This window comes from Vombatus ursinus, unplaced genomic scaffold, assembly GCF_900497805.2.
Source record: "Vombatus ursinus unplaced genomic scaffold, bare-nosed wombat genome assembly UNPS02014798.1, whole genome shotgun sequence".
NCBI lineage: Eukaryota > Metazoa > Chordata > Mammalia > Diprotodontia > Vombatidae > Vombatus > Vombatus ursinus.
This window is the reverse complement of record NW_020954576.1, coordinates 58,939,625-59,083,803: the sequence shown is the minus strand read 5'-3', so window position 1 is coordinate 59,083,803 and position 144,179 is coordinate 58,939,625. Positions and strand designations below refer to the sequence as shown.

At 38.4% G+C, this 144,179-nt stretch overlaps 2 protein-coding genes across 2 annotated transcripts; one reads left to right on the top strand and one right to left on the bottom strand.

Moving 5' to 3' along the window:
* The first annotated feature begins 43,336 nt into the window (after positions 1-43,336).
* LOC114049831 (ras-related protein Rab-4A) lies at positions 43,337-99,297 on the top strand. The gene is made up of 8 exons (XM_027871255.1): positions 43,337-43,546; positions 82,640-82,720; positions 84,155-84,269; positions 89,978-90,040; positions 91,133-91,287; positions 93,671-93,766; positions 96,154-96,295; positions 97,172-99,297. The coding sequence occupies exons 1-7, from the start codon at positions 43,516-43,518 to the stop codon at positions 96,267-96,269; spliced, it is 657 nt and encodes a 218-aa protein (XP_027727056.1). The 5' UTR covers positions 43,337-43,515; the 3' UTR covers positions 96,270-96,295; positions 97,172-99,297.
* A 14,785-nt stretch (positions 99,298-114,082) lies between these two features.
* On the bottom strand, positions 114,083-131,283 carry LOC114049891 (centriole, cilia and spindle-associated protein-like). The gene is made up of 4 exons (XM_027871340.1): positions 131,045-131,283; positions 129,743-130,235; positions 121,617-121,879; positions 114,083-116,581 (listed from the first exon to the last, which is right to left on the bottom strand). The coding sequence occupies exons 2-4, from the start codon at positions 130,077-130,079 to the stop codon at positions 116,405-116,407; spliced, it is 777 nt and encodes a 258-aa protein (XP_027727141.1). The 5' UTR covers positions 130,080-130,235; positions 131,045-131,283; the 3' UTR covers positions 114,083-116,404.
* Positions 131,284-144,179: the final 12,896 nt, after the last annotated feature.

Below are 144,179 nucleotides of genomic sequence, written 5' to 3'. Positions count from 1 at the left end.
GATGAAAACTGACACCTGGACATGTGAAATGACTTGCCTAAAGTCACACAGATAGTAAATGACAAAGCTGTCATTCAAAAAGCAAGTCCTAGTATTCCAAGCCCAGCATTCTCCACACCATGCCATGCTGTTTCCAAACAATTCAAAGCTCTCCTCTATATCTTTTCTCATTTATCTTCCGACCACCTCTTCCATGTAATGACGCACAGGGAGTGATGATTTAACAAATAAGGAGATTGATAGAAAGGTTAAGCTGTCTGCACAGGAATGCATAGCCAATCAATGCTTGTCCCAGAACTAGAATCCAGGTTTCTTGACTATAAATAGTGACTATACTGAAAGCAGCAACTGCATAGCATAGTTAAAGTGCCTTGAAAAAAAAATGTTCTTCTCATTATATTGGGCAGATTTAGTTAATTCCACCCCTGAATAGAAGGGGGGCCCCTCTTCTTTCTAAGCAGGTGGGCTTCATTTTCCCATTAGTAAAATAGGTTAAAGGAAGGTCAACTTCTATAGTTCTGGAAAAGTTAGACATCACAGACTAATTTCTTTTGGCTCTGAAATGCAAGAGTTAGACCAGAGGGGATTTTAGCCTGGCTTAGACACCCTGCCCAAGCAGATGCAGGTTGTGTCTGAGTGTCTGTCTGGCTGTGTAAAAAAAAAAAAAGCAAAGCCTGAAAACTTGATTTGTCACTTCAAATAGATACAGAAGAAAAAAACATCAAATAAAATAAATACAATACTGAAAGAACAGAACAATGAAGCCACCTAAAGACACAGAATAAAATGGGAGTGGGAGGAGGAAAAGGTAAGTAATCTTGCAATGTTACAACTCAACTGTCAATTATGAACTCTAATGCTTTAATCCTATAGGTATCACCTTTCTTGAAAATGTCCAATTCCATGACAATAACTGTATTTATTATAATCAATTGCCTCAGACTCTCACGCTCAGTGAGAGATGAAGTCCTCTCACTAATGATCTAGAACACATCTCAGGTTACTCCCTGAAATGAAGATATAGAAAAGGGGCAATGTGGCCCCTCTCAGAGATGGATTTTGGTAACCACTTCTTGTTACTGTTTATGAATGAGCACACATTTGAATCCTATGGAAATAGGTGATGGGGCCTAGAAAATAGTTAAGACACATTGCCTCTGTATCCCTCAAAAGAAAGTAAATCTGTTCTCTACTCACCTGAAGGGTAAATGTAACTATTAAAGATAAAATTCCAAATCATTTGACAAGGGAGTGTAAGAAATCTTCCTTTGCCATAAACACCTATAATCCTTGTGTCAGAGCCCACCTCTACACATGGAGGGCCTGGGGTTCATTCTGGGGATCTCTCATTTCTCTGAATTATTGCCCCTGTAATTCAGAGAAATGAGAGATCCCCATATTGAACCCCAGGCCCTTCATGTAGGTAGAATCTAAGAACAGTGGTGTCCAGAGTCCTCTCATAAGCACTTGAGCTCACAAGGCTTAAAACTTAACACAATTTTCTTCTTAAAAGTAATTAATGGTTATATAAAGAATTCAAACCCTAAAGAGTCCCTAAAGAGTCAAGAGACCTCCCCAGATATCTATCTCAATAACTAACAGGATTGCTTTTGGTAGAGCTCTAACTTGGGAGAGGGAATGAGTAATGTGTTCTTCCCCCTTTCTCTCTATTCTTTGCCTCATGAAGGTCCCTAAAGCACCCAGAAAAGGGTCACTCTGCAAGCCTGGCTCAGTGTCTTCTACGACTCTGTTTCCTGTAGGTTAACTCCCACCATCACTCTACCTCTGCCTCCTGTAGATCTGCTTTCTAAGCAGCTGTGAGAACTGCTAAATGAAACATGATAGAATAGAAATGGCACAGAATTTGAACCAGAAGATGGGGATTAAAATGCTTGCTTAGCTACTGGCAAAGACACCTCTATGATCTTAGGCTCCCTGAACCTCAGTTCTCTCATCTGTAAGATGAGGAAATTGGACAAAGGGACCTATAACGTACCTCTAAAATTCTATGATCCATTCTGGTGCCAAATACATTAGAGTTTTTTTTGTCCCATGGCCTTCCCATTTCAAGAGTTTTTCCGGATGCTATAGGAATGCTCCCTTTTGCCCTACACAGATTAATTCCTGCTTTCAACCCCCAGTTGGCTAAGGGTGTTGGTCCCACTTGCCTCCTTGCTCAACAGAACCTGACCAGCATACCTCCCTCTTACAATAGCACCTCTCCCTGAATCTTGAGGTTCAGATAGGTGTTCTGAAATCAGCTCATATCAGCTCATGAAGACTCAATGTTAAATTTCAGGGTGAGATTTTACAGCTCAGAAATTGGCAAAGCTACAAATCAGGACTTGATCTGTTCTTTTCTTGATTGTCAAGACTTAAGAAAGTGATAGAGAAAATGTTATTAATGTAGACTAAACTTAAAAGTGTCGTGGCTACATTTTTTTCCCCAAAGAGGCAGTTGTTAAACCTTTATCAGCATACCTTTGTGTCCCTTCATATGCTATCTTCCTCCATGTCTATCTATACCTTATCTGGGACAGCTGGGCTGGTTTATTCAAAGTATCCCAATATTGTTTCAGCAAAGATCTTTAAAAGCAGACAGAATGGGGGTGAAGTCAGTTGCTCTCTGAATAGCAGGAGATAAATCTGGAACAGTAATAATTAATATTTATGTAGTACTTACACTGTGCTAGTCACTTTACGATTACTATCTCATTTGGTCCTCACAAAAACTCTGGGATGTAGGTACTATTATTATCCTCATTTTACAAATGAGGAAACTGAGGCAGACAACGGTTAAGTGACTTGCCCAAGGCCACACTATTAGTAAGTTTTCTGAAGTCATATTTGAATTCGAGTCTTCCAAGCCTGGAATTGAGAAGACTCATCTTCCTGAATTCAAATCTGGCCTCAGACATTTACTAGTTGTGGTAGAAAGAACACTGGATTTGAAGTCAGAAGCTGAGTTCGAATCCCAGGTCTTCTCCTTTCTGGAATCTGTATGACCTTGAGAAAGTCACAATCTCCCTGACCCAATTTCTTCATTTATAAAATGAGGAGTTTGAATTAGAACATCTCTGAGGTCCCTTCAAGCTCTAACTTGCTCTTTGATTTATTATCTCTCATTATTCTTAAAGAAAGAGGCATTTAAAATAAAGTTTTCCAACAAATGGAATGCTGTATCACAAATGTTATTGTATAGAGCTACATGTGTACATATATATGCATATATATATACACATTCCACTGTTTTTATAATGTAAAATTACACATGTATAATATGGATTTTATACACACACATATGCACACAGTACTAATATGCTGCAGAGCTGCCCAGCATCAGGCCCTCAAGGCACAAAGCAATTAGTCCATCAACATGTCATTAAGACTTCCTAAGCAGGAAGAAATTTCAAGAGAAAGGGGAGGTGGGGGAAGGGGAGAGGGAATGGCAGAGGAGAAATATGACCTGAAGCCAAGAGCCCATTGAAATACACAGGAAATCCTGAGCTTTGTAGGGGGTTGTTGCCCAGAGCAAAAAGGTCCCTGTTCTCTTCAGAAAATACCTATAAGCTCTGGAAATGGGTTCCTTTTAATAGCTGGGTGGGCTCACCTACCTTTGCTATTTCTCAGTGTTGTGGAAAATGTGTTTTGTGATCTTAAATCACTGTATAAATGACAGTATTATTATTTGCTGCTCTAAACATAGGACAAGTCTGAAATACTTTATTTTAAAAGTAGGTTATGATCCCCTCCACCAAAGTACCCAGTTCCCCCCCTGCTTTCCCTAATTTAATCTATTGCACTCCCCCCCTCCCCTAACCCTTCACCTTAACTCAGAGTTCTTCTCCAAGGTAATTAAAAACTTACTCGTTTCTTGGGGTGTGGAAACTGCTATTCCATTTGGGGTCATTTAGGCTAGGGATGGCTATTGTGACCTTCTGTTCCTAGGACCACAGAGGTTAATCTGTACTCTGTAGAAGTCCCAAAGTATTTCAAAGCCTTCTCAAGAAATAGGGATACAGGCCATGAGAACTCATGGCCAATTTCTACCATATTGCTAGCTGTTTGAACCATGATTTATCTCTACCTCCCCCATTTATGTCCATATACCTATTGTTCAATGAATGTTGACTCTGTTTTCTTTTTTTTTTCCAGACCAGAACTGTGATTTTATTGCTATAGGGAATTCCTGGTAAGAAAATTCCCTCCACCAATGAAGATTAGCAGCTTATAGTCTTAGTTGCACAAGAACCAATGGTATAAATAATTTGCTCAGAGTCCCCCAGCCAAAATACATCAAATAGGGAAACTGAACCCAAGTACTCCTAATTCCTAGGCAGTATACTATCTAATATATCTCATCCCTGTCTCTATTGTCATATAGGCAAAATTCCCTATTAACCCAGTCAATGGCATACATTGTTTGCTAACTTTGTTTCATATAGATGCCTATTACTACGGTGTACAGAGGTCTTATACTGCATTATTTGTTTCTTTAAAAAACGTAATAAAGTAATGATCACTATACCTGAATCAGCAGACAGTAACAATTTGGAATGTGAGTGGTAGAGAGGAGAAAGAAGGTTAGATGCTAAGGTTTTGAAGAGGGATAGATATGGTCACCAAATGCAATTCCTTGTTAAAGTTTTAGATCCAACTCCTTTCTTTTTCCTTCTAGCATAGTGGCTAGCTAAACCGACACTATGGGGGCTAAATACCTACAGTCTTACACCAATACCTTGTCTTTTACTTGCAATTGTAGTATGCCTATAATCAGCTCTGGATAAGCCTGACTTGTAATCATGGGAATTGGACTCCCCATTCTCATATTCATTGGTTTATCACCCTCCCTCAGTGGCTAATTACAGCAATTAACCAAAAAAGAAAGTTACTAATTATAGAATCTTTTGTTCTAGACTATTATTTCCCCAAAGAAGGAGTAAAGTAAAAAATATTCTCAATATATAAATATGGATTAGGAATAGTATAGGTATACTCCTTCCTGGAAAAGGGATTACCAAGCATAAAAGAATCATTAAGTACATTATAGAATGATTAACTTATCACTACTAGTATAATCATTTGGAAAGCTGATATTAGGACCCAGTGAGACATAAACAGTTTTGCTTTGTTTTTGGAAGGCTACTAATTAGCCATTTTACATTTCACTTCTGCTGAGCACAGTGCAATTAAATACCAAAAGGCATCTTCTTTCCGGTGGTATCTATCTCTTCAATGTCAGTTCTTCCCTTGGTGCAAGGCTGCTGCTGCTGCTGCTGCTGCTGCTCTAAATGCAACCATTCTAGGAGACCTGCCACTTCTCACTACCATTCACAGGCCTTCCAGGACATTTTTAAGACTGTGCTAAAGGTCTGTGCTAAAGGAAATACATAAGAAAGGCAAAGGACAGCCAGGAGAATGGGTACAAGCCTAATTAGTTGAGTATATACTCCCTGTGGGGAGCCTCTGCCACCATTATGTTGGGGCAACATCCATTCCATAATTCACTGAAACTACATTCTGTCATCTGCAAAGTTATAGCCAAAAGAGAGCAATCAGCCCTCTTGTTTATCAGATAAAGCACCCACCCCCTTTCTTGGGGGAGAGAGACAATTGAGGGACCACTTAGAGTTTATCACATCATCCCCAAACAACAACTATCCATTCTGGGTCATCACAGGGCTGAGGGTATCCAGGAAGTTCATCATACCCAAAGGTCCAAGCATGAAATCACTTTGTCCTTAGAGTCCCTAGCTGTTTGCAGGGGAGCTCTCTCTGCATGTTCCCTTGAAAGCCTCTATAGGGTCATTCAGTTTTATGCATGCTATTTTGAGCAGTGATCTCCAAAGTGGAGACCAAACACTCTCATTTAGCATTCCCCTACTCAGATCTTTACTGCTGGCGTTCCATAGCTACATTGGGCACCAGTCCCTCAGGGCAAGAAAGAAATAGCTTCACTGATCTACAGCAACTATGAATGTAAATTTCCACATTCATACCTCTACCACAGCATTCCCACACCTGTCGCCTGGATCACCATAATGGTGGGCTCTGTGCTCTGTGAAAGTAGCAGAAGAGTAAACTTTCCCAGCCACACACACACACACACACACACACACACACTTTTGATTTTTTTCAGTGGGAAAGAGTAGCACAAGATACACAGGAATGGACATAGTAAGATTACTTTATCTTTCCCCAAAAACTCATCCTTTTTTCAAACTTCTCTATTTCCATGGAGTATACACCACCTTCTACTTTTCCATGTTCTCAACCTCCTCCTTATCCTTGATTCCTTATTCAGTTGAAATTATATTCTTCAAAGTTATCATTGATTAATTGCCAAATCTGATGCTCTTTTCTCAAACTTCATCCTTCTGCAGCAGGTGACAAAAATAACAACCATCTTCTCCTGGTTACTTAACTCTCTCCTTTTTTGGTTGTCCTGAAACTGTTCTCCCTCTGTTTTCCTCCTACATCTTCAGCCACTCCTTTGCTGGATAATAATCCATATGATGTCTCATAATCTTATTATCTAATAATCCACATTACTGTAAGTCTGCCCCAAGGCTTGTCCTTCACTCTTTTCTCTTCTCTTTCTCTATTCCCTTGGTCACTTCATCTATGGGTTTAATTATCATTTCCATTCAGATGACTTCTAGACCTTTTCTTTACTGAGCTCCAGTCTCACATCACAAACCTCCTGTTGAACATATAAGCTTTACATCAAGTTATAAGTCTCATGGGCAACTCAAACTCAACACATTCAAAGCAGAACTCATTATTTTCCCCAAAAACTCATTCCTCTTCTGACCTTACCTATTTCTATTTGAGGACGCTGCCATCCTTCTGATTAATCATCCATCTTCTCAACCTTGTCATTATCCTTTACTCTATTCCTTCTTTCACCCCATGTATCCAAGCAGTTGCCAAATCTTATTGGTTCCTTCTCCACATCTCTCACATTTATCTCTTCCTGTCCACTCACTAGGGCAGCTAGGTGATATAGTGGATAGAGTGCCAGGCCTGGGGTCAAAAAGAATCATCTTCCAGAGTTCGTATCTGGTCTCAGACACTTACTATCTGTGTGACCCTGAGCAAGTCATTTTAACCATATTTGCCTCAGGTTCCTCATCTGTCAAATGAGCTGGAGAAGGAAATGGCAAACTACTCTAGCATCTTTGCGAAGAAAACCCCAAATCGGATCACGAAGGGTCAAGCACAATTGAAATAACTGAACAATAACTCCACTCATACAATGACTATCATAATTTAAGAACTTTCTCACTACTTTTATTGCAATAGTCTCCTGATAGGTCTCCCTGCCTCAAGTCTTCTCCCACTCAAGTCCATCCTGTATACACTTATCAAAATAGTTTTGTAAAGTACAACTCTATATCACTCCCTTATTCAATAAACTCCAGTGACTCCCTAATGACCTTAGGATCAAATATTATTTCATTTTAATTATATCCTTTTAAAATTTCTATTTTGTATAAATTTTATGATGCATGTAAATACACACGTATTGGGGTGACTGTGCAAATTTTTTTAGAGCTAGAGTTGTTCAAGCAAAAACATTTATACACCACTGAGAACTGAGTGATTTGACTTTGTGGTGTGAAGAGAGAAGAGTAAACATTCCTTTCGAGACCTACCTCTAGCCTCTCTCATTGACTGAATAATCCAGGGCACTTGAAGGAGTAAAGGTATCAGTGTCAGTTATGGTAAAGTATATGAAAGAGAGAGGAAAAAAAAAGGAAAAAAAACTAGCATTTTTGAAATGTTCCTTTCCTGAAATCTGTTTTAAACAAAAAGAAAAAAGGAAGAATCACTTAACAGATTTAGTTTCACATTTCTACCCCAGATTCAGTGTGAACAGGTGTGTGGCAACTGTTTACTGAATAAGTCTTCTTTGGAAACAGAGAGCCCACTCCAAGGGAAGCAGAGGGAGGCCCTAAAAAGCTCACAGCTCTCTTTATCCCAAAGACTGCTCTTGGACAGCTGCTGTACTTTAGGGCTGGGGGCAATGGTTGATGGCAGTTCCTGTATCATGAGCCCAAGGACAAGGAAGACACATTGAGGAAGGTCAGCTTTACAAGGCCCCCTGCCCACAGGACTGAACAGAGAGCTACACCTCAGGGGAACTTCATGAGGACTCCACAAAGGGAGAAAAGAACTTCAATCCCACCCAAAGCTGTGAGTTTTGTGTTTTCTAAGTTTGAGGCACTCTCCACTGAATTCTATATTTACTTGTGGGAAAGTGTGTCTTGAACTTAGCAGGGAATATTGTTGTATTTTGGTCCTTGCTATATCACCTCAGTAAGTATCCTTACATAAAAACTGATTGATATTAACTGATTAAGTGATATTGGAAAGATAGCAACTGGCCAATTCTATTGTGGAACATATCAAATGGGGGCTTATGAAAAATAATATTAGAACCTCAAACCCCTTAGGGTTACTGCTAGAACCTGAGGGGAGTGGTTGTTGTCCTTCGTTCTGAAAGAGGACTAAAATGACATCATTATGTTAGAGTCAAGTTACAAGCACATAAGACTGGCTGATCAGACCAATACAGGCTCAGAATGCTCTACCACAGGTCAGGCACAAATAGTCCACTTGAACATTTGAGGTGGATTCTCTAAATTGCGCATCTTGTATTTTTTTTTTTTGAGCTACTTCAACTCTGCTTTGCCCATAGAGCACAGCACCTTCTCTGATGTGGGCATGCCATGCTGGGCAGTCCCTGTGCCAGCATCTCCCATGTCACACAATCAATTCCAAAGTTCTTAAGAGACCTTGAGAGTGTCCTTGTATCGCTTCTTCTGACCACCATGTGAATGCCTGCCCTGTGTGAGTTCTCCATGAAATAGTCTTTTTGGCAAGCATTCGTTTGGCATTCAAAAAACGTGGCTAGCCCATTGTAGTTGCACCCTCTGCAGTAGAGTTTGAATGTGTGGCAGTTCAGTTTGAGAAAAGAACCTCAGTGTTTGGTATCTTATCCTGCCAGGTGATCTTCAGAATCTCCTTTCCTTTCCCCAAACAGAAAGACCATTGAACTAATGCCCTCCTGTCCTGGTTAATAATATGAGCCTTTCTATATGCCTATTTAAAAATACTTTTCCTAATAAGCCAAAAAGGAAACCTCTTTCTTCCATCTTTCTTTCTAAAATCTTTTGGATTAAAAATTGCAATGACTGAACACCCTTGTTATGACATATATCCCACCTAAGTAAATGTGGGCTTTTGGGATGCTAATTTTATAATGAGCCAAAAGTTGAAGAATAACATGACAGCTGTCTTGAGGGCAGAAAATGAGTTTAGAGCAGGAAATATGGACTAGGAGAAGATATGGCCAGAAGAGAGAATTGAAATAACAATGACAGGACAAAGTGAGAAAAATTAAATAAAGACTAGGTTAAAAACAGAAGGAATGAATTACATCAGAAGCAATAGCTTGAAGAAGATGAGTCTAGCTGGGTGACCAGGGAGAGATAGGTAAGGAAAATCTGGTACGAAGCACAGTGCCTGGGACACAGAGCTTAATCAATGCTTGTTGACTGATTAGCTGATAGAGCCAGAGCAGATAGCAACTAGTTTAGGACTATCAAAGTGTTCCTGAGGAGGATAGCTTGATTTGTATCTGGAATTCAGACAATAAAAATCTTATTTTTCTAAGGGACTCAGAGCAATAACCTATAATGAAACTAGAAATGTGAAACCAGATTATGTGGACAAAGTTGAACTCTGTAGCTAAGCCGTGTACCTATAATTTGCAGTAGCAACAGCAGGAAGACCTCACATTTCCATAGCCCTTTAAAGTTTATTAAGTTTTTTTCCCTCCCAATAACCCTCTGAGATAAGTACTGAAAGTATTATTAAATTCCATTTTACAAGTGAAGAAACTTTGGTTCCAAGTGACGATTTGACTTATCTGTGATCAAATAGCTATTTAATTCTAATGTCTTCCCTCTAGTAATTTATTTCCTATTTATCCTGTATATAGCACACATTTGCTTACATGTTGTCTCTCCCATTAGATTGTAAGTTCCTAGAGGGTAGGGACTATCTTTTGCCTCTTTTTTTTTTAATCTCCATGCTTAGCACAGTGTCCGTCACATAGCATTTAATAAATATTTATTGATTGATAAATTAAAGTGAGAGAGACAGAACTCAACTCTATGTCTTCTAACTCTAAGCCCAATACTTCTCCCCCCATTGTACAGCCACCTGTCCATATATTTCTTATATATCAAGATTCCCCTTATGTAATAGTTTATCCATCTTAAGTAGCTGGATGAGATGCTATGTTTTGGATGGGGAGTCTGGGGAAATCAAAGGAGGACAGAGTATGGAGAGATGAAAGGAGGAGGGCTGAAGTCCTAGGAAACTGGCTCTAAAGAGATGAATCCACCTTTATCCTATGGGTGGTGGGATAGGAATTCAGTACGGAACATTGAGAACCTTTTGTTTCACTTAGTGGTACTCCTAGCATTTCTGTAACAAAACCAGCAAAAGTTTAAAGCTTTTCTTTGTATTATACGAGATCCAATTCCATCTAAATATTCCTAAAAGAGCACTAACAAGTTCAATGGGAAATTGCTTCATATAGACACCTATTTCTGCTTGTTAAGCAAAGGGGTACCTTAAATGGTAAAACTAAGGTCACCCTGAGCCACTGGGTGTACAACCAGCAGAGTATTCTAATGAGCCTTGTCATTGTTACAAATTACTCTATTTTACATCACTCTGTCCTTTGGTATAGGTTTCATGGAATGCCATCATTGCTAGCTTCATTACCACCAACACATTTCACTTTTTGAAATATAATATGCCCAAAGATGACTTTTAAAGGCCACTATATGCCCTCAATCTGACAGTCTGGATGCTATTAGTGGAAGCAGATAGATATTGTACTTTGTTGGATCAAGATAATAGACCCACTTTTGTTAAGCTGGAATAACTGAAATAATAACAAGACCTGGAAATTTATCCAACACCTTTGACCCTGGTCATGCAGAGTTTCACAACAAATTTCTGAGTAGGTAGAGGGTAGGCACTGAGGCCTTACTCTTAAAACTGTTTCCAAGATAGTGAAAAGCAGTAATAGAATGGAAAAAACACCAGATGAGAATCAGGAAACTCGTGGTTTTTCTTGTCCTGGTTCTGCTGTTAAATTACTAACTAATTTTATGTAAAGTTTGTGTAATTGTGGAAATCTCAATTCTTTTTCTGGACCTCAGTTTCCTCATTTTTAAAAGGAACAGATTAGCCTAGATAATCTCTAAGGTACATTCTAATTCAAATGATTTGATTTTAGGTTCATCCCATGGTATTTCCTAACAGGTAACATCATCTTCTAAGCAGAATGTAAGGGCTAGAGGGTGGCTAAGTCTTTCTGGTTTTTTAGTAAATAAATGCAGCTCTACATTAGGTATTTTGGGGAAATTAACAGAATCTGAAGAAGATATTCACTGTTAGAGCTTAAAACTTAGAAATGTCAGTTCCTTATGATGCAGGCTCTATCCTGAATTTTTCTCTATAACAAATACTGTCATCATTTCTAATTCATAGATTGAGAAACTGAGGCACAGTGACAAATTTATCCAAAGTAACAGCTCTTCTCACTCATAGTGCTAAGATACTAATCTAGGTTTAACCAATCCTTCCAAGAAGAAAGGGACTCTATTATGTAAATCTCTAAGGAATATCTTAGCATTAATTTCTGTAAATCTCTAAGGAATATTTTAGCTAGTGTTTATGGCATAATTGCTTATTATCTTACATTCTTATAGGAAGTCATCAACCAAATCAGGCAATTTATTCTTGTTCACTCCTGTCTCTGAAGAGATGGCCCTTCCCCTTGCCAAGGCAAAGACCTCTAGATTCACTTGTAATCCTGTTCTATCCTTTCTTTTCTTCACTAGCAAGTTGTTCAAACCATCACCTTCCCTCTCTCTAATCTCCAGTCTCCCTCTTTCTAATAACTTTCCTGCTGTCTACAGATATGTCCATGTCTCTCCCATCTTTTAAAAACCTTCATTTGATCCTACCCTGACCTTTCCCCCCCTCCCCTGCTAGCTATCATCTGATGTCTTTCCTCCATTTTTAGCTAAAATTCTTGAAAAATCTATCAACACTAGATGCCTCCATTTCCTCTCCTCTTACTTGCTTCTAAACCCTGTGTAATATGTCTTCTCACCTCACTATTATTCAATGGAAATTTCCCTCTCCAAAGTTACCAATCATCTCTCAATTGCCAAATCTCACAGTATTTTCTCAAATTTCACCTTTCTTACCCTTTGACATTATCGGTCACCTTCTCTTCCTGGATACTCTCCTAGAGAAGAGACCCCTCTAGCTTTCTGTGACGCTATTCTCCCCTGGTTCTCCTCCTAGGTATCACACCATTCCTTCCCAGTCATTCATGTCATGCCCACTAACTGTGGGTGACCTCCAATGCTCTGTTTTGGGCTCTCTTATTTTCTCCCTCTACATTATCTTTCTTAGTTATATTATCAGCTCTCATGAGTTTAATATCATTCCTATACAGAGTATTCCTAGATCTGCTCCTCACACGTGATAATCCGTACGGTAACTCCTTGCCTTTGCCCTGGCTGTCCCCCATGGCTTGAAAGGTCTCCCTCCTCTCCTCTGCCTCCTAGCTTCCTTGGCTTCCTTCAAGATTCAACAAAAATCACACCTTCTACAAGGGGCCCTTCTCTATCACCGCTGCTATCATAGCTGCCGCTTGTTCCTTTCCTTCTTCCATTTACTTCGCGTATGTGTTATGAAGTACCCAGTTATTTTATGTGTCTCCTCCATTAGAATGCAAGGGCCTTGGGTAGTATTGTTGCCTTTCTTCACATCCTTAGTGCTTAGCACAGTACCTGACACATAATAAGTGCTTAATAAATGCTTTTTGACAAACTGTTCCTTAACACTGCTACTGGTAAACATTTAATTTTTTTTTTAATCCAAATACTTTTTACTATCGATGTCAGAAGAAACTTGAAAGCATCCCAGCTCACAGAACTAGATTGACTGAAGAGGAAAAAAAAAAGGAAAGCATTGTGACCAACAAAGAAATTAGTTATGAATGGGGACTTAGGAGGGAGGGGTTCTAGTTGTATAATCAAAGAAATGAACATCAGAATGGCTAAACAAGGCTATAGAGGCTGGTGGGTCTCTAGAGCTTCTGAGTTACAAACTGCTACAGGCTAAGCCAATTGGGTGTTGGAATTAAGTTCAGCATTAATGTGGTGAACCTGAGGGTGTGAGTTTGGGGGGAGGTAGCAGGTTGCCTAAGGAGGGGCAAACTGGACCATGCTGGAAACAGAATAGGTCAAAACTCTTGTGATATTGGGCCAAGGATTGGCCCCTGCACTTCCAACCTGGGTGCGATACGAAGACCCAATCTTTAAAGAAAAACAAAGAAAAGAAAAGAAAGAAAGAAAGTAAATTTTTTTTTAGAGTGAGAATCAGAGATTGAGTTTCCACATTATCCCGACATGATATGTTTTTATTGTTGAGTTGTTTCAGTCCTGTCTGACTCTGTGAGCCCTTTTTGGAGATTTTCTTGGCACAGATACTGGAATAGTCTGCCATTTCCTTCTCCAGCTCACTTTATAGGTGAGGAAACTGAGGCAAACAGGGTTAAGTGACTTGTCTAAGGTCACACACAGCTAGATAGTGTCTGAGGTCATATTTGAACTCAGGTCTTCCTGACTCCAGGCCTGACACTCTATCCACTGTGCCACCTAGATGCTCTGACATATGAGGAACTGACATTTCTAAGTTTTAAGCTCTAACAAGAAATATCTTCTTCAGGTTCTGTTAATTTCCCCAAAATACCTAATGTAGGACCAAGCACACAATGTCCAATAAATACCAAATGAAAAAATTTAAAAACCAATGAGCTAAAGAAGCGTGGATTAAATACAAGACTAGGAAGGGTAGCTAGTCAGATGTTCTTGGATATTCGTTGCCCCGTGTAACACACTAGCATTTGAGTTGCCCTGTCTTCCACCCAGATGCTGCCTTATAGTATCTCCTTCCCTCTTTTGACTGTTGTGACCTCTCTTTGATTATTATGCTGCTGGGAGTAAGTGAAGATGATATTTACAGTTTGGTTTGAACTAAATGACTACAAAGGACAGTGTCAATATAAAGATGAATGAGTCAGAAGGCCCTCAAGGTCAGTCACTTTCAGGGTGAAGCAGATAAAATACAAAATGATTATATTTTTTAAAGTTATTTGACTTCCCTCAAAAGAGAAACAACCTAGAACAGTTTTCAAAAGTTTTCATGATTCAGAGTCATGGAAAATATTGTCACTCTCCAAAATTTTAAGACTCCTATGACTGTCATGTTTGGGCTTCACAAGGGTCCTCAAAGGGAGGCATTTGACCTTTAAAAATATTGAAGAGTTGTAAAATATATAGACATTGTAAATGAAAGGTGATGGAAATTTCACTCTAGGAAGTCTGAAGGTGAGCTCATTTAGAATGTTTTGCATCTCTAGAAATGTCTACCACCACCAACTGCCTACTGAATATTTCCAACTGATTGTTCCATAGACATTTCAAACTCAACATGTTCAGAACAAAACTCATTATGTTTCTCTCTAAACTTGCCCCTCCCTTCAGTCACTCAACTTCATAACCTTGAAATCATCCTTGACTCTTCCCTCCTCCTCCTCCCCACCCCTACCTCACAGCCAGTACCAAGTCTTTCTGATTCTACATTCACAACGTAGTTTTTATATTTCTCCTCTCCAGTTAGTCACCGGGCTGATATAAGCTTTATCGTTTCTCAATGGAACTTTTGCAATAGCCTCTTAACTGGACTATTAATTTCCAGCCTCTCCCCTTTTCCAATCCATCCTCCTCTCCGTGGCCAAAATAATCTTGGCCTTCATTCAAAAACCTCCTTTTGAAAAGCTCCCTATTACTTCTAACTGTAAACCTTCAGCATTTAAGGCCCTTCACACTCTAGTGCCAGACTACCTTTCCAAGTTTAGATCATAGTATTCCCTTTCACAAACTCTATACTGCATTCTTCTTGTTATTGCTTGGTCGTTTCAGTTATGTCCAACTCTCCATGACCCCATTTTGGGATTTTCTTGGCAAAGGTACTGGAGTGATTTGTCTTTTCCTTTTCCAGCTCATTTTACAAATGAGAGAACTGAGATATATAGGGTTAAGTGACTTGCCCAGAGTCACACAGCTAGTATGTGTCTGAGGCCAGATTTTAACTCATGAAGATGAGTCTTCCTGACTCCAGGCCTAGCACTCTATCCACTGCACCATCTAGCTGCCCCAATTGCCTGAGAGTTGTCAATCTGCATTGGCAGAAGGACTTTCCCCACAGGAAATTCCCTACACCAATGAAATCACAGGGAATAGGGGGTGGAGGGCTCATTAATTTACTATATTTATTATTGTTTATTATGAGAACAACCTTGTGATATAATTTTATTTATCTAAAGGGAAAGTTACAAAATTTAAAATTTAAGTTAGCTATAGTGACCTTTTTTTTGGTTGTGGAATAACTTTTTAATGTGAAAAATAAAGTAGCTATGTAGAGTCTAAATTTGAGTCTGTCTCTTCTACAATAAATGTGTTTCATGCACACAGAAATGGAATGTATTTTCAGAAGCAGTGTTCTAGTGCCACCCCCAGGATTACCATGGGTCTGCAGGTGTTGCAAGAAATCAATTCCTTCCAGGAACTCCCATTCCCTTCTCTGAATTTTAATGTAGGATGGAAAGTAGGGTCATTTCCATGTCAGAAGTGATCTCCAAAGGAAATGCATTTGTAAAATACACTAGGGAAAAACGTTTCTTAAATTTCTACCATCTGAGTGGTTTTATAGCCTCAAATGAGATAATATATGTAAAGAAAGTGCTTTGCAACCTTCAAGTACAGTGTGAATGCTAATTCTTATTATTATAAGTAAATTAGTAACTGTACTAGATACAGTAAATGTAATTGTTCCTAATGGAAACCCAATTTGCCCTTATGTCTTCTAATTCATTTTCATGTTTCTGAGGAATCTTTTTTTTGATAGGGGGATACAGTGAGATGGAGAAGTATTCTTGGTTTAGAGCAGGGGTGGGGAACCTGTGGCCTCAAGGCCACATGTGGCCTTCTAGGTCCTTGGGTGTGACCTTTTGACTAAGTCCAAGTTTTACAGAACAAATCCTTTTATTATGGAGATTTATTTTGTGAAGTTTGGATTCAGTCAAAGGGCCATACTTGAGGACCTAGAGGGTCACGTGTGGCCTCAAGGCCACAGGTTCCACACCCCTGGTTTAGAGCGAAAGAAACCAAGGCCAGGAAGGAATTTGCTTAAATTAGAAAATCCCAGAATCTCAGAGAGTACTCAAAGGCCCCCTAGTTCATACTGCTGCAACTTCTACAAAATCTACAGATTTTGCATGAAAACTGAGTGAGTGAGGGGGAATACATAACTTGGGTAGCCTATTCTGTTGGGAAATGTTGGGTGTTGTTTTGGGCTTTTTTTTCCCTGACATCAAAGCAAAAATCTGTCCCTTTGCAGCTTTTGTCTATTGCTCATATTTCTGCTTTCTGGGGCCAAGCAGAACAATTCTAAAATGTTTTAGGAATGATATGGTTCAAATATCTGACAATAGCTATCCTATACCCATACCCCCCGAAGTCAGGCTGAAACATCTCCAGTTCCTTTAACCAGTCCATGTACAGCATGATATGTAAACCCCTCACCATCTTGCTCATCTGGATGCTCCCCAGTTTCCTGATGTCCTTCCCAAAATGTGGTACTCACATATAAACACAATTCTCCAAATATGGTCTGACCAAGAGAGTATAGAGGCACAATCACCCTCCTAGTCCTGGACACTATGCCTGTCTCAAAACAGCTAAACTATCACAGATTATCAGTGTTAGAGTCCAAATGAAAAATTGTCAACCATAATATTAGTAATAACTTACATTTACATGTACACATATATTATCTCATTTGATTTTTGCAATAACCTTATAATGTAGTTACAATTATTATTATGCCCATTTTACAGATGAATAAATTAAAACTCAATGAGATGAAGAGATCTGATTATAGTCTCACAGTTAATAAGTAACACAGCAGACCTGAATCTATTAACTTTACATCCAGCAAGTTCTTTCCACTATGCTTTCCCCAAATAATAAGTTCTAATCTCTGTATTCCCCTGAAATACATAACAGAGGAACATTGTGCTCTAGGGAAATGTGTTCTAGGTGCCACATTTTAGAAAGAACATTGACAAATTGGGGCATGGCTAGAGGAAAGGAGCAAGGATGGTGAGAGACTAGGAAACTCATTCCATTTGAGGATTAGTTGAATGAACTGGGAAGGTTTAACATGAAAAAGAAAAGACTTAGGGGACATGATAGCTGTCTTCAAATATTTGAAAAGCTACCAGTGGAAGACGAATTGGAATTGTTCTGCTCATCCCCAGGGATAAAAGTAGGAGCAGTGGTTAAAAGTTATGGAGAGGTTAAAAAAAAAACTTTCTAATATTTCAAACTATCCACAAATGAAAAAGGCTCTGCCTTGTTCCGCATCAATGTAAAACATCTAGTAGATGTTGGGCTGGCCACTTTCAAGGGGGTGTTGTTAGGGGGATTTTGTCGTATCTCACCCTGGAAAGGGAAGACCCTTACTGGGGACTGGGCAAGCAAAAGGCTGGGATGAAGGGGAATGTCTACCTGAGGAAATGGATGGAGTTAAGTCAAGGGCTAAGCATTCAACAAAAGGCTAGACTGGGTGGGATCCAGAGTTATCAAAGCACCAAAATTGGAGGGGCTGGGACAAACAGGAAACCAACTACAAGAGTATAAATGTAGGACAAGAAGTCACTGCTAGGTGAGTGGGCAAAATATAAGTTAAATCAGGATGTGCACATTGTGTTAGTCAATAGATATTTATTAAGCACCACTATGATCTAGGCACTACACTAAGTGCTGGGGATATAAATATGGAAAAATGAAAACAACCGACCCTGCCCTCAAGGGACTTACAATCTAATGGGAGAAGATAAGACACAAAAGAAAGCTGAAAAGTAGGGAGGGAAAGAAGGTACATTGTGTCACTGGCTTCTATGACTTCTCTGTCAAGAGGTAAGAAGTATGTTCCATCATCAGTCTTCTGGAGTCATCACTAGTCGTTGCATTGATTGGAATGCTTAAGTTTTTCAAAGTTGTCTTTTACAAAGTGCTAACCAAGGTATAAATTATTCCCCTGGTTTTGTTCATTTCACTCTGGATTAGATCATGCAAATCTGCCTAGTTTTTTCTTATTCTACCCCTTTTGCCATTTCTAATTATGCAATAATATTCCATTCATATACTACAATTTGCTCAGTCATTCCCCAGTGGATGGGCACCTACTTTTGTTTCCAGTTCTTTGCTATAACAAAAAGTGTTGCTATGAATAGGTTTGTAAATAATGTTTCTTTCTCTCTGTCTTTGGTCTCTTTGGGATAAGCTTCCAGGAACAGTTCGTGGTTTGGTGGTTGGTTACAGGAAGATATCTACACCTGACCCCCTACACTCAAGAGTTCCCCAGAAAGGTGGCATCATCTAAGTCCCTATTAATAACCTTTTGTTGATTGTAGAAAGTACTTCAAGTCACATTGCGAGCCCTCCAATTCCTTAAGATAGTCATTATTTACAAGAATTGTAGGGTGTGGGATGAGTACAGGAAGACAGAATGAATAAAAGCTATAATTTGGATAGAAGAGCATTTTCTGGGAGGATAAATGTATTGAGTTACAGTAAAATATCACAATGGGTAGAAGGGCAGTGTATTCATTCTGATTTTAGGAAGAGTAGTACTAGAAGTCTTTATTGTTCTTAGTTTCAGTTCATGCTTTTTTGCTTGCACATTCAACCTGGGTGTCTACCACCCTGGAGCCATATTGACTTGTAAGAACTCACTTCATCTAGCCAACTCTAGCCACTGTATCATGGCATCTTCCTGCCAGGCCATCTAGAACTGCCATTCCTGCCATGGAAAAATGAATCTTTCCCTGGACAGTCATGAATAGCTCAGTCTAGAAATCAATCAATCAAGAAGTAATATAAGACAAAAGGGAGAACCCCAATTACAGGTGACATGAGAGGAAATTTCAGAGCCAGAAAATTTCCTTTAGGAATAAGCAGGCAACCCCTACTACAGTACAAGTTCTAGAATAAGGGAAGAAATGAGGCCTTTCAGTCAAGGTGTCTGGGGCACCGTAACCCTGTAAAAGGGGCAAGTATAAGATACCACAATCCAAGGGTGGAATGGAGTTGGCAAAGGTTGCAACAAGCCTGTTGGCTGCCCCACTCTGTCCTTGGCCCAAGCTCCTACTTCATAGGCCTGGGCATATCAGTAAATTTGGCCAAGTCATGGCCAAGTCCCAAATAACTGCTTGTTAGGTCTGAACAAGCAGGCCCTTGTGGCCTGCTGCCAAACTCTTGTGGCAGAGCCAGAGCACTATCCACCAACCCTTGACAGGAAGGATTTAAAGTTATGAATAAAGATACAGGAACCCATCAAGAATGACCTTCCTAAGGAGCAGCTAGGTGGTGTAGTGAATAGAGCACTGGCCCTGGAGTCAGGAGGACCTGAGTTCAAATCCGGCCTCGGACACATGATACTTACTAGCTGCATGACCCTAGGCAAGTCACTTAACCCCAACTGTCTCATCAAAAAAAAAAAAAAGAATGACCTTCCTACAGGCACTGGCAGCATGCCCATCTGGTGCAGAGACAAACAGGCCTGAGTATAGGTGAACTACATCTGTTTCTAATAGATTTGCTTTACAAACATAGGTGATAATAAAATGGAACGTATTGAAAAACCAATCTGGCATTTATTGGACTGCCAGATGTACCTTCTAATAGTATGTTTTTAGAGTTGGTATAGACAATGACAGGTACCAGTTTGCCTAGAAAAGGAGCTTCCATGCTTTAAATGAAGCTCTGGCTGTGAGCAGTACCTTCTCCTAGATCATGTGGTTCTTCTCTTGTAGGAATAGTATGGGCAGGGCAGGAGCATGGAGGAGGTTGGTGCAGCCCAAGCAATTTGCCCCCATGACACTATTGGCTCTGCTGGTGTCCATGAATCACAGAATCATAGAATCTCAGTTAGAGGAGACCTCAGAAATCATCTAATTGAACCCATACCCAGATCCTTCTATAAAACAACTACCAAATGATCATCAACCTCTTCTTAAAAACCTCCAGTAAAGGAGAACTCGCTGTCTCCAAAGGCAATCCATCCCACTTTTGGATAGCTGATTAATAAAATGTTTCTTTCTTTACTAAATCTGCTTCCCTGCAAGTTTCACCAGTTGCCTTAATTTTGTCATCTAGGGCCAAGAAGTACAAACTTCATCCCTCTTCTGTCTTCAAATGCTTTAAAACAATGACTGTTTTCTCTTCTCCAGGCTAAACATCCCTAATTTCATCAATTAATCATTATAAGACATCATCTTCAAATCTCTCATCATCAAATCCCTCCTCTAGATATCAATCAATCAATCAATGAAAAACATTTATTAAGTACCTACTAAGGTGCGAAGGGCAGTCAGGTGTTATAGTAGAGAGAACACGGCCTGAAGTTAGGAAGACATCTTCCTGATTTCAATTCTAGCCTCAGACACTTACTAGTTGTATGACCCTGGGCAAGTCACTTAACCCTGTTTGCCTCAGTTTCCTCATCTGAGCTGGAGAAGGAAATGGCAAACCCTTCCAGCATCTTTGCCAAGAAAACCCCAAATGGGGTCACAGAAGAGTCAGATACGACTGAAATGACTGAACAAGAAGGTGCTAAACATATGGGATACAAAAAGATACAAAAGACAGTCCCTGCCCTCAAGGATCTCACAATCGAATTTATTGTCCATTCTGTCATTGTCCCTCCTAAAATGGGGAACCCAGAACTGAACACAATACTCTAAATACGATCTGATTCAAGTAATATAAAGAACAACTATCATATCCTTTGTTTTGGCCACTTTGATTTGAAATGAGAAATATTTCTTAATTTGATATTTTAATACCCAAATGGTGTAGATCTCAACCCAGCTGCACCTTCTCTACCTGCATGATTCTTGTCCATGTCCATAAGTCATCCATAGGAGAACCACACAATGTATTCAGTGGGGGAAAGGGAATTCCTCAGATGTCTTGATGTCGTATTAGTGCATGTGTGTGTGATGAAGCATATGGATAGAAAATCTGTTATCCTTTACTCTCACAACATGACTAACCCACCTCCCTTTCTGGGCTCAAATTTCTTTTATATACTTTATGCTACTTCTGTTCAATTCTCCATTTATAATATATTGCAACATACTCAAACCCAACATGTACCTGTCTCCATGGTCATTTAGGAGACCTGTAACATGAATTTTTCAAATACTATAAATTCTGTGACTCACATTCATATCATATTGGAAAGTCATTTAATCTTTCAATGTCCTGGGCAACTCTTTACAAAATACAAGGAATATTGATATTAAAAAGATGAACCTTTATTTCAGAGAGAAACTTGGGGTCACTGCACAATTTTTCAAATGCAATGCAGCTCATTTTCCTCCTCTTATTTAATGGTGGACCCACTTTATTATCTATCCATATAATCTGTACAAAATATGTGAACTGATTAACCAGCTCTATGAACTGTCCATCCAACTATCTGGACAACAGATATTCTTCATACACTTGGTAGACCTTTGTTTGCCTACGGATGATGTCTCCTTGATAAGGTATTTGAAACAGCCTTGTCCTGAATATATTTGCCTCAGTGAACTCACACTAATGATGATAATTGGTGACTCTCTACTTCATCCACCCAAACTAAACGGTTGGGCTTGATATTTAATTTGTGACTGCAGAGCTCGTGATACAGAAGACAGGCTTGGATTCACTTCCTCAGGGGGAAGTCTGGACATCTATGCAATCCCTCCTGGGAACCACATACATCAAGAAACCAAGGAACTGATACCAAATGAAAAGAGCAAAGTGGAAGAGTTCTGGACCAAGATGAGAGCTATGGGATCAAGAACCAAGGAAAAATGAGGTACAGAGCTATAATTCAGCCGGGCGCTTCACTAATAATGGACTGTGCAAGTCTAAAGAAGGGTTGTCCATACTCCAACAACCATGAGTGCTTTTTCCTTGCAGTAGAGACACCACTCTGAATAGTATTTTACAATACAATTAGCCTGGATGACCATATAAGTCCCTGGGGAAAGTAAGGCTGACCAGAAATGGTATATTTAGTTGACTGTACAGGTCCCTGGGGGAAGGTGGACTCATCAGAGGGACAGGTTGTTTAACTTTCCAGGAAGCAAAGGTTTTATTCTCTTGCTGGGGAACCACACCCACAGCAGGGCTATAAATCTGAAAAACTGTATCGGTGGGGTGATAAGGCTCATCCATGAAGGGAAGAACGATGGTATTTTACTCTCTAGAAACCCACAGTCCTTTCCCCTTGTGAGGAAGGTGGGACAGCCACCATAGGAGTCTGGAGGATTGTATGTAACCTGTCAAAGAGTTATTGTGTGTGTGTTTTATCAAATTAAATACAGATTTCCCATATTCGATGTCTTAGTTCGAATGCATACGTAGAATCCAAGGACCTTTTTCTTTGGGGGGGGCACACAGCAGCAACATGGTGCCTGGCTTCAGCAGATACAATAAATGCTGGTTGATTGATTGATTAATTGGAGACCTAAACATTACATAGGCAAAGGAAGAATAACTCCTATATCTTCCCTCTTTTGACATGACTAACTCCCTCTTGGAAATTGACCCCCAGGTACTTAAAAAACTTTCCACCCTTGATTTTGCTACTAGACTAAAATAACAGCATTTATTTTAGTCTAGACAATGATAAAATTCTGTCAAAAGGCTAAAATGTTGATCAGTCTACCTACAAGGCCAATTCTAGTAGAAATTAGTCATTATTCCTGCAGAGTTTATAAACCTTCAATCTGTAAAAAAGGGAGCTGTTTTCTTAAAGGACACTGGCCATTTATGTGTCTGTGTCTTCTGTGGTTCTTTAATAAAACTTTACTCGCCTGCTATGAGAAAAAGTAGTCTTTTCTACTATGATAACACGGGCCAAATCTTGTTTATAAGAGAACCCCATCATAACATCTTTCTGCTACGCCATTCTTGCCTTCTGTCATGCACCCTCCCAACCTGATCTCCAATTAACATCAGGGGCCATGCCGTCTGGCAAGAGCTCAGTTCATCTAGACAACTCCAGCCCCTTCACCATAACATCTTCCTGCTAGGCCTCCAGGGTTTCCAGTTCTAGACAGCGGACCTCTCTATTGTTCATGTCAGTTCAATGAATGGTTCCCTCAGGGCATCTCAGAAAAGGCACCATTCACCTCTACTCATCTCTTCTTCCTCTGCCCATTACTAACTTCTCTTCTGGGTTTCCCTGTAGTTCCTCATCAACATTTCTTTTTCTATTTTTTCCAACCAAAGACAAGGTTTATTAGAACACTGTCATATTGGGCAGACTTTTAAGGAGTCTGAACATGAGTAAGCAGTGGCTAGATTTTAAGAATCTGAGCTGTGGCAAGATTTTAGGAATCTGAGCCATGGCTAGATTATAAGAATCTAAGCATCTTAATGGAGACAAGATGGACCTTATATACAGAAAGACTGTGGGAGGGACCTAGGAGTGGCCCAGTAGTCTACAAGGTAATAGAATTCCAGGGACCTGGACCACATGGCCAAGAGAGAATGGAGAAGCGGCCTGGGGCCATCGGGAGGTCCACAATGAAAGGCCGGTTGCTCATCAACATTTCTTAAATCACAAAGAGAATCTTTCTCCTCAGAGGGGTCCCACTCTGTTCATCATAAAGCCTCACACTTTATTAGTGATGGATATTCAGTGGTATTTCTTCCTTCTTGTCACTTTTCAACACAGGTTAATATTCTCTTCTGCCTTTTTTTTTTTTTTTACCATACCCCTTTTCTTCCTTTTCTCTTAAATCCCTTCTTCCCTGTTTTCCATGAATGGAAGTCCAGGAACACTTCATTCTCCCTGACATTTTCAAGTGTGGAGAAGAATTAATTCCAAAAGTTCTTTCACTTATGCATCTGTAAGTGCTACTTGCCAGTGGCATTCAATCAACCAAGAAGCATTTATTAAGCACCTGCGCTAAGCAGTAGGGATACAAAGACAAGCAGTTTCCCTGCCTTCAAGGAGTTTTCATATTACTGGGGATAACAACATGCACAAATATAAATATATACAAAACACTTAGACATTACATAAGTATTTCTATAATACAGTGGAAAGAGCATTGACTCCGGAGTCACAGACCCAGGTTCAAATCCTACCCCTGAGGTATACTACCTCTGTGACCTTGGGTAACTAAGCTTCAGTGTCCTCATCTGTAAAGTGAAAAGATCTCAATATTCTCTGGGGTCCCTTCCAGCTCTGGAACTGTGATCCTGAGCTGCAAAATAATTACCGAGAGGCACCAGCAGCAGCCAGGCAGATCAGGAAGGGCATCGCATAGTATGAGTGGGGAACCTGTGGCCTTGAGGCCACATGGGGTCCTCTAGATCCTCAAGTGTGGCCCTTTGACTCAATCCAAACTTCACAGAACAAAGGAGATTCTGAATTTGTTCTGTGAAGTTTGGACTGAGTCAAAGGGCCACACTTGAGGATCTAGAGGGCCCCATGTGGCATTGAGGCTGCAGGTTCCCCACCCTTGACATAGGAGATGGTGTTTGAGCCAAAGGGAAACAAGGGTTTCTAAGGGAGAAAGGTGAAAAGGGAGTGCATTCCAGGCATGGAGATGGGAGATCAAGTGCAATGCTTGAAGAATAGCAAGAAGGCCAATCTGGCTCAATGCAGAGTGTGGAAAGGGCAATGGTATATCAGAGAGCTGGGAAGGGAGGTGGGCACCAGGTAAGGAAGGGCTTTAGGTGCTTTAGGAATTTGTAGTGGACCCCAGGGGTAAAAGAAAAAGGCTTGACTTGTTTATGGTGCATTTCCTATATTTTTTCATATTTTGTTGAGATAGCTGGCATGGTGTGGAAATTAATCGATTCTTCCCAATGTCCCAATTCAAATAAGTTTCCCACAGCTGTTGTCCACGAGAAAGACTCAATAAGAAACCAATTCATAGCACGTTCTCACCTCTTCTTACTCCTCTCTTTATCACCCTCAAAGTCTTCTGGTACTATTTCCTGCCTTACTGTTTCTCTGGCTGCAGCATTCTCTGTTCTTGGTGCTTCTGGATCTAGGTATATCCACACAGGAGCTGAAGTGATTTGGCTTCAGCCTATCAGTAAGAGACACCATCACGACAAAGAATTGAGGGATAAAGTATAAATAATAGCCCTAGAAGCCTAGCAAACACAAGGCAGGTCTTCCATAGAGAGGAGGGTCTCCCACTGCAGTATGGTCTCCACTGTGCAAGGAGCCATAAGGACCTACTACCACCTACTACATGCCCTAGGAGCTCCATCTCTTCCTTCTCAAATTAACATTTCTCCAATTTGGCAAAAAGCTGGTCCTCATGTAGGAGCCAGAGGATGACTTGGGCCAATTCTGTAAGTTTTGCAGGATCCTAAGAATAGATAAGGATATTATCAAGATAAACTATCATCCTCTGGCCCAACAGAAACACTGAATTAATTAATTCTGGAAACACTTCAGAGGAGTTGCACAACCCAAACATCACAACCCAATATTCATACAGAGCAGACCAGGCCTAGAAGGCTACTTTCCTATTCATCAACTCTACTTTTCCAGACCAAGTTGTATGTTCCCCAGAGGTCCAATTTGGTAAATACAGTTCCTGAACATCTGTTACTGAACACTGTCAGCACTCCCACAACCTGACTATCATCACCACGTAAGCTCTTTTAGAAAAAGAGCTCTTTAACTCTACCAGAATGAATTTTGTTAAAAATGGAAAAGGCAAGGTTTTTAAACAAAGATTTTATTTTGTTATATTGACTAACACATCTCTATGAGAATAAAACTTCTTAGCTCATATAGATTCATTCCAGGTTGTTCTATCTGTTCTAATATTTGACTGTGAAATCTGACACATTAAGCCAGCATGCTGATAACAAGCAAATTAATTTTAGTATCTTTCCCGTAAAAATCTACTAAAAAGGATTTATTTTTAAAAAGCATTAAATTTATGATAGGCCTACCAACTGATTTTTTAGGCCTTTTTTTTTTAAGGTTGTGTGGCATATATAGGCATCTGCTTGTTTTAATTTCTAAGTTCTGCTGAGTAAAAGGCTCAAAGAAGACAACTGGAGTTAGATATTAGGACATTACATCTCTAAGTTTTGGTTGATATAAATGATATTTAAAATAATGAGTCCCATAGAAAATCTGCCTAGCACTTAAGATGAATACAGAATGAGACATATATTTTTGGGCATGGCCAATGTGGAAATATGTTTTGCTTAACTATACATATTTTTTGAAGGGTTTTGTTCTTTTCAGTGAGGAGGTGGAAGTAAAAGGACAATAAAGTAAATTAATTCTGGTTAATTAAAAAAAAGAAAATGTTCAAAAGAAAGATGGAAAGGGGGAATGAGACAGAGAAGAAAAAGAGAAAGAAATAAATCTGCCTAGCCCTTGAGTTTTGTCATATAATAAGACTGGAGTCCCTTCTTTACTGCTAGGGGTGCTTAATAGTTTCTCATACTATGTATGGGTCCACATGATTTGCTTTCAATATTCCTGCATATCTCTCTGATGAGTTAATGGGTTTTACTGTCTGAAATGGGTAACTTGGACATTCCCAGAAGACTTCGTTAGTTCTAGGCTCATTTGTTTTCATAATGCTAGCTTTAGCGGTTGTGGAATTTTTCCATCTAATTAAATCTGCCAATAACAGTTCAATTTTATTACCATTCTCATAAATGTCTTTGCTTCATTAAGAGGGGAGCAAACTGTTTTAAATTCCTTTCTAGTTTCCAAGGGAACTTTGCATTTTAAAGTTTTGGTTTTGGGTTTGTCTGTTTGTTTGTTTTTTGGAAGCATAGGTTATACAGATCTTCTAATTTTAAAACTTATTTATTTTACAGGCAATAATAGTTTTTAAAAAACTATCTACCACATTGTGTGGATCTCTGAGACATCATATTATGGAAATGGATCAGTATGAAGTGTTTTATCCATGTATCACAAAAGATCTTCCCCCCCATCCCACCAAACATTGGTATATAGCATATGCAAACTGGGGCAACTGCTGATTTCTATGAGAAATGTAAATGAAGAGTCTTAAATATTTTTAAATGTTTTCAGCAGAAGTCACTAGAGAATTCCTAAAGCTAAAAAGAGGTTGTCTTTTTTTTTAAAAAAAAAAAAAACATATATGTTTATTGTGTATCTCCAAATAGAAGATGTTATTAAAAAAAAAAAAAGATATGACGGCTAGGTGGAAAGAAAAGGTCCTTTCTGATGGTAGGTGGTCAGTGACATCCATGATAGTTGTTAAAAGCTGGAAAATATTTATTACAAAGCTGTACGGAGACAGAAAAAAAGAGAAATTGGATGGCAGAATTCATACAGAATAAGGACAGCCTTTATAATAATTGAACAGATACTAACAGAGGAATAGGCACAACATATAAGAGAGCTTACACTGAATGCTGGAAAGAGAAGATAGGAAGAAGATAGGATTTACTGCAAGAAGCCAAAAAAATACTAGTAGAAGTGAGGTCATGTGATATAGTAGTAAGAGTTGACAGTGGACTTTGATCTCTTTGTCAGGAGAGACCTGGATTTATGTCCCACTTCTGAAATTTACTAGCTGCATAACCTCTGTCATGTCAATTTAAATCCTTGGGCCTCATTTTCTTCACCTGAAAAATAAGACTACCTATCTTACAACACCTATCTCACAGGGTTAGGGAGGAGGGGAGGGAGTAATTTGCCCTTGAAGCACTAGACTAATAGGAGTCATTATTATTGCCTTGGAGGGGGTATCTGCAAAGCCATCATCATTTATGCCAGAAAATGCAAGGGGCATACCTGGAACCCAAACAGGAAAGGACCTCCAGTGACAAAAAAGAAGGGATAAAGGGCAGTGGCTTAACCTAAGATTAGAGGGTGGGTATAAAATGAAGCTGAGGGGGATCTTAGAAGTCATCTGACCCAAAACCCTCTTTTTATTTTTTTAATTCAATTTTATTTTATTTTCAGTTCCAAATTCTCTACCTCTTAACCTCTCTCTCCTCCCACCCATTGAGGTGAGAAAAACAAAATAAGTTACAAGTATGTATAGGCAAGCAAAACAAATTCTTATATTAGCCACGTCCAAAGGAAAAGGAAAAACAAAGAAGAAAAAAGAGAAGAGAAAGAAAAGGGAAGGAAAAAAAAAAGAAGAAAACATACCTCAGCCTGCAGTCTGAGTCCATCGGCTCTCTATCTAGAGGAAGATAGCATATTTCATGATCAGTCCTTTGAATTTGGAGTTTTAGTTGGTCATTGTGTTGATAAGAGTTCCTATGTCTTTCAAAGTTGTTTATCTTTACAATAGTATTGTTATTGTATGAATTGTTCTCCTGGATCTGTTAATTTAACTCTGTATCAGTTCATACAAGTCTTCCAGGTTTTTCTTAAACCATCTCCTTCATCATCTTACAGCACAATAGTATTCCATCATATTCATATACCATAATTTGTTCAGTTATTCCTCAACTGATGGGCATCCCCTCTGTTTTCAGTTCTTTGCCACAATGAAAAGAGGTGCTATATTTTTGTATACATGAGTCCTTTCCCTTTTTCTCTGATCTCTTTTAGTATTGCTGGTCAAAGGTATGCACAGTTTGATAGGTTTGGGGACATAGTTTCAAATTGCTTTCCAGAATGTCTACACCAGTTCAAAGCTCTACCAGTAGTGCATTAAAGTACCTGTTTTCCCTTAATCCCTCCAGTATTTGTCATTTCCTTTTTTTGTCAACTTTGTCAATCTGATAGGTGTGAGGTGGTACCTCAGAGTTGTTTTAATTTGCATTTTTCTAATTATTAGTGAGTTAGAGCCTTTTTTTTTTAATATGGCTATTGATAGCTTGGATTTCTTCCTCTGAAAACCACCTATTCATATCCTTTGACTATTTATCAGTTGGGGAATGGCTCTTATTCTTATAAATTTGAATCAGTTCCCTACACATTTTAGAAATAAGACTTTTATCTGAGAAACTTGCTGCAAAGATTCCTTCTCCCAATTTCCTGCTTTTCTTCTAATTTTAGTTCTATTGATTTTGTTTGTGCCAAAACTCTTTAATTTTATGTCATCAAAATTGCCTACTTTACCTCCTGTGAACCTTTCTATCTCTTTTTTGGTCATGAACTTTTCCCCTGACAGGTAATTTCTTCCCCAAACGCTCTTTTTAACAATGAATTACTAAAGCCCAGAGAGTTTAAATGATTTGCCCAATATCATAAGGACAAAAAATGTCAGAGCTAGGATTCAGATCTGGATCCCCTGTCTTTAAATTCAATATTCTTTCTACCAGTATTACCCTCAGATCCAAGCAAGCAGGACCCCCGCCCTAACCGTAGGCTTTGGAGCATCCTGCTCATCACTCACACACACACACACACACACACACACACACACACACAAATTTCAAAGTGAGCTGTCACAGTGTAAACTATTTTCCTGAAATACCTGACAAATAGTGTTGAATAGTGCAGCAAATAGCCAGGAGTTTAGATGGGAGATTTATTCTTTAATATATTCAAGGGTCACATGGAATTTTAACTTTAGTGGCTTCGGGGATTACAACTGAAGTTACACACAAGTTTGAGCACTTATCAGTTGGCATCAGTTGCTACTGATTCAATTATTCTTGTGTAGGAGAGAATGTCCAAGAATGGTACCATGAAGCATATGCCAAATCTTTGTAAATTTCCTTTAGAGTCACGACATAAAAAAAAAAAAAACCTGGATTACAATAGTTACCCAAGTGACCACTAACAGGTTAAAAGGTTTTGTATGTGTCCTGTATTTTACAAAATCATCCCCTTTTTCAAGATCTTGTACTGCCATCCTGACAAAGTTTGTTTCAGAACATAAAATTTTCTTGTTTTTTAAAGGTGTGTGTCTATTGTACAAAGGACACCAAGAGATTGAGTGATTTTGATCTCATATTTGAACAAAGGAAAGAGGGCCATGCTAAAAAATTACTTGACAAGTGGTTTTCACTACTTGCTACAATTCTATATTACATCATTATTTAAGACACAATTTTATATTTTGTACTATATTACCTTGAAAAAATGTTATCAAAAATATGAATGTCAGTGTTGGCAAAAGCCAAAACCTCACACTTTTCTCAAAAAAGTAAAAAAATAAAATAAAATAAAAACAAAAAAGTTAGTGCAATGATGCTTTCAGAGGACACATTCATGAAAATTCATATGAAAACCCTATCAAACATACTGATCGTTGGTTGCATGGTAATGGGACCTAGACCTTATAATGTTGATTTGCTTTATGGATTTTCCTGTCTGCTCTTCTGGTACGCCTTTTGCTGTGTTAATACATATTACTGAGATGATAAAGTACCTAATATGAATACAAATGATATATGAATATGCTTTAGATGAGAGTTCTGAAGCAGACTGAATTTGCTTAGTTCATTGTTGTAGATTATCAAAAGTAGAGCATTAATATTAATAAAATATGCCTTTATATTCAGGCATTTAAAACTATCCTGTAACTCATTTAGTGAAATTACTCAAATATGTGAAAATTGTGAATGCTGTTGTTCAGTCACATCTGACTCTTTTGGGGGCTTTCTTGGCAAAGGTACTGAAAGGGCTTGCCATTTCCTTCTCCAGCTCATTTTACAGATGAGGAAACTGAGGCAAACAGGGTTAAGTGACTTGCCCAAGGTCACACAGCTAGTCTCTGAGTTCAAAGTAGAACTCAGGTCCTCCTGACTCCATGACCAGCACTCTATCCACTGTGTCACCTAGCTGCCCCTGGAATTACAAATACTTTATAAGAAGTATTTTTGAAAATACTTTTAAAATCTAATTCTTTATTTCTTATAATTACTTTAATTGACATAACAGTGTAATGATAAATCAGTATATCTCACATGGGCTCACGAATTTTGTAATATATTTTTAATCAAATTATTTATATAGGCAAGGTCTCTGAAAAAATTTTTTGCCAGGGTTTTTGAACACCCTAGGGACAGCCCTACTTTTCACTGCACTACACTGCCTTCTTAATGCACAAAAAGGCTGTAACCCCAGGAATTAGGGCCTGGTAAAGGGGCCCACAGTGACACAAGGAGTGCAAAAAGAGTATTGTTTACTATTTCAAACATGAACCAAGTTAGTTAAATAAGATGAGGCTTTACTTGTGACTTATTTCCACCATATCTAGTTCAACACCCTGAAATTCCCTCACATTGCAGAAATGTTTGTAATGAACTTACAATTACTATTGTAATGAATTTCAGTCCAAAGCATTTATTAAGTGCTTACTGTGTGCCAGTCACTATAGTAGATAGAGTGGGAAAAGGTATAGAAGAGAACAAGTAGGAAAAATCTGTCTTTCCAACTTTATCTCATAGGCTTCAAACAAAACTAACTAAACATCATTCCCCAAATATATCTCATGATTGTTAATATTTGTGTCTTTGTCCAGGGAATTTGCCTACTCTTAGAATGCCCTAATTGTGGCTTAGCTCTTCCTTTTGAAATCTTGCTCTTCTTCAAGGTCCAGCTAAAATGTGACCACTCCAATGAAACCTTATCTGTTCCCTGCCCTGCCACCAAAGCTGGGAGTGATGTTTTAAGCTCCCTGTCACTGCTTCTGGGAACCTCCACAGAACCCACAAACCTTCTTTCCTCCGATATTGTCATCACCCTGGTACAGGCCCTCATCACTTCATGCCTGGACTATCTCAATAGCTGGCTGGCTAGCCTCCCTGCCTCAAGTCTTTCCCTATTCTAGTCCATCTTGCACTTAGCCACCAAACTGATCTTCCTAAAATGCACATCTGATCATATCACTGCCCCCATTCAATCAATTCCAATGGTTCTCTGTTACCTCCTGAATCACATATCAAATCTTCTATTTGACTTGGCCCCTTTCTACCTTTCCAGTTTCTTACACCTTACTCTCTTCCACAGCCTCTACAATCCAGTGACATTGACTTCCTGATTGTTTCCTGCACACAACACTCCCTCTCTGGACTCTAAGCACTTTCACCCATGGATGCCTAGAGGTCTCTCTCTCCTCATCTTTGCCTCTTTGTTTCCCTGGCTTCCTTCAAGTCTCAGCTAAAGTTTCACTTCTGGCAAGAAATCTTTCCCAGGCCTCCTTTATCTTAGTCCCTTTCCTCAGAGACTACCTCCAATATGTTTATACATAGTTATCTGCATGTTGTCTCCCTCATTAGACTGTAAGTTCCTTGAAGGCAGGAATTATTTGTCTCCCTTTGTGTCCTCAGCACTGCACTTATTAGATACTTAACAAATGCTTACTGATTTGACCTAGAGAAAGTTGGATGGGAGGAGAAAAACCTACAGTTCTACTACTCAGAAAGTAAGGAGTTGTGGTATATGAAAAAAAATCAATAAAATATTTTTAGAAAGAGAAAAAAAGGAAGCAGAAAGGGTAAAGAGAGGGTAGAAGTGAGGAATTAGAGACTGGGAGGAAGTAATGGATGGATGGATGGATGGATGAATGGATGGATGGACAGATGGATGTTCAGTAAAGATCCCAAGGCTGAGATAAAGTACAACAGTCTAGGAAAATGAGAAACACCATTACTGTGCCCCCTCCAAAGTACAAAGACTTAAAGGCCCATCTTGAGCTGAGGAATTGCTTCAAAGTTTACAAAGTATGGTATCTCTGCTATTTCATTTGCTTCTTACAACAACACTGTGAGTTTGGTACTATAAGTAATATCATCCTCATTCTATAAATGAGGAAATTGGGCCTCAAAGAGCTTAAGTGATTTGCCCAGTCTCACAGTCCTCCTAAAAGCCAAATATTAGCAGCTCCAAGGGCTGTACTCTCTCTATCCACCATGTCATGTTGTTTCAACAAAGTCTGGCCCAGGATGATGGTTGATGATGATGATAATGGGGTGGGGGGGGAAGGAGTGAGGAGGGGATCTAGCCAAGCAAAGTAACCTAGTATCATACAAATTATTTTTAAAATAGGTAAATATATAATTGAATTTTAATAACAATGCCATGAGTTGTCTCTCCCTGCAACCAATTCATCAACAAGCATTTATTAAACAGTTACCACACGCCAGGCATTGTACTTAATATAAGGGATACAAATAAAAGCAAAAACAGGCCCGGCCTTCAAGGAGTTTATATTCGAATGGAGGAGATAACATGTGCATTAATAGGTACAGACAGGATACATGCCAAGTAGACTGAAGCCAGCCTTAGCCAGAAGAAGACATATGGTTTTGTACTCAGTCACTGAATTCCATCTAAGAAAGATATGCCCCTCAAATAAAAGGATAACCAGTCTTGAAAACTGGTGTCTACAACCAGTATTTTAAAAGTTCTACAAAAATTAGCTCTCAATAGCATTGTTTTGGATGTGTAAAACTGTTACATGTACCTCTCATTCCAGATTTTACAGTACAGTTCTCATTTCAAAAACATAAAACATACTTTTAATGAGGTTTTGTCAAAGAATATCCTTTGTCTGACCACAAGCCCAGATTTTCACTTTGTGAAATATGGTCACCATAGCAATAATAAACCTATTCCGGAAAGATTTGCTTTTTGGTTAAAGTTTTATTATATAGACTCTACTACCCAATGTGCCATTAAGTTATGTCAACACATCACTTTTAGAAGACCCAGTCAGAGGGCAAGGTGGATGAGATGTAGCCAGCTCCTTCTCTTGGATTCCAGTTGAAGCACAGTGGGTAAAGGAGGGGACCAAGGTTGGCAGGGTTCCATCGATGTGCAGCTGCATTCCTTCCAGCTCTAAATTTATGATCCATAAATCACAAATTCATAAATAAGTTCTGGGGGAAACTTTCTTGGAACCCATTGTAATAATCCACTGATTCTTATGATCTCAGATATCAATATTGTCCTCAAGAGGGCACCACCTGATCAGAGAATAATAACCTATGTGAAACTAGGCTTCCTTAAACCTGGAACTACAAGTCTAAGTTCCTCCCAAGGCAGCTGTGAATCAAGATCTTGAAGTTTAGAAAGGCAGCACTCCAAATAATATTGAGAAGGGTTTGTTTGTTTGTTTATTTTCTATTTTTTAAATTAGTCACTTTGCCTGCCTTGAGGCAGAATGAATACCACTTTAAATTTTAGCAGTGCCTGGCAGGCTGGAAGAAGAGAGAGAAGGAAACCCCACAGAATGAAACTGCAGAGCTCTATCCTTCCCTAAAATGAAAAGTAGATATTGATAGAGAGGGCTTTAGCAATAATAACCACTGAGATTTATATGGTATTTTAAAGTTTGCAAAACACTTTATATGCATTTACTCATTTGCTCCTTAGAGCAGGCCAGTGAGGCAAGTACTATAGGTATGAGTATCTCAATTATACAGATGGGAAAACTGAGGCTGAGAGGGCATAAGTGATCTGCCTGCATATCTGTCAGCCCAAACTAAAACCTGCTGAGGGACAGGGTGATATCTTACAGTATCTGAGATCAGACGGTTGCAATTAAAAGAATGGAGGGTGTCTGTGAAACTATTTTGGAAAGTTTCTTTCTTCTCCTTTACTGCTAAATTTCTAAAAAAATGTAGTAACCAAACCTCACCGCCCCTACTTCCTCACCACCCACTTGTTCCTTAGCCCACTGCAATCTGGCTTCTGATCTCTGTCGAAACTCCTTTCTTCAAGCTCACCAATGACCTCCTAATCTTCAAAGCCAATGGCTACTTGACATTCCTCATCCTCCCCGACTTTTCTTTAGTTTGATGGTGTCAGGAACCCCTTCCTGGCTCCTCCCTTAGCTTCCACAGAGCAGGATCACAGGACTTAGGGTTTAGAGATTACCTATTTCACAGATGAGGAAACTGGGACCAAAGGTTAAAGGGATTTGCCCATGGTCATACAGATAACAGAGAGCAAAGTGTGGTCTGAGCCAGTTTTAGCTCTTTCATCTACAACACGCCCATTACTATTCTTCTTCTACCCACTTTCTACTCTTACTAAGTTCTTTCACTGGCTCCTCTTCTGCTTCCAGGCCCTTACTTCCGGACATTGCACAGGCCTTTTTCTTTTCCTCTATCCTCCTTCTTTTGAAAATCTCATACACTCCCACGGCTTCAATTATCATCTTGATGTAGGTAACTCCAAAATCTGTATCTCTAACTCTGATCTCTCCTTAAACTCTATCTCAAGTGCCTGACACCTCAAATTCAACTTATACAAATCTGAACTTGTCATCCTGCCCTAAACCAAAGAGGGGAAAAATCAGCACCTCCTTCTGACTTCCCTATTTCTGTTGATGACACTGCCATCCTCCTAGTCACTGCAGCCTGACTTTTTGTCATCTATAACTCTTCTCTTTCTCTTACTCACCAGATTCAACCAGTTGCCCAATTCTTTCAAATCTACCTTCAAAAAATCTCCTGCTTCTCCCTCCTTTCAAATGTCTTTGCTACTACCACAGTGTTCCCCTGTCTTCACTCTCTCCTCTCACCATTTTATGATCCATCCTTTATATTAATGCCAAAATAATCTTCCTAATATATAAATCTGATCACATCACTTTCCTGTTAAAAAAAAAACTGAATAAATATAAATTTTTTATCTTGTCTTTTGAGGCCTCACACATTTACCTTTCAGTACTGTTTTACACTACTTCTCCTTACATATATTTTGTTCCAGGAAAAGTGATCCATTCAATGTTCACTGATCTCATTCTGTACTCTCCTACTTCTGTGAAGTCTTACATGTGGTCCTTCATGTTTGGAATGGACTTCCCCTCTATCTCTTGCCAACTGAAATCCTTCTTTTCTTTCAAGGCCCAGTTCAGGAGCTATCTCTTCCATGAGACCTTCCCTGAACCCTACCACATCTCTCATGAGATGGGTGATCTCTCAACTACTGATCTCATTCTCACTTAAATAATAATTATGTACATGTTTAATCTTCCTACTTGAATCATAATTATGTTCATGCATCATCTTCCACCAGAATATTAGTAAGATCTTTGGTGACAGAGAATATATCATTTCTTAAGACATGTTTGCTGAATTGAATTGTATTAATTTAAATTGAAATGCAATAATAGATATCATGCAAATTGCAGTATATAGCATGGTTTTTCAGTGGCTGCCAAGGGTCTAAGCCCTACCTTTCTTCATACTTCTACACTTCTTCTGTCCCCTTTCCCCAAACTCTCCACCTCATCCTTTCAAGCTCTAATGTTCCCTGTGCAATCTAAAACCCTCTACTGGGGCACTGCCGTGCCCTTGAAATTCCGCAATCCTGCCCTCTCAAGTCATGCTACATGCTCCAAATTAATGACTACCCCAAATCAAATTCCTCATCTCACCTAAATTCACAGTAAGGAGGAGATGACTAGTAAGCTTAACATTCCTGGTCTTTATGACAGCATCTTTATTTATTTAATTTTGAACTTAACAAATAACAAAGAAAATGGGCCTTTCTCTATATACAATTAAACAGAATAAAAAGGATTATATAGGGACCCGTGGGTCTTTATTAGGTACAGCTTGCCTTTCTTTTTAAATACAGTATATAATAAATTCAATGTGTAACTTTAAAGCTGTCCTACTTGTCTGGGATTCTTTCTGTTGGGCTAGTATTTTCATAAATGGGCAATTCTTAACTCACATGATTAATCTGAGAAATAAGTGGGGGGGGAAGGCCATTTTAAGTAGGGTAATCTTCCTAAGACATGAACCCCTACTCTCCTACCCTGCAGCCTATACAACTGTATAGAATCACTTTAGGCTTCTTCATACCACATCATATTTCCACTATTAATCTGGATGGTATCAAACCCTATATATAGCATAAGGTTACACATGCAATATGCCAGAAGAGGTAGCAGCATTTTTATATCCCATTTCTGAAAGGTCACCAGCCTAGATCATACAGATAGAAGACATTATTGTAGCATTACTGTTATTATCATTTGGTGCTATGTTTTGGTGGACTCAGGCACAGAAGATTATTACTATATAAAGTATTTTGTTTGGCAGGGATGGATGATTTGATAACGTCTCCTTAATCTCTTTGGGCTTCTGTAAAATGGAGGAAATAGCCTAGATGATTTCTAAGGTCCCTTTTCAGCCCTATTCTGCTTCTATTCTAGACACTGGGAGGTGTAGGAGAGGGACTACAAGCCATAAGTAAGGCCAGGAATGAAGGACTTATCAGGGCAATCTTGCAAGGGGAAATTTCCACCCGGGAGGATCAGTATGTAGTGACAACACACCTCTGTCAAATGAGCTTGAAATCAACATATGAGAAAGGAGGTTGGTAGGCAAGCATGAGGGAGTTTAGGTCAATGTCCAAGGAAAATTGAACGATTTCTTTACAAACCATATTTCAAAAAAGAAACCAAGCTAAAAACAGGTTATTACATTTTGCACTTAAAATATAGTAAGAAAAAGAATAAGAGAATTAAAAAAAATTCTGATATTGTCCTTTTAGGAGCAAAAGCAAAAAGTTTAAAGGGATATTTATTTTTATTATCTCTAGCTAGATAGTCTTATTTTTCAAATACCATAAAAAGAAAGTGGAACCAGAAAATACAAGTATATTAAAAACAGGATAAAAGGAAAATGTCAGATAAAATAATTCTTGAATATAAATGCTACTAAGTGCAGAGACAGAGAGGCAGTGCTTATTAGAACTAAATGGAAAGGAGATTACTGGTGAGTTTCAAATTTAAAAAGAAGATGGGCAATTACTGTGTCACCTATCTAAAAATGCATCCTAATGCTAGGTCTAATTTAATATAGAATATTATTACATCAAGTACATGTGGTTACTGTTAGACGAACCGATACTGATATGAGAAAGAAACTCTCTTCTAGACATTGTAACTAAACTACAAAGATTGGTATTTGATACTGGAGCACTACCTACAATTGTTGCTACTGTTTTCCTTGATAGACTTACAATAGGGTTTATTTTTAACTCGTTGATGGTGCCATATAAACAATCACTCCAACAAACACTTTCTCATTGATGGCTCGGTGGCCAGATTTCTCAAGCTTCTTTTTTCACTTTTGTTCCAGATCCTCTTACCTCAAACTACTTCTCCAAAACCCTTCTATCGTGTAAGATACATCTCTCCTTTTTGGACCTTGGGAAAACATACCTGACCATTTTTCTTCTCTCTTAGCATCCACTATAACATGCTATATACTTATCATTTATGGTAAGAGCTTTTCTACATTTAGATATTTTGGTACAGCAGTATCAAAATAGTGAATCAATAAAATACAGTTCACCAAGAGCTAAATTCGGTATATGAGTTCTACACGAGGCACAGAACTTCTGGATTTAATTTCATTGCTAAGGGCTTCCATATTGTATTCATTAATCTTTCCACAAATGGAAGAAGTGGCAAGCAGAGTTCCCTAACCCCAGCTGGATCAAGCAAGGCCCACAGGGAAAGAGAGGCAAAAGAGACAAAGAACTACTTTTCTTCCCCTTCCACCCCCTTCCACCCTCCCAAAAAAAATGGAGGGATGTGGAGGTGAGGAGGAAATAGTGGGATAAAGGGATGGTTTGTATTGAGGCAATGTGGTAAAATGGAAACAGTGTTAGAGTAGGAATCACTAAGTCTGGGTTTGAATCCCAGCTCCTACACTTAATATCTCTGTGACAATGGACACATCACCTAACCTATCTGAAACTCAGTTTCTTTTTCTATAAAATGTTTGATAGTAATATCTGCACTACCTCCTTCACAATGGGGCTGTTGGGAAGACCATGAAGCACTGTGTAAATATGAACTTTGGAAACTGGAAAGCACTATGTAAATATTATTCTTACAAACAAAACAAGTTTGTCAGGAGTTTTAAAACTACTTTAGTTACAAGAACGACATAGATAAATCTGACTTCCTATTAAATTATTTGTAGCCTGCTAAGTGGTTTGCATTTCATTGTGACCAGGAGATCCCAGAATCTATTTCCCTAACAACTTTTTGATGCTAAACATAAAAGCAATACATGCAGGATGTAAGGCCCTGGGAGAGTTTGCCTGATTTAAGTCTTGTGACTTAAGAAGAGGACTGCAAAGAGCCAACACGATAGTTCAGTGGATGCTAGCACTGGGCCTGGAGTTAGGAAGACCTGAATTCAAATTCAGTCTCAAATACTTACTAGCTGTGTGACTCTGAGTAAGTCATTTAACCTCTGTCTGCTTTAGTTTCCTCCACTGTAGACAGAAATAATAACACCTACCTCAAAGAGTTGTTGTGAGGATCAAATGAAATAATACTTATAAAGCACTTAGTACAGCCTGGCACTTAGTAGGTACATATGAATGCTCATTCCCTTCTCTCCAAAGGACAGAAAAATGTACCAATATTGAATATACTGGAGCAATATGGAGAAAGCTACAAAATAATGATAATTAACTAAACATGGATTGAAAGACTAGATAGTGGGCAGCTAGGTGACACAGTGGATAGAGTGCTGAGCCTGGAGTCAGGAAGACCTGAGTTCAAATCTATCCTCAAACACTTACTACCTGGGCAAGTCACTTAACTTTGTTTGCCTCAGTTTCCTCATCTGTCAAATGAGCTGGAGAAGGAAATGGCAAACCACTCCAGTATCTTTGCCAAGAAAACCCCAAATGGGGTCATGAAGAGTCAGACACAACTGAAACAACTGACCAAAAAAAGCTAGTAGATGACAGTTTCCATATGTACCCCAAGTGAACTCTCCCCCACCCAGGCCTGCCCTCTTCTTCCTCCCTCCTCTCCCAAACTGAATTTATCTTTAAAAGTTTATTTGAGAGCAAGATTTCTGCCACTTGTTTTTCCCAGGTTTTTGCTCCCTCCTTATCTTCATTCCCTTATCCAGAAAGAAAGGAGCTTGTGAAACTTTAATAAGGGAGTGGCAGAAGGGGCTTGGAGAAGAATAGGCTGCTGTGGTAGGAGGATTTAAGGAGGGATTCCTGACAACTAGATGGAGCAAGCTGGGATAAAAGGGAGGAAAAACAGATAAATGCAAGAGGACAAAGAAAGGATAAAGGAAGATTAGGGTGTACCAGATGGATTCTTAATCTTTTTTGGTATCATGGACCCTTTCACCAGATGGGTAAGCTCAGAGATAGCAAACACATAAATATTAACTAAAAAAATGTTGTTAAAAGTGTCATCTGTTTGGTGTCATTGCTACAGACTCCAGAAGGTACTACAAAATTCAGGGAAGTAAGATTTTATTTTTAGAGATACTGGGTTTTAATCACACACCTAAGTAGCAAAGTAATCACATACCATCCTGTAAAAGCTTTAGAAGGCTGATTAAAATCTGATGTGTGAAATAATCAACCACTTGAGAGGGAAAGGAATCACAGAACTAAATAGGAAATTGAAAGCAATCTAACAACGCCAGCTGTCCACCAGTAATTGTAAAGAAGGAACAGTGGAAAAGAGAAGTGGGTTTAGAGTCTGGATGGACCCGCCTGCGCGACCTTAGGCCAATCACAAAGCCTCTCCATCCTCCCGTATCTGGGAGATGAGGCAGCTTGGGCTAGGTGGCCTCTGAGATCCCTTCCTGCTCCAGACCTGTGACCCTATGACCTTATGACTCGGATCCAGATCCTTGTTCCGTCACCCGATAACCTGGTGATCTTTAGCCGCAGGATTGCTAGAAAGATACATGTGCGTGTATACATACATACGTATATATGGAACCAGTAAATGTCTGTTCTATGTTGAAAAATACAGGAACTCAACTCTTACTTTTTGATTTTAGACACATCTCATATTTACGTATCAATTTATATTTGCCCAGATTTAAATTGTAAATACTTTGAGAAGGCAGAATGAACCTGCTTCATCTTGCTGTTACGGTAAATACTAAACAAGTATCTTCTTATAGTGGGTGTTGATGACAAAGAAAACATCGTCAAATGTTTTGTGGGAATAATTCTTGTTATCAGTTTGATTTCTTACAATAGAATTCCAAGGATTTAATTATCTTATCTATACAGATGACTCCTATATCTATAGCCAGCCCTAATCTCTCTCCTGAGAGAGGTGGTGGTCCCACATTACCAGTCATCATGTCCAAAACAGAACTTACTATCTTTCCCTCTAAACTTATTCCTCCTTCTAACTTTCCTATATCTATCAAAGGCACCACCATCCTTCCAGTCACCCAAGCCTGGGGTGTTATGTGTGCTACTGAGTATGTACAAGTTGATGAGGCTCTTAATTAATTGAGATAAAGTTGAGCAGGATGCTTCAGATCAGTGAAAGAGAATTTCTGAATTGGTTCCGGTCACTTTTGGAAGAGATACTTGAACAGAAGACACTCCATGGAGGAGAAGGATAAAGTCTTTGGACTAGCAGACATACATGGGAAGCCAGCCCCACGAATTTCTCTGGACTTGCTTGAAATTCTAGGGATTAATAAAATGCACTTTTCTGGGTGAGATTGTTCTTGCTTTCCTAGTCGAAGTTGAGCTTCCCAGCTGAAGAACTTTTTCACTCTTGTGTATTCTTTGCCATATTTTAATATATATAACTTCTCTAATTTCTATTTGCTGTTTACTTGGATAAATGGATTTACTCACCATTTGCTACTTATGATGGTCTTTTGTGCAATGAGTATTTGGTGAGAAGCTGGTGAATATAAGCTAAGAGCTACAGTCTCCCTCAAGAGCAACCAGGAAGTCAGCTTTCCTTTTAAACCCAGATTCATATACCTGATATTTGAGACAGCAGCAGATAAAGCTGATTCTGGTCTGATACCTCTCTTGGAGACTGGAGGAGAAATTGACCAGCTGTCTCAGACCTTGCCTGCCCCTTTCTCCAGCTAGCTTTGGGATGATGCAGGAAAGGCCTTCTGCAGAGGAGGGCTAGCCCACGCATCTTATCTATTCATACCTATGAGTATCTCTGCATTTAGGCCACCTACATGGGAACGTATATTACACCAATAAACTCAAATGAGTCCCTAAAAGGCCTTGAAAGCCCTTCACAACTTGGCCCCAACCTAACTTTCTAGCCTTACTTTACTTTATTTACTTACTTACATTGTGGCCTCTAAGTCATTCTAAGAGGCAAACTGGATAGTCTTTGTAAACTACACGTCACCCTACTTCTTCACTTGCTGGAATGTACTCCCTCCTCACTTCTACCTTTTGGAATCTCTAGCTTCTTTCATGACTCAGTTTCTAAGTACCACCTTCTACAAGAGGTTTTTCTGGATCCCCCTGCCCATCTGCTAGATCCTTCTCCACCAAAATAATTTTGCATCTATATATTTTAATATAACTATATACGAACATGTTGCTTCTCCCCTCCCCTTCCCCCCATAAGATCCCTGATATGGACTATTTTCACTGTTATCTTTTTATCCCCAATGCACCGCACGGTCCCTGGCACACTGTAGACAATAAATACGTGCATGTATCTTTCTGCTACAACTCAAGTACGGCTGCACGGCTTCAGAGCAGCATAGTAAAGGCCAGAACGTGCAAATATTTTTTTGAGTGCCCCAGTCAATGCAAAATATACGGGATACCAAGGCAGGGTACCAGCCCTCACCTTGGGTAAATCTCTTTTTAGTAGAAGCCTCCTCCTCACCTGAGCACTTCTTCCAACACGAGCCTAGTAAGCCTTCCTAGCAGGTTATTCTCCCCTGTCAGTAACCCAGCTAAGGATGGGTCACGCCCTCTTAGGACCCCACCTCTAACCTCCCACACTTGGAGCTTCCGTCCGGGGCGTGTGCAATCCGCCGCCCCTCCCTCCCTTTCCCGGGGTCTCCCGCCGACGGTCGGCCCCGGATGGAGTTCCGCGCACGTGCTCTTTGTTTTGGTGATCCAGGACTTTCGCGCTCCGCCCCCTGGCTCTCCCGCCCCTGGTGCGCAGGCGCTAGAGAGGGTGGGAGGTCGGGTTCCCCCAGTTCACCGTCTCCGAGTACTACCTTCCCTCCACCCCTCCCCTCCTCCTCCCCGCCCCAGCTAGTTCCCTCCCCTCCCCGCGCTCTCCAGGGGAGGGAGGGCGGAGAGGTAGGTGGGTGGGCAGTGTGCGCCTGCGCGGAACCCCGCGGTCTGGTCCTGAGCAGGAGCGGCTCTGGGGTGGCTGGCGGTTGCCGTGGGGACCCGGCCGCGCCCCTCCTTCCCCGCCCACCCCACTCCACCCCACCAGTTCCTCGGGCTCCCCAGCCCCGGTCAGACCTTGCTCTAGCTGACTGACCCCTGCTCCTCCCCTCTCCTTCACCCCCGCCCCCGGCCCCCCGAGCTGCAGCCGGAGACCGGGGGAAGAGGCGGCGCCCGCTTCCCAAGATGTCGCAGACGGCCATGTCCGAGACCTACGGTACGGGGAGGCCGGGGGAGCGGGGGGCGCATCCCCCGGCGGGGCCTGGGCCTCCGCGACGTTGGGGACGTTAACGGCAGCCACGGGGACCGTCCCCTCCTGCCCGGAGCGGCGCTGTCGCGGGGGAGACGCGGGGGGCGGCGGGCGGCTGCGCGGAGGGCGCCCCAGGCCTGGGGCCGGGGGCGTCCGAGGGACCCCTCCCCGGACCGTCAGCGCCGTCGGGGCCGGGCGAGGCTCGGCCGGGAGAAGCGCCGAAGCTGCGGCGAGAGACGGGGCGCAAGAAGGGGCGGCTGTCCACCGACAGCGGCGCTCCCCGGTCCTGCACCGCGGGTGCGAGCGGCTTCTCCGGATTTCCCTGATGTGGAGTTTTTAAGTTTACCTCTAGTTTTGCTCTCGGGCTCCTGGCTCCCGGGGCTTGGGGAGCCAGTCGAGGACCCACCCTGCCCAGCCTGAGCGGGGCATGGCGGGGGAGTGAATCCTGTTCCGCCGGGCTCTTCAACGAGAATGAATCTACACTCCCCCCCCCCCCATTTTTGGTACTCTTCCCTTATTCTTCATCCATGTGCAGAGCCTTTCGCTATTCATAAACTTTTATCAGTTTCTCCACGTCTCTAAAGCCGGCCAACAATGTTCTCTTTCAGTTGTGCATCTTGAATGAATTGATCTATTTGATTAGCCACCTGTTTAGGTAGATCGTTACACTTTGGGATTTGGATTTTGGTCACCACAGGAAAAAGGATGGTGTTCAAAAGTGCAAAATTTGGTAAATTAGTCTGTGGGGTACCTGTTCTGGAACCGGTGTGTTGTTTTATAGAATTATAGGTTAGTCTGAATACTGGAATGGCACCTTCTCCAATTATTGAGGTGCTTTTAGTTTGTTGTGTAATGTTTGACACTTAGAAGGCATAGGAATCCAATCCGATAGTTACTTTGCTCTGTCTTAGTTTCTGGTGTTGTTAGAGGTTGTGACTGGCTTGTCCAACTCCTGCCTTGATGACAGACTGGTGATAGATTCCACAAGTAAGTTCTCTCTCTCTCTTTTTCTTTTTTGTTTTGTTTTGTTTTGCTAACTAGCATTGATTGGTTCTGTAATTCTTAGCACCTTCTTCCCACCCTCTCTGTAGAACTACAGGACTGAGAAGTCCTCTGGTATTTTTATGTTTCATGGATCACAAGACTTAGAACTGGAAAGAACCTAACAGATCATATACTCCAACCCCCTCTTTTTACAGAAGAGGGAACGGAAGCCCAGAGAAGTTAAATAAATTGCCCAAATTCACACGTGTACAAAACCTCAGAGATGGTATGTGAACTGAGGTCCTCTATGGTTTTTAATTATACCTTGTAGCCAATCAAAATTTTTCTTTATCTAGAGGCCAACCTCCTGATGATAGCTCGATTAGTTCTTAGACCCAGAGGAAAGCATTGGAGAGATTCTCTATGCGGGATTTACAGAAACACATGGACAAGAAGTCCACAAGATGAGAAGGTGTAGGTTGCATTCTTGAATGGATGAGATTTTAGATCTCTTGAAATTGCCTTAATTTACTTCCCCTTTATTCTGAGTACTCCATTTTTATTGAATTGGGGCAAAAGATATTAGGACTAGGAGAGTCGAACTGAAATGATAATGTAAATTATGAATGATTTAGTGAAGCAAAGATGGAGAAAGAAGGGAGGTTCCAAAGGGAATACAGGGTTTGTTTTTGTTCTTAAATAAAAATTGAATACAGTATTACAAATATAATATAACTGTTTGACATCTATTCCTTTACTCCAGTCACATTTAATTGAATTCAGATTTAATATTTGCTGTTTAAATTAGGTACAAATCTTTCATTTCATGTTCATATTTTCCTTATCTACTATCATCCTTATAATCTATAATTTACTTTTCCTGTTTGCTTTTTTACATTAGAAAATGAGTTTTGAAAGGGAAAATAAGGTGGTTGAAAATATCATCTGGAAAATAGGACGTAAAAAATGTTTAAGATCCTGCCTTGACTTAACATTGCCCTTATCAGCATAGTACTAGGCAAAAAAAAAAAAAAAAGGGATTTTTTTTTTCCCCTGGGAGGTTATCATCAAAAGATCATAGGATCGTAGATCTAGAGCTCGAAGGAACCTTGGCTATCAGTTGCCATTCTTTCATTTTACAGATGAGGAAACTGAGACCCAGAGGAAGTTAAGTGATTTGCTTCAGGTTACTAGAGGTTGTAACCATGAAAAATGCTTACTAGGATTTGTTTACATGCTTACTGTGTGCCAAGCAGTGTGCTAAATTCTGGAGATACAAAGAAAGGTAAAAAACAGTTCCTGCTCCCAAGAAGCTCATAGTCTAATGAGGAAGACAACGAACAAACAACTCTGTATAAACTAGACATATACAGGATAAGTTAGCAATTTTCTCATAAGGAAGGCACTAAGATTAAGGAGAACTGGGAAAGTCTTCTGGAAGAAGCCAGGGAACCTAGGAGTTGGAGTTGAAGAGGAAGAAAGCTCCAAACATGGGACAGCCAGTGAAAGCACTCAGTGAAAGAGTTTATTAAATAGGGGTGGAGAAGGTGATGTGGCCAGACTTGTACTTTAGAAAGATTATCAGTTTGACAGCTGAGTGGCAGATAGATTGTTGGAGTGGGGATAGACTTGAGATAGGGTGACCAATCAGCAGGCTGTTGCAGTAGCCCAGGCATGAGATGATGAAGGCCTATATCAGAATGGTGATAGTGTCAGAGAATAGAACAGGATATATATGAGAGATGTTTTGAAGATAGAATGGATAGGCCTTGGTAACTGATTGTGGATGTGGGGGGTGAGTGAGAATGAAGAGTCAACATGTTAGGTTGTGAACCTGGATGATGGTGGTACCTTCACAAGTAATAGGGAAGTTAGGGAAGAGGGGTACATTTGGGGAAAAAGATATGATAATTTAATCCAGGGGAGCTATTAAGATCACCAAGCAAAATAGTACAGAGGGAGAGGAGAAGAAGATCCAGAACAGAGCCTTGGGGGATCCCCACCTTGGTGGGCGTGACTGGATGAAGATCTAAGGAAACTAAGAAGAAGCTATCAGACAAGTAAGAAGAAAACTTGGAGAGAGTAAGGTCAAAGCAACCTAGAAAGAAGAGAATATCAAGGAGAAGAAAGGTTGATTGATAGTGTCAGTGGCTGAAGAAGTCAAGAAGGATGAAGATTGAGAGAAGGGTAAAAAAAGTTTCAATTGAATGATGAGGTTGGAAGCCAGACTGCAAACACTTCAGAAGATAGTAAGAAGAAAGGAAGTGGAAACACCTATTGTAAACAACCTTCTCAAGTAGTTCAGCCACAAAAAAAAGGAGAGAATATGGGATGATAACTACCAGGGACTGATGGTTCAAGTGAGGATTTTTTTGAGAATGAGGAGATGTGGCCCTGTTTGTAGGCAGTAGGAGAAGCAACCAGTAGAGAGGGACCAATCGAAAATTAGTGAGAGTAGTACTGTTGGTGGGACCATTCTGCTGGAGAAGATGGGATGGAATGACATCACTTGTAAATGTGGAGAATTTTGCCTTGGCAAGGAGAAGGACCACAGCTTCATGTGAGATAGGGTGAAGGAGGAGATATTAGCAGAAGACATCTAAATGGTGAGTTGCCAATGACCTCAATTTTTTCACTGAAATATGAGGTAGTGTTCTCAACTGAGAGGATGAGGAGAGGAAGAGCCAAGGAAGTTTGGGGAGGGATGAAAAGACTTGGAAAAGCTGCTTTGGTGAGTGATATAGTAAATTGATTGGGGGGTGTAAGAGGATTGTCTTGCTACAGTGACACCCAGTTGAGATTATGTAACATAAATTATAGAGGACCCATCCATCATGGTTTCATGATTTTCTCTGGCTTCCGTTCACCAGCCCATGAATGGGAGAGAAGGCAGCAACCAGTGGAAGTAATCCAAGTCTGAGGTTAAGCAGGCAAGATCTTCAGTAGGATAAAAGGACAAGAAATTCAAAAGAAAAGGGCAGTTTACAGTGTACAATGGTCAGAATGAGAAAGGGAAGAGAGTATAGCCAGTATAGAAGTGATGACCTGGGAAAAACTGAGGAGGGGAGTGATTGGAAGTCATGGTCAGGAGGAAGAATAGGATTTGGAGTTGCACAGTAAAAGGAGAGATGTAATGACAGCAAATGATCAGAGTTCATGAACATGTATGTGGCACGTTTGTGGGTGATAGCAAGATCAAGGGTATGGCCATCTTTGTGTAGCTGTAGTGGAATGAAGGAGTAAGTCATGGGAATTAGTAAGTTGAGCAATCTGGAGGTTAGTGTATTTGAGAGAGTATCAATATAATATGTATGTTGAAGTCCCTTAGTATGAGGGCAGGGGTTCAGCTCCACTGACTCCAGAGCCAGTATACATTTTCACTATACTATACTGCCTTCCCAATGATAGTATTCATTTAGGTGGATAGACTGATAAAGTATTTACTATGTGCTAGGCACTATGATAAGCACTGGAGACAGATATGAGCCAGAAAGATAGTTCCTGCCCTCAAAGAGTTTACAATCTGCTTCAAAAAGACAGCATGTGATAGGTTGCTAAGCAAGGGGGTGGGGAAGGCCACACTCTGTGGAGCTGGCCTGGAAGTGGCATGGTAGCAAGCATAATTGGAGGCTCACTGATCAAAGCTCTACGTCTCAGAAGTAGTGTCTAAAGTTCTTTGGAGAGATGAGGATGATGAACAGAGTTCAGGCAGCATGGTATAGCATTGGTCAAGAAGGCTGTATGTATGATGTAAGTGTACTGCAAATTATGTCAGCTCATATGTTCATTTTCTCTTCTGTAAAATGAGAATGTTTGCAAACCATGTAACAGGATTTTTTATGCAAAATAAAATAATTTTGTGTACAATGCACTGTATTTAGGTATATCTATTTCATTTTAAACACAGCAGTTTTTCATTTTGGGGGGCCTAAAATGGTGGTGATTGTTTTAGAAGCCACTTTTGCTTGTTAACCAAAAGAGCAATAGTCAGTCAAGTATTAAATGCTTACTATGTAGAAAGCATTATGCTAAGCACTGGGTATACGAAGAAGGATAAAAAACAAGGTCTCTGCCCTCAAGGAACACATATTTCAGTGGGAAGAGACTGTGTTCCAACAACTGTGTATATATAAGATAAATATATTGTTGTTGAAAGGCAATTTCTAAAGGAAGGCCCTAGCCGTTTATGAAGGGAACAGAGGAGGGAAGGCCATTTGAGCTGTCTTAAAGGAAGTCAGGAAGTAGGTGGGAGTGAGGAGGAAAATATTGCAGACGTGGGAAATAACCAGTGCAGAGGTATAATGAGGAGATGGAATGTAGTGGGAGAAGGACAGCAAGAAGAAAGGGGTTTGGTGGATTGTAAAGTACTGGAGGAGAGTAAAGTGTAAGATCACCTAGAGGATAGGGAGGCCAGGTTGTAAAGGGTTTTAAATGCCAAGGAGAGCATTTTATATTTGATCCTGCAGGTAATCGGGAGCCACGAGACTTAATTAAGAGGGCAATATAGTCAGACCTATGCTATGTGCTGTAGATTCCAGTATAATATTATAATACAGAAATTATTGGTCTTGAAAAGCTAGAATTTATGTGTGATCTGTATATTGGACTAAATCTTGTGATTTAATTGGTGTAGAGCAGAGGTGTCAAACAGGCTACCTCAGCCCAGCATTCCAGAGTGCCTGCCAGAACCAGATTACAATGTAATTAGGAAATATTTAACAAAATAAATAAAAATACAATAAAATCTACATAATGTTAATGTGTGGCTTTCTGAGTCATTATACTAGAGATGAGGAAATTCTAACAGTGTAAATCTGTAACTGCTTTGGGGCACTGAGAGGTGAAATATCATGCCCAGAGTCGTACAACCCGTATTGAACACAGGTCATCCACACTCAGAGGTCAGTTCTCTGTTTACTTTCATGCTGCCTCTCTTTTCTGAATATAATTAACCTAAAATAAGAATCCTTAATTAGTGCTAACCAACAGAAAAACAAACTTGGTGAGTTTATAGGATTATGGATTTACAGGAGAAAAGGAATTTAGAGTTTATCTAATTCAACCTCTTCATTTTGCAGATAAAGAGGGCTAGAAGGGAAAATGAAAGAGAATAAGTATTTATATGGCACCTACTATGTGCCAGGTACTGTACTTTTTTATTATGATCTCATTTAGTCTTAACAACTCTGCAAAGCAGGCACTATTATTATCCCCAAGCAAGAGGGTCAAACATCCAATAACGGTCTGAGGCCTGATTTGAACTCAGATCTTCTTGACTCCAGACCCAGCACTTTATACACTATACCATCAGCTGCTTAGAGAGGGGAAGTAAACTTCCCATGGTCACATGGTTAGAGGTAGGATTTGAACTTAGGTCCTCAAAGTCCAAATCCAGCACACTTTCATTGTACCACACTGTTAAACTCAGCAAGTGACTGGACTTTTTCTCGGATCATCAAAGACCTCTAGAAATACAGAAGGATCCAGATTCTTCTTGGATAATCGTGGGTTGCTACACTCGTCAGGCAAATAAAAGAATCATAGATCTTAAAGATTGAAGAGACCTTGTGAGATCATCTGGTTCTTTGAGACTAATAGCTCAAGTGACCCAGGTGTCTGAAAGGGGATAATAATAAGAAGTATGTGATTGGGAATAGTTGAGGAAATTAAAAGTGTCTAGGTATTGTGATTCTCCTAGCAAACTTAGCAGTGTACAGTTATCCCTTCCACATCGTGACTTTACCCATCGCAATTTCGTTATCTCGTGAATTGGCATAAAAATTAAATGGGAATTTTTTGAGAGTTTTGCAGAAGCCAGAGATGATGCTTGAAGGCCAGCAGGTGACACAAAGCCTATGACCAAAACTTAATCCAGATTTTACAATAAAGTACTATAAATACTCTATCAAAGAAAAACAAAAAAATTCAGACTTCTCTGGTACAAAGGGAGGGCCAAAAAATTTTACTCAGATTTTACAGATCAAAGGGGCTCAGGGCACCTAACCCACCCTCCACCATGTGATATGGAAGGGATAACTATAGTTACACTTTGGAGTTTGCAACCTATGGAAATAACATAAAAGAAATTTTGTTGCTGCTATAGTTTCTGGTCCTACATTGTTTTTTTGACCTGTTTTTATGATTGTTTAGTAATATTAACATTTTGAGTATTCTTGGAGTTTTTACTAATTCATTTCAACATACATTTATTATCTGTTGTGGAAGGGGGTCTATTATTTCCTCAATGTAGGAAACTCTTAATGTAGAAGCTTCCTGCAACAACCTTGATTGAAACCTATCTGTGACTAAGTCCTCGGAAATTGCTTGAGGCACATAAAGGTTAAGTGACTTGCCAGAAGTGACATAGCTAGTGTCAAAGGTGAGTGTTTTTCAGTTTTTCTGCCTCCCAGCACAGCATTCTATCCACTATGCCACTGCAAAAAGTTATCTTTTTAAAATGTGTAATTAAGAGAGCTGAGTATTAAGTGTGTAAGTCAGTGGATATTTGTTACATTTGTCCTGGACTTAAAAGCAGGAATTGAGAAAGGCACTATCTTTTAGGCAAATGAGACTGACATGAGCTAACTTGACTAGTGTAAAAGGTTTGTAATTAGAGGAAGTGGTATAGGAGAAAGATCACTGGATGAGTACGAAGATGATCTTTTGTCTTCCTAGGGCATGTTTCTAAAACATAACAGAGAACCTTGATTTAGAGCCAAGGTGACAGAGTTAAAGGAAGCTCCTTTCCAGGAACTTCTCCTAACAGATCTACAAAATGCACTAGATTGAATCCTGATGGGGATGTCCAGAAAAAGAGGACATCCTTTTTCCTGCCCGCTTAGGTATAGGGAGACAGAGTTCTAGAGACACGGGGAATTTCATCAAACAAGAAGCATTCCATGCCCAGGGAGAGGCTGTGCACCAGGACAAGAGGAGATATCAGACATCCAGACCCACTCTGTGACTGAGATCAGGTGCCAATTGTCGGCTTTGTTGCCCACTACCCAGTCCGTGTTTGCAGATCAGCGGCAGAGTGAGAAGGGGATCTATGCACCACAGTGGCATTTCCAGTGGGGAAACCCTGGGTACCCTACTCTGGGCAGCATACAGAGAAAAGAAGTTCAAAAGCCAGTAAGTAGCAGCAGCAACAGCAGCAGTGGTATGTCTTAGATTTTAGACACAAAGTGGTCTGACTTGCAACGTCTAGTCTAGCCTGAAGAGGAATAATCAGGGTAAGAATCCTGGACCAAAAGGGAACCTACAATTCTGCCACTGTGAACCAATAGAACTTTCCACCTCGTAAATAAGAATAGAATCCAACAGCGGTGTACTGTAGCTCAGACCCAGGTCAGGAACTTGCAGAGGTCAGACTAGAGCAGGCAACAATCAGACTTTGCCCTGGATCTGGCTACTTTGGGAGCACTTGAAGCTTTCTGGTCCCCAGCCTGTCCCTGAGATATTAGATTAACACAACACTCAATATCCCAAGAATGCAACAACAGAACTAGCCCAGGCCTTCCCTCCAGAAGCGAGGCAACAGACGTGCCCTAACATCAAGTCCAAAGTCAGGAAGTGGGCTGGAAGAATGGCCAAACAAAAAAAGAACCTCACCATAATTAGCTATCATAATGTCAGGGATGCTCAAGACATAAACACGGAAGAGAATGACTCTTAATCCTCTATAAGCATTGCCTTAGAGAAAACACCAGATTGGTCACAAGCTCAACTAAAATTCCTAGAAGAGATGAATCAAGAGTTTTGGAGGGGTTTTTTTTAAGAGTTTTAAAAAAAGGTTTTTTTTTAAGAGTTTTAAAAAAAGGTTTTTTTTAAATAAATGGAATGAGAGCACTTGAGAGAAAAAATGGAAATGAGAGCTATAAAAAAAAATTGGAAAGGGAATTAACAGCTTGCTACTGTGTGAGGTAGAAAACCTTAACCAAGCAACAAGCTCCCTGAAAATTCAAATGGATTAATTAAAAGCCAATGACTCTATAAGCCTCCCCATGTACATATATGTGTGTGTACATATATATTATACGTACACACATATATATACATATGCACACACATGTGTGTATGTGTATACATATATTAAAGTCAAAAGGCTAGAAAAGGGAAAAATATTTAAGATATCTCATGACAAAAACAGCTGACCTAGAAAAGAAAAAAAAAAGTTATGAATCATGGACTATCAAAACATCATGACCGATAGAAGAGCCTGGACATCATATTTCAAGAAATCTTAAAGTAAAACTGCCAAGATCTCTTCAAAGCAAAGGGCAAAGTGGACATAGAATCCTCTTGTCACTTCCTAAAGGAAACCCCAAAATGAAAACTCCCAGAAACATCATAGCCAAAACCCAGACCTTCCAAGTCAAAGAAAAAACATACTGCAAGCAGCCAGAAAGAATCCAGGTATCAAAGAACCACTTTCAGGATCATACATGATTTAATAGCCCAGAATAATTTATCCCAGAAAAAACTGAATATAATGCCACAGCAAGAAATAAACCATTAATGAAAGAGAAGAGCTTGATCACAATCTCAACTAGAATTCCTAGTTAAAAAAAAAATAGGGAGCATTCCTAGTGAAAAACCAAAGATGTGGAGAAAGTTGAAGTGCAAACACAAGAGTGAAGAGAAAGATAGAAAGGAAAACATGAATGAATATAAAGAATTAAGATGAACATAAGGAACTAAACAAGTATAAACTGCTTACATTCAAATATGGGAAGATGATACATGTGTCCACTCTATCCTTATCGTTATCAGATTTCATAGAGGGAATCAAGTTAGACAAGGCCTAAAAGTGATTCTGGTATGTCTTGATGATCTTAACAATGGAAAGAGAAGGAAAGAGGAATACACTGGGAGAAAAAGGAAGGTGGAAGGTTAGGGGAGATTATCTCACATAATGTAGGTATACCAGTAGACAAGGAAAAGTTTGGAAGAGTGGCTGATATTTGAACCTCAGACTCTTGGAGTTCCTGAGGACTCATTTGAACTGGTCAAAAAGAAAGAATACACACACACACACACACACACGCACACACACACACACATACACACACAGAGTTGGATACAGAAATACATTTGACTCAACATGGAAATAGGAAGGATAGAGGTAAAGGGGGAATTGGAGAGTATATTAAGGGAGGGATTATTAGCTCTAAGCAAAACAAATTCTCAGGACGTACAAAAATATTTATAGCTTTTTTCAAGGTGGCAAAGAATTTGAATCTGAAGGGATGTCCATAAATTGAGGGATGGATAGACAAGTTGCATTACGTAAATGTAATAGAATGCTATTGTGCTGAACTCTTATCCGCGTAATAACCAACTGGGATTGCAGAGGACTGATGATGAAACATGCTACTCACCTCCTTATAGAGAACTCAAGCACTCCATTGCATACAAATATTTTTTAGGATTTGGCCAGTGTGGAAATTTGGTTGGATTGACTATACATGTGCATGAAGTGGGGGTGGGGGTAGAAATGGTGTTAGGATGAGAGAGTGAGAAGACAGATCTTGGCTAATTAAAACAAACAAATATATGTGTATGTGCATACATAGACACACAGAGACAAGACTTGGGAACTTTGATGTACACAATGATCAGCCACAATTCCTGAAGACTCATGATGAAACATGCTGCCCACTTCCTGACGGGGAGCATATCAAAACTTTTTTTAAGACATGGCCAGTGGGAAAGTTTGATTTGCTTTATTATACATGGTTTAAACGGGTTTTGTTTTTCTTGTTTTCTCAATGGGAGGGAAGGCAAATTACAGGGGGAAAGTAGTGGGAGAGAGAGAGAAGGCTGACCTTTATTCAAAAAAGAAAAAAATCTTCCAAGACTATTAAAATAAGTGGCTTTGGTGATTCATTTGAGGACAAATGACTCTCTGGAACAAACCTGAGAAGTATTACCATTGATTTTGAAGTCAAAGAGAAGAAACTAAAGACCATGGGGACTCTCATTCATTGTGTTTGTCTCACTATAGCACATTAAAGGGATGAAAAATAGAAATGGTAATTAGGGGAGTGAACACCTAACTAAGAAGGTAGTGTTTGTGAATGGAATTGTGATTTGTGGACCACCAGAAATACTATAATATAAGACTGACAGATTTCTGGCTAGATGATAGTACACTTAACAAAGGCTGGTAAGAATGTAATTACCAAGTGTATTGCAAATCTAATCAAAAGAATCTTAAACTAAAGGAATGTGGGGACAAAAAAAGACTGTCTATGCATATTTCCCAAGTTAACTATCATTAAGAGCAACCACAAAAAAGGAAGAACTGAGGTGACTGAGACACCTATAAATCAAGTCAAGAAAACAAACATGTATTAAGTAATTTCTATGAGCCAGACGCTGCTAAGCTCCACAAATTCACAAGAGACAAATTCGAAAAAAAAGAACCAGTGACCACAAATATTTATACACAAATGCCCAATGTTTAGGCAATAAATAAGAGGAACTAGAGATCTTAATGCAAAGAGCAAATATTGTCTCAGAGGTACTATTGAGATTTAGTGTGATGAAACCTATGACTGGACTATGGCTTTGGATGGGTATACATTATTCAGAAGAAATTGGATAGGTAAAGGGAGGTGATAGAGGGGTAAGATATGCATTAGGAGGGCAGACTTTACGGGAAATCTAAGAACCATTGTAGGGGCAGCATGATGTACCTAAGTATTAGGGTGCAGCTCAGAGGATGGAGAAATAGAAGTGACAGAGGAAATAGATAAGGAGTTTGGGAAACATCACAACCCTAGCACAGAGGTATCATATAGTAATGATATGGGAGGGGCGGGGTGTCAGTTATGTAAAACATCAGCTTGAGCTCTCAGTCAGAAAAGGAGGAGATAATAACTTCTTTACTTGCCTTAGGGTTAATTTCATCCTTCAGATGTTGGAGGACGTATCAAGAAGAAATTCCATTCTGAATCTGATTCTCGCATGGAGGAACTGGTTGCTAGGATGAAACTTATGGGAACCTTTAGAAGAAGTGACCACTTCATCTTAAAGTTCATGATAAAGTAGAAGAAACCTGAGCGTAGTCTGACATTCATCCTAGCTTTTAAAAAATATATTTCACAGGTACAGAAGACATATGCAGTTCTGTGGATTAAAATGCTTCAGGGGGTGTCAGATGAGCATGGATTGGAAATGTTCAAGAATGAAATTTTGAAGATATGAAAGGAAACAATTCCAGATTGGAAGAAAAATAGAATTTGTCTTAAGAGACCAATGTCAATGAAGAGGGAACTCATGAACCAACTTAGATTTTTAAAAGAAATGTATAGAAAATGGAAAAATGGCCAAGTAAAATAGAAGATGAATATAAGATGATAGCACAGCCCTGTAAAAATAATGTCAGGAAAGCTAAAGCTCAGAAGTAGCTGAGACTGGCAAAGTAAAAAAAAAAATTTAAAAAAAGAAGCTAAGAATGAGAAAAAGGCTTTGGTGTTTTGTTTTTTAACTATGTTGGGAGAAAAAAGAGTATCAAAGATAAAAAAGTGCAGACTTCAGGGGTGGGGAACCTGTGGCCTCAAGGCCACATGTGGCCCTCTTCAGGGGTAGGGAACCTGTAGCTTTGAGGCCACGTGTAACCCTCTACATCCTCAATTGAGGCCCTTTGAATCCAAACTTCACAGAACAAATCCCCTCGATTTATTCTGTGAAGTTTGGGTTTAATCAAAGGGCTGCACTAGAGGATCTAGAGGGCCACATGTAGCCTCGAGGCCACAAGTCCCCCACCCTTACTTTAGACCAGTGAGCTTGACTTCTATTCGTGGAAAAATTCTAGAACGGATCACTGAGGAGGTGTTTGGTGAAGGGAAACAAAGATTACAAAAAGCCAACATGGTATCATCATGCCAGGCTAAATTAATTTCATTTTTTGATAAACTTTCTAAATTAGTAGATGAAGGGAATACTGTAGCTATAGTATATCTATATTTTAGAAAAACTTTTGATAAATTTACTCTACTATTCTTGCGGAGAAGATGGAGAGATGGATTCAGAACTCACTGTAGGGACAGACACAAAGGGTAGTTGTTTGTAGTTCAATGTCTGCATGGTAGGGAATCTCCAGTGAAGTGCCCCAAGGATTTGTGCTTGGACTTGTGCTGTTTAACATTTTTGTAAATTACTTGGATAAAGGCACAGATGATATGCTTATCAAGTTGCAGATGATATTAAACTTGGAGGTATAGCTAACACAGTAGATAGCCCTGCCAGATTAAGAACATCAGGCTGAATCTATTAAGATGAAATTCAAAAGGTATAAATGTGAAATTTTGTCCTTGGGTACAAAAATTAACTTCACAAGTATGAGATGTGAGAGGTATGGTTAGAAAGTGGGTTTTTTTTTTTCTGAAAAAGATCTGGGAGTTTTGGTAGATTTCAAGGTCAATATGAGTCAGCAGTGTGATATGACAACCAAAAAAACCATTGTGATAAAGGGCTGCATTAAAAGGAGCATAGCTTCTTAGAATAGGGTAGTGGTAGTCCACTATACTCAACTTTCTGACTTCATCTGAAATACTGTATTCAGTGTTCACAGTTTAAGAAGGACATTATCAACTGGAGAGAATCCAGGATGATAAAAATTCTTGAGTCCAAGATTTGAGAGTCAGTTGAAAGAGCTAGATATGTTTTCCTTGGAGAAAGGAGCCAGAGCAGGGAGCACACAACATTTTTTCAAGTCTTTGAAGGGCTGTCAGGTGGAGGAGGGATTAGAGCTGTTCCTCTTGGCCCTGTAGGGCTGAGCAGAGAGCAATTTAGGCTTGATGTCAGGAAAAACTTCTTAACAGTCAGAACTGTCTAAATAGAGCACCTAGAGAAGTGATGGACCAGGCCTGATCCCCAAGGACTGTCTAATTAGCCAATCAGAGGATGGGAAGATGGATTTCATCCTACCTTCTTCGGGATAGCCAATCCTATTGCTTGTTTCCATCACAACCACACCTACCCTCATTCCTCAGCAACACCCTGTGCCTCTGCTGCATGAGCTCCTAACTTGTCTCTTTAGTGTGAAGCATTGGCCCCTCAGGGCAGTTATGGCCTAACGACAGCTTAGTGCCGTGCAGGTGCCATTGGGAAAATTTGCCTCTCACCCTAACCTCTACCCTCCAGATCACCTCATGGCTACAGCAGGTGCTGAGTACAGTGAGAGCCCCCTGCCTGCACTCTTTTCATTTGGAGTGACATGGGATGAGCAGCAGCTTTCAGATCTCATTAAATTATCTCTCCCCTCCCCCACCCCCCAAGTCACCCCCTTGCAAATGTCCTGGTTAACTGTCCAGGGGAACACCAACTTTCCAGTCACTCTAGTTCACAACCTCAATGTCATATTCAACTTGTTATACTCCCACACCCCACATATCCGTTTAGTTGCCAAATTTTGTCTTTTCTACCTCCACATCTCTTACGTTGACTTTTCTCTTCACAAAACTCTATTCTCTATTCGCAAAACCACCTTATCACCTTTCACCTGGACTATTGTAGTAGTGTCTTTAATTAGTTTCTCTGCCTCAAGCTCCCCCCTCTACAACTCTTCCCAACACACACACATATACCATCCTCTACACAGCTGCCAAAGTGATTTTTCCTGATGTACCTATCTGACCTTGTCGTTCCTTTACCCAATAAACTCCACTGGTTCCCTATTGATTCTAATATCTTGCAATAGTTCCTCTTTATCTCATTTTTTCAAGTTTCTATTTTATGTAAGTTTTATAATATATAATTATTAGTACAGTAGTATGTATATGTAATTTGTATATTATATATAATATATATGTATATATTAAGGGATGCATACGCAAAAATTTTTTACCGATGAGGTGCTATCAAAAAAGTATGGCGACCACCAGACTAGAAACAAGAGACAGGGTTCTACTTCTGACTCTTTGATTGACTTGTTGAGCAGTCACCTTTTTGAATCTTAGTTTCTGCAACTTTGAAAGAAAGTATCAATCAATACATAACTGAGGTTTACATCACAACATTTATCACTTATGCTGGCCCTGCAAAGCCTGGAAAGGGAAACCTTTCAGTCTATAATGAGGTTGTTTCTGAGAGTTGTAGGTTGGAGATGTTAGTGTGGATCCTTAGCAGGACTGTTGAAAGACAGGAGATTTTAACTTGTTTTATTGTTTCTTATGGTGTGAAGATTAACTAATTATATTTTCAAAACACTTTAAACTTTTAGCTATGGTAATGATAGTAGTGTCTTTTCAGTTAAAGGTAATGTCAGTGACTAATGTGAAAATATGTTTAATATAAATGTATATGTAGAGCCTGTATCACATTACACACCACCTTAGGGAGGGGGAAAGGAAGGGAGGGGGAGAAAATTTAGAACTCAAAATCTTATGGAAGCAAATGTTGAAAACTAAAATAAAGTAATTAATAAAAAAAAATCAACCTATGATTTTACTGGTGAAAGTAACCCCTACTATTCAAATATCCTTAATCAGTAGATATCTACAACTCATCTTTTATGGTTTTATATAGAGTTGTTTAGAGCACTGAGAGATTAATTATGTTGGGCCTAGTCATATACCTAATGAGTCAGAGGCGGAACTCAAGCTCAGGTCTTCTTACTCCAAGGATGGACCTCTATAGACTTATGCTGTCAGGTGCTAAACTTACATTAAAAGAAAATATGAACTTACTGGAGCTTATAAGCTTAATCTTATATAGTATGCCCCATTGTAAGATAAAGTAATCTAGTGGTAAGAGCAGTGAATTTACAGTCAAAGGGCTTAGGTTTAAATCATAACTCTGCCCTTGATCTTAAAGGAAGTTATTTTACCTCCGTGATCCTCAGCTTTCTCATCTACAAAATGAGAAGGTTGTACTATTTGATCTTTGAGATTCTATCTAGACAAATGATTTGTGTATCTCATAATGTCTCCTTGTTTATTTTTACAATGTACTTGGGGGAAAGGTTCACAATTAGAGTTTCCAAATCAATGGCATGTCATCCCTATTTTTCTCTTTTTTTAATTTACTAAAATTAAAAAAAAAACTAAAAAGAAAGGTAATGCCACCTACTTTTTCTTTAGGAGCACTTCATATTATATACTACTCGTTAAAAAGCTAAGGAGTTAAATTTGCCAGGATTCAACATTAACTTTACAGAATGTGAGAACTGAGGCACTGTATTGGAAAGCGTGTGCTTGAGAAACAGCTAAAGTTATCTGCCTTAAATATAAAGAAAGCAGATGGTGCTACTTGAATTGCTCCTTCTAGAATTAGTTTAATCAATCTAATGGACTTCTTATGTATCTAATATCTATAATAGAAAATGCAACATTGACAAGCTTCTATTAAAGACTTTGAAAATCTGTCCTTTTTTTCCAGCTACACTTTCTTTAAATGATATTGCTTTCACTGAGTCAATCTGATCTCAAAAATGAACTATGTTCCATGTGTTGGAAGAATGCACAATATGTTTGCTTTTGAATAACCAAAAATATAGATTGAATATTAAGTGATATATATAACTAAATTATCAGTGAACTTTAGGAAATTTTAAAAGATAAATTGTTTTGATTTAATCATCCTTTTCCCAGAACATTCAGTGCATTAAATAATAAAATTTAAAAGGCTAAAAGGATTCTAGAATCATAGTTTTTGAGTAGGAAAGGAACTCAAAGGTCAGATTGTCTAACCCCTCAACTTTGAAGGGAAAGAAAAAGTAGGGACAAAGTTTTTCCTCTAAAACCTTTCAAATACGTTTGGTCATTACAAATAAATATATGCTATTAATGTTATATTCTTCCTAGATAACCACAGATTTGTAGTTTTTTCACACCACCAGAATGTAATCAGTGTACTATTCCAAGTTCTGCTTGCCATTTGTTGTGGGCCAGGTGTAGCTCAGGCCACACCCAAGATTCAGTCTAGAGTACACATTAGAACATAATAAGGAACTTCTGGACCACAAATTAGGGAGCCTCCTCCCCCATGCACAACTTGCTATAGGATTAAAAATGCTCCAAATCCTAGTTTAATTCGAATAAAATGCTACTTACAACAATCAGCAACACTTGGGGCCAGAAGTCATCCTTGCAGAGCACTGGGAATTCTACTAAAACTTCTAGTGCTCTGATTCCATAAAGGCTGGATTTCTTCCTAGAGCCCTCTAAATTAACCAAGTCTTGAGGATGGCCTTCTTGTTTCCTCAGAGGGAAGCTACTTAAGTCACCAAGCAGTTCTTAAGCACCTACTATATACCCGGCTCTGTGCTAAGCCCTGGGGATACAAAGAAAGGCAAAAAACAGTCCCTGCTCTGAAGGAGCTCACAGTCTTATGGGGGAGACAACATGCAAACAACTATGAACAAACAAAGTATATATAGGATAAATGAGAGATAATGTCAAGGGGAAGACACTCAGATTAAGAAGGACTGGGAAAGGCTTCTTGCCAAAGGTAGAACTTTAACTGAGACTTGAAGGAAGCTAGGGAAGCCAGGAGACAGGGGTGAAGAAGAATGGAGGACTGCCAGGGAAAGCATTCACTCAAAAGATGGAGGCTAGTGTCACTGAATCACAGAGAACATGGAGGGAAGTGAAGGTGTAGAAAAACTGAAAAGGCAAGCCATATCATGAAATGCTTTAAAAGCCAAATAATTTTTATATTTGATCCTGGAGATAATAAGGGACTTAGGCATTTAATTGGGGAGGAGGGGCAAGGCACAGGTGACAGGGTCAGACCTGTCCTTTAGGAAGATCAGTTTGACAGTTGAGTGGAACGTGGACTGAAGTGAAGAGAGACGAGGCAAGAAGACAAATCATCAGGCTATTGGAATAGTACTGGTGTGAAATGATAAAGGCCTGCACCAGTGAGGATGGTCAGAGAAGAGAAGGGGACATACATGAAAGATGTTTTTAAAAAAATGTACAGGACTTGGCAGTTGATTGTGATATGGGGGATGAGAAAGAATGAGGAATCAAGGATAGCACCTAAGTTGTGAGTCTGAGTGCTGGTGGTGTCCAGTAATAAGGAAGAGGGGAGTGTTCCAGGGAAAGATAATGAGTTCAGTTTTGGACATGTTGAGTTTAAAATGTCTACTAGACATCCAGTTGGAAATATCCACTAGGGCATTTGAAGTTGTGAGACTTGAGATCAGGAAATAAATTAGGGCTGTATAGTTCTGAAAATCATCTGCGTAGAGATGATAATTGAATCCATAAGATCACCTAGTAAAATCATATAGAAGGCCTAGGATAAAGCCTTGGTCAACCCCCACGGTTAATGGGCAGGGCCTGAATGAATATCCAGTGAATGAATGCTCAGATAGGTAGGAAGAGAAGCTGGAGTGAGTGGTATCACAAAAACCTGGAGATGAGAGAACATCAAGAAGATAAGGGTGATTAGCAATATATCAAATAAATGCTAAAGAGGCCAAGAAGGATTGAGAAAAGGTCATTAGAATTGGCAATGAAGAGGTCATTGACTAGTGTGGTCTGATGCTGAGGTGAAATGAGCAGAACCAGGAGAACCTTGTACACAGTAACAGCCACATTGTGCGATGACTAACTTTGATAGACTTAACCCTTCTCAGCAATGCAAGGATATAAGACATCTCCAAAAGTTTCATGATGGAAAATGCTATCCACATCCAGAGAAAGAACTGTGCAGTTGGAATGGAAATTGAAGCATACTATTTGCTATTTTTTTCTTCTGTTTTGTTTTGTTTCCTCTTTCTTGTGGAAAATCCTATTGCTTCTAATTCTTCCTTACAACATGACTAATGTGAAAATGTTTAATAGGAATATATATGTATAGATTGTATTATATATGTATATATGTATTATAGATAATCTATATCAGATTGCATGCCGTCTTGGGGAGGGATGGAGGGAGGAAGGGGGAGAAAAATTTTAAACTCAAAAGCTTATGGAAGTTGTTGTTAATAAATCAAAATAAATAAGAAAATGGGGGAAAAAAGAGGTCATTGATAACTTTGGAGAGAGCAGTTTCAGTTGAATGAGGTAGGAAGCCATACTACAGAGAATTCAGAAGGGAGTAAAAGACAGGAAGTGGAGACACTGATTACAGGTGGCCTTCTCAAGGAGTTTAGCCATGAAAGGGAGAACAGATATGGGGGGATAGCTAGCAGGAATGGATGGACCAAGTGAGAGTTTTTTGAGGATAGGAAGACATGGGCTTGTAGGCAATAGGGAAGCAGCTAGTAGACAGAGAACAATTGAAGATTAGTGAGAGAGGGGAGAATAGAAGGGGCAATCTGCTGGAGAATATGGGTTAGAATGGGATCACTTGGGCGTGTAAAGGAGTTTGCCTCAGCAGAGAAGGTCCATTTCTTCATATGGTTCATATCACATTCCTCTCCTTGGTGTCAAGATCCCCCAGATCTTCCAGGGGCACGTTCTGCCACTAAAATGACTTTAAAATAACTCTAGCTTTGGGCAGAATCCTAGTATAGACAACACTGGAAAAAGACCTTAATACAAATAATAAAAAGATAAAAAATAGAACAATAAAAAAGTCCTTACTAGCATATTCCCCACAGAGTGGGTAATGTCAAGAAAAGTTCAGAATAGGTGTCTTGGTGTAAAAACAACCATAGTGAACAAGAACATCAGATCCAAAGCCCAGATGACAATAGCTCTAATGCTTTTGGAGCACCAGTTCTCTTCACATGTTTATCAGTTAATCAGTTCACATGCTATCACAAGGTTGCTAAGGGGTCATAGGCCTCTCAGTTGCAACCTGACCCAAAGCTTCATTTAATATTGGGACTCAGCCTGTGCTGCCACTCACTCAGAATTCCTGTGTTCCCTGGCCCAACAGCCAAACCCTCCCCTCTTTGTGAGACCCATCAGGGAGTATCGTACCAAATTTGGGCCCTCTTTAAAGGCCTTTACCAAGAAACTGTCTTTTTGGTGGGAGTTGGATGAAAATTTCCCTCATCTTCATCCAAAGGTTTAAGATTACCAATAACTCAACTACAGAATCTTCTTTCCCATTTTGAATTTGAATTCCCATTCACCATGATTTAATAATTTTACTTCCCCTCTATCATTAAAAAGCAAAGCATCTCCCAATAACTCCATGCCTTGGTCCTCTAGACTTTTTTTTTTTTTACTGAGTTGTCAGAATCTTTCCAAGGGAAAGGAAACTGCCAATTAAGGGGAACCTCAATCATTTTCCCAGATTACATGGAGGGGGTAGAGAGGAAGGGTACAAAACAGAAACCTCAAGGTCTGGGTGAATTAACACAGGGAATTGAATAAGGAAGGGATGGAGAAGATTCATTAGGACCATGCCCAAAAGTAGTCCATCCTTACTAAGTGACTGTACCTGAAAGGCCAGATACAGGATGCCCTGGTCAGGGGAGCCCTTCTCCTTGGGCTAGCGTTGTTTATCAGAAAGAGTCTCTGGGGTATGATGATGATGCTGTCTGTTCCTGAGTTCAACAATAGCAGCAATCTGAGTATGATAAAAGAGAAATAGTGCCACTACATGTGATAAGGATGCACCCAATCTCAGTCTTTCATCACAACAAAGGGGGCCCCCATTAGAGGCAGCAGTGCACTGGGGCACAGAAAGGATATGTTCTGTAAGAGTTTTTGACAGTGGCTGATGTAGTGGTAGACTTACTTACTGTGATCTCACATCCTGAATAAGTATCTACTTGCCCTGAGATAAAGAAAGAGGACCAGAGTAATTAATTTGCCAGTCATAGACAGGTTAGGAATCATGGGATTATGCCATACTGATTTTCAAAGGTGAATGCTCTGATTGGCACAAAGAAAATCATTCTTAGAGAGTATATTACTTGCCCACCAAAATATAACATCGAGGTCCCCACATCCAGATTGATAATGGATCCAGTTCCCAATCTCTGGCATTCTCATAAGAGCATCAATCTCATCATTATATTCAGCAGATGGCATGTAATGTCTTTGATGGGCACTAACAAGCCCTGTTTAAAAAAAAAAACTATACTATAAGAGACATCAGTAAAATTTCTCCATTGGTCCTCACTTTAAGGACATGAGACTTTAATTGTCTGTCCAGTCCTATTCTTTCTAAGACATACACCACTCGTCCAAACCTATAGCCATAGCCCAGAAATTGGTATAAAGAAAAATTCAGTGGACTATAACTTCATTAACCATTGTTCTAATCATTCATTAGTTTGCTGTTTAAACTTCTCTTGCAATTTCCCAAGTTCCTTGGCAGTCAAAGCTCATGCACCCTCTAACTCCCCTGTGAAAGAAGTCACTCCCTGGAAAATAGCATATTGAAAAGTAATAATGGTAGACTAAAGCTTTCTTTTTTACCTACCTCACCCCCTACCACATCCTAATTCTCATTTTCGCTCCAGTTCTTATTCTCTTGTCTTATATCCCTGATTTTTAGCAAAGTATAAGATGGGGGCAGTTAGGTGGCACAGTGGATAAAGCACCGGCCCTGGATTCAGGAGGACCTGAGTTCAAATTTGACCATCAGACACATAATACTTAACTAGCTGTGTGACCCTGGACAAGTCACTTAACCCTATTGCCTAACCAAAAAAAAAAAAAAGCAAAGTATAAGACATTCTCCTAAATTTCTGCATCAGATATCAGGATTCCCATATTCATCCTTTCTGTCACTGCCCCTGTTAGCATTGCCTTTTTTACCTGTACTGTTACCAAATCTTTAAGCTTCTCTTCTATTAAAGGCATGGTCATTAAAAATAAAAAGCAGTCACTTCTACCTCTAATTGCCAAATATTCAAAGACACTTTGTTTTAATATTCCTTGTTGGAGACCCAGCTTTTGTAAAACTATTTATAAGAGCCATAGGATTCTTAATTTTGTTGTTTCCAACTTTCCTTAAGCATGTCAAGTTCCTTAAGCATCCATTGAGCTACCTCTACAGGGTATTATGGGAGTTTCTGTCATATCACACTGAGAGGGATATTCCCTCTAACAACATATGATTAAAAAGGATACAATTCCTCGTTAAATACACTTAAAAGACTACCTTCCTCAACATTTACAAAACAATCAGTAACACTCAGAAAGGGTTGAACCTTTTTAAGGGCAATTGGAATTCTGCTAAAAATTCCAGAACCTTGATTGCATGTAGACTGGGTTGTGGTTTTTTCGTTTTGGTTTGGTTGTTGTTTTTTAATGTCCCTGGCTCTCTAGATCAAGTCTCAATGATGTCCTTCTTACTTACAGGGAAACTATCCCAGCTTATGTAAAATAATGTGTTTCTATGACACCATTATTGCTAGAAGCAATGAGGCTTTGGTTCTTACAGTGGTAGAAGGACCATTTGATCCTGAATTAAGAAGACCTGGGTTAAAATCTTAAATAACTTTGTCTGGTCACTACTTTTGTGAGCCTCACTTTCTTAATTTTTTTAGGAAAATTATTATGCTTTTTGCTTCATGGATGTGAGGAAAGCACTTTGTAACCTGTAAAATGATATATAAATGTGGGCATTCTGAAATTGCCAATCTTCTTGCAGCTAGGGTAGAGTTCTTCCTTTCAAATGTTTTTATATTCTCCTCTATGTTAAAGAATTTTTTTGGCATGAACTAGGTGGCTGTAAGCTGCTCTTGCCAGTACAGCTCAAGACAGTTTAAATGTAATGGGAAAATTTTTAACAAAATAAATAGAAATATAGTACAACATAGATAATGTTAATTGGTGGTTTTCTAGGTCAATATCCGACCAGCAGGAATCCATTTCTGTGTTTGTATTTAAGTTTGTCATCACTGAATTAGACCACCTTCCCCCTTTTAAAAAAAACAATTACCTGCTTACCTCTGGGGGACAAGTGAAGCTGTAGCTTGGTTAGCAGAATAGCCTGGTTTGGATCTGATTGAACTTTTTCATTAGTCTCTAAGGTAATTCATTCTCTTACTGGCTTGTGACCTGGGGTCTGAAGGATCAAGCCCTGGACCCTTAGCATTGCTGAGCCAGCTTCCAGGAGATGCCAACTTTTCCTTGGAACTAATCCAAAGGACTTTTCCTCTTTGGCTCCAAGGCTTTCACTTTTTGCTATATTCACAGAATCCTAACTTCAATCATGTTGCCCCTAGCCTGCTGTGAACCTCGAGGTGGAAAGTCTGTTATGCCTAATCCCTAGTTAACTTTACTTTTTTCTGCTATTTCCACCAAAACTTGGTGTTCTGGTCCTGGCAAGCCAGTACCTTTTTCCCATCTTAATCCTGTCTATCACCTACTAAAAACTACAAGAATAGGTATTCCATTACTAATATTCAAGACAAAGAGAATATAAAAATTCAAAACTAATGTACTTCATTAGGCATGTGGAAGCATGTAGTAAGGAAAATCCAATCCCAGATTGGATGGTACCTAAACTTTCTAACCTAAATTTTTAAGTAAAGTTTCCTCAATTCTAGCTTGTCTTGTGATCTTCAGCAAGATAGAAACTCACACACACACACACACACACACACACACACACACACACACAACCATATCCTCTTCTTTTCTACAACCAGAATGACTCCCACCAGTTTGGGATTGGTTAGTCCTTGGTTCATCCTACAATCTCAAACTCACTCTCAGCAAATAAGATTTAGTAACTGCATGATTGCTAACAGCTTGTGGCTTCCTACCTAACACCCATTATCTAGCTTCTCTCTTTCCCCTGCCTCCCTCAATCATGTGTTTATAGCTGGAAAGGATATTAGAGATGATCTAGTTAAATCCCATCATTTTAGAAAGCACAAAAATGAGATCCAAAAAATATTCAATGATTTGCCCAAGGTCAAGCAGGTCATAAATAAATCAAGGATTAGAACCCAGGTCCTTAGACTTTGAATTAATCATTCTTTCTATTATATCATACTGCTTTCCACTTACCATTGGGGGGGAGGGGAGCAGGGAGGGAGAGAAATATATGTGTGTGTGTGTATACATATATACACGTACATATACACACATATATACAAATGTACTCATCTGTCACAGAAAATAATTATTATGAATTTCAGAGATTCACATGAGTTTGTCATATTTATTGTAATATATCCTGCCAAAGCCTCCTAAGGCAGGTCATAGACATACCCACCTATCTAGCCTCCTAGGTAGTGGGAAAAGGTGGGTATGTCAGTGGCCTGCCTTAGGAGGCTTTGGCAGGATATATTACAAGGAGCAGTGACTCTGGAATCAGTGGACCTGTGTTCAAATTTTGTTTAATACCTGTGTGATCTTGGGAAAGTCACTTAAGCTCCATAGGCCTCACTTTCATTTCTAAAATGAGCTTGTTGTAAGTCAAATTTATAAGAATACAAGTCATTCCCCAATTGATAAATGGTCAAAGGATATGAAGAGACAGTTCTCAGATGAAGAAATTAAAGCCATCTATACTCATATGTAAAAATGCTCTATATCACTATTGATTAGAGAAGTGCAAATCAAAACTACTCTGTGGTACCACATCATACCTATCAGACTGGCCAACATGACCAAACAGGAAAATGATAAATGTTGGAGAAGATGTGGGAAAATTGGAACACTAATGCGTTGTTGGTGAAGTTGTGAAATGATCCAACCATTTTGGAGAGCAATTTGGAACAATGCCCAAAGGGCTACAAAAATGTACATACCCTTTGACCCAGCAATAGCACTTCTAGGGCTGTATCCCAAAGAGATCACACAAATGGGAAAAGGACCCACTTATACAAAAATATGTATAATAGCTCTTTTTGTGGTGGCAAAGAATTAGAAATTGAGGGGATGCCCATTAATTGGGGAATGGCTGAACAAGTTGTGGTATATGAATATAACGGAATACTATTGTGCTGTAAGAAATGATGAACAGGCAGACTTCAGAAAAACCTGGAAAGACTTGTACGCTCTGATGTTGAGTGAAGTGAGCAGAACCAGGAGAACGTTGTACACAATAACGTTGTGCGATGACTAATATTGATAGACTTAGCCCTTCTCAGCAATACAAGGATCTAAGACATCTCCAAAGGCCTCATGATGGAAAATGCTATCCACATCCAAAGAAAGAACTATGGAGTTTGAATGTAGATCAAAGCATACTATTTGCTATTTTTTTCTTCTGTTGTGTTTTGTTTCCTCTTTCTGGTGGTTCCTCCTATTGGTTCTAATTCTTACTTACAGCATCACTAATGTGAAAATATATTTAATAGGAATGTATATGTATAGCCTGTATCAGATTGCACGCTGTCTTGGGGAGGGATGGAGGGAGGGAGGGAGAGAAAAATTAAAACTCAAAAGCTTATGGAAGTGATTGTTGATAAATCATAATAAATTAATTAAATAAAGAAATTAAATGAAATGAGCTTGTTGGACTGCATGGCCAATAAAGCCCCTTCCAGCTCTAGGTCTGTGTTCTTGTGCTCTATAATCCTGATTCCAAAGCCAAGGTTGGAAGAAGAAGAAGATCCAGGTGGGGAATGTGTTCTTAGCATTCTAAGTCAGACCAAATGCAATTACCATAGAAACATTCTAAAGGGAATTAAAGGAATACTTTTCTGTCATCTCTTTTAGAGAAAATCCCCACATAAGTGTTCCCCATGCTGAAGAAATCACGAATTCTTTCTATGATAGGAATAAAAAAGGATGAGTGATGAAGAGATGTAGGGAGAATGGAAAGTGGATGTGCATATCTTTTTCTCCTTCTTTGCTCCTTCCTTCCATGAGAGAGAGGGGTAGGGCCTTGTAATTGGATGGGGGGCCCTAGTAGACTGGACTGAACTAGCCTAGGTTTGTAGGGCTAAGTTAGAGAAAAGGTGAGGTTTGCACCTTCCGAACTAGAACACCTTTCTTAGAACCTCAGATCTCTTCTTCTTTGCCTTCATTCCAGAAACCTAGAACCCTCATTCTGCTTTCCTTCTGTCTAAATTCCCCAATCATGCTCACGGTTATCCTGTTGCTGAAAAATCTCCGCTTTATACCTGAACTCCAGAATTTAGCATGGTGCTTGGCACATAGTGAGTAATAGGTAAATGCTTTTTCATTCATTCATAGCTAACAAAAAAAAATAGATCTCTTAAAATTGTTGGAGAATATTACACATAGCCACAAGCTAATAAATTAGAAATCCTAAGTGAAATGAATGGCTTTTAAAAAATCCAAATTGTTGAAACTAACACAATATAAAATTGATAATTTTCCCTATATTTACCTTTATTACAGGTCTATTCTGATCTCTAAGATCCTACCAATAAAACTAGTTTATGGGATAGTTTTTTTTTTCTGATGTAGTATCTCATTTTCATCCCTTCTTTTCCACCCATACTGTCCCCTGTCCTAATTTAGAATCTCATTGTCTGTTTTCTAGACTATTGGGGTAACCTCACAACTGGTATTCCTGTCTCGAGTTTCTCTCCTCTTGAAACCATCCTTCGTGGACCTGCCAAAATAATCTCCCTAATGCACACATTTTACCTTTACTCAGCCCCTCAAAGTCTTTAGTGGCTACCTGTTGCCTAGCTAATAAAATATGAATTCCTTACTCTATTGATAGAGCCTTCCTTACCCCAATTGATAGCATTTCCAATAATATATTAAATAGAAGTGCTAAGTGAGCACTCTTCTTTTTGTTCCTGTTCCTAGCTAGCATTTAAGGCCCATCTTTATAATGTTGCTCCATCTTTGACTTTCTGAGTTTATTTCATACTACTCCTCTACATTCTATGCTCCATCCAAACTGTTCTCCTTTGCTACCTCTGCACCTCTGGGCATTAGTTCTGGCCATCCTTTCCTTTGCACTTTTATGCTGTCATATGCTTCTAAACTTTAACCTCTTAGGCGGTAATCTTAAGTTATGAATTTCATTTTTTATCTTTCTAGCCCTAAAACCTAGCACAATCCCTTGCACATAGTGATGCTTAATAAATGTTGAATTGCATTAAAAAAACTTTCAAAGAATAATCTTTATATTCTATAAAATATTTCTAAACTTGGAAAAAAGATATCCCCAGGTATGAGGCAAATATGGTATTTATTTTTAAAACTTGACACAATTAATATAAAAAAGTTTTACATTTCATGTAACTAGAATAATTTATATTTTTTAATTTCAAGTTTAAAGGTTAATCATAAACAGATTTCACCATAATTATATTGAAAAAATGGCCCATGTAGTAATTAAATCATATGAATGAATTAAATTTTTAAGCTTTTTAATTTATTTTACTCATTATATAATTCCTGATGTTCCACTTATGTGGAACACCCTGAATAGGTCAATCTCACTCATTAATGTAGATAAAAGAGTCTTAAATAAAATTTAGCAAACAATGCAGAAATATATTGTAAATAATCTTTCAATATTTAAAAAAATTAACAGTTCATAGGAACAAATAATACTAATCATTACTATCTTAATAAATTCCCCCAAAGCATTTGATGAACATCAGTTATCTAGTCATTGTTAAAAAGCCTTTAAAAAATAATGATGGGGTCACTTTTTAGCATAATAAAGAGTATTCAGTCCAAACCAAGAGCCAACTTTATTCTTAATAAAGAAATAGTGGAAGGCAGGTGGGTGGTACAGTGGATAGAGCACCAGACTTGAAGTCAAGAGTTCCTGAGTTCAAATCCAGCCTCAGACCAAACATTTGACACTTACTAGCCGTGTGACCCGAGACAAGTCACTTAACCCCATTGTCTAGCCAAAAAAAGAAAGACAGAAAGAAAGAGAGAGAAAGAAAGAAATAGTAGCACTTTTCTTAAAAACAGGAGTGCTCAGTTACCACTTCTACCACATACTGCTGGAAATGTTATCAGTTGGAATATAAGACTTTTTTTTAATGAAGGACATAGGAAAGTAAACTATTAAAGCATTATTAATAGATGAACAGAAGGTATGCCAGGAAAATCTAAGGGAATCAACAGATTTTACTGGAGATAATGAGTTCACCAAATCGCCATGTGTAAAATAAATTAAAATCAGTTACATTCCTGCAAACTAAAAGCAAACACCTAGAAGATATAATTTTTAAAACCCCCATCTGTAATAGCAACAAAAGCATTAAAAACTTGAGTATTTTCATAGAACAGACAAGTCACATGAAGAGAAATATAAAACTTTAATGGCAGAAATAAGATTCAGATGGAGAGATTTAAATATGTTCTAAGTTGAACAGACCATTTGTAGTAAAGATGGTATTCCCCAAGTTAGTTTATAGATTTGATACGATATTAATTGAAACTTCATTGAGGTTAGTTATAGAAGTAGATAAAAAAGATAGATTTATGTGGCATAATGAACAGGTAAAAATATCAAAATGGAAAAAATAGGTAACAGGAGCTTACCCTAATAGACCTTAACATTCATATTACAGAGCAGTGATTTTCAAAGCAGCCTAGCAGTGAGTTAAAAGTAGAAAGTAAATGGACTAGACCAGAGGTTTCAAAAATTGATCCAAGCATATGTAAAAATTTAGCATGATAAAGTATGTGAAACTCCAACTCTGTACTGGCTGCCTTACCTGCCTGGACCTTCCATCTCTCTCCTGTCACTCCAGTCACTATAACACCACAGCAGTTGTTCTCTCCCCCCTTTCAGCTACATATCACTGCCTGACACCCTGAGTGTCCACCCTAACCTAAGGTCAAACTTCTATATCAAGAGAAGGCCCAGCCTTACTACTCACCTTCCTCTGCCAGCCTGCCCCACCTCCACACCTGGCCCTTTAGAGGTGATGACAAACCTACGTAAACTTGTTCCTCAGTGATTAATATATTCCCAATGTTATACCCTACCCATCCCAGTGATTCTTAACCTACATCTGTCATTGTACAAATTCTATTCTCCATCCCTCACTGCCTTAAGACACACACACACACACACACACACACACAGAGCAACAACAACAACGTCCTACTCTAAAACTACTGACCCCTACTTCAGTACTACCTACTGCTTGATAGGTAACAAACTTGTTTTCATCTTTCCTTTCCATCTTCTTACATTCACTGAAACCTGACTACCTCCTTGGCTTGACTTCCCCAGCCACCCTTTCCAGCACTGGTTACACTTTCATACCCTAACTCAGTGGTCATAGTAGAAGAGTTGACCCCTATTGCCACTGCCAGACTCTTTGCTCTACTACTCATCTCTTAGTAACCTCTCCTACTTTAAGGTTCATTCAGTCTCTTGTCACCCATTCAGAATTCTGGTAACTAGTATCTGCTGACCTCCAGAACACTATCCTTCCTTAATAACTGGCTCATTCTTTCTCTCCTCAATTCCTGGCCCTCCTACAAGGAGACTTTAACATACATATTGATACTTCTCCTGAGACTCTGATTTTCCAGTTCTTCAACGAGCTCATTTCCTGTGACATTTCTCCACTCTGCCTCAGCTACATAGAGATAGTCATGCCTTTGTTCTTGCCATCTCCCACAAATGTTCCACTGCCATGTTCATAAATGCTGAAAATCCTTTATCTGATCTTAATCTGTTACCATTTCAACTCTTCCTCTGCTTTGCAACCCCAATCCTACTCTTCATCTTTACCTCGACCTCCAGTGACTCCACCTTTTGGTTCTTTTTCACACTGTCACCTTTGCACTGAGTACACTTTCCTTCTTTCCCCACCATGCATTTGTTAATCTAGTTCACCTAGCTGGTGTCTTCTCTCCAGTCTCTTGCTCCCTTATCCTACCATTAATCTTTTCTTTCCAAGCCTCAGCTTTGGATTATACTCACCATCTGTTGCTTTCATTCTTTTACTGAATGAAACAAGAAAAATCACAAAACCATGTTGGATCCACTACAAATTTATGTTATATAATACTAACCGGACCATCACAATAGCCAGACAATTCTTTTATACCTCCCTAAGAAACTAACCATCCCATTCACCATAACAGCTTTTCCAGACTTTTTCATCTCTCCTCCCATTGAGTGAGATAATAGTTATGAAGCACTTATTCAGTGCCTGGCCCATAGCAGGCACTATATCAATGCTTATTTCCCTACCCCCTTCTCAAACCTCCCATGACTCTCTGTACCTCTACGCTCTGAGCTGAGAACCTTGCTTCATATTTCACTGAGATAATTGGGGCCTTTTCACAAAAGCTTCCTCTTCTTCCCTCCTCTTCATTTCCCATCACTCAGATGCTTCCTTCTGCTAACTCCTTCATACCTCACATGAAGATATGACCCTTATCTGCGCCAACCAAAACCTGCACGTACAAGTGATCTCATTCTATCCTGTTCACTCCAGCAGATTGACTCATCATCCCTACTCTCCCACTAATCTTCCCTGTCTACTGGCTACTTCCCTCCTGTCTACAAGCAGGCCCATGTCTCCTTATTCTCAGAAAACCCTTACTTTATCCATCCATTCCTGCTCGCTGTCATCCTATATTCTCTCCTCCTTTTTGTGACTAAACTCCTTGGGAAGATATTCTACAGCACAGTGCCTCCATTTCTTGGCCTGTCCCTCTCTTCTGAACTGTCTAGTCTGACTTCCAACCTCATCATTCACCTGAAACTGCTTTCTCCAAAATCACCAATGGTCTTTTAATTGCCAATTCTAATGACCCTTTTCAGTCCTCATTCTCCTTCTTTCTAGGTTTTGATGACACTATTCTGTCCTGTCTCTTCTACCTAACTGCTCCTTCTCAGCCTTCTTTGTAGGATCTTCATCTGAGTCCTACCTTCTAATCATAATGGTCTCCCAAGACTCTGTCCTGGGCTTTCATCCTCCCTCTATACATTTTTGCTTGGTGATCTCATTAGCCCCCCTGGATTCAATTATCATCTCTAGGCAGAAGATTCTCAGATTTATTTAACCAGCCCCAACCTCTCTCCTGACCTCCAGTTTCACATTTTCAGGTGCCTATTAGACATAACAAATTGGATGTACTGTAAACACCTAAAACTTAATGTGTCCGAAATTGCACTCATGATCTTCTCTCCTTCCAACTCTCCTCGCCTCTTCTTAATATACCTATTACTAATAGAATGTATGGCCATCCTCCCAAGCATGCAATCTAGCAGTCATCTTTGACCCCTTACTCTCACTCTCCATATCCAGTCAGTTGCCAGGTCTTGACCGTTTGACCTTCATAAAATCTTTCATATTCATCCCCTTTCCTCCTCTGACACTGTCACCACTCTGGTTCAGGCCCTCATCATTTCACATTTAGATGGTTACAAAAACCCTCTGGTTGGCTTCCCTGACTCTTGTTTCTCCCCACTCCAATCCATCTCGACACAGCTATTGAATGTTCTTCCCTAAAGCATAAATATTTCCATGCCACCTTCCTATTCAATAAACTCCAGTGGTTTCCTCTTACTTCCAGGATCAAATATAAAATCCTCTGTTTGACTTTTAAAACTTTTCATAACCGGTGGAGCATACAGGCTTATCCATTGGTTATTTCTTGCCCTCGCTGTGTGACAGCCTGTCTCTTTTTTCTCCTCTTATGTATGTATTTTTTTATTATATACTTTACTTGCATTGTAATAAGTTCTTCACTGGTAGTATGTTTTAGCCTACTCTTGCTCACCATGTGCTTCTCCATTGTCTTGTGGGTGACCTGCAACTTTAGTTTTTGGAGCCTGTTATATTATTCCATTTCTCACATCACAGAAGAATATTGATTTTTTTTTAATGGGTGTCTATTTCAGGAAGAAGCATAAGGTCCTTAATAGCATTGCAGTTTTCTCAAGTGTAATCTAGCCTATTCTCTAATTCAGTTCCGGGATCAGTTATTTTTCCATTTACAATATCTATCTAAAATATGAATACTGATTGAACTGCTATATGGGTTATCTCACTGACTATTCGAAAGTACTAATTCTATTGTTTCATCATGTCATATAAATGATCCTGGTAACTCAGAGGTTGCTAGTAGAGAACAAGCTGTGCCATGCTTAAAGAAAAAAAACAAAAGCTTTAAGGATGGTCCTGGCAACAGATTGTCTGCTTTCCAAGGACCAACATATCTAAATATGTACATGCTGATCACCAGTATATGGCCTTTTTAATGATGAATTCTTTGGCCAGGATAACCCATGAACCAAAAAATAAAAAAACAGTATAAGAGGGTCCTTTGTGACTCCCTACTGTTTCTGAAGAAATGATGGCTGAGTAATAGAAAAGGGACATGGTATGATAGGAGTCACACAATTTTTAAACAATCTATAAATGCCATTAGAATAATAGGTACTCTAAATGTGAGATACTTAATGACCAACAAGTGAATTACTGCTGGAGGACCTGAGCCATATTAATCTTGACATTTTTGTTAGAAATGAAATAAGACAAAAGGATATTGTAGTTAAATGGAAGTGTGGCTCATGGGTTTTCTTCATAGAAGCATATAAAGGAGTTGACAGGTTTTTGTTGCTGTTTTTTTTTTTGTATATACAATGACAACAAGATTAAACATCATTTTATAGGACACCACGGAGATTTGGTAGTCTCATACTGAAGGACTCATAGTAGGATTTGTAAAAAGACCATCATGAGGAGAATTGCAGCTTTTGCACCAACATGTGTTAAAGAGAATGAGGACTGAGAGACATTCTGTGAAGAACTCAGTAAGACCCTCCAAATTAAATAAACCAATACATACTTTAATACTTGGGAACTTTGAGATGAAGGTGAAGTCAATGAGAAATACATTGGAAAGTATGGCCCAGGAGCAAGAAATGAGAGTCCAAAGACTTGAAACTATATATAGAAGCTTCACACACACACACACACACACACACACACACACACACACACACACGTATACATACTTAAACATACATATGTGTGGGTGTATTTCAAAAAAGAGAGGTGGGAGATTCCGAGCGTGATAAACACCAAAGAAATCACTAAAAATAAATGATAAAGTTCTTATAGACAAGAAATGATTGGGCACTGATATGGGAATCTATGTGGTCAGCCCATTGATTTGTTTTTGTGAGGGGAAAGATCAAAATCAAAGAGGGAATAAAGATGATAAGAAGATGTATAAGTGAGGCAACTCCAACCTTATTTAAATAAATTACTGACTTCAAAGAATGGTAAAAATCAACACAGCAGAAAGACCACACGAGTCTAGAAACTACTTTATCTGGCAAACGCTTAATTTTTCCAAGTAGAGATATAACATTCAAGGACAACATCAGCTTAGAATATAAACTTGTTTGTACAAATCTTAGGTGAGGGTGCTAGAATTTTATGAGTAGTATTGCCTCATAACAGCCAACATCAAATAGTGGATAGAGAATTGGTCTCAGAGCCAGGAAGACCTGGGATCAAGTGTCTTCCTGACACATACTGAATATGTGAGCCTGGGCATGTCACTTAACCTCTCAGTGTTGACTTTCAGTCATCCTCCTCTGGGAATTTCCTGTGCCAATGATATCTGAAGTTTCATTCCCTCATAAAACAGAAGGGAAAAAGAAGTTTAAGAGAGTGTTTAGCAAAAGACCCTTCAAGCTAGATCATTCCAAGGACATTTTAAGGATGAAAAAGAAAGGTCAAGTGACAGATGAGGAGGGAGGAATCTATTAAGATCAGTATAACAGGCGGCAGCTAGGTGGCGCATTGGATAGAACTCTGGCCTTGGAGTCAGGAGGACCTGAGTTCAAATCTGGTCTCAGACAAGACACATCCTATCTCAGACCAGACACTTGACACTTACTAGCTGTGTGACCCTGGGCAAGTCATTTAACCCCAATTACCTTGCCAAAAAAAAAAAAGATCAATATACTACTTTCTTCATAATATGATAGTGCAGCCATCAGATTTGGGCTCTAAAATCAGTTCCCAGGATGCTAAAATCTAGGTACACACTAGCTACACAACTCCTCTTATTTACATTTTAGTAATCCTATCAAAAAAGGAAATGAGCTTAGTCTGAAATGGCCTGATCTTGATGAAGCCATGTGGCTCTGTCACCCATTCCACTTTTTAGGTGTCTACCAAATGCATCTTTAATGAGCCTTTCTAGAATTATCCTAAGAATCAAAGGCAGATTCAGTGGTCTATAGTGAGCAGATTGTTTTCCTCTCTTTTTTGAAAATCAGAACCAGAATCTCTGCCCTTTTTGTAGCAGAGCTCCTGATTTCTGTGATCTTTTAATTACTGAAAGTGAATCAGTAATCATGTCTGTCAGTTCTTTCATTTTAGTGTCCAAGGATATAGTTCATGTGGACCAGGTGACTTGAATTCATCAAGAGCAACCAACTAGTACTGTATCTCCTTATCTTGAGAATCAGCTCCCCATTAGTCATTTCTGTGCTGTCATTTCCAATTCAACAGAGAAAAAGAGAAAAGAAAGAAGGAACCTTGCCTTCCCCTTCTCTCCAGTCCTCATTATCCCATCCATTCCAAGCAGAAGTCTCTTCATTGGTCCTTTTTCCCTTCTCAACACAGCTTTAAAACCCTTTTTTATATAACTATATGTAGTTTTGATTTCTTCATCAAAAAACTGCCTGTTCATATCCTTTATATTGAGAGTGTTTATAATTATTATGTTCATGTAGTTCTTGGGTTTGTTTTGGCAGATATACTCTCAGACATGTTGTATTAGCTAGTTATTTTAAATGGGGTATCTCTCACTATCTCTTCTTACAGGGTTTTGTTGGTGATATATAGAGAAGCTGATGACTTATGTGGGTATATTTTACATCCTTCTACTTTGCTAAAATTATTGTTTCAACTAACTTTTTTACTGAATCTTTAGGATATCCAAATATATCATCATATGTCTGCAAAAAAGAGATAGTTTATTACCTCATTTCTCTCAATTCCTTCCATTTCGTTTTCTTCTCTTATTGCTATTGCTAGAATTTCTAAAACAATATTGAATAATATTAGTGATACATAGTGTAATTTCCTGTTTATCTCTTTTGATTAAAGATATTAATTAACTTTGTCAGAGATCTTGATTGCTACTCTTGATTTTTTTTACATCAGCTGAAGCATAATAAATTCTGCTCCAGCCCTTTATTTTAACTCTGTGTGTATCTCTCATTTTTTAAAAAGTGTGTTTCAGCATATTGTTGAATTCAGATTTTTAATCCATTCTATTATCCATTTCCATTTTATGAGTAAATTCATCCCATTCACATTCAAAATTATAATTACTAGCTGTGTATTTCCCTCCATCCTATTTTTCCTCGCTATTTATCCTTCTTACCCTATTTACCCTATCCCATCTCACTCTTTACTTCTATTTACTTACTATTTACTTTTAACCACTACTTTGCCCTCCTATTCCTTAATCCTCGCTACTCCTAAAAGAACCCATCCCTTATCCTATCCTCCCCAACCTCTACTTTAATCTACCTATCACTCTAAGAGTCTCTCCCTTATCTTCTTTCCCAAACCCCCCCAATTCTTAATCTATACACCCACCTAAAAGTTCCTCCCTTATCCTATTCCCTTGCCCTCTTTTTTCTTTATAAATTCAGAAGACTTTTATACCCTTCTATATGTATATATTGTTCCCTCTTTAACCCAGTTAAAACCTGTGAGAGTAAGGTTCCAGCACTACCAGCCCTCCACCCCTACTTGCTTCTTTTGTATCAGTTCTTTCTTTCCTCATTTGTATGAGGTAATTGCTCCTTTTTACCTCTTCCTACCCAGTTTTCTTTTTTAGAATCAACCCATCATACTCAGCTCAGCCCGTCTTTTTTCAAACTACTCTAGTAGTGACAGTCTTAAGAGTCCTGATAACATTTTTACATATAAGAAGTAAACAGTTTGACCTTATTTAGTCTCTTATAGTAGGTCTTTAATGTTTCTCTCATGTTTCTTCTGTGTCTTATATATTGAATTTTCCATTGAGTTCTGGTTTTTTTGTCACAAATACTTGAAAGTCTCTCAGTTCATTAAATATCCATTTTTTTTCTCATTCAGAATTATACTCAACTTTGCTGAGTAAGTTATTTTTGGTCACAACCCCAGTCCTTTTGTACTTCAAAATATTTTGTTCTAGGACCTGCGGTCTTTTAATGTGAAAGCAAACTATTAGGTCCTGTATGATCCTGATTGTAGTTCCTTGGTATTTAAATTTTTTTTTCCTTGTTGCTTGCAGTATTTTCTCCTTAACCTGGGAGCTTTGAAACTTGGCTATAATATTCCCATAAGTTTTCATCTTGGGATCTCTTTCAGGTAGTGATCCTTGGAGTTTTTCTATTTCTACTTTACCCTCTAATTCTGAAACTTCAGGGCAGTTTTCTTTAATAGTTTCTTGTAATATTGTATGAAGACTTATTTTGATTGTAACTTTTAGGTAGTCTAATAGTTTTTATATTGTCTCTCCTCCATCTGTTCTCCAGATCAGTTGTTTTTCTAATATCTTTTACGTCCTCTTCTATTTTTTCATTCTTTTGATTTTGTTTTATTGTTTCTTGGTGTCTTGTAATGTCATTAGCTTCCCCATGCCCAATTCTAGTTTTCAAAGATTTATTTTCTTTCTTAAGTTTTTGGATCTCTTTTTCCAATTGGTTGACTTTCTTTTCATACTTTTCCTGGATTGCTCTTATGTTTTTCCCTAATTTTACCTCAATCTCTCTTATTTGATTTTTGAAATACTTTTAAAGTTCTTCCAAGAACTCTTTTTGAGCTTGTAACCGTTTGATATTTCTCTTTGAAGTGGGAGTGGCTTTTTTAACTTCACTATCTTCCTCTGAATATGAACCCAGATCTTCTCTATGCCCATAGTAGCAGTCTGTGGTCGGGTTCTTTCTCCTTTGCCTACTCACTTTTATTTTTTATTTTGTTTATTTTCATTTTAACAGCTTATTATTGTAATTGGACTGTAGTTGTGAGGTGTGGAGAATGGTACCCCAGGTCTCGGTTCCTTCTTGCTGTTATTTTCTGAGCTCTGTTCTAGGGGCCCAACCAGAGGTACTTCTCTCCACCCCTAAGCCACAGGTTGGGGCCCCCAAACATACTGTCTTGAAAATGCTCTTGTTGTCTGGTCCCTCCAAACTTCAGCTCTCCCTTCTGCTCTCCTGCCAGTGCCCACAGCCAACCCTGCACTCACTGGACATGTGCTTGTTCCTTCTTGCCCACAGCCTGGGGTATCTGTTCAGTACAGCTGGACCTGGCATCCTGATACAGCAGAGGGTCCTTCAGTCTTCCCCTACCCTTAGGGTAGGACCCCCACACTGTCTGTGAGATGAGAGTTCCTGAGGCCAGGGCTGTAGCCTAACCCAGATGCCCCCAGGGCTTGTTGTTTGTTGATTTAGTGGAGTCTGCCTGGAGGTATTTGCACTTCACTCAGGTCAAACCTCCACCACTGGAGGTTCTGAGGTTCTCTTAGGAGGACAACTGCTTTACCCCTACTTTATTTCTGCCACTCTATGTTCACTTTGAGGCAGTGTTCTGTTTTGGGTTTTTTTGTGTGTGTGTGGAGGAAATGTGGAGAGTCTGGAGTTTTCTGACCTACTCCACCATCTTCCCAGAATCCTCTTCCACACTCTTTATCACTCTTGTCACCCAGCTTGCCTTCTGTCTTCTGTATACTTCTTTTTAAAAATCTGAGTAAATTGGTAAGTTCCGTGTGTGTCCACATTGTTCTTTTCAGACAAATCTCGTTTTTCCTGCCCACTGGAATTAATTTCGGTTGTTTCTTCTTAATTTTATCTACCAGTCCTCTTGTGCTGACTTCCTCCTACTTTGATCATTAGCTCTTATATATCTTTCCTCTGAACTTTCCTTTATAATATGCTTTTCCAAAGTTCAGGGTGAGTATCAGACTATAACCAGACTTCCTTTTCTCTCTCACAAATTCCAGGAGGTTTGGTCACTCCAAAGAACTTACATTGTATTGTATGCATATATTACATGCATGTTCACAAATAAGTAATTACAAAGTATATGCTAAGTTCTATAAAGAAATTTAAAGGAGAGAGCATTAACAACTAGAAGGATCAGGAAAGGCTTCATGTAAGCAGTGACATGAGTTTTGCTTTAATGGAAGTTAGTGATACTAAGAAGTGGAGGTGAGGAGGAGATACATTCCAGACATGGGGTATCATCTGTGCAAAGGCATGCAGATAGGCTATGGCAGGGGTGGCAGAGGCCATGTGGCCCTATAGGTCTTCAAGTGCAGCCCTTTGACTAAATCCACACTTCACAGAGCAGGTTTCTTCTGTGAAGTTTGGATTCAGTCAAAGGGACATACTCAAGGACCTAGCAGACCACATGTGGCCTCAAGGCTACAGGTTCCCCACCCCTGGGCTATGGAATGTTAGAGGGGAGGGCAACAGCTATCAAGCCAATTTGGCAGGAATGGAGAATGGGTGAAGAAAAGTAATATGAATTGAAACTAGAAATGGTATGAACCAGATTTTAAAGAGCTGTAGAAGGCACGCTGAATATTGTATATTTTTTCCTAGAGATAGGGAACTACCGAAAATTTTTGAGTAGAGGGCAAACCAAGTTAGATTTGTCTTTTAAGAGATGTAAATTGGGGCAGCTAGGTGGCATAGTGGATACAGCACAAGCCCTGGAGTCAGGAGGACCTGAGTTCAAATCCAGCCTCAGACACTTAACACTTACTAGCCGTGTGACCCCGGGCAAGTCACTTAACCTCAATTGCCTCACCAAAAATAAAAAACAAAAAGAGATATAAATTTAACAGTGTAGGGTTGGGCACTGATCCCTGCCTGGCCAGTAGAGTGGTCTTGCATCATTTTGACTTTTTTTTGTTTTTCATGATAAATTATATTATTATGGATTCTTTGTTAACTTCTTTTGTTGATTTTTTGTTTCATATGGGGCCTTTCTTATTGTTTTGGGGGTGGTTTTAGACAGAAGTGGGTTTATCTGGAAACTTTTCAGTTGCCAGCCTTACTGGTAGTCTATAAAGTTAACAAATAATGTGGTATACCAAAAAAAAGTCATCTTGCATGCTGTATTCATGAAATTTCATTCAAATTTAATCATTTTTCACAATGTTTAGGGTAAAGAAAGCTAGAATTAAACTTCATTCACATTTACCCCTTTTCATTTGATTTCATACTATATAACCATAGTCCAAGAACAAATTGATAATTGTTGCTTTAAAATAATTTTTTCATGTCATCCTTTTTATCTTTTAGATTTTTTATTTAAGTTCCTGGTAATTGGAAATGCAGGAACTGGCAAATCGTGCTTACTTCATCAGTTTATTGAAAAGAAATGTAAGTTATTATCTATATGTCACTTTTTCATGTATGTGTGTGTGTAGGTGTGTTACATATATACTGTTTTCTGACTACTATTTTATTCATATCTATTCATAATAGAACTTTTAAAATATTTTCCTGGAACCATAGCTGTGATCTAAAAGAGATTTTGTTTTCTTTTTCTTTTGAATTGCATGAAAGAAGAAATTTGATTTATAATATTTGTTATGACATTTGGTTGAGGGCTTCCAAAGTAAATGTTACAGTTTTATAGTGAAGTATCATAAGCCAATATTAATTATGTTGACTATGTAATAAAGAATTTATATTTCATATGTGCTATAGATAACTACATTTTAGAGTTGAATTGAGATAAATAGATGTGGGAGAGAGGCTAGAGGAAACCATATTGTATATTGGCCCTATCTGGCCAGGTTTTGTAGAAGAGGTGGAATTTTAGGAGATTGGAATCTTGAGTATATAGGTAAAGATGTAATATCTTTGGTAAAAAATTTGCCAATAACTTAAAGAAAGAGATGGCATGTATTAATAAATTAGGTTCTGTTTTTTAAGATAAATAGAAGTTGTAGGCTACAACATTATAGTTGGTTTAGATACTTTGACAAATGACTTTGAAAATTATATTAGAGACTTTTTACTTGACCCTGCCACTTTAAAAAAAAAATAACAGAAAACAATGGCACTCCAGTGAGTATACCCAAGGTTTCCCACTTTACTACAAATTCCCCTGAAAACCAAATAACCGTCTCAGGGTGGCTCTCTTTTTTCTTCTTATCCCATTAATTTTAGGAGTCCCTCAAGATTCAGTCATGGGACATCCAGTTTCTCCTTCTATACTAATTTCAGAACAATTACTAGTCATGTCACTTCAGCTATCACCTGAATATGGATTATTCTCAGATCTCAGATCTACAGGGAAGGTTTAAAAGTACCTTTGCAAGGTGTCACATCTTGTTTATTCACACATGTGTTCACAGTTTGAGAATATCTGAATAATTTGTTCGGTAGATAAAGAATTGGATGAGAGCCAGCCACCTCAAAACCTAGACTTGGTAACATTTGATTAGTCACTTTGGTCGAAATAATGTTAAGGAAAATATATATCAAATCTTTGAAGATACAAATTATGTAGTCTTTTTTAAAGCATAGCACAAAGTCAATACATTTTATTGATTGTTGTTTAACTTTATCAGTAGGCCACACATATTCAAATTTTATTACAGTCTACTGCTTGATTTTGGATACTTAACGTAAAATGTGGGGGCAGAACTTATTTTGAGAATAATGAATAAGTAAGAACAATTTTCTGTACATGGAATGAACTTAGTGAAATAATATAGAATGTTTCCTTGTTTTGTGAAACCTGCAAAGTGTGTTTTCTAAATGTCCTAAAATTTAAAATTTTTTGTCTTTGTTCTCTTTTTTCAGTCAAAGATGATTCAAATCACACTATAGGTGTGGAGTTTGGTTCAAAGATAATAAATGTAGGTGGTAAATATGTAAAATTACAGATATGGGATACAGCAGGACAAGAACGATTCAGGTATTTTAAAATTTTATTTAAAATGTTTCTTGTTAGAATTAAAGCCATTACTTTTCCTTCTCCAGTCTCTCACAAATCTACTCTTGTAATCAGCTGTATTCTTTCAATGCATAGTTAACTTTCTTGGAGTAAATTTACAAATTTCCACCGTAGGGAACTCCTTTAACTTAAAAAAAAAAAGCTGCAGAAATTCAATTTTGTTTCCTATAACAATGATTTACTAAAGGATTTACTAAAGGATCTATTAGTGGTATGAAAATGAATGCACTACTGAAAGCACCTAACTCATTCCTAGGGAATATTTTATTTACTGGAAGAATCTCTTTCATCCTAATTTTACATAAAGATGGATACATTGCTTTTTCCCCCCTATAAATTCAACCTATTTTTTCCTTAACTCTTTTTTTAAGATAAAGAGTCAAATCTCAAGTTTAGTAAAAATTCCCTTTTTCTCAGGGTATGTATTAGAGTCGTTATTCCATAAAATACCCTAAACTCTCTACATTTATGGTATTGTATAATTATAATTCATATTTATAATGTTGACCTAACCTTAGGAAACTGTAAGATCTAAAATCATCAAAGATTAAATTATGTTCATTATACTATATTAATGTGGAAAAGTGGATTGTTATATAGAACATCGGTCCAGATATAAGATTTTTTTTGTTTAGTTATTTCAGTCATATCTGACTCTTCGTGACCCCATTTGAGGTTTTCTTGGCAAAGATACTGGAATGGTTTGCTATTTCCTTCTCTAGCTCATTTTAGATGAGGATGAGAAATTGAGGCAAACAGGGTTGAGTGACTTGCCCAGGGTTGCACAGCTAGTAAGTGTCTGAGGCCAGATTTGAACACAGGAAGATGAGTCTTCCTGACTCCAGGCCCAGCACTCTATCCACTGTGCCATCTAGCTGCATATAAGGCATATAGGATATTCCCCCTAAAATGAAACCTCTATAAAAAAAAGGGATAAGATATATACACATATTAGGAAAAATAATTACATGGAATTACATATAAAATGTTTATTATGGAAGGTTTTTCTTAGTAGAGAATTATAAATGTTTAGAGATAGAAGGACCTTAGAGATCATCTAGTTCAAACCCCTCTGTTTTTTGGTTTTTGTTTTTTGGTTTTTTTGGTGAGGCAATTGAGGTTAAGTGACTTGCCCAGCATCACACAGCTAATGAGTGTTATGTGTCTGAGACCAGATTTGAACTCAGCTCCTCCTGACTCCAGGGCTCTATCCACTGTGCCACCTACCTCCCCAAAACTCCTCATTTTATAGATAAAAAAACTGAGGCCCAGAGAGGAGAAGAGACTTGCCCAAGGTCCATGGTTAATAAATGTGAGAGCTGGGATTTTGAATCCAGATCCTTTGACTCTCAGTTCAGCCCTTTCTGTACTGTTCCATGTTATTACTTTTCTTTTTTTAAAATAGTGTTTTATTTTTCCAATTATATATAAAACAACAATTTTTAGCATTCATTTTTACAAAATATTGAGTTCCAAATTTTTCTTCCTCCCTCCCCACCCATCTTCCTAAAATGGTAAGCAATTTGATAATAGGTTATGTATGTGCAGTTATTGTTTTTCCGATTCAAATAAAAATATTTTGTTTGTTTTTAGAATTAATCCTTTCTTCCTTTTCATTAGATTCATTGTTTTCTTACTCCCTTTCTTCTCAAAATATGAATGTAGTATCCTGTACAAGTCAGACTTGGGAATGGTGGGTTGCCAATATTGAGACCATTTGCTTTATATTTTCAACAACTGTTGAGCCAGAAAATTTTACAAATCACTGTGAACATTCAAGCTAATTTTTAATTTTATTAAACAAAACTATAAATCATATTTAACCAAGGCCAATATTCTGAAGTGTCTAAGTTTTATATACTAAGTCTATGAGGTTTTTTTTTTTAACCTCCACTAAAGTCCTATTCTAATGCTTCATCATGGCATGAGATGACTTTCATTCTTAAAGATAAGTTAGTAAAGATAAGTTAGTAAAGTAAAATATAAGTTCTGTCACATGCTACCAAGCTGAGAAACTTTTGAGTACAGATTCATTAATAAAATATTCAGTGGTGGGCTATATCTCTACTGTTTGAGTATCAGCTTAGCTATGATGGAATGACTTATCTCCTGAGTGATGAATTTTTCAGTCACAGCCACTCTTAAAGACCACCTATTAAGTTGTAGTTGAAGGGGCAGCTAGGTGGCACAGTGGATAGACCACCGGACTTGAAGTCAGGAGGACCCGAGTTCAAATGTGGCCTCAGAACCAAACACTTGACGCTTACTAGCTGTGTGACCCTGGGCAAGTCACTTAACCCTGATTGCCTCACTAAAAAAAAGAAAAAAAAAGATAAAAAAAAAAAGAGTATCAAGTTGTAGTTGAGTTTCAGCCATCACTAGTGAAGGGGATAATCCACACCAATGAAATCATAGAACCTTGGAGTGTTAAGTAAGCTTTTTTAAAAAGACTGTCAAATTCAGTACAATATTTAAATACCAAATATATTATTCCTAAATAATTACAGCCTACCAAATAGCCAAAGTTGGATTGCTGAAATTGAGACATGGTATTTCAAAGTAATACCATTTACTTTTAGCTAAATAAATAACACAGAAATGGAAGTTTTCTAAAGTATTTCCAAGATAAATCTTTTAATACAGGTCAAATGATTTTAATCAAGGATACAACTAATATATTTGGTAAAACAAAGTGGATGAAAAACATGATCATCCAAAGGGTCTTTTTCCAAAAATCATTAATGCATTAGAATATGCCATCCTGGGGGCCTACATTCTTGCCGTAATATACTGCAGGATTGTCAACTACATATTATGGAATTATTTCTTTAATGAAAATCATTTTAGTAATTGAAAGAAGAGTTTTTTGATGTTGAAGGTGTTCATCCATCATTCCTTGTGCCATCTAATTTCAGCATATGCTATTCCTGTATTTCTAGGACATTAATGTATTTTCCCCTACTTAAAAGTATACCAAAGGTATCTTTTCTGGCATTTCCTTTTTTTGGCTTACTAATTATTTATATTAGTAGTTTATTAACATATTGCATATTTTAAGTGCACTGTGTCATTTGTCCCTGTTGAACTTAATAATATGTTACCATTTCTTCAACATGCCAAAATCTTTTTTTGTATTTTATCATATAAAAATAACTAACCAGACATTCTAAACTAATATCCTTCACAAGTTTAATATTTAATGTATCAGTTAAAAATGTCATATGGAACTAAATGTTAGAAAGATATTTATCAAATACTCAGTTTACTTTCCTGCATTGGAACCTATTGATATGGCTAGCCAACCACTTGTACATAATCATTTAGTAGTCACATAGTCAAAACTAGACTTACAAGTAAAATTTCATACAAAGAGCTATAAGAAAATTTGAGAAGAGGGAGGTAAGATAACTTTCATCTGGAGTAATTGGTGGACGGCTTTGATTGGTGGAAGACTTTGATTGGTGGAAGACTTTGTAGAGAAGATAGCACTTGTAGAGAAGCTGGGCCTTGAAGGAAGAGTACAATTTCAGTAGGCAGAGAAGTAATGGGAGTACATTCCAGGCATAAGAGATAGTCAGCTGGCATGTACTGAGACAAGATAAGACTGATTGAGATTAGGAAACAACTAAGGATGAGAAAAAGGGGAGAGACAGAGTGAAATAAAAATGGAAAGCTAAGCTAGTTTGGAGCCAGCCATATTTTTCAGGTCTTAAATGCCAGAAAAAGAAATGCTTATTTTAATCCAGAGGTATTAAGGAACCACTGAAGATTTTTGAGGAAGGAAAAATGGTGATACTTGTGTGATATGAAAGATTATTTTGGCAGTTGTATTAAGTATGGATTGGAGAGTGAAGAGATTGGAATCAAAAAGACCACCTAGGAAGCTGTTATAATAGGCCAATTGAGAAATGAGGGCCTTTTAAATAGTGATGGCAAGGTGAATAGAAAGGAGAGAACAGACATGACAGAGATTATGCTGATAAAATAGACAATGACAACTGATTGAATGTGACAGAGAAGGTAGAGTCCAAGATAACCTCCAAGGTTCCAGCCTTAGGTGACTGGGAAAATGGTGTCACCAACAAAAATAAGAAAGACAGGAACAAGAAACAGCTTTTAGTGGAGGGAAGATGGCCAATACTCCGCAACGTGATTTAATTTGTGCCTTTCTTTTTTAGAAAGTACTACCATTACAGCTAAGGAACTTTTCTCTCTCTTCTTGTAAAAATAACTTGCTTCCTATGACATGCAGAAGACAATGGGGAAAAATGTCTTGCCTGCTTTGTATTGTCCTAGCTCTGAGGTTATTTTAAGAGAACCTTTGAATAAGGTACTCTTTTCTACCCTCCCACCATCTTCCATTTTCTATGGCTTCTCTACTGTAGTAGCACTGTAGAGTTTAGGGGTAGGAAAGACTCTTAATTTCCCCCTCTACCTTAAATGCCTGCCAGCCTGACTCCATGGTATATGAAAGGTGGGAGAAGTTCCAAACCCCCTGCCTCTTTTGGGGCTTAGGAGCCTAGCAGTTAGGTGATTGAGGGCTGTTTACAAGATTCTAAATTATATTTTTGTGGTGCATATTCTATGACCACACCCAACATCCAGCTCTTCACTTGATTCAAGTTAACTTGCCAGATCTACCTACTACAAATATTTTAATCACTAGCAGCTTTACTTTAATGTCTACACTAGCAAAATGATAGGACTTGAAAACTGATTGGATGTGAAGGAGAGGAAAGATTTGCAGATAATTCTAAGGTATCAGGCCTCAGTAACTATGAGAATGGTGCTATTACCAAATAGAATTAACGAAGCTTATAATTTTGGTTGCATATTGCTATAACTTCTGTACTGCACAGGCACTCTAGAGCTAGGAATACAGAAAACTGATTCGGAGCAGTGAATCAATCATTGGGCTTATCATAACATTGATGATATGAGCAGTTAAGCTTTTCCAGCTATAAATTAACAACATTAAAATCACTTTCTTTGTGGATATGGGACAGATTTCTTGAAAAGGAATGGAAGTGAGTCTTATTTTAGCTGATTAAGTTGATTACTACTCATTATAAGGCTAACCAAATTTTGAAAATACTCTACAGTATGTGTCTCTGCTTGAAGTCAAGATACTAATATTTCTTGCTTTCTGCCTAAGTATAATGACTTCTGCTCATTTTAGAAGGAATTTCAGTTGGTCTGGCATGGTTTGTTCTTAACAAGAAAAACATCTTGGTGGTTATTAACAATTCTTGGACTTTATGATGTTTCAAGAATTGGTTTTATTTCCAGAATTTTCCCTCATTAAAGTAAGGTTTCTTTCTCATTTTTCATGATAAGCATTATTCTAGCTCTTTTTCTGTCTTCAAAGAGCTTCTCTATATGTAGCTTCTTGATATATCTAGCTGCTTTAAAGTAGCTGTGTCTGTTTCATAAGCTAGAGAATAGGGATGCTATTTAACCGTGCTGCCCTCTCAATATTGATAGCAAATGCATTGGTTCTCTCTTAGAAATGTTAAAAATAAGTGCTTCTAAGTACTTATATATCTTTATAATTTATAATTCACAAAGCTAAAAGGTATACATTTTTCTCTTTCTTTGGAAATATCTTGTTTAGAACAGTAGTGAAAATCTGTTTGAATCTGTTAATAAAGCTAATCTAATTCTTTCAGGTCTGTGACAAGAAGTTACTATAGAGGTGCAGCAGGAGCTCTGTTAGTCTATGACATTACCAGGTAATTCAAAATTTACTTATAGGAAAAGAGTATAGTCTGCTTCCTATAGTCTGAAATTCATGCATCTTTAGTTTCACAAATTTGTAATTTATTTTTTTCACTTCAATGTGCATAATTTGGAGCTTAATAAATATACTTGACTCTTCCTCTGTGGTCTCTGGCAACCTGTATCACCTTTCAGTATTTCTGTGTCCTTCTATGAAATATAGCATTGTTTCAGTACATATGGTATTCTCTGAATTATTATTCATAAAACATCTGTAGGTACATATTACAGGTGCTTTTAGATGAAAAAAGTGAACATTATTTAATGCATTTCTTAATATACTATTTTGTGGTTCCCATAAGTGTTCAAAAAATTGACACATTAGGCCTCATAAGTAGTTTGCTAACAATAAATATCCTTCTTTGTGAACACCATCAATGTTTCGAGAGCTTACAGAACAGACCAGGTACTTGAATGCTACCAGGAAGTGGGCTCTGTCATTCACTTCCCTCAGTTTGCTTTCTGAGTCAGGCGTGCTGCAACAAAAGGATTGATGACACCTGCCCAAACTATACTCACAAGGAAACAATTAAATATGATTAAGTCAATTTTTTTAGCATACATCAGTACTGATAACTTATGTGGTATTTTTTGACCCACACTGAACTTACATGACATATTAGCAAAAAAAAAAAAGCATTGAAGTGGAAAGAAATCAGATCCTTAATGCCAAAAGGCTCTGTTGCATTAATTGATAATGAAAATTTGCTTGGTCTTCTGAGTTTTTCTTAAATTTCCAATCCTTCTTTAAAAGTCTAGTAACCTATGAACCAGATTTTACCCTTAGATGCACAACTTCTTATTTCTTCTCTTCCCAGTGATTAAAACTAGTTAGTGATGACAAAATATTAACATACCAGATTTTCTTTTTTCTTTTTGTTTTTGTAAATTCCTATTGTGGTTAACTAATTGTTTGGGGGATATTGTTATGATAAGGATGTTAAGTAACTATAGCGTCTTTTAAATGTTTAATAGTATGCTTGATTTAAAATTAAATTATATTTTATGGACTTCATATCTTAATTTTGTGATCTTACATTTTGCAGCCGAGAAACCTATAATGCACTTACCAATTGGTTGACAGATGCAAGAATGCTAGCAAGTCAAAATATTGTCATAATACTTTGTGGGAACAAAAAAGATCTGGATGCAGATCGTGAAGTTACTTTCTTGGAAGCTTCTAGGTTTGCCCAAGAAAATGGTAGGGGAACTATTAAATACCATTCCATTTCCATGTTATATTTTTTATTAATATTATGTGTGTTTGAGTCTACTTGAAGTATTTTTATTACAATATTTTGAAATTGTGGTAGGTTTTTACTGTATTATTGAAAATATAAGAAGAGGAGACAAAGTTCCTGACTCCAGTGCTTTATTGCATAGCATTAGAACAAAAGAGAAGGAAACTCATTAACAACAACTAGGTGGGTGGGAAAGGAGAAATGCTCAACCAGCCTAAGTGTTTTGTTGTTTATGAACAGATATGATACATCATTTGATGGAAGGAAGGCAACAGTGGCATAGAATGAATGATAGATAGCTTGAGTTTGGATGTTCTGAGTTGCAGTGGGGCTAAAACTGATTGGCATCTCACTAAATCTGATATCGGTTTATATGGTAAGCCCCCCAAGAGGGAGATGTAACCAGGCTGCCTAAGGAGCAATGAACTGGCCCAGGTCCAAAATGGAGCAAGTCAAAGCTTCCTTCCCAGTTGCTAGTAGAGTTGGGCTTCTGTGTGACCTCTGCGTTTTCAGCCTGGGAGAGATAGGGAGCCCTGGTCTCAAAAACAAACAAACAAAAAATCATAAGCACTGGGAGCAGAAATGGAAAAATAAGCCAGGCCCTGCTCTCAAGGAGCTCCCATTCTAATAGAGAAAGACAACACATAGAGGGGGGTATCAGCTGTAAATCAGATGAAAAGGCCCCCGTTGTGTTTATGGTACAGCAGCAGAGCAAGTGGTAACGCATCAAATGTTATTCTCAGTGATGAGCCATATCCCTTCCTGGGGCTGAATCATCTGACAGGACAATAGCTTTCTTCTCCATGTCTCTAGTATCTGTGGCTGCTTAGGAGACATAAGCTGAAACCCAGAATGAAGCAGCTACTCAGTGAACATCTCCACAAGGGTTAATTCCCTGAATGCACCCAGTGCTCTGGGGACACAGCTGTTTCCAAGATTCTTAGACTTATCTGCTGGTCATTGACAGTTGGTCAGCAGTTGGTATTGGTGGTGACAAGAATGATCATGGGTCCAGTCTCAGTGGTGACTACACAGGGCTGCTGGTCTGTTCTCCCCAGGTTTCTTGGGCTCCGGGTCCTCGGCTTTCTCTATCGGAGTTTAAAGGGAGGTGGTAGGTAAGGTGGTGGTCATATAACCTTCCCTGACAAGGTTAAGAAAAGAATACGAAGAAAGAAGATGAGAAGAATTAGATATCCAACCTAGCCCTCTTCTTAGATATTAGATCCTATGTACTAATTTATGACAAGGATATACTTCAGGACCTCAGCATACTCATTTCCAGGTCATACCAGCAACCCCTCCTTACTCTTCCTGCTGCACATCTCATCCTGGGGTCCTTTAATATTTGAGCTGTGAAACATTCTACATCAGCTGAAGCAAACATTGAAACCAATGGTGAATGATGGGTAAAGAGGGAAAAAAACCTCACCTCTCCCCAACCCTTGGCCATTTGGTTCAGGGTTAGGACTAGATTATCTAGCCTGGCAATAGGATCTTCACCACATAGTATAGGGACATATGAAGCAAGTTGGTGATGGTGATGATGATGATGATGATGATAAATAATAAACTAAAAGTAAGTGAAAAGTAAAGCAGTATATGGGAAATGATAGGTGTGTGTGCTTGATTTCTTTTCTAATTGAAGTCATAGGGTGATAGCTTTAGAACTGGAAGAGACCTTAGGGATTGATTAACCCAGCCCCATTTTGCAGGTGAGAAAACTGAGGCCCAGAGTAGTTAACTTACCCAAGATCACACTAGATAGTATAATGGCAGATTAACAATTTGAACTAGGTCCTTTGACTCCAAATCCACCACACCAAGTATGTTTCTTTTTACGATCTACTGACTACAAACAGAATAAATGAGAATGCCTTTGAAACAACCTTTAATGGTGAAATAATGTATCTATGAAAAGTATAACTTTAAAATAGAAACTGTTATTATCTAACTCTGCTTTCAGCATTGTCTTATACGAGACCTAAAGGAAAAATAAGTTTACATTAGACAAGTGAAGTTATTTGGTAATTTTGACCATGTTGTTGCTTAGTAACTTCGGGTGGGCCAGACTGTGAAACTAGTATTACTTGTTAGACAATTTTGTCAACAAACTCGTATGTGCTAACCTAAGGTGATAGTGATTTTTATGTTAACAATAAAACAGCAAAGAAATGTAAATTTCACCGAAGTATTTTTATGCTTGAACAATCTAAGTGTTAGGCCAAAAATTACCATTCTGTTGTTCTTTTTAAGAGAATATCACATACAGATTTGATAGTGGCTCAGCAACTGTCATTATTCTAATTTGGGGTTTGTGTTTTGTTTCTGTTACATCAAATATAGAGCTTATGTTTTTAGAAACAAGCGCGCTAACAGGGGAGAATGTAGAAGAAGCCTTTGTCCAGTGTGCAAGAAAAATACTCAATAAAATTGAATCAGGTAAAAAATTTACTGTTAGTAAAATGTTTGATAAATTTGGCTCTATACTCTCTCCTTACAAAGTTATTTATTGTTGTGTATATATGTGTTATATGTATGTATATATCATACATATATATTACATGACAAGTATTACTTATCAGTATTTTCAGGAGAAATTTAGGCAAACCATATTCACCTAGGGTGTCAAACAAAAATCGCCATTAGTTGGTTAAATGGGTAAGGTTTTGATCCCAATAACTGTTCTGTTCTTATAGTAGATGCTTTAGCCTTCAGTTATGGTAAAGAGAGGATAATTCAACTGTGGAGATTAGTAATGCTAGTAGCAAAAGAACAGCGTTATACTACCCGCCTCCAGATAGGTGATGGATTCAGGGTGCAGAATGAAATATGTTTTGGACATGGCTGATATGGGAATTTGTTAGTTTGATTATGTAGCCCTCTTATAAGGGTTTTATTTTTCTTTCTCTTTTTTTCCAGCAGGGCATAGGAAGGTAGGAAATAAAATTTTGTTCACTGGAAAAATATTTATTTAACTTTAAAATTAAAAAATAAAGTAATGGCACTGTAGGTCATGAAAATCTTTGGGTTTCTTTTTTGTTTGTCTTTTTTTTACTTCAATCAGAGCTTTTCTTGGATTTGTTGGATAGAAGAAGAAAATAACTTTCTGTATTCTTCTCTCATTAGGACTGATTCTATTAAAACTAGCCATATACGGCAATTTTATGGCAGGAAACAATGTCAGGAAACCCTTTTGTTTAATAGTCAAGAAGTTGTATAGCCTGTATGATTGCAACAGTTTCTAACTGGAGGCCATTCTGCATATATGTGTGAGTGTGTGTGTATGGGTGTGTATAGGTACAGATAGATATAGATATATTACATCAGGTCTAATTTCTGACCTGTAAGGCTACACTGCCTGTGTTGTAAACTAACTTATTGGTCACTATTTGTTGCTTCAGTCAAATCAAATTAAAAATAATTCAGATTCAGCCTACTGAATCTGTATTCATTTTCCATAAAAGCATGATTCTCTTTTAAACTAGCACTTTTGAATAATTTCCTATTCAGCTTTTGTAATTAAAATCACACATATATATGTATGTATGTATGTATTATATATGTATGTTTATATATGCATTCAGCTTTTGTAATTAAAACCAGAAATTTATAGAGTTAATGGTATTAGTGTGCAATGTATTTTAAATCTTAGTTTAATGCTAAATGACTTTGAACACATAGCATGAAATTTTGTATAGGATATTTTATTGCTTTTCTAGTCTATCCTTAGATGATGTGTTTGTTATCTCATAAGACACCTCTGAAAATTAATTCCTTCTGGAATATTAAATAGAATTTTGATATCACCTCTGTATGTAAATGTAAAGATAAAATCTGGGGTTCTTAAGTATTACTGATAAGATGTTAAGTGGGTAAGTCATTACAGAAACATAATCTACCATTACCATATTCCTTTTATTTCAGAGACCTTGCTCCATCAGTCATTCTCTCTCCCCCTCTTCCCCTCTTTTTTCCCCTCAATCCATCTCCATCTCTCCTTGCTTCCCTTCCTCCTTCTCTTTGACCCCTGTCTAATCAATTGCCATAGAATCCTATTGGTTCTACTTCAGTGATGCGTCTTGTATCTGGCACTAATTTCCACTCCCATTGTCGATACCATAACTATTTCAAGACGAAATTACCTCTCGCCTAGGCTTTTGCAATTGTTTGTTAACTGGTCTCTTTGCCTCCAATTCCTTCCCTCTCTAGTCCATCCTTGTTATAGTTGCTAAAATAATCTTTCTAATATACAGGTCTCATCATTTCAAGTTCCTCAAAAATCTTCAATGGCTCTCCATTGGCTGGGAAGTAAAATAGAGCCTCCTTAAACTGGCATTCAAGGCTCTCCACAATTTGCCTCCAGTTTTTTCCTCCTTTCAGAGTAGCACTATAGCAAAATTTGGACCACTTGTCATTCTTTGATATCATCCCACTCTCTCCCACCACCATATATTTCCGCATATTGCTTCCCCTGCTTGGAATGGACTCCCCTCACATCGGTGCCTGTTGAAATCCTTTTATTCTTTCACAGCCTAGCTCAGACAACACCTTTTCTATAAAGCCTTCCCTAAATTATTCTCTCTTCTCCCACCAACTAGAAATGATCCTTTCCTCCTGGACTCTTTTATGTCATTATATTTGATCCCACCCCTATGCATTTAGTCATATTCTGATTTGTATAATAATTATTTGTGTGCACAATTCCTCCCAACTCTTCATAGTTTATAAAGTATATGAGGGACTATGTTGCTTTGTATCTGCACTATTAAGATACAGATAAATTAAGTTTTGAAGCATTTTTCCAACAAGTGTTGGTTGATCCCCAGGTGAACTGGATCCAGAAAGAATGGGCTCAGGTATTCAATATGGAGATGCTGCCTTAAGACAGCTTAGATCACCACGTCGCGCACAAGCCCAAAGTGCTCAGGAGTGCGGCTGTTAAAATTTTGCACACTATAAAAACCTAAGGTAGGTTTTGGCAAGAAGATAGCTTTGCTCCTCTTTCGATGTTTAATCTGTTTGCAAGCTACATAGCTCTTTACATAGTTTACTGCTTATGAGTATGTTATGACTTTTAAAAGTTGCTAAGTTGTAAAAAAGAAGGGGTCATGTGGTAGAGAGCTTGGTGCCAGAGGCCCTCAGGGAATCCCACCTCTGCCACTTACTACCTTCAGCCAGTTATTTCAACTGCACCTCACCTTCCTCTGCTTTTGAATGAAGGGATCAAACTAAGTGACCTCTGAGATCCTTTCCAGCTCTGTACCTGTGATACTGTGATCCCATTCTGATAGAAATATGTTGTAAATGTGTGGGAAATTTATCTACCTGTTTATTTCTGTTTCCCTAAGTGAAAAAAGAGGGGGGAAATCTTCCTTTATGCTTTGTCCTGGAAATGTACCATTAACATTTTATGTTTTTAAAATAAGCATCCTCAAATATTCTCCACTTACATAATATACAAAAACTTTGTTGGTGGTGGTTTGTTTGTTTTTTTGTGATTTTCATTAAACAGTGAATCTTTATGTTTTAATTCCAAGTCATAGGTTCTTCTGAAAAAATCTACTTAAGCCAATTGGTAGTATTGCAATCATTGGTAAAGCACAAATTTATTTTATCTTTCATGGGCCAATGAAAATCTGATAAGATCAAATCTCTTTAGCAAAAAGAAACCTCGTTTATGTAGTTTTAAATGGAAATCATATTTTTTTTAATCAAAAGCTTTCCCTTTTTTCTTTCCTGTTGCTAACAAACTGTTTCTTTCAGTTCTTACTACGAGTCACATGCTAACCAAAATCTGTTTTAAAATGCATAGTCATGATTTGTTTTGTTCTTAATGTTTTCTAGCTCTATATACAAATGATATTTGGGAAGCAACTGATGAAGCTTCAAGGTTCTGCCATTTTTATCACGATCTTTCTACTCTGTGTCTGAAGTAGACCATTGCTGGGGGAAAAATAAAAGTACTTCAAGGTGTTATGCAAGATAGTCAATATGGCACAGCAGATTCTATAATAAATCTAATTCAATGGACAATACAATTAGATGTATACATAGATGTAAAAATTTTCTGTCCTACATTTTCCCTTTCACTTTTCATTTAAACATTTTGCTGTATCCTGCCTGTATATACTGTAGTGCGGTAAGTTTCCAAAGCATGGTATATGATGTACGATATAATAGAATGTTGCACTAAATGCAGTTTAATATTTTTTTTAATCATACGAACTAGAATTTGTTAATTGTAAGGAGTGCTTTTTATCATCATGTTTGTGTTGTATTGCACATTTGGTTATATTTATGACCTGAAATACAAAGCCACTGGCATTGTTGGTCAGTGCATTTCCTATTTAATTTTTTTTTTTTTTTGCCACATGCTACACAATGTTTACGTGATTTACACTTGAAATACAATGAGGTCATTACTTTAAAGTTCACTAATAATATAAGAAAATAAAATTGGAAAATGATTTTTCCATTGAAAATGCACCTGTACAGGTTTCTGTTGGTTTTTGAGGTATTTTCCACACTTAGTTAAACATACTAAAAAAAAAAATTACACTCCTTTGAAAAAAATCATTTGACCTTGGATCTTCAGAACTCTTCATTTATAAACATAAACAATCGACTGTTCTTTTTTTTTTTCCATCTAGCTTGATGACTAGAATCTGGATCATTTACTTGGTTTGGGGGTGGGTTTGTTTGTTTAAGCAACGTCATAGCATCAATGTCCCAACTCTGTTATGTTATTATTTCATGACCATTCTTTAGAAAACTATTACATTGAGCTAATTTGAAGAAGTTTTTAGATAGTTTCCCCAGATATTTAAGCTTCCATTCTTCTATTTTTTCTCTCATGGCATGCATTTAAAATCATAGTAATGATGTATGGTAGAGTTATCTGTGTATCTCAGGTATGAGTCAAAACTACATGATACAAACATACATGAGTTCAAGATGTCTAAGATGCCTTATTGCAATTCTCACATTTCTGTGGTTTTTAATTCACATAGCATTATCAAAGTGTAAATTATATTTTCAATTTAAAAAAAAGAATTGTTCTAACATTTTAATATATCACTACTTTAAAGGAATCTCTCTATACATATATGCTTATGTAGGTATATATTCAGTGGAATGTTTCTTTATAGTTAAATGCAATTTTATTTAAGTCTGGTACTAAAAGTACAAAAAACATTCTTCATCTTACATATTTCTTGTTCTTTCCTTCTCTGGTGACTTTTCCTTGTTGTAAGTAATTGATAGCCACTCAGTTCATCTCACTTGATCTTTCATTAAAAGCCACCCACTGTTCTGATTTATTAATGAGCTGAGATTGAGGATGCAGCTAACAAATGAATGATGGTTTTGGTGAAGGAATCAGTATGTATTTGTTTTAGGCATTTTCGCTTTGCTTTTAATACCTTCAGTATCTTATTTTGAAAAGTATTGAATGAGATTCTCATTTTAATATTTTTCTTGGCAATTTAAATTAAGGAAATACATTTCACTCAAAATATTCCTTTCCTTTGACCCCTCACTTTTGAAGGATCTGTCAACTTGGATTCACTAATTTTTAGGTAGCTTTTTTGCATGGAATTATAAATGTATTTGACAAGATGTTAGAAGTCAGCGTGAAAAAAAAAACAACCAAGAGCTTTTAGTTTTGATTAAACTTAAAACTTTGGGGTGGCAAAATAGATTGACTGTATTGCTAAACCATGGCTACTGTGTGCCTCTTTGCAACAATAAAAGCTTCTGTCCAACTAAGCCAGTAAGGATTCTTGCTACTGGGAAGCAGGAATAGGAGAGAGAAATTGTTCTGAGTTACTTATTCCAGCATCTAAGTACTGGTTATGGGACTATCAAGAAGCATTTGCTTTTTTAGCCCCTCTGGATTATTTGAATGGTAGCAGAATTGAAATTTTAGAATACTTGCTAGAAAAAAACCTGAGGTCTGTTTGGAATTAGAATTGTGGATTAATTTTTTAAATTTACTTCTTCTTTGGTAAAATAAAAGAATCTTAATATAGAAATCTTATAGTTTTGCTTCAAAAAGTGTGTAGTTGTCATTATATTTCGACTCTTTTAGAAATCTAGTTAAGGAAACCAATATTTTTATACAGGGGTATTCCATGCTGGAATTAGAAACTCAGATGATTTATTTCATACTGCAATAAACTGCATCTGTTTTCTGTCTAGTTCAAAAGATTCATATGAATTCTGGACTCATTATGTACCAACAAGTATCTTTTTGCTAATGTAACTATTCTCATACACACAGCTGTATGCTGTCCTTTGTTACTCTGTAACTTTTGCATTGGATTAACATCCAGTGAAGGAATTCATGCAAACAGTGGTCCTGCCACAGTTACATTGAGAGGGATGTGGCTGAGTTTCTAAACTCTCAACATCCTCCCTCCAAGGTTTGTTGATACTGCTTATTGATTTAAAGAAACCTAGATAGGAGTCTTTTCTAATGCAATCATTACAAATCTAAGAACTAAAATATTTCCTCCTCCCTTATCTCACTATTATAAAAGACTGATATTTCAGTCTTGGAACTGAAAAAATATATCTTTGTAAGAAGTAGAGTATTTGTATTGGTGGCCCAATAATTAAATAGGATGGCATTTCATGGAAACCTATATGGTTCAGATGTTTTGTATTTAAGGCATTTACATTCTTAGTGAATGCCATTTTTGCCTAAAGAGACTTTCTCCCAACCCCTGCATAATAAGTAGTATACTTAATTGTTAGAATGTTTTCATGTGTCTCCTGTCTGTTGTAATTACTGTATAATATTTTTTATTTATAAAGAAATTTTGTAATGGTATGCATGTATCTTGAATATATGCTTATTTAGCCAGCTTAAGGCAAGAGTTTAGTCATATCATAAACTTATTAGATTCACAAAAACATTTATTCAGATTCTAGGATTGCCACTATATGGATACTCAGTTTGTTTTTTAGGCTTTCAAGGCACAAAAACATTCCTCTTGATTTTATTCTGATCTACACTAAAACATTTGTGGAGGACATGCCATGTTTATTTCAATCCTAGAAAGCTTTATGAATTTTGAATAGTACTGGAACAGCCATATACTTTGTTCTTCTGAGCACTGGGCCCACTACAGGAAAAACACTGAAAGAACAGCTGAGTCCTTTTAAGAGTCATCTTAAGTTTATCCACAGAGTTTAAAAAAAGAAAAGTCATCTGAAGACTAAGGGAGACACAAAGGCAGCACAAAAAAGCCACGTTTCACCAAAATAGCAGTCTCCTTTTGTTAACTTCAACTTATCTTCCTTCCACAAGTTGTTTAAGGTCCTGAGATATAAGCTTCAAAACAAGCCTGGTATGTTCAATTAGGAGGAGAGGGGGCAAATGAAGTTGTTAATCCAATCAATTAAGTGCTCCAAATATTCTGAGAAGTTAGTTAGACCCATAAAAGTTTGATTCTTCACTTCACAGCTTCCATACCTTCATTTAAAGAGAACTGGCAAAAATAAAAGATTTAGATCTGCTTATGGCACTAAATAAACCATTTTAAAAATATATTTTATTGATATCTTCTGCTTTATGTTACCTAATTTCCCCAATATATCCCTCCCTTTTCCCCCTCCTAGAGAACCTCTGCCTGAGTACTTCCATTAATGGAGAATTCACTACCTCACACAGAAGCCCCCTCCCTTTTTTAAAGCACTTCTATTTGCCATAAGACTAGGGCCTTTAATATTTAGAATGGGGTTTTCATATAAAATATGAAATGAGATTCTTGGGAAGATAGCCTTAATTACACATTTGTACATTTTGAATTTATTTCTAATTTTAATGAACCAGATCTATGATGTTGTCAGTATAGAAAGCTCTAGGTGGGGAACTTGACCACCCCTGACCAGGCTTGAGTGGCTGAGTGACTTTCCCAGTCATAGCCAGTGTGCCAGAGGCAGGGCTTGAATCCAAGACCAGCTCCCTGTCTACACCCAGTGCTGCTTCTCCACTACACATCTGCTGTGTCTTAATTGAATATATGCACTTTTCTGATAGTTTATGGCACTTTTTGAATGACGTTAATCCAGATCTCAATGTGGGATGTTTTATACCCTCTATTAGAAATGACAGACTTCTACAGTGAGACAAAGGTCAAAAATGTCACTGACACTATAGGACTTAGAGCTGGAAGTGACCTTAGAAGTAATGGAGTGCAACCCCCAGTTGATAAAGATAAGACAACTGAGGCACATAGAGGTTAATTGACTTACCTAGGGCCAAATGGTTATGCATCTATGGTAAGATTGGAAGCCAGGCCTTCCTGGCTCCAGACCACCTTAAAGATCATCTAGTTCAGGGATGTCAGACTCAAATAGAAACAGATCCCTGCTGACCCTCATATTGACTCAGGAAACCACATAACATCTATGTTCTGTGGAATTTCCATTTATTTTGTTAAATATTTCCCAATTATTCATAGCCAGCCATGTGTTTGACACCACTTATGTCATCCAACGCTTTCATTTTATAGATGAGGAAACTGAGACCCAGAGAAGTGAAATGACTTACCCAGAGTCACAGAGCTCATCCCTCTCCTCACCTGGGCTAGATGCAGGTTAACAACTCACTGTCCAGGACTCTGAAACATATATCATACTGCCTGTATCATGTCAAACAAAGTGGTATTGCCTCTTCAAACCACTATAATGAGAGTAAAATGACAGCTTCCTAGCCTCGTATTTTGACGAAACCGTTACACTAAGTAATTTTGTAAAATATAATCATGTTGATCACACATTTTTAATTGTTCTTTTCAAATTTGACCCATATGTACTCATAATTGTGCTTTTACCTTTAAAGCAACCTTAATTTGGGGATCTTCATAGTTGTAATAAATAGAAACTTTTTTTTCAACAAGTTTCTGACCCAATATGAAAGTATAAACATCTTTCTTCTTTCCAGGTCACTGTTTCTTTGTTTTTTCTTGTAAAGCAATTCTCCATTATTCTTTTAAAATGGGAGTTTATGGATGAAAAAATTGAAGTTAATCTTTTAGGTTTTGAATAAACCAAATCACCAAAAACCTTAAAGGTTTTTAAATTATCTCCTAGTTTCAAAATTATCTCTAATTGAGATGCCTAAGTCATCTTAGGTAGTTGTGTAGATAGCTGCTTTAAAAAAAAAAAAAACCAAACAACTTGTTTGCTCTTAAAAGAATTTTAAGAGTGGCTTATTAACCAATCTTGAATATCAGAATTGATATATAAACCATTTGTCAAAAATATATATCTATATGGATGGATGTATACATACATATATACATATACATCCATTCATATACATATGTGTGTGTATAGTCCTTGAATTTTAAAGCTGCCCAATGCTGAAGTTGTCTAAGAGATAAATTTTTTTTTGGTAAAGGTATTTGCTTATGACAGTGTTATGGGCCATTTTTCCAGTAATCTCTATACAAACTCAGTCCAGTTCTAGCCAGCCGCATTTAATGTGTTAACTTTGGCAACAGCACTCTTGTATGATGTCTTGCCAATAAAGTTATTGCAATGGACTGGCCCCTGCCTGTACTACTTTGTCACCTCCAGCTTAAGGAGAAGGGAAAAAAAAAGATGGTAAGAGTTTTGTCACTTTGCTGCCTGCTCTTTGAGTAGGAGGAAAATTTGCATTATGGTAAACTTTTAAAAAGCCTTTCCAACATCTCAAAAGGCTTTTTTTCTTCCCCCATCAAATTTTATTCATAGAATTATAATTCTAGAATTGGAAGGGTCCTCAGAGGCCTGACCCACTCATTTTACAGATGAGGAAACTGAGGCCCAGGAAGGTTAAGTGATTTCCCCAAGTACACAGTAAGCATCAGAGATGGAATTTGAACTCGGGGCCTCTGATTGCAAACCCCCTGTTCTTTCTACTACACCATAGCTGCTCATCATGGTAATTTTTAAAGTTTAAATGTATCGTTTATTTATTTAGCAGCTTACATTTAATTTTTAGAAGTACCAGAGAACAGTTAGTGGTAGAGAAAAAGGCAGACCCATGTTGCTGAGGTCCATTGCTAGGAACTGGGCAAGCTAGTCCATGCTGAAAGCTATAGAACCATTTATTTTGCTCTTTTGAGAGAAGATCTAATGGCTTAACTAGAGAATCCAATGGAGCATGGAAGGGGAGCCAGGGGCATCCAGGGAAGGAATATTCAGCCTCCCAACTGAGGCAGCAAATGACCTCTTCAAAACTAAGGCAGTCTGTAGGCCTTCTCCCCACCCCACTCCCCAACACACACACAGACTCACACTGGGACTAGTATGGATCCCTCTAAAGTGGGAAAAGAGAGTAATACAATCAGAGATGTCACCAGGGAGTCTGGGTCACTAGTCACAATGGCTTGAGCAATGAGAGAGGAGGAAGGAGTCCAGTTAGTTTCTACAGAGGCTGCTCTCAGGGTTTGGCCCAACCAATTGCACCAAGCCAGAAGTCCCCAAACTTTCTTGTTTCATTGTACTCTTAGAGTCTCAATTTTTTCAGGACACTCTTGGACCAAAAAAAAAAAAAAAAGACCTAACAGTTCTGTTTATTAGATAGTTAGGGCCAAACAATACCTATTTATGTACTAACAACTTAGTAGCTGTTTGAAAAAATAATGGACATAAAATGAAAGAAGTGTTTTATTTCATTCTTAACCACAATTACTTACTAAGGGGATATGTGTACCTATGGGGCACTACACAGCTTCTTAAACCTTAGAGTCAGGACACCATCATCCTCATTTCCTGTTCCACATTGATTTTCACATGGTACTTGCTTTTTATCACAGTAACCTCATTTAGCAAAGCTACAACTTCACAAATGAAAAAGTTCAAGAAGTTAATAGCCTAGGGAAAAGTGCAAGAAAACAAAAACATATCCAACATTTGAAAATGTAGAATGTAGCGTGATCTAATATTGAAGCTATGAACTACCTAGCACTGGTAATTCACATTCAGCTGCCAAGAATAATTTGGGAACTGAAGCACTAAACTTTTGCTAGGAGACCTGGGTCTGTCTTTACTCCATGCTTCAGGGCAGTTTAGGTATTCTGTAGAGAGAGACATAGGTGATGCTTCTAGGTTTTCCATGGTCAGGAAGGTGCTAAATTAGTCAGGAAACAGGAAGTTTCAGAATGGAAGTTGCCACACTTAAATGATCCAAATCTAGGGGGTTTCAGAAAAGGATCAGGTCAGAAGAGAGGGAATTCACTTCGCCTCTCAGGTTCAGTTTCCTCATCTGTAAAAGGGATAATAATACCACCTATATCACAGGGTTATTGTGAAGACCAAATGAAATAACATATAAAGATTCTCTGAAAACTTTAAAGCACTACATAAATGTTAATTACTATTATCATCATGGTCATCATTACTATTACTGTTAATAAAACAGGAGGAAGAAAAGTGTCTAGGCTGCTTGTTGGAAGAGGAAGACTAAGCCTGAAACACCTAAGTTTTTCAAGACTGTGAAATCAACCTTATAGATAAATGTATCAGGCTTTTGATATATTCATTTGAATTTTAGAGACCATGATAGGACCTGCAATAAACTGTGTAACTAGGCATTTTATGTAGTACATTTCTACATTTGTCATGTAGGAGGAAAGTATACTTTGTTATTTGACTCAATTAAAAGGAGCATGTTTTATGTAGAGCAGTGTGGCACGGAACCTTTTTTTCCCCTCAGTTCTCATGGCCTTAGATTATTAGTTCTAAAGAGCAAGAACTAAACATCTAATTTATGTGTGATCTACTTTTCATGATATACTGTATAAATGTACATTTAATGTTACTATTGCCCTTTGTATTCAGAAAGGCAGTCTCAGATTTACAGTCACTCAGCTAGAAAAAGTTAACCCTTCTTTGCCAAATGCTATTGTATATGTTAAAGTAAATATAGTAAAGTAACCCTTCATTACCAAATTGCAATTTTATGAATTATAGCAAATATGCTGATTATGCAACATTGTGATGGAAGTGAATTCTGCAAAATGAATTATTTCAAAAGAGGTAATACCAAAAGGGGAAAGGTGATTTATTGGGTACTCAAGCAAAATTCATTTGTGAAAACATAATCCCATTTCAGTAGCAGGGGGGTTATTTCTGGAATAAAATGGTCAGGGAATTAGTAAGGAGGTTCTGATGGCAAGCAGATAGTTTGTCTGACCTCACCTCCTACAACAGTTTAGAACACTGTCATAGGAACTCCATTTGTCCATTCTTTTATCTATTTGAAGATCCCAAATAGCATACAAGTATTAACAGAGAGACAGTATATTGGATTGAAGGATGGCCTCCAAATTGGAGAGTTTCAAGCTTTGCTTCTGAAATATATTGGTTGATGTGACCCTAGGCAAATCACTTTAGCCTTTCAGTGTCCTGGGTAATTCTTTAAGACGGCTAGTAACAGAGTCATTGGGTTCTGATCAGCATATGAAATCCAATCCATTCCATTTATTCATATCAGAAGTCAACAGTACTAGCTACTCTGATTCTTGAGTCATAGGATTAGTAGATTTAGGGTTAAAAGGGATCGCATAGTCCAACCCCTACTCTTGGAGTGAGAAACCAAGATCCAGAGAGGATGCAACTGGAGCCTGCCCATAAGAGGATAGATTGAAGGAGCTAGAAATATTTAGCCAGGTTCCAGGTGGGGTGTGGTCCATCCCTGCATCCTTCCCCACCTCTTTCCCTTGTCCCCTGCCAGCTTCTGCAGGGTCCCTCTCCTGACCTAGGACAGTGATCCTCTCCTCTGCTCTTCTGGTACATGACCTCCCAGCAGTGTTCAGCAGGTCTTTTTGGAGATGGTGTGTTCTAATGACATCCCCTAGTGGGGAGGTGAAGGAGGCATTTTTTCTTAACAATTCATTTCCCAATAGATTAAAACTACCTCAAGTTGCATTTGCATCAGTAATTTATAATTCAGATATTAACAGTAATGATAGCATTTGTCTAGATATTCTGTAGCACTCATTTTCTTTCAAAAAAATCTTGTCCATTGAATTCAAATCCGACCTCATACACTTAACACTTACTAGCTGTGTGACCCTGGGCAAGTCACTTAACCCCAACTGCCTCACCAAAAAGAAAAAAATCTTGTCCATCTGTTCTCTACTGTGTGATTCCAGTCTTGATCTTTTAGTGCCTAAGATTTCAGGGATCCACACAATAGGAAAAAAAAAAGTACAACAGAATAGCTCAGGAATGGACTTAGAAGTATGCAATACCATTTGAAGAAATTTTGGGACAACATGTACAAATAAAGATAGGGGAAATCCTCTGGAAAGGAAAGTCCTTTTGATTTCCATTTGACTTATGTCTAAGCCTATACCTTATTTTCCATTGTGCCGATTTTTACCTTGTCAGGTGTTAAAATCTTGCTGCTTTCTGTACATACTTGGAACAACAAAACAGATACACTGAACTTCCAGTACCAAAATGAACTTCCAGCACCAACATGAACTCCCAGCAAAATGGAGGAGGGTGGGGTTGGGGTGGGAGGGAGAAAGGCCAATTTTTCTGTCATAACCTAGTTGTAGGAATAAAAGCTTCCCTTAATGACATTGCATAACAGTGCAAGGCCATGGTGGGTGTTATGTGGTTTGTGGTGAGTCAGGGGAGGGGAGGACAGTTACACTGACCTATGGAAAGATTTTTTTAAGTTGAATCATTTCAAACTCAAAATAATTATGAAAGCCAGATGAAAAATGTAAAACTTTCTGCATTTATTTTATTCAAAAAGATCTACTTAGATCTTAGATAATTGTTTAAGCCTATAAGATTGAACTGTATCCTCATCTTTAAAGTCTACAATGTTGGGGGGTAGCTAGGTAGCACAGTGGATAGAGCACTGGGCCTGGAGGCCCATGGAGGAAGACATGAGTTCTAACGTGGCCTTAGACACTTACTAGGTGTGTGACTCTGGGCAAGTCACTTAACCCTGTTTGCTTCAGTTTCGTCATCTGTAAAATAAGCTAGAGAAGGAAATGGCAAACCACTCCATTATCTTTGCCAAGAAAACCCCAAAGTGGGTCATAAAGAGTGAGACATAACTAAAAGACAACTGAACAACACAGTGGTGGGAGGGAAGGGTTTCCAGATTTTCTAAATCAATACCAACCTCAATACTTTTTGGTTTGTATATGGTTTCTCAATGCATAGCTAATAGCTCTTAATATTTCTTATTTTTTTTTAACTTTGGTATATCTGAACATGAGCAAAAATTCATTTGACAGAAATCCTTGAGTATCTTTAAAGACCCAGCTGCTCCTCTGGAGTTTGTTCAAGAATTATTAATCTTAGAATAAGTTGAGCCTATTCTAAGTAATGATCAATTAAAAAATAAAAATGGTGTTAACATCTATCATTTGTGAATAGTATTTTAGTCCTTCAGTTAATTAATTTTGAAATAATCCTGCAAACATGGGGAGAAATAGGCAGTGGTGCCTCATCCTCAAGTTTGAGTATCCTTTAGGATAGTCAGTACAAACATCATGGCTGCTGTGAAGATGCTAGAGCAGGATGATTCTAGAACAGTAATTGGAAGTATTCTACTGTTAAAAGTTTCCTAAAAATCAAGGATCTATTCATAATGATATAGGTGAACTTCAACTCCTACTTTGCTTTCCATAAAATTTCAACTTACTCCCCTTTTCAGATCTATATAGTTTGTAGGTGTTATGATGTCCTAGTTATGTGATACTTTACTTTCTTAATATTCAAAAACCTGTTTTCAGTCAGTTCTAAAATTAGTTTAATTGCTTTAGATACATAAATCAGGAGAGGGGAGATAAAGGACAGAAGGGCATAAGTCTTGTGCCCTTATTAAGTAGATGGATGAACAGCAAAGTCTCAACAAGAAGAGGTTACAGAAGCATGGGAGAGGTGGCAGAATGAAGGGCTCAAAACTGGAGTCATGAAAGAGAGGGGTCTTAACCTAATAGGAGGAAGGAAGTCTCACTGAAGTGCGCTTTCATGGGGGAAGTATATGCCTCCGATGGGAGAAGGGGATCTTCAAGACGATTTTAATAGTTGTAGTCAAAAGGGAAAAGATAGTTTTCTTTTCATTTGCAAGAGAAAGTTCAAATACTCAGAAGGTAGGATGAACTTCCCACTGCTCTGGCAATTTCTGAAAGTCTGTGACTGAGAAGGAAAGTTGGAACTGAGGGAGCAGGAAAGCAGAGAGAGCTGCACAAGAGTAGTTTGGGAGATAAAGAATCCACTGCAGACAGTTTACTGTAAAGATTCTGAAACTAGGGACTGTTCTTGGTCATCCTTGTGAATCAAAAAAAGTGCAAAAACTTTTAATTCCTAACTGAAGTTTGAAGACATTCTTCTATACCTTTTTCCCTACTTAAGCTGTTTCTAACTTTGGATCATGTTTCCATATTAAAAAGAATTTTGATCAATCCTAAGTGCCTCTTGATGCATGTTTATACAGTAATTGTGTGCAGTAGGAGGGCAATGGTAGATACTTAGGATTAGCAGAGATATGCAGATTTTAATTTGGACAGAGGGTTGAACCTCAGTCTAGAATAATGGGAGTTTTCCCTGACTTGAAGGCTCAGAGCTATAGTTGCATGACCTCCCCCCCTGCCCAAGTCTTCTCTTAGCCAAGCTAAGTATCCTGTTCCCTCAGCTAAACTGCATGGCATGACCTTGAGGTCACTCACCATCTTGATCACCCTTTTCTGGGAAACCTGAGTTCAAATCTTTCCTTAGAAACTTACTAGCCATGTAACAAGGGACAAGTCCCTTAACCTGTCTCTGCCTCAGATTCCTCATGTGTAAAATGATGATGTTGAAAAGAAAGGCTTCATATACACCAAAATATGTATAGCAGCATTTTTTTTGTTGTCATAGCAAAGATGGGAAACAAAGATAGCCATGGATTGGGAAATGGCAAAACATTAATGGAATGCAGTATCACAGTGAAACAATGAACATGATGAATAGAGAAGCATAGAAATACTTACTTGAACTGATGCAAAGTGAAGTAAGCAGAGCCAGGAAAACAATATACATAACAACAATGTAAATGGAAAACACCAAAAAAAAAAAAAAACCAAACCAAAAAAACCATTGAAACTGAACACTGTAAAATTAAAAAGACCAAGCTTGGCATCAAAGAAGAGATATAAGAGGTACTTCCTTCTCCCACCCCCATTCCTCTGTAGAAAAAGGGGCCCATGGATATAGAATTTTTCAATGTGTTTATTGTTTTTACTGAATTTTTTTCTTTTTAAAAGAATCTTTGTTATAAAGCGTGATGCTGGGGGTTGGGATGATAGAGGGGTACAGGTGGAACTATTATAGACCATCCTATCAGCTCATCAATATTTTTCCTAAAATGTAGGACCAAGAACTAAACATTAACTTTCATATATCTGAGTAGGATAGAGTATCATGGGAGTAGCACCATCATTCTAGCCTATGTATTCTCTTAATGGAGTTTAGGATTGTATTAGTTCTTTTGACTGTCATTTCATCTTACTGATGCATACTGAGCTTGTAGTCCACTACCTGAAGTGTTTTTCAGATAATGTGCTAGGCATGTTTCCTTCATCTTGATTTATAAAGGGGGATTTTAACTCATGTGCAAGACTTTGCATTTTTCCTTATTGAATTTTATTATTTTAGCCTAAGGTTGAGATCATTTTGGATCCTGATTTACCAACCAATGGATTAGCTCTCTCCCAGCTTTTTGTATATGTGTAAATGTGATAAGTATGCCAACTACACGTTTAGCCAAATCATCAATAAAAATATTGAAAAGCATAAAACCAACTACACCTCCCTGAGACTCTACTAGACTTCCTTCCAAGGTGACATCAAACCATTAATGTCTACTATTTACACCCTGCCATCCAACCAATTCCAAACTCCTTTAGTACTACACCTCTCCATCATGTCCCCAAGCAGAGTGTACCAGATCATATTAAATGCTTTGCCAAAACTAGGTAAACTATTTGGAACATTTCACCAATTACTTTTGAGTTTTTCAATGATAAAAGAAATTAATTTGGCCTGGCATTACCTGTTCTGATGAAGCCATCTCCTCTCCCCAATCCATTGCTTTACATATTGATTGGAATAATCCTCCCAATACAATACTACAATGATCCAGCCATTCCTCTTCTCAGAAATCCCCATTGTCTACTGAATGAAGTATAAACTATTCTATATGGAGAACATTAAAAGCACTCCACAATCTGGCTCCAACCTTTCTTTTGTTATACTCTTCCCTGTCAGTTTCTCTGCTCTGACTAAACTCAGCTACCCAGTGTTCACATCTTTTCCTGTCTTCTCCCTTCTCCGTGTCTGTTTATGCTGCCTTCCATGCCTGAAAGAGGTTCCCTTTGTCCAACCCCACCCCAATTTCTGCCTGTTAACAATATTCCATTTTCTAATTTAGGACAAAATTCAGGTGCCATGAGTCTTCCACACAAATCTTCCACTGGCCCCATGCTAAAAGTAATCTCTCCCTTCCCCAATTTCTCATAGTACTTTTTCTGGACTTCTGACTTGTCACATTCCACCATATATCAGCTTTGTCTTATCTTCCTCATTATATAAGCCCCTTGAGAACAGGGTATGTGTCTTGATTTTATGCATCCCCAGCTCTAGCTTAATAAGTACTTAATAAATAAATAAGTACTCAAATATTTGCTGCTTCATTGGCTGTGTTTAAAAAAATGATGGTCCTGAAAAAAAAAAATGATGGCAAGAAACAGTGTGTAATAACTTATACTCCCTAGAACAACAGTTTGGAACTGTGCCTTAAAAGTTACTCAACTATGCATACTCTTTGTCCCAGCAATACTGCTAGAAGGCCTATACCCTCAAAGAGATCAAAGAAAAAGGAGAGGGACCTATATTTTTTTTATATAGCAAAGAATTGGAAACTAAGGGGTTTCCAATTAAAGAGTGCCCATCAATTGGGGAATGAACAATTATATATATGAATGTAATGGAATACTGTTATGCCATAAGAAATGATCAAGAGGAAAGTTTCCAAAAAACCAGGAAAGACTTGTATGACCCAGTGCAGAGTGAAGTGAGGAGAACCAGGAGGATAATTTGTACTATAAAAACAATACCATAAAAACAAGTTTGGAAGTCATAAGAACTCTGATAGATAACAGTGGCCAGCCATGATTTCCGAAGACCAGTGATGAAGCATACTACTCACATCCTGAGAGAGGTAATGGGACTAAAGGGTGAAGAAAGAAACATGTATTTTTGGGACATGGCCAATGTGGGAATTTTTTTTTTGCTTGACTATGTATATGTTACTACGGTTTTTTTCTGTTTCCTTCTGCCCCCTGCCAGTGGTGAAAAAAAAAGCAATTTTTGTTAATTGGTAATTTTTTTTCTAATTTTAAAAAATCACTTTAAAATGTGTGTGGCTGGGGGGGCTGCCTCCCCCAAAGGGTGAGGGAGGGAGAAGCAAATCAAGGAGAAATAAAGAAGTAGAAAACAACTTACATATGTAACCCATGTACAATTAGCTCACGTCTGAAGGGGAAAGAAATATATTGGCTAGTTCCTCTGTAGAGGGATTCATATAAAAAGTTAGATAAAAATTGCCCAGAATAGGAAGGCATGGGTAGGTTGCATTGGTGTGAAGTCCAGAGTCTTTTCCATAGGGAAAGTAGATTTTTAAAATCTTTCTACGTAGCCTTCAGGGATAAACAACCATATTATACAGATTCAATTAGGGAAGGAAAGGGTGAGAGTCAAGAAGACTGGTATAAAGCAGTCAAGGACTGCGTTGTATAAAAAATAAGGCACCAATAAACAAAATTTATCCTTAAAGTTTAAAATTCTGATCCTTTTTAATATTCAACTATTTGTACACCAACTCAGAATTATTTTTCACAAAATTATAATTTACCTGTAGATATTAATTTTATTCACATTTATACAAGTAAATACAACATTGGAGAAGCTGAAAAGAATACATACTATTACCTTAGAAAAGTAAAACCTGAAATTCACATTGCCAGAACTTTATGATTAGTCTAGCCTACACTTCTTAGAATTTAAAGTGAATGCAGTGCTAAAATATACATATATATATATATATCAACTTGGGGTAATTTTCCCCAACCCTGGTTTTGTTCATTAAAAGACCACATCCAATGCATGGTCTGCTGAAATTGAAATGGGAAATTATGCTCATAAATATCCTTTGAGTGCCCTTAAAAATAGCTAAGAGCTTTTTGTCACTATTACCAATAATAAAATTTTCATTCAAAAGGCCTCTTGTTTAAGTATGTATAAGCATTTTTTTTTCTTTCCTAGAAAGAGTATTGGGGCTTAGAATGTTTTCATTCCCTGAACAAGTTCCAAGCTATATAGATTATAGAAAAATAACCATTTGGAATCCAGAACTGCCCACATTCCTCTACAGGTGTTAAGGGGGTCATGGTTGATCTTAAATCTAGACAATACTTCCCACATATGGTTTAATATTGAGCACAGTCATGCATTTAAATATCCTATCATCCTGTCATTTTTAAAATGGTAGCAAAGCAATTTTCAAAAGCACAAGTTTGAAGCAAGCATGCTAATTTCTTTTATATAGTTTGTCTGGTGCCAGAGACAAATTATAACAAGGTCTTTATACAGGTCATATTAGATTGGCAGTTTGACACCAAGCAAACTAGAGATTTAAGCTTATGTAAACACATCTCACCCTGTGTGGTCTTTAAATCTAATGAAATGCAAAAGTCTTTTTCACTGAAATATTCCACTTAACAAGATTTTCACTTCTGACATGTACTTTGTGTGTCTATTTTTGCCCATTAACACTTTGGGTACTTATAAATATGACTGTATCACAACATTTCACGAGGAATTTTTGTTCCCAGAATTCCAGGACCTTGAATTTGTACAGCTTAGAAGTTGGGTGGAAATAACATAATAAGACTTATTTTGTAAAGAAGGTTATGCAGGATCATTTCCTTTCAGACACTCATAATTTGCAGTAGCCATGCCATTACTTTGAACCTTTCCTTGACATGACTTAGTTGCCCAAGACAGGGAAGTGGCCCCAAGCAAGGCACGCTACTACTGTCTCCTTCTAGTTTTAGCAAACTGATTTTGGATCTAATTCAAGCACACATAACCTAAGCAGATTCAATATAGAGCATCCTGAGTCTCTAAGTCTACCTTCAAACAAGTTAAAGACCTCATATGAGTCTTCTATTCATTAGTATTTTCATTAAGGGCATCAAATTTCATATAATTCATTAACATACTGGACAAGAAAAATAGCAAACCAATAGGAAAAGTAGTACATAAACATTTCTAGAAAGGGAAGTGCCAGAAGCACAACCTTCTAAATGAGAAGAGTTTGTTGCTATTGTTTTTAATACCTTACTTGGTTGTTGTTTTAAGTAAGTATTAAGGGACATGGAGAGAAGGAAATAGTCACTTTTATTTACATAAACAGCTGCCATTACTTTCAAAATTCTATTACTACTTTGAAGGTGAAGGAATAAAAGAGCTTGGCCAAAGGGAAGGAGCATACTCAAGGCAAAAGATTTTAACTAAGATATTAAAGCTAAACTTTGGGAAGGAGAAATCTCATAGCCACACTTCATCATTTAAATGCCTTTTCATTCTAGATTTTAAAAAGATCACATTCTCAGTCTCAAACTTCTTCTACATGAAATAATTTATACTACCTTATTTTCTAAGTTATCACAGAGAACTTGTAACAGCATTATGAGAAATTATATTTGTTTATAAGAAAGGAAAAAATTGATAAGACATTTGAGTTTCATAGGTTGTAATCTAATGGAAAGGAGAGTTGAATCAATGTCTCTCCTATACCTCTAAAAAAATTGACAAGATCATTATAGTCACTTTTAAAGAAATCAATGTAAGTTATCAGTATATATCAAAAAAAATAGGGTTAAAACTTTACTTGTGTTATACTTCTGGTTGTTTTAGAACAAAATTATTTTGATCAGTTTCACCTTTCAGCTTTGTGTTGGTTTGTCTGGATTTTCACAGTAGTAAGTTAGTTACATGCAAGTCAGTTTTCTAAACTAGAAAAAGGCTGGCTTTTAAAAAATATTGAATTGAAAATGAATTTTCTAAGGCTATTTATAGACATTTAAAACCTACCTTACTTCACAGTGCCACTTTCTGATTGTCAGCTGTGATATGAAAAGTTTAAGCTTGATTACTAAATCCAACCAGGTGAGAATTTACTTGAGAACACTGAATTTTATATGCATTTACACAACTACCATTCATTGCCACATTCATTTGGACATCTGGTACTTCCAGTGTCTATAGCATAATAAACTAATGATGACTTTAGAGGATTATCACCAGAAGTGCTGACATGCATTGGTGATTTGGTTTTGGTGATGATATATGGAATAAAGAGATTTCACTTAACTTATATCATATGGTTCAATGACAAGCACAGACAGCTCTCTGAACAAAAGAATGAACCTCAAAACCATATAAAGGTCAAAAATTACACTTAAGTAGAAAGGCTATTACTATTTAGAAATCAGTTTTCAAAGCTTAATATATTTATAACTAAACAAGTAAAATATATTTAAAGACCAAATGAGGATGGGGGGAAAAATAGTAAGCAGAGTAGATATATACACTACAGTTGTTTGCACTGTTCCATAGACTGAGAATAAAAACTTTAGTCTCACATCTAAAAGCACCTGTTATAATAACATTAATTTTTGTTCATGTGGCTGCTAGAGCTACATATGCAAGATTTTCCTTTTCCTTTTAAGGATCTTTAGAATCAGAGCCTACAATCAGGTCCCCATCCCTAACAAATGGAGAAAGAAGCCATGTTCAGACTCAGCTGGAAACTATATTTTAAAGACATTTTGGAGCCCAAGAGAGAGAGAATTCCCCCTGAATTCTTACACATAATGCAGGGAAACATACACTCCTTCCCTGAGACTATGTCCTGCCATAAGAATATCAAATAAGGAATGCCAGTGAATTAATAAGTCTGAGGAAGACTGCATAAAGCCCAAGTTTGCTTATTGTTGAATTAGTTTTGGAAAGGAAAGCAATGCAAGTAGAAATGAGGCTATACCCCGATGTCCTGACATAATTTCTAAAAGATGCCCCTTCCTGATAAGTCCCAGAACCTCAATACTTATAAATTTATTCTAAGTTTGAGTATAAATTCTAAAACTTACTGCTCTGAAGCCCATTTATTCTTAAAATCCAACTGGTACACAAGTGACAAAGCACATGATTAAAATCGGGCAAGCAGGTCTTAAGTCACTAGGAGTGTGCTCCGAGAGAAAAAGTTCTGCAGTGGGAAACTTAGTTTGTGACAGTCTTTGACACAAAGAAACTTCAGTCCTACCCTAATATTTACTGCATGGATATCTCTCAAATGGAATGTGTTTGGGGTATTAAAAATAATAAGTGCCACAGTAGAGAGAAAAAGTGAGGTCAAACCTAGAAAAATGCTGAATGTTGCTATCCACATGAAACGGTAAATGAGCCGGTGAAAAAAAAATGGAGTAAGTTCAGTTTTTACCAGAACTCATTTCAGGAGTTGATAGGGATCAAAAGAACAGCTATCAGAAATGACTGTCCTTTAGCTATTAATTCTTCCACTCGGTAAAATTTCATATAATTGAAAACTGGCTTGTGTTAGGTACAAAATGGAACCATCTTACTTTCTACAGGGTTTGCTGGTGTTCAAGAGAGATAGAGAATGGGCTCCTTATGCAGTTATGAAATACTGCTTACTAAGCATCTTATAAAACTTGCCACTTAAAAGTCATTTGGTGTCATTTTCTCCAAAGATTAAGATGCTTCAAAAACTCAAGAATACCAGAGACTTAGGGAATGATCATCATGAATAACTTCAAATGTCTATGGCTTCAGCTATCTGCCCTACTACAGAGGTAGGTTACCAGAATACATTTTAAAAAACGCTCTTTTGGGAACCCCCTAAACAAAACCTTACATAATCATTTGGTTTTCTAAACCAATGTCCTGTTGTTTTTAATGAGGTTATACAAGCACATTTTTCTTTCCTCAAGCTCTTGCTGAGTAGCATCTCATATATTCTGTCATCCATGGATTATCTGCAGAGGAAGGCTTGATCCTTCTGGGTTTCTGCACATCTACAGAATAGGCTCTTTGCCTCTGAATGACCAGTTTCCTTTTTTCCACTTGTCTTCTATTCTTGGCTCGTAATGCTGATTCATGAATCTGTGAAGGTTTAAAAAAAATTTAAGTATCAAAAATCAAATTGTCTTGGCATTAACAAAATACTATTTCAGTCAAAACTATTTTTTTTCTTAAAGCCAGCCTACTGATTCATGAAATAGAACAAAATCAAATAAGGATTTAAATGTATTTAACAAATGGAAGGAGAAGCATCATGAGATAGTGGACAGTCCTGACTTTGAAACATACTAGCTGTGTAGCAGCAGACAAGGAAGTCATTTAACTTCTTTTCTCAGGGTCACTAGCATCTAAGACTAGGTTAAAGTTGAAAAAGAAATGCTAGTCTTTATCAGTGAAGGGAGTTCCCATGCCAAGAATACCCCACACTAAGGAAATCACGGGTCTAAACCAAACAATAAAACAAAAAATAGTTAATGAATTAATGAAAGAAATTAAGAGGCATAAAAAGAGAGAGGCTGCCTCAGAGTCATAAATTCCTAGGGTTCAAGTGTAACCTCTGACATATATTGGCTATATAACATTAGGCAAGTCACTTAACCTTCTCAGTGGTCTAGAAAATTCTCTAAGATTCAGTTGCAAAGGAGGTGCCTGTCTGCTTTGGTAGATGGAGTTCCCTCATTGGCACTTCCCCATACTCATAAAATTATAGGTCCAGTTCAAAAAATCTAAAGAATTTTTTTATTTTCACAGGCCCAGTTTTTAGAGATACAACTAAAAACTTGACTTTGGTGAACTTATGATAGAACTGTTAGCAGTGATCATGCCCGTTTGTCAGTCTTCTAATGAACTCAGAGAATTTCAGAACTGAAAGGAATCCTAGTTCATAATGATTCATGAAGGACACAGGGATTTTAATGGCTAGAAAGAATATATAACTTTGAAGAAAGCAGAATCAAGACAACACTATATACAATAACTACAATAATGTAAAGGAAAACAACAATAAAAGACATAATTCAGATGATGATAGTGACAGCTCACTTTTAAATCATGTGCCCAGCACTGTGCAATGCTTTATAATCATTATCTCATTTGATCCTCATAACCTTGAGAGATAGGTGCTATTATTATTCCTATTTTACAGATGAGAAAACTGAGGAAAACAGAGGTTAAGGGACTTGCCCAAAGCCACACAGCTAGTAAGTTCTGAGACCAGGTTTGAATTCAGGTCTTCCTGTCTCTAGGTCTAGTGCTCTATCCATTGTACCACCTATGAAGTTACTAGTCTTTGATTCCAGAAGGCTAATAATGAAACATTATCTCCCTTCTCTCAGTAGAGATGGTGGACTGCAGGTATGAGATCCAGCATATACACAGCATCAGATATAATTGATATGTTAGTTTTGTTTACTTGTTTTTCTTTGCAATGAGAGAGGGTTCTACAGGAAGGTTATCAGGAAGTAATGGACTTTGTAAGGCATTAGACTAAACTTAAAAAAAAAAAGAACTTTCATAAATTTTTAGTGCAGAACAGCCCTGAAACCATCCCAGGAAGATTACCCCACTGTGGTCCTTTCGGATCATAAATTTACAGTTATAAGGGACCAGAGAGGCCATTTAGTTCAACTCTCCCATTTCCAGGAGAAACTAAGGCCCTCTCAGAGAGGTAAAGTAACTTGGACAAGGGCACATGAGTAGTCAAGTGGCAGAGCCAGGATCTGAACCCTGGAGCTCTGACTCCAAAGCCAGTGCTTATCTCCACTGTAGCATGCTGCCCTTCAGGGATGGGTGTTCCATAATTTCATTCTCTAGCACATTCTAGTATCCATAATAAATGCTGAAACTAGATGAATTACGGAATCTATTCTAGTTAAGTATGACCTAGAATTAATGTTTCTCAAAATGTAGTGTCCACCCATTTTATCTTTTTACTTCAATGCCTTAGTGTGTATTTATGTAAAGACCAGAATGAAATTGAGCTTGTCTGAGAACAGTGAGATTGACATAGCTTTTATTCAGTCATTTTCTGACTCTTTGTGACCCTACTTGGGGTTTTCTTGGCAACGATTCTGGAGTAGTTTGCCATTTCCTTCTCCGACTCATTTTTAGATGAGGAAACGAAGGGAAACAGGGTTAAGTGACTTGTCCAAGGTCACAAAGCTAGTCTCTGAGGCCAGATTTGAACTCAGGAAGATGTCTTCCTGACTCTAGGCCTGGCCCTCTATTTACTGTGCCACCTAGCTGTATTGAAATCGCTAGAAAAGGGTATACATTTGTTGGGGGAGAAAGGCAGGGGAAGTGGGAAGAAGATGGAAAAAGGAGGTGAAAGCCTAATCACAGAGGCATAAAGTGCCAGGTAAAGGAGTTGGGATTTTACTCTGTGGGTTATGGGGAGCCAGGGAAGTTTTCTGAGTTGGGAAGTGATGAAATATATATTAAGAAGATGACTTACTATATCAGATTGTGTGCCATCTTGGGGAGGGTGGTGGGGAGGAAGGGGGAGAAAAATTTTAAACTCAAAAGCATATGGAAGTGATTGTTGATAAATCAAAATAAATTAATAAAAAAAAAGAACATTTAAAAAAAAAAGATGGCTTAGTGGCCTATAAAGCAGGATAGGTTAGATGAAGAAAGTCAGGAAATGGTGAGACTAGTGCCAGTGTTCTATGGTGGTGAATAATGCCTGAGTGTGTTAGTTCACTCAGAATTAAATAATTAAATAAATGAATCATTACCATTTTTTGAACCACTAGGCATTAGAAAACAAGTGCTTTTTCCTTGAATAAATCTTTTATATTTATTGCCAGACTAAAATTTGGAATATAGTTTTCTTTCTATTTACATAATTTATTTGACCCTTCATCTTTCTTGATCCCTAAAAGAGGTGTTCTCCCATGATTTCCTCCACCACTCAAGGGTTAAATTTAATACCAAGCTCATTTATTGAATTCCAGCTGACCTACATAAAGGAAGGTGAATATAAAACACTCCTCCTGTGTGTTTACATTGAAGTTTAGTGGGAATAGTATTGAAAATATTCTACTATGACAGTTCATATACCTCTGCATCAGATTACATGGAAACATAAGTGCATATATATTATAAATGCATAAGCATATCTGTACTCTGGATTTTCCTCTGACTGGCTTAGTCCCAAGAGATCTGGATATATATGGGCTTTTATTGGAAATGCTACACTAAATAATCTAAAAATTGTTTGCTATTCTATGGTAAGTCCTAAATGAGATAGATACTTGCCACTCTCACTCCAAGTCGTAAAGCAAAAATTTCTGAGATTCAAAGTGGGCTCAAATAATCTGCAAACAAAATCTGACACTTTGGCTAGATTATATTCAGAGCCCTGCCTACTCCTGCTTTCCAAGTCAATTTACATTTATTTTAGACTCAGTGTAGACTAACCATCCAAATGAATTCTTAAGATTATAGTTCAATAAATTAGCTAGAAATATCAAAATGCTACAGGTAAAATCTTGTTATGTTATTAATTCCATGTGGTTACTGTCCAAATTCTTTACTGAAATGTCCAAATATTGTTTTAAAAAGAACATTACAGCTGTGGTTTGAAAGCATTTTGTTAAGCTAAGACTCTCTTGTTGTTGCTAATGAAATTTGACCTAAACTAAGAATTTGCCCCTCAATGCTAAAAAGAAAAAAAAAGGAGTTTTTTCTAAGCTATTAATATATTATTAACAATAATATTGTTTCCCAGAAAACTACTTAGAAACTAGGATGCTCAGAAATCAGTCTTCAGGGCCCACTCACAAGGTGAATAAGGACTAAAGTGTAAGGGGATAAGTAATTAAGTTAGGAATGTCTAAAAGGAAGCGTAATTATGGTATAGAGAAACAAGTTCTTGGAAGTTAAACATATTAGCTATAATATATAAGGAGAGAATAAAAGTATGATAATACTGGACATTTGAGCAAAAATTAAAAAGGGTTCCATATGACTTTCAGTAACTACTGGGATATGAGATTTGTATATTAACACTTCTTATTGTGACACAAAGATTCAGCATACAAGATAGCTAGCTTAGCAAAGCTGAAGGAGAGAATTAATATCCTAGGAGGTTCTATTCCCAGTGTCTACAACAATTGCTGGTTTTGTAGGAAACAAAGTGTGTACACACACACACACACACACACACACACACACACACACACAATTCACCTTCTTGTCTTGACCCCTTTGGTCAAAAAAAAATGGGCAAAAAGAGATAAAGGAAATCCAGCATTTTGTGACACCAAAGACAGCTTCACAGCATGCTACTACATACTTGTAATTGAATGCTTAGAAAGTCTGTATCTCATACCATACTCTAATAAGGGGTTCTGGAACCTACAAAAATCTCTCTATTCTTACATACAGACACTTGCCTGCCTCCATGTTCAATAAGGAGAATAAAATCAAAGCAGAGAATCTTACTCTCTGAAGTCAACATTGCTCTTATTTACTCATTCCAATTTGTTTGTCCCTTCTTGCTTTATGCTACTGCATATTCTAATAATAATTCTTCCTACCTGGAATCTGTTACCTGTTTTTGTTTTTGTTTTTTGTTTTTTCTGAACCCTTAGAGAGTCTCTTCTTTCCTGGATTTATGATATTGCTATATCCTTTTCCTGTGCTAACTGCATAGGGAAAAGGGAAGAAATAGTGTGGTAGAACAGAAAGAAAATGAACTCAAAATCAGGAGACCTAAGCTTGAATCCCAACTCATTAGTTGGGTTGACTATGGGCAAGTCATCTTATCTCTTGGCAGTCTCCATTTCCTCAAGTGGGAAAAAATAATTCTTGTTCTACCTAACCCCTCAGAATTGTTGGGAAGAAACTACAAGCCTTAAATCAGTGCATAAATCTGAATTACTAACTGACCTCTTGACTGCGAGTCTTTGCTGTACAGACTTATATATACATCCTTTGGGGCCCTGGACTTTGCTGGCCTGCCTCATCCAGCTGTATCCAAAGACCCAGACAGATTAATGTGGGAATGTCCCAGGATACTGGATGGAAAGCAGCGCTTTATGGTATCAATATTGTCAGCCTCTCCTCTCCTCCAGATGAGGTGAAAAGTGAGCTCAGCACCCAAGGAACTTACCTGTTTTGCCGAAGCAGAAGCACATACATTATGTGTTTTTTGGCTCCCAGTATCTGTCTGTTTTTCTCCCCAGCCATAAAGAGCAAACGGATGTTTGATTTCTTTTGTTTTACTTGGTCTTTGAGGACTTTTAGCTGGTTTCTTATCTGCTTTAGCAAGCAAGGCACATTGGCGAGGATGCTCAGTGGTATCTTTCACTTCTATCTGTTCTTTTGCTTCCCTCTGCTGTTTACTTTTTTCTTGTATGTCTTTTCCAGATGTTTCTTTAAAAAAAATATCATAATTAGGAGTCTAAAGAAAAAGGAAAATAACAACAACAATAATAATAATAGCTAGCATTTGTATGGTGCCTGCTATATGCCAGGCACTTTACAAATTTTCTCTCATTTGATCCTTACAAACCATCCCAAAAGGTAGGTGCTATTATGATCTCAGTTTTACAATTGAAGAAACTGAGATAAACAAGTTAAATGACATGTCCAAGGTCATAAAGCTAGTAAAGTATCTGAGGCTGGATTTGAACTTCGGTCTTCCTGACTCCAGACCCAGCACTCTGTCCATTGTGCCTACTGATTACATGTAAATTTATATATCTGATGAAAAAATATGGACCCCAGTGACTTAACAAGTAACTATTTGATTTAACAAAAGAAATTTAGTGATGCAGAGTGAAGTGAGAACTAAAAGAGCCATTTATACAATGACATTATAAAGAAAAGTAACTTTGAAAGACTTTGGAACTCTGATTGATGCAAGACAAGCCACAATTCTAAAGGACTGAAGATGAAGCACAGCATCCATCTGCTGACATACAGATGACAGACTCAAAATACAAAATAATGAGACTTGCATTTTTGGACATAGCCAATGATGGAATAAGTTTCACTTGACTGAACATATTTGTTATGAGGGTTTTAGTTTTCTTTTTGTTGTTGCTCATTAGAGGAGAGGAGAATGTAGGAGAGAGAAAATAAATGTGTGTTAATTGGGGGGGAAAGAAATACAACTATTTAGAATCTAAAAAATCTTTAACACTTGAATTTATCTCATTTAAAAAAAAAGTTGAGGAATGCACTGATAGAACAGTATGTTCAAATAATATAAATTGGATTGTTTTGAGTATTAATCTCTGCATTAAATGCAGAGTACTGGCAAGAAAGAGTGATGGACCAGACTCTCAAATCCTGAAAATGAAATCAACAACAACTAGAACAAGCATTTCTTTCTTATGCATCATCTACTTACGCTAGAGGGTTTAGGAGAGATATAAAGAAAAACAAGACCATTCCTCTGTCCTTAGGAGCTCACAATCTAATAGGGAGTTGGTTACAGCACATACACAAATCACTAGAATACAAAATGATACATAAAGTACACAAAGAAAGATAGAAAACCAAGTTTGAGATTGAAGGAGGGGAAGAAATTGGAGATCAGGAAAGACTTCTAGAAGATGCAGTATTTGTTCTGGGTCCTAAAGGAAGGATAGGATTTCAACAGAGATGATAGGGAAGACATGACAAATTTAGGGAATACATGAGTCAAGGCAGAAGATGAACAGCACAAGCCTAGTTTGGCTGGAGCATACATGTTGAGGAGAAATAATTCAAAATAAGGCCAGAAAGGTAGAATAATATATACCATAATCTTGAGGAACCTTGAATGCCAGGCTATGGATTTAAGTCAATGAGGAGTTACCAAAGAGTTTTAAGCAGAGGGAACATGATCAAATCTATGTATAAGATGAACTTGGCAGTTGTGTAATGAGAAGTGAGAGAAAATGGAGTCAATGACCTGTTGGAAGACTACTGAAAAATAAAGGTGGTAATGAGGATCTGAATCAAGGTAGTAGCTGTAAAAAATTATTGAGAAAAATATGGTAGAATTAGAAATATGATTAGGGGAGAGAGTTGGTAAAGAGGAGGAGAAAACAAAAACCTATACAACATGTGTTTCTAACATGGAAGACACTGAACGGTGGCACTCAAGATAGAAACAGGGAAATCTCAACCCAGTGCAAAACAATAATAGCTCACATTTAGATAGATACCCCTTGCAGTTTACAAAAACATTTTACTAACAACAACCCCTGTGCAGTAGTAGATGGTACATTAGAGTATCCTCATTTTATGAATGAGGAAACTGGAGCTTAGAAAAAGGTTCTGGGACAAATCTCCCATGGTCATAACGTCAGAGCTAGAACTGATACCCAGGGCTTCTGACTCCAAGTCCAGTGCTTTTTCTATTGAAGCAGCCCACTTCTACTCCCCTTGCAAATACAAATAAAACAAAACAAAAACAGAAAGAAATTACTCTTCATGATCAATATTGATTTTGCTCAAGGAAAAGTATGTCCTATTTTAGTGCTTTATTTCAGAAAAAAACTTTTATACCTATTTAGCATCTTAAAATATTAAAAACAGTTAATTGCAGTTTCAATCCTCCTCCTGGAAGATTCCTGAATGAAATTTACATAGGTTTGCTAGTTCCTTAGTTTTACAACTGTTCAAATCGTAATAATGGATGCACTTCCATGGTTACTCCCTCAGCTAACCTGTTGTGAATTCTCCAAATAAAGTTTGAAAGTTTGAAAGGTTGAAAGATTATCCTGTATCTAAATGCTATTAAGCTAGACAACAGCATTTTCCAATAGATGGATTATGAGGGATTGGACCCATTGTCTATCCAAATGAGTATTCAGTCTCTAACAGTGGTATAAAGGGACTCCCTTTATAGACATCCATTCCCACTGCAATTACCATAGTTGAGGACTTAAGCTCTTCTCACCTAGACTCTTGGAACAGTATCCTAACTGGCCTTCCTTCCTAGAGTCCATCCTCCATACGTACCTGAGTCATCTTCCTAATGCACCATTATAATCTTCTTGCTCCTCTACTTAAATACCTTCAGTGATTCCATTTTTGATTTAAATTACTGATCCTGGTGATTCAGAGTGTCCTCCACAATATGACTGACCTACCTGATGCAGCCTTATCTCAAATTTTACTGTTCTCCATCTCTTATCTTCTTTGCTGTTGCTCACATCATTTTCTATGTTTGAAACAAGACTCCCTTTTTTATCCCTCCTTTTCTTCAAGGTCCAACACAGATGCTACTTCTTCTGTGAAACTTTCCAAAACATCTATATTCAAAATGAAAGCAATGTCTCCCTCTTCCAATTTTTAAAGCATTTTTCCCAACTCACATTTGCATTCTAACTGTATTCACAACTTGTATACATGCTCTTCATATTCCACCCCTATCCCATCCCCCACTAGACTTTGCCCTCAAGGACAAAGATTTGTTTTGAAATATTGTGTCCCCAACAACTACCTTGACCAATTAAGTGTTTGTTAAATTGAACTGACACTAATTTTAGAAATTGTCCACTTCCAAAATAATGACACATGCTTATCTATTGATCCCATAGGAACAGAGAATTTTAGAGTATGACATTCAGAGTCCCAAGGCTGAAACTAAGTGGTGAAAATGTTCTGTATTCAATTCTGAGCAACTCACACATTTTCTGTTGGAATAAGAACAGAAAACAGAGGATTTGTAGATCTGATTTATACATGAGAAGCCTTTTCTCAACATTTAACAATTTTTACAGATCAACTCTTTTGCTAAAAACGCTTCAAGACAAGCAGTAAAATTCAACAAAGTAATAATAAAAGTCATAATTTTAAAAGAGGAACAAGATAATTCTCTCACATAAGTCTATTTTAAGAAGCAAATTTTAGATTCTGTCCTAAACATTACTAAGTTGACATTGTGGCAGACATGGGCAAAGACAAAAGTTGGTAATCCAAAGACGAGTATTCCATACAAAATGATCCTCCTTCCTTTTATTCCAAAAACTGGGAAGAAAAAAAAATAACTCCCAAGATCCCATTACCCCTGTCAGCTATCATCCTACATCTATCTCACCTGTTTCTCAGCTCCACTCCTTTTAAAAGTCATCACTTCCTCTCATCTCACTCTTCGAAACCTTCTGCAGTCTTATTGACCTCATCATTAGCAATCTCCAAAGTTATCAATGATTTTTTAATTACCCAATCTAATGGCTTCTTCTTAATTATCATCCTTCTTGACTTCTCTGTGGCAGCATCTGATACTATTGACCACCCTCTCCTCCTAAACATACTGTGTCCTCTCTGTGTTTTCCCAGCACCACTGTCTCCTAATTCTCCTCCTTCCTTTCTGACCACTCATTCTCAAATCTCCTTCTCAGGATCATCATCAATGCCACACCCACTAATTATGGGTATGGCTCATGACTCTATTCTGGGCCCTCTTCCTTTTTTTTTTTCCCCCTCCTCTATACTCTCTCATTTGTTGACCTGATCAGCTTCCATGGCTTCAGTGGTCAACTCTATGCAAGTGACTCCCAGATCTAGATGACCAAACTTATTCTTTCTCCTGAGCTCCAGTCTCCCATCATCACCAACTGTCTACTGGACATTTGGAACTAGCTGTCCCATAGACATTTCAAACACATGTTCAAAACAAAGCTCACTATTCCCTCCCCCCAAATCCATACCTTTTCCAAACTTCCCTGTAACTATGACAAGAACACTACCATCCTTTTAGTCATCCAGGCCCTGAACCTCAATTGAGTCATTCTCCAGTCCTCACTCTTAAATCACCCCACACATCCAATCAATTTACAATTTACTCGAAAAGAACACACATGCAACAAACAAATACAAGATAATTTTAGAAGGGAGGGAGAGGGCACTAACAATGGTAGGAATAAGAATCAGGGGAGACTTCCTGGAAGAAGTGGTACATAAGCTGACTTTGAAGGAAGATAAGGATTCTAGCATGAGGAGCAAGGCGTCTATACTTGGAAGCTGGAAATGGCAATGTCAAGTTTGAAAAACACCAATTAGCGTGGCTTAAACAGGAATAATATGAAAGCAGGAGGGAAAGATAAATTAAAGCCAGGTTGGAGAGGGCTTTTTATGCCAAGCTGAAGAATTTGTAATTTTATCTTAGATGAGGAAGGAAATAAGCATTTATATAGTGCCAGGCACTGTGCTAAGCACTTTACAAATAGTATCTCATTTGATCTTCACAACAACTCTATGATGTAGGTATTGCTGTGATCTCTATTTTGCAGTTAAGAAAACTGAGGCAAACAGGGCTTAAGTGACTTGTCCAGGCATACAGCTAGTAAGGTGTGAGTCTGGACTTGAACTCAGGTCTTCCTGACTCAGGGCCCAGCATTCTATCCCCTATTTCACCTAGCTGCCTAGAGGCAACAGAAGGTCACTGAAGATCCTTAAGGAGGGAAGACAAGATATGTGACCTCTCCAATTATAGTTAATAAAGAGGTGTGAGTCTATCTAACCTAAGGTTAGATTGTGAATGTATGCTGTGAACTGCCACTCAGAGAATGTAGATGTTTTAGTATATTTGGTCTTCAGAATTTAGTAAAAAAAACCCACATCCTTGCCTAAAGCCTCCATCTGCTTCACTACATGTCACTCACAACATACTGGCTTTTTATCTTCTGCTTTTTTTCTTCCTTCTAAGGCCATTTTGTACTCAATATGCTGTATTTTTTTTTTAATGATGCCACTTTGATGGTTTCTTACATTATGTTAACACTACTAATAGACTGTTAAGACTAAAAGGTATAGCTTAGAGACCAATTACATCTAGACTTTTTTGAATAAGCACCTCTATCTATAAATTGTTTTCCTTGGGGTATGCTGGGGGATTAGAGAGGGGAGAGTGGAATTTTCCCCATGTCACCTGTGCAGCTACTGCTGCTGCTACTCTGGGTGCCCAGATGGGGGTTGTTATAACCTAAGCCTGAGGGGCCACCACAACCCATAAGGGGATAAGGTTAGGAGCTTTGCCCAGGAAGGAGGAAAGTGGGGGTGAGTTGAGCAGTAATGAGTGAAGGGTAGGTGTGGTTGTGTTGCAAACAAAGTCCATGACTATCTATCACAGAAAGGATTAGATGTAAGCCATCTTCCTACTCTCCAATTAGTTGATCACACTCTCCTTGGTTTCAAGCTGGCTCCTACTTGGGAGAACACTGATCTAGGGTAATGGTCTTATTACAGATGAGAAAGTTAAGGTCCTAAGAGTTTAAATGATTTGCCCAAGGTCACAGAGTTAGCATAACTTGGAATAGAAACTAGGTCTCATGACATTTAATGTTCTTTATACTCCACCAAGAGCTGCCTTATATTAAATATAATTTTGCAAAATTACTTATAACATAAATTCAGATTTCCAAAGTGTGTTCCTCAAGATCAAAGGTGATCTTAAACTAATCTATATTCTTTTGGATTGTTAGCAATGAAAATAAATCCAGTCAGCCCAAAATACATGCATTTAATCAGCCTTGGACTTGTGACAAGCATCAAGCTCTCTATCCAGAAGGGACATCAGTCATTGCCTTTAAGAAGTTTAAAATCTGGTTGAGCTCTTGGTTGAACACAAAGAACATGGATTTAAATGTCGTAAGATCTAGTTTCTACTGCAAGCTATGCTAACTCTGTGACCTTGGACAAGTCACTTATATTCTTTAGACCTTAACATTCTAATCTGTAATTACATAGAAAATTATTAGAGAACAGTACAAAAATATAATACAATGCAAAATGGTGTGGTTCAAACTGTTAAATAAAAAAAATAGGACAACAGGAAGGAGATTCAGCTTTCTTCCTCTCTTCAATTAACCCTAAAACAAGCAAATAGGCAGAAAATGTGTTCAGCATTTCCTCCCAACAACATTGGTAAAGTGAGTAAGGGAGAGGAGAGGGAGAGAGAAAGAAAAAGAAAGAAAAGCATAAAGATCATTAAACTGTAAAGTTTTTGAACTAACTTCCCTATTTCTGTGGATTGTTACACCTACTTCCAGGTAGGCAAGCTAGTAATCATTCCTGATTCTTAACTGTCCCTTCCTGCCTTAAATGTAATAAATTATAAGTCTTGCAGATTCTTTCTCCACCACATTTCTCCTGACCCTCTTCCTCTCTTCATCCTTCCTCATCTGCCATCCAGATTATTTCAATATCCTCCTAACAAGGCCTTCAACCCATCCCCCTCTCTCTCCAAGGTGCCAAATTAATATTGCTAAAACACAGGTCACTTCCCTGCTCAGTAAGCTTTAGTGGCTCCCTCTTACCTTTAGGGTAATGAACAATTTTTGATCAGCATATAAAGTCCTTCACACAAAATAATAAATGCCCATTAAACAAATCCGTGGCATATTAATGTAATGGAATATTATAGGGCCCTTAAGAAACATGAATATGTAGAATTCAAATAAGCATGGGGAAACAGCATTATGAGTCAATGAAAAACAAAGTAAGCAAAACTAGAAAAATATTCATAATGATATATAAATTCTGTGTAATTTTATAAATGATCAAGCTTGACCTGAAGAAATGAGACAATGCACCCTCCCTTCCTTCTTTGCAGAGATGAAGATTTATGGATATGGAGCATTGTTTATAGTTAGATTTGGTAGCGTCTGGTTTAGTGTTGTTCCTCCTTTCCTCCCACCCCCACCCCCACCCTGCCTTGTGCCCCTCTTTTGTATTCTTTAGTACACGGAATGAGTCTCTGAGTAGGGGAAAAGGAAGGGACGAATTTGGAAAGGAGGCGATGTAAAAAACATGAGATAAGGAAAAAGATATCTTTCATAATTAGGCTTTAACACAGAGATCAAGGAACAAAATGACTGTTGAAACAAATTTCTTATTGTTCTTTGGGAACACAGCAGCGGAGGAGGTGAGTGGAGGTAGCCAAGCAACAATCAAATTAATAAGACGCCAAAGCAAAGCAGCCTTACTAGGGCAACAAGAGAGGAGGACAGCTGATCACCCTATTTTGCTCATCAAGGATGCACACCTAGTTAACAAGTAGTGTGAGGCGGGGACTGGTAGGTGGGGGGGGTGGAGTGTGAGTTTTGGGTCCTGGGGATGAATGGGCATAGTGGGGAGGAGAAGGCAGTAAGGGAGGGTGGCGAAGGAGGGGGGAGTCCCTCTCTCACCCTCCCGCCCGGATCTCAGACAGCAATTTGATAAACAAGAGCGTACCCCACCAAATTTCCATGACTAGGGTTGGCGCACACGTCCGGCGCGAGCCAACCAACCACTTACCTGGGAGGCTGGCAGCGTCCTCATCCTCAGAGACCTCGGCCTCCTTCTCCTCCACTCCCTCTCTTAGGGGCTTGGGTGGGGTCGGAGGTGGAGACCAGGTCGAAGCTCCCTGAGGGCCCGGGGGCGTGGAGGCCCCGCCACCCCCCGAAGACGAGGAATCGTCCGAGTTGCTGGACGGCCCCCAACCGTCCCACAGCCAGGGGTTGTGTGTCTGCTCCAGCAGCCGCCGGCTCAGGCGATAGTGCAGCAGCTCCCGGTAGCACGAGCCGCACGTGTCCCACTTGGGATCTTTGTAGCGCTTCATGTACTCGCTCTTCACCTTGCTCCCGGAATGCATGGTCCCGGCCAGACCCGAGCCAGCGGGGCGGGGCGGGCAGGCCCCGGGCCTCTGCCTTCCTTCCTTCTCTGCTGCCTCCTTCCCCCTCTTCCTCCTCCTCAGGTTATTCCAAGGTGAGCTCTTTGTGGCAGCCGCTTCCTCGCTCTCTTAGCCTGCCTGCGACGCACCCCCGCCCCCAGGATCAAAGATGAAGCTCCAGTCACAATTGGGCACAAATCAGCCCCTCCCCCAAGCAACTCACCACCATCTCCCGCCGCTACATTTAAAAGTGCGGGGCCCCGCCCCGGAGAGGCGGGGACCAGGGCTGGACCGGGTCGGGGCTGGGGCCTGGAGGAGGAGGACATGGCGGAGTAGGCCTGGGGGAGGAGCCCCGGAGTGGAAGAAGAGCGAGGAAAAGACGTTCGCCACCCCAGGCTGTTGCATGCTGCCCGGGCCTCCTCTGACCTGGGTAAAGGAGGAGCTAGGGAGGATGGAGGCAGGGAGGGAGGGAGAAAGGAAGGGCACTGCACTGGCATAGGACATATCTACGGAAGAGGAGGAAGAGGTCAGGGTGTCTGGATACGGAGGAGTGGGAAGAGGGGGAGGAAAGGGGGAGGAGGAGAAGCTGGTGGCTGTCATTTGGGCATGAGAGGGGAGGCTGCTTTGGGTAAGGAGCATTCTATGGAGAAGAGGATGTCTGGAGGGAAGAAGCGAGAGGGTGATGCCCCAGAGGAAGCTTGGAGGAAGGGGTGACATAAAACCAGGCGGGGTGAGGAGGTGGCGGGGTTGGGTGGGCGGAACTGGGAGGCGGTGACACCTCTGGGAGACAGGTGCCCGGCGGGGTTCTGAGGGAATTTGTCTCGGAGGCCAGAGGGGTCTGGGATGCAAGGAGCATTCCGTAGAGTGGGGGATGTGGGGCATGGCTATTTGGGCGGGGATGGGGGGATGGGATTGGGTTTTTTGTTTTGGAGGGGACTGCATTTTACCTTCTTCTCCCGAGCCTTTCTGGATCTTTTCCCTTCCTGCGACTGGAGCGCAGCCTTTACGCCAAAGGCAGGGTGAACTGGGTGGTAGCAGCGGCGGATCCCCGGAGCAACAGTCCTCCAAACCTTTCCACCATAGCAAGATGTCACCGACAAGTGGAGCGGCGGCAGATGTTCTCGAAGCAGATTAGAAGCGAAAGCGCCGCCTAAATCCCTCCCGGAACAAACGCCTCCTTCCACACGTTTCCCCCATCCCCTCCAACCCCCCACCCTTGCCGTCCTCCTTGGGGGTGGCAGTGAATCCATGGCTGGTTTGCTCAGGAAATATGGAGATGGATAGTTCTATCGTATTCCAGGGAGCCCCAGCCTAGGCCACTGACCTCTTTTTCCAGGGTACCCCTTAAAAAAGCTCTCAGCTCTCCCCACATCCTTACTAGAACCCCTTCCCTCAGTCACCCAGATGATGCTGGCTCAGTGAATGACAAGACAAGGAGGGTCTCCTTCCTTGAGCTCCTCAATGCAGGTACTCAAGAACACCTCGTCTGTGTTCCTCTTTTGAGTTAAGTAACTGCCTACGATAGGGCCAATGTGGTGCGCCAGAGCTGCCACTCCATGTCGATTTGCAGTACAGAGTCTAGTGAAAGAGAATAGGACTGGGAGTGAGGAATTCTGTGTCTCGGTCTTGGCTCTGCCACTTAACCTGTTGTGGGACCTGGAGCAGGTTGCTGACCTGAAATCTTTGAGTTTTCTTAGCTGTAAAATAGTTAGTACTCACCTCACAGGAGATGGAAGGGACCTTAGAGCTCATCCAATAATTGTGTTTGATAAGATTCTAATCCACTTCCCTCATTTTACAGATGAGGAAACTAGTGTTCTGGCCCGTAATGATTCTACTAATGTGTCAGGCCTGTGATTAAAATAGGTTCTCCTGTCTTCAGGTTCAGCCTGTTTCACCTAGGTTCAGTCAACAATGATTGCAGATCCATTCTAGAACTCTGATATCTCTTCTCTATTCCCATTCGTGGTACCTGTTACGAACTGAACTTGCTCTCTCCAAAGTTACTATTGGTCTCAATTGCTGAATCTAAGGGACTTTTCTCAATCCTGTGACACTGTCAGCTACCGTCTTCTCCTTGATACTCTCTTCTTCCTAGGATTTCACTAATATAGATCTCTTCTGGTCCTCCTCCTTCCTCTCTGACCACTTCCTTCTCAGTCTCCTTTGCTAGGGCTTCATCCAGGCCATGGAGGCTAAACAAAGGCTCTGTCCTGAGCTCACTTCTCTTCTCCCTCTATATTATTTGACTTGGTGATCTCAGTACCCATGGATTTAATTATCATCTCTATGCAAATGATACTCAGCTCTATTTATTGAGCCCCGAATCCTCTCCTCACCTTTAGTTTCACATCTCCAACTGCCTATTAGACCTCTCCAGCTGAATATCCTCTACACATCTTAAACTTGTCCAAAACAAAATGAATTATCTTTCTCCAAAACCCCTCAACCCCTTAACTTCCCTATTACTGTGGGTGACACCTCTACCCTCCTACACACCCAGCCTTACAGCCAAGGTGTCACCCTCAACTCCTCACACTCCCTCACCCTACATATCTAATTTGTTCTGTCAAGTCTACCTTCTTAACATCTCTCATATTTGTGCCCTTCTCTCTAAAGCACACAACCACCACTGGCCCTTATTAATTCATGCCTGGGCTACTTCAGGAGCCTGCTGTTGGGTCACTGCCTCAAGGCTCTCCCCACTCTATCCATCCTCCCTTCAACAATCAAAATGATCTTCCCAAAGTGCAGATCTAACCGTATCATCCACCCTGCTCAATCAATGTCTTCCTCATATCTCCAAGATAAAGATATAACTATAAAATTCTCTATTAGACTTTTAAATCCTTTTATAACCTGGCCCCCTCCAACTTTTCCAGTCTTCTTACACTTTACCAAGTAAAAAAATGTCCTTTACCCAATGACATTGCTCTCCTTGATGTTCTTAGCACATTTTGCTTCATTTTCCAGCTTTGGGCCTTTCTGACCATCCCCTTACCTGGATCTCTGTCCCTTCTCAAGTTCATCTCTTGCCTAGCCTTGTTTCCTTCAAGTCTAAGCTAAAATCCCACCTTCTGCAAAAAGTTCTTCTTGATCCTCATTAATGCCAGTGCCTTCTCTTTGAAAATATCTTTACTTTCTCTTATATAGATCTTATTTTCATCAGAATGTGGACACTCCTTAAGGTATTGTTTTTGCCTTTTTTTGTATCACCAACACTTAACAAAGTGCCAGGCACATAGTAGGCAATTAAGAAAATGCTAGTTGACTAAGACAATTAGTGTTTTTTTGTTTTGTTTTGTTTCAGTACTACATTCAAAACTGTTAGTTCTCTGCTCTCAAGTCAAGGGTATCATCATTACTATTTTGTTAAGGAATTCAAAGATCACTAAAGCAATAATACTGGGCCATCTCAGCCAGCTGAAAACCCACTTCTCATAATACTGTATTCCTTGGGTGTTTAGTATTATATAGTTTCAATACTTATATAAAAGTATACAAAGTTACTTTATTTATCTTAACAGTTTCAAAAGTCAAGGCAGACTTTTTTTTTTAAGATAACTTGAAACAATATGCAAGCAACCGTTACAAAGAAAGGAAACTAAAAAAGAGGATTTCCATATAATGTTACACAGTCACTTCATTATAGTTTCCCTTTTTCTAAGATAGTGGTGGTTATGCTGGCCCTTACTCTACAGGATGATAAAAAATTTAAAAAGACATAGTTCTGTTCTTTGTTCTTAGAAGTTATGTAGTTCTGTCCTTTTATTTCATGGAGAAGGAAAACTGAGGCCCTGAGAGGTAAAGTAATGCACCTAGAATGACACAGGGAGTAAGCAGCAGAGACTGCATTAGACTCCAGGACCAATGATTCCAAATTCCACATTCTTTCCACTGTCACCTCCTCAAGTAGTTGGGAGGTTGCAATGTGCAATGCTTTAATTCTGACCACAGTTGTTGCTGATTATGAATATAATTATACTTTTTAACTGTGTTTATATGTAATTGCCTGTGCCCCCATCAACATTGAGTAAAAGCTCTGAGACAGTAGTGACTAGATGATTTTCAAGTTCTTTTATACCTAGTATTCTGCATGGTACCCAGAGTGGGTGCTCAAGAAATTTTTTTTTTGGTAGATTTTAGGGTCTCTTAGGATACTAAGCAGAGATGCTTCCTCCCCTCCTCCAAGTATATGGAACAGGTAAACAATATGCTTCCACAAAGGGCTTTAATTTCTAAATACTTTTTAATCACTTGAGCTATTGATTATACCAATTCTTCTATAGGCATTTAATAAATGTTTATTGATTGATTGAAACTAGACTGGAAATGGATAAATGCTCCCTTTTTAAAAAGAAAAAAATATTCTAGAAACTACAGTAAATAAAAATATAAGTAAACTTGTCATTGATCAATAGGAAAATTCTAGAATATATTATTTATGAGCATTTAGAAAAGGTTGTGTTAAGAACTAAAACTCAGCACAAATTCAGTAAAACCAAGTCATGTCAAGTTGACTTCAAGATTTTTTCTTTTGATAGGGTTACTGACATATCTACTCCTCCAAATTGTACTAGTATAGAAGGAAACTATTTCTCTGTGGATCCACTTTCTCAAAGCTCAGGAACCCCCACACTGGTGTACTTACCTTTTAATAACCATCCAGGAGATACAATTAGTTTAAAACAAAAGTATAGTAAAAACAGTAGCTATATAACACTGCATGCATAAACACAGTTTCATTCTCCTACAAATATAAAAAGTGTCATTAAAAAGAGTGGGCACAAATTTAGAGTGTACTAGTAGGGAGGTATGCAAAGGAATACATGTGACAAAGGCAATTAATTCATACCTCCAGAACTGCAGGTATTGTCCCAATGTCCTTTCTCTTCTTGTGGTATTATTTTCATGTTAATCCCTACCTGGCAGGTTAATTGTTTTTGCTGGGTTATTTAGCTGAGTACTCTGGGCCTTCTCCTTTACTCTCAATACCCAGAGCTAATTCTCCCTTAAACCCATAGTTGACTGATAACTGACCTTTCTATAACATTTTGTATACATTATTCTCATTTGGTAATAGAAAAATCATCCAGTATGATCTCCTTCAACCCTTCCTCCATTCCTCGAAACATATCTACATCTTCACTCACTCTTTCTCTCTGAATATTATTCTCTCTCACAGAATAAGAAGTTTCCTTGCTTCTCACTAAAATGAATCCCTATACTGGCACCCTTAATCCCATTCCTTCTTGCCTCTTTAAGTACCTGACTCCAGCAATTATCACCTTTCTCATACAACTTCTATCATTTATTCTATCATTCCTTTTCTGATTTTTTGTTTTTGTTTTTAAATCTTCCTATGAGCATGTTCAGATCTCCCAGTCCTAAAAAACAAACAAACAAAAACCCTTCTTTACATTTCTACCTAATTTGGCTACTACCCCCCCCTTCTTCCCCACGTAGTCTATACAGTACCTGAGTCAGTAGGAAATGGGATCATTGAGCCTAATGACTCACCCAGAAGGGATCCCCTACTCCCCTACCACCTCTTACAATCAGCCTCTTACAATCTGGCTTCTACTCACCCCCACTCACCTATTCTATGTCCTATACTCCATTATACCTGCAGTATTATTAATGACATCCTAATCAGGAAATTCACTATCTTTTTTGCAGTCCTTATTCTCTATGTAGTGTTTGACATTGCTGAGCACCACCACCACCACCCACCCCCACCCTCATGTCCCCCACAGAACACACTTACTGGATACTATTTCCTCCCTTGGCTTCCTAGGTAAGGAAGCATCACTTTCTCTTTTGCTGGATCCTTGACCATTTAGCATTTCACTACCAGCCCAAGTTCAACATACTAAATCCTACCTTTCCCCTTAAACTTGAACCTCCTAATTTCATTATTTCTATCATTGCCACCACAATTTGAAATCAAAATTACAGAATTTCAAGGTGGGAAGGGACCTCAGTGGCTGTCTACTCCAAACAATTCCTGAAAAGGAATTCCCTCTATAACATATATAAGTAATCATCTAACCTCTGCTGGAACACCACCCAGGGAGGGAAAATTACTACCTCCAAAAACAACCAATTCTACTTTAGGATAGCTTTAATTGTTAGGAAACTTGCAAATAAGCCTAAAGTTACCTCTTTGTAACTGCCACCCATTACTCTTAGTTCTTTCTGCCTTTTGAAACAGCTTGGTATTATCTATAACAATTCCCTCCCCTCTACCCTTCATACAAAATCTGTGACCAATTCCTGTCAATTCTCCCTTTGAAATATCTCTTGCATTAGAGTTCTGTCACTTCTCACTAGCCTCATACATTCCCCAGCACCAGAGAGACTATTTCAATAATGTCCTAAATAGGTCTTCCCACCCCATAGTCTCTCAGCTTCAATCCATCTTCCATACTGCTGCCAATAAAAAGGGGACAATAATAGCATCTACCTTGAATAGTTGTTGTGAGAATCAAATAAGATAATATACATGTAGTGTTCTGTAAACTCTAAAACTCTACGTAAAATTTGGCTATATTCTGTGCTCCATCAAAACTAAATAGTTGTCCAGGTCAAATATGGGAGCCTAGGTAAAAGGTAGTACCTCTGACAGAAATAATGAAGTTGAGCTTAGCACCCTTCAGTTTCCCATCTCTTTACCTTTGCTCATGCTGTTCCCTATGCTTGGAATCTTTCCTTCTTATCCCCTACCCCACTTTGCCTCTTAAACTCTTAACCATCCTATAGAGTCCAACTCAAAGGCCACTTCCTCCAGTAGCATTCTTGGATACTCTTTGTCATTAATGACCTCCTTCCTCTCCTAAACTAACAATAGTTCCCTGTTTTGCAAATTTCCCACCAACTAATTAACATATAAGGTTACATATTACAGTTACCTATATTTATTTCTCTTACTTCTACTATCCTCCCACTATATACCATCATGATTTCCTGGTGTAGCAATGAAAGCTGGATGATAATATTGTTAAGTAAATTTAGATACTGGTTAAGGAGCTGTATCTTATCTAAACTTTATTCCCCAAGTACTGCTTCTCCCTACTATGAAGTATCAGTGCCTACTGCTTACAACAGTGGGCACTAACCTGTCAGAGGGACAGGAGAATTTTGGTGAAAAAGTATATTGTATCACCATCCAACAATGAAATTGGCTTCCTTGTAAGTAATGAGCTCCCCATTATTGGAAATGTTCAGAAGGACACTAGATGCTTACCTATAAGGGATGCTATATTAGGGTTTCCTATACTGACTGAGACTTTGGACTAGATGAGACCAATTCAGGACCAGAATTCAGCCTGACTTTTTAGCCTTTGGATAGCAAAAATCCCCTACTAGCGTTCACCTACCTCCATTCTGTTATTGGTGCTGGTATCCACCAGTGTGGGCCACTCCCCAACAAATTCTACAAGACAGACAGAAAGTGTAAGACATTTTTATCAGGTTCATCTATAGAACATGCCACAAATTAATCTCAGGGGTACTTGCCAACCACACAATATGTACTCAATATGGATTTGTTGTTGATGATAATGAGTCAACCACAATTAAGAAAGAAAACTTATTTTTAAAATTCTCAACAGGTACCTTTGAGGAAACTAGTAGCAATAAAAAATGATCCTGATCAAATGAGATATTTGTAATGTACTTAGCACAGTGGCTAGCACATAGTAGGTATTTAATAAATGCTTGTTACCTTCTCTTCCCTTCTTAACAGCATGTCATAATTCTAGAACTAGAAGAAATAATCTACTCCAACCCAGTCATTTTATAGGTGAGGTAATTGAAGCTCAGAGTGGTTTAGTAACTTGTTTAAGGTCACAGATGCAAATAACAAATCTAGGACTTCACAGCTACATCCCCTCATTCCAAATCCAGTGTTCTAGTAGACCATACTGTCAGCTTTGACCAAGACTGCAGTGGCAGAGAAAATAACACCTAGACCTTTAAATCAGTGGTATAACTCTCAATTCTGGGGTCTCAAATAAAGCTTTTTGCATTTATGAATGCAATATAAAAATCTGCAATTGAGAGGACTTTTTATAGACTTCCTCATAATTCTGAGGTTGTTTGGACATTATCTATACTTCATATCCATCTAGCAATGATACCCAAGTGCTAAGTAACTCATGGAAACACTTACATCAGTTCCTTTTTTTTTTAAAAAAAGTCACTAGACTAATAGATGAGGGAAATGCCATAACTAGGAATATTTAGAATCCAGCAAGGCATTTGACAAAAGCCTCTCATGATTTTTTGATGGACAAGATGCGGTGATGAGAGGGGGATGATAATTTGTTGTTGCTGTTGTTCAGTCATTTCAGTCATGACTGATTCTTTGTGACCCCATTTTGGGTTTTTCTTGGCAAATATACTGAAGTAGCTTGCCATTTGCTTCTCCAGCCCATTTGACAAATGAGGAAATTGAGGCAAACAGGGTTAAGTGACTTTCCCAGGGTCATACAGCTATTAAGTGTCTGAGGCTGGATTTGAACACAAGTCTTCCTGACTCCAGGCCCAGTGCTCTATCCACTGAGCCACCTAGAGGCCTCCATATTATCTTCTTTTGGATATTGCTCCCTACCTATCCTTTCTTTATGTTACTGAGAAACATCCCATTAGATTTCAACAGATTGGAAGAGTGGGCTGAAGCCATAAGAGGATATTTACTTACGTCAATACATGCTTAAAGTCCTACGAACGCATCAGTATGGGCTTTCCCTCTGTGCAAACAGACCATGGTAATTTCATACGAGGTCCTTCACCATGTCTTTCTGTAAATACCCTATAGTGGATTCACATCCTAGAGGCCTTTCTCTGGTTTTTTGAAAGTGCTTCAAGGATACCAGTACAACTCCATCTGTCCCTTTGTTATCCCTCCATCTCACTACTTGACTATGTACCTTCTTCACGTATACCTTCTTCTCTAGGTGGCCTAGTTGATGTTTGCAGACTCACTTCTTGCACACAAGTTGTGATAGGCTCAAAAACCTCTGGTTTGGGGGGTTTCTCTAAAACCTATAAGGCTCATAAATGATATGCCTGTCCCTCTGCCTAGCTCACCCTACCTGCCCCTTTTCTGAAATCTTCCCTCCTAAAATTATTTATATTATAATCCTCCTCACTGGAAACTTCTAGTCCCAGGGTATATTTAATGAGGCCTTCCTAGGGAGCCTGGTTAGGCTGTGTCCCTGTAACCTTTTTGTTTGTGACGTCATAAACAAGTAACCAATGGACATGCCTGAGTGAGAAACTACCCCTCCCCCTATAAAACCCATGGCCCTCAGTCACATAGCTGTCTTTAAGGGTTAATCTTCAATTTTTTTCAGATTCCTTCCAACTATGAGATTCTGTTATTCTGTGACTCATATTTACGAAATTCAGTGCCTTTTGTTCCTACCCATAAGAGAAAAAAATCTGATCTGAGATCCAAAAGGTCCCATCCAATATAGACTTACAGAGAAAATTAAGTAGACTACTCCTTAATAACATAGTACCATGACATAGTGGAAAGTGTGTTGGACTTAGTAAGGAAAACCTAGCTTCAAATCCCTTCTCAGATACTTATTCACTGGGGAAAGTCACAGCCTTTCTGAACTTCAGTTTGCTGACCTATAAAATAGGGAAACATTACTACTGACTGTTCGGGGTTGTTGAGAGGCTCAAATGAGATAATGGGTGTAAAGCAGTTTTCAGACTTTAAAGTGAGCCCTATATAAATGTCAGTCAGTTGTTGTCATTAATCCAGGAAGACCTAGATTCATGTCCTACCTTGGACACATACTGGCTCTATGAATATGGGTGAGTCACTGAGCTCCTCAGGGCTTTAAGCTGCTAACCTCTGTCACCAAACCCATTTTTATGGGACTCTCTCCTCACTCCTGGAGTTAAAGGCCCTGCCCTATGAGTGGGGCAGAGCAGAGTTGTTGAGAGGCAAGAGCTTCAGTTCTTAGCTGGTCTCTTTTTGAGGGACTTTTTGGGGCCAGTCCCTCCTTTGGGACTGGTAAAACTTCAAGTTTTCTTGGAGTATTGAGTTGGTTTTCAGTTTTCAGAGAGAAAATGGAAAAGGCCAATCCTACTTCAGATTGCTGAAGGAAAATATTATAGGATGACATGTGGAGTGGGCAGTCTCCATCATGTCCCTATTCCCAGTTTGTTACTCTAGAGACTTTGGGGAGATTCCCCTTGGGTGAGATCCAGAACCCTCTCTCTTACTTGGGCTGAGTTATCTTGCTCCCAAAGGGAAAGCTCCTTCACTCTATGTTGTCTGGTGTATATTTTCCTATGTATTTGTTGTTTTTGTTGTTCAGAAATTTCAGTCCTGTCCGATTCTTCATGACACCATTTGGGGTTTTCTTGGCAAAGATACTGGAATGGTTTGCCATTTCCTTCTCCAGCTTATTTTACAGATGGGGAAACCAAGGCAAACAGGATTAAGTGATTTGCCCAGGGCCACACAGCTGGTAAGTGTCCAAGGCCAGATTTGAACTCAGAAAGATGAGGCTTCCTGACTCCAGTCCCAGCACTCTATCTACTGTGCCACCTAGCTACCCATTCTCTTATATATTCCTTCTCCAATTTCTGTTTTGCTGTGATTTGAATAAATGGATTTCTTTTCCTATCTTCTATGTGTTCATTATGGAGCTGGTATTAGTAGAGAAGGGGTCAGGTCTTGGATATAGAGCTTGTTGTCCCTCTTCCTCCCAAAATGATAAAGTGTTCAAAAGTTAGATAGGATCTGATCATATTCTTAAATGAACAATATTTAAGGGAGCAGATAGATATGCTTCCATCCTAGTACCCCCTCTCTCTAAGGAGAGCTGAGTGGTGGCCTCACCCCAATTTCTGCTTCTCCTCCTGGCAGGAATAATAGTATCACTGGGAGAAGGGTGGGGGAAGAAAATGTTAAAGCTGTCTATTCTGCCTCCCTTAGAGCTACACACACAAGGATAACACCCTCACTTCAGATGGGCCTCACCACATACATATGTAGAGTCCTCTACTCTCTTTTTGTCCCTACACATACATGTATTATGTATCTATACACATAAGCATTGTGTACATGAGTTCATGTGTTTATGTATATGTGTATGTGTGTGTTGGTATATAAGTTTCTCTGGAACATATATGAATTTCAGAGAAAGGACTTTCATGTAAAAGGAGTTTCCTGGCCCTGTACCAATAAACCAATGAAATCACTGGGTCAGGGGGAGGGGTAAGTCTTCATATATATTACCATCATCTGAGCAATAGAAAGATGGACCAACAAAACCATTCAATGGAAATGGTGCTGATACTGAGTACAGAAATATTGAAATGATGGCAAGTGTGCAACCCTGAGGGCTGGTGATGGATCATGAACACTGGGCAAATGCCGATCTTTTATTTTCCACCATCTTCTGCTGCACAGCTGTGTTGTTCCATAAGAATCTCTGCTTCTATGTAATCTCTCTGCAGGAGAAGAGAGAATGAGGATTAAATGATCAGTTGGATGCTGGTTGGTGACATAGGCTTCTTAAAATAGAAGAAATACAATATAATAGAATTTCATCTTAGAACTGGTGTGGGAAAGGTAAAATGTGGTTAAATTCAATTCAGTACTGATTTATTATGCCCTTAGTGTGATGCTTAACACTGAGATAACATTTGTCTAATGGACTTTTTGTATTATAGTGAGAGATGAAACCTGTTGAACAAAGTACCTTTCAATATAAACAGTTCTTTTTTAAAAATGAGGCATTTTATAAAGGTTTCAGTTTGCTATTTGTAAGGGGCAGGATTGGTCAGGTGGGATAAGCTTGATGAGATTACGAATATGAACTTTTGTGTGGAAGCATCCAAGGGACACCTTCTTACGGAGGGTAGTGTGCATGCTAGAGCTTTGCTGACAGGCTATGGGGAACTCCTCTGACTAGCACCCAGCAACTGTGGTCCTCTCCAAGATGATTTAGTGACTGACAGTCAGGTTGACAAACCTTTCATGAAAGGATCACAACTCTACTTATGAGCTAAAGTAAGTTGAGGCTCACTCTTTTATTCAGAACTGCTCTTCGCCTTTCCCCTTACACCTTCTTCTGGACTACAGGAGGAACAGTTAATGGCAATGAGGTAGCCTAAGGAGTTTCTGGGCCTCAAGTTCCCGGCTGCCTTCTGCTAAAACTTCCTTGTTTAAACATAATTCAGAGTCTAGATTGTTGAGAACAGACTTCCCCTGCCCAAGAAATGGCAGTAGTCAAGGCACTGACAGGGTTCCTATTGAAATTAAGGCATCAACAAAAATTTATTAAGCACTTTCTCTGTGCCAGATATTGTGCTAAGCAGTAGGGATGCACTGAAAAAGCAAAATAATCCCTTCCCTCAAGGACCTAAGATTTTAATTGAGCAGACAACATTTATATGTATGCATATACATATAAATATATATGTACCATGCATATGTTTAATACATATGTCATATGTGTATATTTATATATACTATACACGTAATTCATAGATGATACATATAGAGTATATAGATGATAACCTTAGAAGAGGAGTATATAGCAGTTGGAAGGGACAGGAAAGATCCCCTACAAAAGGTGACCTTTGATATGAGTTATATAGTACACCAAGGATTCTAATATATAGAGGTGAGGAGAAGGAGCATCATATACATAGGGAACAGCCAGTGTAAAGACATGGACATGGGAGATGGAGATTCATTTGTGAGGAACAGCAAATAGGCCAATGTGACTAGATCAGACAGTGCCTAGGAAGGGGCCAAGTTGTAAGGAAATTTAGATGCTAAAAGTGGAGTTTATGGTTGATCATACAAATAATGAAGAATGAGTCCATGATGTTAGTAAAAATCACTTTGGAAGATGAGTAGAAGATAGATTATAGTGGGAGGAAATGAAGCAGAGAGACCTATTAGAAGGCTTATTCTACATCCTAGACTATATATGGTTCCCAAAGTGGATGATACAGCCCCCTGGGGGGTGCTGGAATGATCCAGAGAGGTGATAATAGCCTTGGGTGTGATTGGGGGATATAGAATAAAAATAAGGGGGCAGTGGAAGCATAAGGAAAGAAGAGAAGAAAATTGTGAAAAAACATTCATACATGTTTCATCTGTTGTGTAACGGAAATAAAGTTGTAACAATCACATTATTTTCCAAATAAACACACAAAATGCAAGTTATAACCAATCAGTGGTCAAATCTGCCAACAGGTCTTAACAAGCAAGTGTTGGCAGGAGAGTGTGTCTCACGTTGTCGGGAAGTCCAGCATGCATTGGCAGGAATATGTGAATGTAATGATTTATTTATAATACAATTTTATATGGGTACATGAGGGAATATTGCATCACCAAAATTTCAATGCAGGAAAAAATCCACAAATTTACAATAGATTATTAAATTTAAGATGCATCATTTTTTTTAAAAAAAAAATTTATTTTTTGAAATGTTGCAAATTTCAAGGGGACTCTGAGTAATTTTTTTTTCAAAGGGGATGGTAGGCCAAATAAGTTTGGGAACCTCTGGTCTAGGAGAAAACTGATGGTCTGAACTAGGGCAGTGGCTATGTCAGTGAAGGGTACTTACATAAAGGATATTGTGAAAGTAGAACTGACAAGATATAACAACTGATTGGCTGTATAGGGCAAATGAGAGTGTGCAGTCAATGATGACATTGAGGTTGCAAACCTGGACAACTAAGAGGATGGTAGGGCCCTAGGTAGTAGTAGGGAAGTCAGCCAGTCAGTTAATAAGCATTTCTTTAAAGTCCCTGCTCTGTGCCAAGCACTTTACTAAGAGCTAGAGATACAAAGAAAGGTACAAACTAGGCCCTGCTCTCAAGGAACTTACAACCCAACAGGAGAGACAATATTCAAACAACTATATAGGAAGATACTATGTACAGGAGAAATTAGAAATTATCAACTGAGGGAAGACATTAAAATTAAGGAAGATCAAAAAAAAAAACTTCCTATAGAAGTTGGGATTTTAGCTGGGATCGAAGGAAGTCAGGGAAGCCAGGATGTAGGGATGAGGAGCAAGCACTTTACAGGTA

Bases quoted from the DNA above. Each gene is read 5' to 3' on its own strand.
- LOC114049831 (XM_027871255.1), top strand. From the start codon at position 43,516: ATGTCGCAGACGGCCATGTCCGAGACCTACG. The intron at 82,721-84,154 runs GTAAGTTATTAT...CTCTTTTTTCAG, and splicing joins TCAGTTTATTGAAAAGAAAT to TCAAAGATGATTCAAATCAC. The intron at 91,288-93,670 runs GTAGGGGAACTA...CATCAAATATAG, and splicing joins TAGGTTTGCCCAAGAAAATG to AGCTTATGTTTTTAGAAACA.
- LOC114049891 (XM_027871340.1), bottom strand. From the start codon at position 130,079: ATGCATTCCGGGAGCAAGGTGAAGAGCGAGTACATGAAGCGCTACAAA. The intron at 121,880-129,742 runs GTAAGTGGTTGG...TTTTTTTTAAAG, and splicing joins GGACGCTGCCAGCCTCCCAG to AAACATCTGGAAAAGACATA. The intron at 116,582-121,616 runs GTAAGTTCCTTG...AAACCTTCACAG, and splicing joins CTTCTGCTTCGGCAAAACAG to ATTCATGAATCAGCATTACG.